The sequence below is a fragment of the Phoxinus phoxinus genome (genome assembly GCF_949152265.1).
Source record: "Phoxinus phoxinus genome assembly, chromosome: 22".
In the NCBI taxonomy this organism is placed as follows: domain Eukaryota; kingdom Metazoa; phylum Chordata; class Actinopteri; order Cypriniformes; family Leuciscidae; genus Phoxinus; species Phoxinus phoxinus.
The window spans coordinates 11,928,612-12,048,757 of NC_136897.1; the positions used below are offsets into that span (position 1 = coordinate 11,928,612).

The 120,146-nt window shown below is 38.1% G+C and overlaps 7 protein-coding genes across 14 annotated transcripts in view; 2 read left to right on the forward strand and 5 right to left on the reverse strand.

Annotated features, from left to right (window-relative positions):
- Positions 1-11,410: 11,410 nt before the first annotated feature.
- Positions 11,411-20,978, reverse strand: mknk1 (MAPK interacting serine/threonine kinase 1). Of its 3 annotated transcripts, none has more exons than XM_079596774.1 (14): positions 20,676-20,977; positions 19,633-19,668; positions 18,087-18,174; positions 17,849-17,956; positions 17,533-17,630; positions 17,372-17,451; positions 16,975-17,048; positions 16,785-16,889; positions 16,643-16,698; positions 14,485-14,580; positions 14,182-14,376; positions 13,934-14,098; positions 13,075-13,118; positions 11,411-12,996 (listed from the first exon to the last, which is right to left on the reverse strand). In XM_079596774.1, exons 1-14 carry the CDS (start codon positions 20,730-20,732, stop codon positions 12,807-12,809), a joined length of 1,392 nt encoding a protein of 463 aa, XP_079452900.1. In that variant the 5' UTR covers positions 20,733-20,977; the 3' UTR covers positions 11,411-12,806. The 3 variants fall into 3 exon arrangements, with proteins under 3 accessions (XP_079452900.1, XP_079452901.1, XP_079452899.1); XM_079596773.1 differs by having other exon boundaries at positions 11,468-12,996; positions 19,627-19,668; positions 20,676-20,867; XM_079596775.1 differs by lacking the exon at positions 19,633-19,668 and having other exon boundaries at positions 11,458-12,996; positions 20,676-20,978.
- Positions 20,979-21,510: 532 nt separating this feature from the next.
- mob3c (MOB kinase activator 3C) lies at positions 21,511-27,283 on the reverse strand. Its single transcript, XM_079598507.1, has 4 exons — positions 26,943-27,283; positions 24,539-25,067; positions 23,344-23,546; positions 21,511-22,357 (listed from the first exon to the last, which is right to left on the reverse strand). Exons 2-4 carry the CDS (start codon positions 24,954-24,956, stop codon positions 22,328-22,330), a joined length of 651 nt encoding a protein of 216 aa, XP_079454633.1. The 5' UTR covers positions 24,957-25,067; positions 26,943-27,283; the 3' UTR covers positions 21,511-22,327.
- A 4,147-nt stretch (positions 27,284-31,430) lies between these two features.
- On the forward strand, positions 31,431-67,175 carry elovl1b (ELOVL fatty acid elongase 1b). 2 transcript variants are annotated; one of them, XM_079598505.1, is made up of 11 exons: positions 31,431-31,595; positions 31,961-32,092; positions 32,389-32,462; positions 55,742-55,828; positions 62,486-62,587; positions 64,023-64,213; positions 64,423-64,503; positions 64,604-64,660; positions 64,747-64,852; positions 65,112-65,248; positions 66,345-67,175. In XM_079598505.1, exons 5-11 carry the CDS (start codon positions 62,527-62,529, stop codon positions 66,684-66,686), a joined length of 975 nt encoding a protein of 324 aa, XP_079454631.1. In that variant the 5' UTR covers positions 31,431-31,595; positions 31,961-32,092; positions 32,389-32,462; positions 55,742-55,828; positions 62,486-62,526; the 3' UTR covers positions 66,687-67,175. The 2 variants fall into 2 exon arrangements, with proteins under 2 accessions (XP_079454631.1, XP_079454632.1); XM_079598506.1 differs by lacking the exons at positions 31,431-31,595; positions 55,742-55,828 and having other exon boundaries at positions 32,012-32,092.
- Positions 67,163-83,286, reverse strand: zfyve9b (zinc finger, FYVE domain containing 9b). Of its 2 annotated transcripts, none has more exons than XM_079598496.1 (16): positions 83,150-83,286; positions 80,587-81,166; positions 80,413-80,512; positions 80,198-80,331; positions 79,172-79,286; positions 76,866-76,988; positions 76,453-76,608; positions 76,132-76,359; positions 74,024-74,106; positions 73,816-73,920; positions 73,417-73,567; positions 71,936-72,016; positions 71,635-71,797; positions 71,440-71,545; positions 69,810-69,986; positions 67,163-69,409 (listed from the first exon to the last, which is right to left on the reverse strand). In XM_079598496.1, exons 2-16 carry the CDS (start codon positions 81,058-81,060, stop codon positions 69,248-69,250), a joined length of 2,358 nt encoding a protein of 785 aa, XP_079454622.1. In that variant the 5' UTR covers positions 81,061-81,166; positions 83,150-83,286; the 3' UTR covers positions 67,163-69,247. The 2 variants fall into 2 exon arrangements, with proteins under 2 accessions (XP_079454622.1, XP_079454623.1); XM_079598497.1 differs by lacking the exon at positions 83,150-83,286 and adding an exon at positions 82,797-82,829 and having other exon boundaries at positions 67,170-69,409.
- A 982-nt stretch (positions 83,287-84,268) lies between these two features.
- btf3l4 (basic transcription factor 3-like 4) lies at positions 84,269-87,465 on the reverse strand. 3 transcript variants are annotated; one of them, XM_079596512.1, is made up of 6 exons: positions 87,357-87,465; positions 85,338-85,399; positions 85,121-85,234; positions 84,834-85,035; positions 84,688-84,747; positions 84,269-84,605 (listed from the first exon to the last, which is right to left on the reverse strand). In XM_079596512.1, exons 2-6 carry the CDS (start codon positions 85,389-85,391, stop codon positions 84,559-84,561), a joined length of 477 nt encoding a protein of 158 aa, XP_079452638.1. In that variant the 5' UTR covers positions 85,392-85,399; positions 87,357-87,465; the 3' UTR covers positions 84,269-84,558. The 3 variants fall into 3 exon arrangements, with proteins under 3 accessions (XP_079452638.1, XP_079452636.1, XP_079452637.1); XM_079596510.1 differs by having other exon boundaries at positions 85,338-85,396; positions 87,357-87,413; XM_079596511.1 differs by having other exon boundaries at positions 85,338-85,396; positions 86,910-87,373.
- Positions 87,466-88,674: 1,209 nt separating this feature from the next.
- ptgfr (prostaglandin F receptor (FP)) lies at positions 88,675-92,677 on the reverse strand. Its single transcript, XM_079598070.1, has 3 exons — positions 92,595-92,677; positions 90,938-91,762; positions 88,675-89,643 (listed from the first exon to the last, which is right to left on the reverse strand). The coding sequence occupies exons 1-3, from the start codon at positions 92,595-92,597 to the stop codon at positions 89,314-89,316; spliced, it is 1,158 nt and encodes a 385-aa protein (XP_079454196.1). The 5' UTR covers positions 92,598-92,677; the 3' UTR covers positions 88,675-89,313.
- A 25,811-nt stretch (positions 92,678-118,488) lies between these two features.
- chrna4b (cholinergic receptor, nicotinic, alpha 4b) overlaps positions 118,489-120,146 on the forward strand; it is a 7,051-nt gene continuing 5,393 nt past the window's right edge. The window contains exons 1-3 of one of the 2 annotated variants that reach the window (XM_079596808.1): positions 118,489-118,560; positions 118,748-118,845; position 120,146. The exon at position 120,146 is cut by the window's right edge and continues 151 nt beyond it. In XM_079596808.1, coding sequence (XP_079452934.1) covers positions 118,788-118,845; position 120,146 — 59 coding nt within the window. In that variant the 5' untranslated portion in view covers positions 118,489-118,560; positions 118,748-118,787. The other variant, XM_079596807.1, reaches the window with a different exon arrangement.

The following is a 120,146-nucleotide window of genomic DNA, read 5'->3' on the forward strand; positions in this document are numbered from 1 at the left end:
TTGTTAAATATTGTTTTGCCACAACACTCTGTAAAGCTGCTTTGAAACAATCTGTATTGTATAAAGTGCTATATAAATAAAGGTAACATGACTTGACTGTAGATTTTTTGCCTGAGATTAGAAGTGATTTATCACATACATACCATAATATAATATAATATAATTTAATATAATACAATATAATAATTACAGATCTTCAAATTTGGTTGGATGAACGCTGTTACAAGTTGAGGAACGAATGCAGCCTTGTTGTATAGCTTTACTGACATTACACTATCCTGTTTTTCTACATTCTTTTCAAAGGATTGCTTCCATCAATCCATCAATGGCTTCCACATACATAATCAGACAGAATTTTCTTCAATTCAGGTCATTCTGATGTTGTTGTCATTATCATAAGACTGTGATCTTCTGCCAGGAACATCAGGCCAATCTGCTGCTGTCCAGAATCAGGTGGTGTTGTCTTTGGTCATTCAGTGGCAGTAATACAGGTAAGTGTACACTACACTGATTTCTAATCAAGAAGACAAGTTTCTTCTTCTAAACTTTCTTAACAACCTATTCATTTGACAGTCTATTCATAACTGGTAGATCATGACCCTGAAAATGGATCGCAGGTCGATTATCATGTTCAAAACTGGTTGCTGCAAAACGGAAATCAAGGTCTCAGAAATTAAAAAGATAGTTAAGTCAAAAATTTAAATTCTGTCATCATCAACTCACCCACATGTCGATCAAAACCTGTATGTCTTTAGGGCTTTTCACACTTGTTCCGTAATGCTATGCAGGGAGTGGGACAGACAGTCACAGAGCACCGCAATCGAACTGCAGCCGCCTTTTACAGTTCCTCCTGAAGCAAAACAACAAGCTCATGCTGCAACCTATATATACGCCATGTCGTAATTACCGTGGTTAAGAGATGACAACCAGTGATAGCTGTTCACGTCCCCGGACTCGGAATTCTGCGTTTCTATGGCAACACTATCAACGGCGGAATTCATCTGTAGCAGTCAGGTGGTACAAGTCAGAGCTCTAAGTTGTTTACTTTCATTATTGTAATATTATGTGCTTTGAGACATGAGGTATTTTAACACCGTCTCGTGACGCTTTGCCGACTCTGTCGTTGTGGTTTTGGAGACGCTCTGAAGGGAGGGTGGGATCTTATGCTTTCAAAGTTAGCTTGCTATTGCTAGCTTCTCCGAAGTTGCCTACCCTACACTACTTTTAGGCCGTGTGTTCACCAAAGCGTTTTTAGCCACCTGAAAATGCTAGGTGCTCTGCTGAAAACGCCTAGCTGTGGGCGCTTGAGAGCGTTTTGGCACTGCAACGCTTTTTTCAGTTGAGACGCTTTGCTTGCTATGATACTGAATATCCGCGAAAGTGTTACTAGTATTTCATTTCACAGATAGTTTGTTTCTGTGTTGCTTCTATATAAAATTGTCGATACATTGTAAAGTATTTTCTTTGGCTCTTGTTTTAATGTATTTTGTTCCGTTATTATGCTTGTTGTTGTCATCTGTTGACGTTGTACATACAGAATGTGACGGTTGGTTGGTGTGGTATTTGTACCCCTCCTCCACTGTGATTGGACGGTTGGGTAAAAAGTGACAGTGAGGAGCGCTGTGTTTTACCCAAAGTTAAACATTCTTCAAGTCTCTACGACCGTTAAAACTGCGAATCGTTACGCATTGAAAACAATTGGAAAAATACGCCAGCCGCATGAAAAAAACACTTTGGTGGACACGGCCTTAATATGGACAGAAAAAACACAATTTTCAAAATATCTTTTGTGTTGGGCAAAGATCCTGGGATTTTATTATATGTAATATATTATACAAATATTTTATCATATTTATAATTTTGTTCACTTCCTCATATTCCTCGTATAACGCTTTGGCAACCAACAACACAGGGTTATTAGTTTTAAGTTTCTAATGTTGTTTATATAGTTTTCATGTTGTGATTGTTTGTTTTAGTTTAGTTTTTTCAGTGTTTCATAGTTTTCATTTTTAGGTTATGTAGAAAAGTATATATAGAGATTCGGATTCAGCACTTTCAAATTCTGCAATTAATCATGGTTAATTATTATACAAGCATTAAAAAAGTATAATACTATAGAATTACTGGTCCTCAGATTTGATTGACTGAACGCTGTTACAAACACCTTTGCAAATAGTTATATTACATGAATATGTAAATCCCATTCTTGTTACCTCGTCCTGTTTGAACGGTTGCTTCCATCCATCCATCGATGACTTCCACACATAATCAGTTTGAATTTTCTTCCATTCAGATAATTCTGGTGTTGTTGTTGTTCTCACAAGTCAGTGAACTCTTGCCAGGAACATCAAGCCAATCTGCTGCTTTCCAGAATCAGGTGGTTTGTCTTCGTCTGGCATCTCAGCTGAGACCTGTCCAGTATGGGTGACCCTACCAGTAGTTGTGAAGTACCAACATCACTCAACGTAGCTCTCAACATCACTGATGCACACAAGCCCTCACAGCACGTCAAGCTGCAAACCATGTGAGGGACCCTAACCTACCCTAACCCAACTGCTTAATAGCAAATGCATTTCAACAAACCACTCAAAACATCCTAACAACCACATTGCAATGCATGAAAAACCACTCCAGAAACCGCATAAAACAGGTTAACAACCTCGCAGAAAACCTTGGCAAAACAAAGCCAACACACGGGGACCACCCAAAACATACTGAAAACCATTTAGCAAGCACTAGAAACCACTCAGAACATCCTAGGAACCACAAATCAATGCATTGACAATCACCAAAAACATCCTATCACTCACACCGCAATGTGCAAAACACTCTATAAAACAAACGTTATACTCTATAATTATGAACGTACTCTACAAATTATAAGCTTACTCTATAACTATACAGTATTTACATACGTAGGTCCCGCTGTGTGGTACTCCGGGCTCCACGTGACACTAATGCCTCAGTGTCTGGGTTTCTTTCTTCTGGGCTTCTCTGGCAGGGCTCTTCACTGATATCCACGTGGATGCGAGGTGCGAAGCTTCTGCTGGTAGCGGAGAAGCTCTCGGTGATCAGTACGCCTCCGTCAAACTGCTCCGTCTCCACCCGTGAGCGGCAGTTGAGTGTCTCCCACAGCCGCTGCTTGGTCTTCATTCCCAGTGTAAGACTGTAGGGATACAGCTTTTGTTCATCACCGAGTCTTCATCATGGGCTCCGCCACAGAGCGGTAAACCTCTCGGTAGCCCTGAGCGCTGCAGCCGTGGATGGAGACAGTCTCTTCCTGCTGACACAGAGGGGCCAGATACACGTTCACTGAAGAGACTGAGGCTGCTGGAAGAATGTTGGGAAGGAGAGCAGCGTTCTTCAGGTAGCGCTCTTCCAAACCGTTGGGTCGTTGAGCTTTCTCAGAGATGCAGCTGTAAGTGTGATCCAAACCTGATTACAGTTGCCTGTTGTGAAAGCTCACACGGGTCTCGAAGAGATGGAAGAGATGCCCTCCACCAAGAATCCTCTCAGGTGTGAGGGAAGAGCCCTGGTTCTTCTCGGGTGACGCTGCTCCATGATGATGACTGGAGAAACACTTTCCAAATTGGACAAATTGATAAAACTTGTACAGTTGTGAAAAGCTTGTACATGTGATCAGGCTTCAGGGACAGTTGTGTTGATTTCAAATATCAACTCAAGCTGCAATACTGACATATAATGTTGAGGCTCATTTAACAACACTTGATATCAGCACTAAGTCAATTAGAGCAGCATGAACTCCATGTTACATGTACTGTACTATATGCTTTTCTATTACCATTATCATCTTCATTCATTCATATATTTCTCATCTGTGTTTGGATGTAGTGGTATCTGTTAAGGCCAGCATCACTGATAGGAACTGTGCTATATTAGTGGTTCATAAATGAATCAGTGTTGAAAGAATTTTTTAAGGGTACATATCATTCTTCCACTGATTCATATCTTTTGTTCCTTGAAGTCTCTTCCAAAAGTGTACAACTGCTTTGGTGTCTTTTCCTGACTACAGCACAAGCCGGAGTGCGGCCTCTGAAGAAGCATTTAAGGTTGTGAATCTACTCAACTAAACTGTGTTTGGATAACATATGGACATACATATTTGTTTAAATGTCCTTCCTAATAAAATCTGGTCTGAACAAAAACAACCGATCTGCTCATATTATGTAATTAATTCTGTTTTTAACTTGTGTCTTGATTTTTGTTGTTGCAGACACCAGGATGAAAAGCAACATGAGGTTGTGAACAGCTTGAAGAAACTTTAAGTTATGAACAAAATGCATTGAGCTGCTGAAAAGAAGAAAGCAAAGTCAAGTCAAGTCACCTTTATTTTTAAAGCTTTTTTTTTTACAATACAGATCGTTTAAAAACAGCTTTACTGTGATAACAGATAAATAATGATTGTATGATGCAAACAGAGTTAAATTAGGCAGTAAAGCAGCTCTAAAAAGTGATTTTGTGGTGAAGGTTCGCGGAGACCAGGGGCCGAATACAAGAACACAATATTGTATTATCATGACAAACCAATCCTCGGATTGAATTTGAGACGCGGTAAACTCAATCTCTCAATGCTCGATGGCCCCTTTGCCCAGGAGAGACTCTAGCTCCTGCGTAAGCAGTTGAATTTGCTCTAGTTTCACCGTAGTGGGAAGCACACAGTTGAAACGCGGAGGTCGAGATTTTTAATTAATCCTGTAACCCCTCTCTTTTGTTCGAGGAACCCAGAAGTTTCCATGCTGCCAAACTCTTGGAAAGAGGAACTAGTTTTACACTTTCGTTTTATATGGAAGGGAAGTACCAACTTGGTGCCCTGAAACCGCTCGCTCGCAGGAGCCAACTGAATTGAATGAACATTGTGTATGAGTGAATACGGGGGGCAAACCCCACCATGAACCTCCGCTCCCGAAGCACCAGAGGTGGCAGGGGTGGTGAAGCGATTCCTGAAAGGTTGTTGGCAAACCCTCTCTTCCCCTAGGGGGCCCTGGTGTGAGGACTTCTTTTTCTTAGCCGCACGAGCAGGGATGACTCTGAGGTCAGGTCTGCCCCCTGCAGGCTGGGAATGGGAACGGTCCCCGGACACCCAATTCTTACGAGGGAGGACACGGGCAGCCACACTAGCCCTCTGTTCCTCCCTCCTTGAGCTGGGCGCTGGACGGGAGGTGGAAAGGCCAGCCTGTTGGACCTGGCGAGGGATAAACTGCTGGAATGCATCTTCTTTACCAGCACCTATCAATGACTGTGCTGCTTACAGCGTCGCCATATAGGCCAGGCGGTGAGAATGGAGATTGGTGAGGAAGCGCTCATCCAGCTTACAACGTGCCACTTCCATTCTTTGACCGGGGCCGGGCCTCACTAATTTAGCCACCGCGCGAGTAACGACCTCAAGCAGCTCCTCATAAGATTTTGACGATGAGGACTGCCCGCCAGCCAGATTCCATTCATAAACCCCCTCAACGTCTAGCTCCTCGAAGCTAGACACCCCTGAGCGGAAGAAATCGCAGAGTGTGCTTCCAGATCCAGAACGGGACCCTCGGAGTCTGTAGAGAGAGCGAGAGAATGGAGTCACCTCAGACTCCTCTAACAGCTCCATCTGCGAGCCCCATAATTTAAGTCTATATGCGCCGCCTCAGCGGACGCAGGACTCGAACAGAGCTTTAAAAAAGAGAAAGAAATTAATGCTTTTATAAAACAAGGATGCAATAAATTGATTCAAGTGACAGTAAAGACATTTATAATGTTACAAAAGATTTCTAAATGTTGTTCTATTGAAGTATTTAATGGCGGAAACAAGCTTCCATATTGGATTGTTTTATACAGGTATAAAATTAATTTTGTTTATATATTATGCTAAACTCAACAGTAGCCTACTAATACTGTAAATGACAATACGGTAATACTCTTCACATGAAAATACAGTAATACACTGTAAACGAATTTATATCTATACACTATAAAACCTAACAGTCAAATTTACTAAATGAAACAAGTTCAATTTACTCAAATATTTCAAAGTTCATTAATTATACTTAATAGAAAAAAAATGAACTCAGTTACTAATTATAACAGAACTTAAACTGAACGAGTTACAGCATATTTCAGTGTGCTTTGCTTCCGGCTGTTAAAGGAGAGTAAATGTTAAAATTAAGTGTTATATTATGTTTTTGTTTACTCAAAATTAATATAGGGGGCGATCTGTTAGTTTAATGTTCTTTTATTCTTTAATTTAAAAGGGTCTGAATTTTGGGGCATTACCATTGTGGAGAAGAGTACCTGACCAAAGGCACACATACAGAGAAGCTTGTTACATTGTTTGCACCCTGATGTGGATGTGTAGCAAATGCTGAGGTGTCTCAACGGCAGCAGTAATTGTGTTGTGTGCACAGATGGTACAGCAGTGCAACTGAACAAACACGCCTGAGCTGTTGCTAGAACTGCCTGTACATGTTTGCCCTGTACGATAAGAGATTTCTGTAATCTGAGTGATATAAATCCAATTTGCTCAGATTGGCTTTGATCAATCACTTGTGTATCTGAGACAGATTTTTACAGTGTTGTTGTGATTTGTGTAGTTCTTGGACCAGAGGTTTTTGTCTGCCGAGGTTATCAGGAGGAACAGATTGTTGAAAAGCAGGACACATTATGCTGTTTGGAAAGTGTTGACAGGAAGTCGTCGTATTCTTTCCTCATTTAACATTGTAAATATTTGCGCTAATTTTTGAATGTGCTTGTCATTTCCCTCATCAGATAGTCAAATCAAATTTGGCTATTGATGTCACTCATTTTCCACAATTACTGAAGTCAACTAACAGACAAGAAGAATATGGTGATGAACGTGTCATCATACAGACACAGTAAAACAATAACTTAATGCACACTTAATCTTTAAAAATATTAATAATTTAATAACTCAAATGTCATCTTTAGTGAATCTCAAAAGCAATGACCATTTTTCAAATTACAATGTTGTGATGCTTAAATTCACTTCTGTCATGACAACTCTGAGTGTTTTGGCATGGTAATGGGAATGACAATGTTGATAAATTTGGTCTTGGATATAGAATAGATAGATAGAATAGATCTGCAATGCTGCTGCTGCAGAGCAAGTGACTTATAGGCTAATACATAGGCTACATGCTGCTGTGAGACAGTTAGGCTATGTTTACACGGAAACGATCTGAAGAGAAAACGCAAAAGTGGCGTTGCGTTATCACTTTTTATTTCGCGTTTAGACGAGCGTTATGGGGGGAAATCTGCATGCATATGGTGACGCAAAAGTGTGTGAAATTCGATGTAGTATGCACTCCAGACGGCTAGGTGGCAATGTGAAGCACTGAAAGTGAAAGAGATGCTAACACAGTTTTTCATGTTTAATACGGTAAAGCTGCTGCTTTAACCCTCGGTGCTCTTCGCGTGTCGCTCAAAAATGACAGATTTTAATTTTTTTAATTTTTTTTGTCAATGCTATATTTTAGTTTGTTATTTTGATAATGTTTTGTTATTTTCCTGTACTGGCGCATGCCTGTGACGTAAACGCGTATGCGACGCCTTCACTGTCTAGCAGACTTTTGTGTTTTTACCGTTTTTACCCTTTAGACGGGAACGCGATGGTGGAGCGTTTTTAAGATTTCCACTCTGGAGGGTGGTTTAACTTTTTTGCGTTTTTAAGCCCCAAAAACGCCGTCGCCGTGCAAACGAAAGGCACATCCGATAAAATATTTTTACGTTTTCACCCGCGAGCGTTCTCGTGTAAACAGGGCCTTAGACATGCTGCTGCTGTACAATATAGCGTACATGAATTACCCATTGCAGATTTATACAGGTGGAGCTGGGGAAGGTGGAGGGTTTCTGAAAGCATTCTGCACTGCTACAACAAATTCTGACCTATTCGAAGTTTGAGCAGCGAGCTCATTGGATGCTGACAAAGCAAGAACCAATCAGCTGTGCTCTATAGAAAATAATGTGATTGCAAGCAGGTTGAGTTGAGGACCTATAAGCCTACGCCATCTAGAGTTTCATGATAGAAGTTTGTATTTGTATTATTAAGACTAAACAGTATATACATTTTATATAACATCACCGTAACATGAAAATAATTAGCAAACTAGCCTACGTATCTGCCAAAAATGTAAAATCTGTGCATCTTTAGTTTTATGCGTTTACAAATATACTAGTATAATAATAATAATGTAATATGTACGACTAAACATTTTTAATGTCAAAAACAACCCAATCAGACCACAGATAATAACATTTTTGAACAGAGACTCAACAAAGGTGTGATACTCATTGCAAATAAAAAGTGTCTTAAATAAGTTATTTAAGATTGACTTAAATAAGATAAGTTATTAAATAAGATTGACTTAAAGGTAAGTTAAATCTTAAACCTGTAATAATAATAATTTCCACTGCAGTCTTTCAGAGTAAGGTTGATCTTTTTCTGCATGAACAAAATTCATCCTTCACCAGCCAAAATTGTTCAAGATTTTCTATTTCTATCTTCAGCTCAGACAATTTGCCAGTCCTGATTTGCCAGAAAGGACTGGAGCGCTGGATAAAACACTTTCAAATTGATCCTGCATTAATCCTGTATTCTTCCTTTTCATACTATTCTGAGCCTGAGATGATGAAATGATGATGTGCTTTTCTTATTTCACCACCAGTCTTATGCCAAAGGTCGGACTGACCCTGTGAGCTGATGGCAAGTTGAATTTGTTCGTGGTTTATTACATGTCTGCTCATGAAACATCTTATTTAAAGACTGTGGATCTTTGCAGAGTCAGACAGGCAGTTCTGAGGGTTGAAGGGATTGATTTAGCACAGCATGGTCCAAACTATGAGTTATCACATTATTTACCTTCGATAACTCATTGGTTATTGAAGGGTGGAGTGGAGCACCGGGAAGGAGGGTGGGGCTGCAGCGGTGGGAGGAGCTTGGGGAGTTTGTTGGACTGAGCTGAATGGCTGTGGTGTCCTGTAGAGTGGGTTCACTGGTCTCCATCTCGAACATGGCTCCGCCCATCCTCATCAATGGCCAGCGGTCCCGTCCGGAAGACAGCTGAGAAGTCTGTCCGATGGGTCGTCGACTGCAGATGCAACACGCTCCAAAAAATGAAAAGGCCACCAAGAGGAGGATGGGTCCGATGATGATGGGAGGGTTGTTTAAGGGAAGGAGTTTAGTAAAGGCAAGAGCGCCCACCAGGGTGATGTTAATGCCCGCCAACATGATGCAGAGCCCGCAGGCGCAGCAAAGAGCCGGGGACGGCAACCCTGGAGAGCGGAGCGCCTTCCTCTCATCTGACTTCTTAAAACCAGTGCGGGCATCTTCATTAGAGAAAATCATCCTCCAATAGGCTACTGTTGACCTTCTCAGCCACTGCATAAAAAAGGAGAAATGAGAGAGAGAGAAAACAGAGAACGAGGAGGAGAGCAGTAATGAGTATTATAGCAATGTGCTGGTCCTCAAACATCCGTCTGCCTGTTTGTGTGTCATGTCAGCACCAGCTCTGGGCCGAGCCAATTCAATTAGTGTCGTCAAGACCATATGAGCCTGATGATCTGAAAGCTTTGGCTGTGAGGAAATTACACTACCATATAACTTTATTACTTGCAAGACATGTTAATGTTTGCAAGACAAGGCGTAACAGTTATGTGAATGTTTTAATTGGATGTTATGTCTGCATGAGGAATTTAATCATGAACATCATAGGCCTAGGCCTATACATACATATGTGTATATATATATACATATTCATATTCCACAATTACAATTTCATATAAACATTCTTTTATGCGTTGAACTGATAGATTATATGATAGATTAATTGTATTTAAATTATGAATCTGATTATCCATATCTATCTATCTATCTATCTATCTATCTATCTATCTATCTATCTATCTGTCACTCAGATGCTTTAGACGTTCTGGACTGGCAGTGACCTACTACTACTTTATACATTTAATCTAAAACAACGTATTAAGATATTCAATCAATATTAAAACATATTTAAAGTCAGTAATTTAACTGCGGGCGGCATTACTCTCGTTTATCTTGCATAATGAGCATGAACGATTCCCAGCTCTTCAGGTAAAAGTAAAATGAGTTCGTCTGACTTTATACTCACCAGAAGATGAGATTTCCAAGGGTTGCCCGGTGTTGTCCTGTATTTTAACCAATCTTCAGGAGTTTCAGGTAATGTTATTTCGCTCTTCAACTTCAGCGGCTGGAGGAGCGCAAGGTTTGGCTCTTGGAGGTTTGTGATGATGGAGCGACTAGGCTGAGCACTTCACAACCGAATCATTCCGCTCGTCGCCGCACGGGGCGCTCTCGAGTTCCTCATGATTTCTCCAAAGATGATACATGAAACCTGCTATCCTCCTCCTCCATATCCTTACATGATGCATCATATCTGCTCACACACGGTTAGTAGAATATAAATTCACTTGGAAACAAACGTTAACTCGAGGTAGGCTCCTCGTGATTGACACTCATATCCAAGGACACACATTCTGTATTCATCTCCTCCACATGGCAGATGAGAAATGATGAAAATATGCTCTTTTCAGTGCAAGAAAGCCTTGAGGAAAGGTTTAAAGATAGTTCACTCTTTGTTGTCTGTACTTTTCTTTATTGGGTTTATTCGCGTTCATGTGCTAACAGTGAAGATAGTAAGCACTGACTGTTCATTCAGTTCATTTACATGAGGAACATTTTGCAGGGAATCATTTAATATAATTTACAAACACCATAATGTTATCTGGCCCTGTTATTAAATATAAAAATGGTCAAACTTATTCTATAGAAGTACACACTTAAAATCCATCATCATACATACTTTAAAAATAACCAAATGTTTGCAAAGTTGACAGAGTTTTGAGCAATTATTTTTTCCATGACACTTGTGATTTCTGGATGGTGATTTTTAAAAATTATTGAGAGCATTGTGACATACTATCTCTATCTAAGGCCCGGTTTCACATACAGAGCTTATGTTAAGCCAGGATTAGGCCTTAGTTCAATCAGGACATTTAAGTTGCTTTTATAAACATGCCTTAGAAGAAGAAAAAAAACATTATTTGTGTTGTGTGTCTTGAGATGTCCATTTTAAGATATGTCAGTGCAAGTTGCTTTCAGTTAAAACACCTCAAACATGCATTTTAGAGTGGAATAGGCTTAAGCCTTGTCTGTGAAACTGGGGTCATAACTATTTTAAGCAGCATTTAGTTTCGCTAATGGTGATGATGGACTACAATCATCTTTTATAATAATTTGTAAAATGAACTAGTGATGGCTGAAAATGATTAGGTATGATTAAAGAAATTATGAACAGTTTCAGGGTCTAATGCATACACTTTCCTTAAAAAAAAGGGGGGGGGGGGGGGGGGGGTTACAGTGTACAGTAAACTGCTGTATGACATCTTAAAGACTCAAGTATTATCCAGGTTTCAGTGTAAACTGCTTTATTTCTCAACATTGAAAAACCAAATGAACACCTCAGATATGTTCCGGAGTTCTTAGGGTTTAAATGGCCATTCCATAGACATCTGAATTTAGACTAAGACACTGCATTACAGTGTCATACAAGCACAGAGTACTGAGAACATAGCCATTAATATGAGGTAGCGCCCTCTGGTGTCATCCCTGTAAATGTTTCCCAACACATACTCGGAAATGTATGGATAACCACTAGATTCTTACCATTTCATCTAACCTCAAGTAGCATTTTGAGCAACAAATAACAGGAAAAATAACTGTGCATGTTTTATAATTTGATAATACAAAAGACAACTGAGAGGTCATTTAGTTATTTTGCAAATTAGGAGCTATGCCCCCCCAAATGGCACAATTTCCACTGAATGCAAACTAAAAATGTAAAACTTACTCCTCCTAATAACTGAGTCGGCTCATTGCCTTGATGCATAGAAAAATACTTCACATTTTCAATAAAATAATGTTCAACACTCTAAAAGACAGACACTAAGCAAGAATCATGCAAAAATATACATTAAATGAAAAAATATAATCATCTGATAAGACAAAAATACTGTGCAATATTTACTAACTGTTTGAGCTGAAAGTAACTGGTCAAACATCTATAATACCTCATCACCCTCATTAAAGCAGCATACCTCTTGATGGTGTTTCCATACATAATGATACACCTCATAATGTATTTCTAAGATATGTTACTGTCAGGCAGCATGGCTTTACATAGCTCAAATAAACCAAAACATTATTCACTCAACAATAACTATAAACACTAGACTTTTCTTAACACAAAAAAACAAAACAAATAGAAAATAGTAAAAAGTGATAAAGCAAGAGGTCCAGTGCTTTACAGTAACTTAAGTGTTTTTTAAAAATGTTAAAATGAATGCTAATATAGATTAAAAAGCCTCACTGATGTTGTTACATTAAACTTAAAATCTGTTAATTCCCTCAGAGCTTATCACCCTTTTTATATCTGACTGTAAAACAACACCAGCCATAAATATTTGATAATAAATATTTAAAAAAACAAAATCTGATGCCTAAAACACCCAAATCTCCCATTACACAGAAAGACAATCAACCCGAGCTATAAATTAATAAGAAACATCCGCATGTTTTTGGTTTGTATCATTAAAGTTAGTCTGTTTCTGCGCTACAGGTTGGTGGCACTGAGCTTGTGGTGCATACACACGTGTGTTTGCTTTACGGTTCGTTCAAGAACCCACTCCGTTTGCCAGAGAGCGTACGTGTACGAAGGGTTGTAACGCTGGAGCGCCTGTGGAGTTGGAAGGCATCAGGTGTTGGTGCGTAGTGCTTGAGACTGTGCTCGGCGACGGGCTAATCTGGAGTTGGAGGGAGGAGAGAGCCTCATGGAGCAGACGGCGGCACAGAAGTCCTCCTGCTCTTCCTCCTGCTGGGACAGTTGCCGATTGAACGCGATGGCTTCAGCCGCGAACTGTGTCAGGTCTTTAGTGCTGCAGTTCCTGTGAGTTCAACCAGAGCGACGGTTAGACATTACAGAAACTGAAAAATAAACTTCATACCGAATCAAATCAAAATACCTTTGTAGAACACGAGGAGTTGAAAGAACTCTTTCAGGTGCATTCTGTAAAAAAAAAATACATAAAATAATACAATTTGTAAATTGTTACATTTTGTTTGTATAATATACACTACAAATAAACCAAAGTGTATAATATACCGGTACACTTCAACATTAGTGCATTAACTAATGTTAACAATTTTTTTATTTGAATAATGTATTAGTAAATGTTGAAATTAATATTAACTAAGATTGAGAATGAACAATATTTCTATAACATTTACTAGTTCATGTTAACTAAGTTAGTTAACTAATGAACCATATTGTAAAGTGTTACCAAATTATGTTTTTGAGAGAAGTCTCTTGCGCACCGAAACAAAACATTTATTTGATTAAAAATACAGTAAAAACAGTAATAGTGAAAAGTTAATAACTATTTCGAATTTAATTTATTTAGAAATAAATATACATGTGAAATGTATTTATGTGATGGCAAAGCTGAATTTTTTGCATCATTACTACATTTCCTTCAGAAATCATTCTAATATGCTGATTTGGTGCTCTAGAAACATTACTTATTATCAATGTTGATAGTTTTTTATTAGAGTCAATGTTGACAATCAAACAGTTGTGCAGTTTAATATTTTTGTGAAAACTATTTTTTTCCTGTCACTTTTGATTAATTTAATGTGGCCTTTCAGAATAACTGTATTAATTTCTTCTTTTTTTGAACTTCTATTTATTTTATTTTATAAAAAAGGATCCAATGGACAAAAGTAAAATTATTGTATACCACACAGAAATTGCATATTGTTCATCCCCATTTAAGGTCAAAATCAAAAAGGCTTCAAGAAAAATTAAGAGATCAGAAGACTCACCCCCTGCACCCAGGGATGCTTCAGGACCTGGGCGGCACTCAGCCGTAGAGTGGCATCTCGCACCAGCAGCCGCGAGATCAGATCTTTGGCACCGGCTGAGATCTGAGCCCAGACTCCATCCCCAAATTCATATTTCCCCTCCTGAATCCTCTCAAAAAGGTTGTTCTGAACAGGAGAGAACAACACTTCAAAGGTCTCTACGTGGATAAAGTGAATTCTGTACATATATTTGAATCAGAGTGCCTTACCTGGCAGGCACGACACGTCTCTCCTCGTTCCCAGCCGCAGTTGGTGCCGCAGTGGCCAGTGAAGGGGGGGCTCCCGCTAAGCAGGATGTAGAGAATGACCCCAAGGCTCCAGAGGTCACAGCGTTTATCATAGAAAGAAGCCTCATCCGTAAAGACCTCGACCACCTCAGGAGCCATGTATTCTGCCGAGCCACACTAAAGCAGAGAACGCACCTCAAACAGTGCTACTCAACACGATAACACTACTATAACACAGTTCTAGCGTGCTAAACGCATTGAGAACAAATCTGAGGTTGTGTTTACTGGTGTGGTGAGCTCAGGGGTGGTTATTGGGGTACAGGCACTGTTCAGCTTTACTCCACTCCCAAGGTCAAAATCACAAATCTTCACAGGAGAAACCTGAATAAAAGCAACAAACTAATTACAATTAGGACTGGCTAGGTTTTAAACATACATGTGCTACCAATCAAAAGTTCGGGGGTGAGTGATTTTTTTAACTAATACTTTAATTTAGCAGCTACAGCTAGGGAAACATTAAATTGATCAAAAATGACAATAAAGACATTTAAAATGTTACAAAAGTTTTCCATTTAAAATAAATGTTCTTTTGAAATTTCCATTCCTAAAAAAAAAAAAAAAAATCTTAAGCAACAAACACGGTTTTCAACATTGATACTAATAATAAATGTTTCTTGAGCACCAAATCAGCATATTAGAATGATTTCTGAAGGCTCATGTGACATTGAAGACAGGAGTAATGATGCTGAAAATGTAGCTTTGATCACAGAAATAAATTACAAATATATATTCAAATAGGTTAGTTCATTTAAATAGTTAGTTCATTTAAATTGTAATACTGTTCCACAATATTACTGTTTACACTGTATTTGGATCAAATAAATGCAGACTTGGTGAACGTAAGATACTCCAGTCTCTGATATTATTTTCCTGTGTATTCAGTAAGTGCTACAGCTTATACATGATTAATTTGGTTAATTTTGCATGAGGTACAGATATTTCCTTACATCATTTATTAATCATGAAAGATACCTTTTTTACATAATATGCATATATGTATATGTAAATCAATACTTTTAATGCATGTATTGAAAACAGACTACTTTTATTGCTGCTCAATATATGATGCTTTTGACAGAGAGATTAGGGGAGGAGGACAGAGTAAATGTTTCTAGAGAATGTTAAGTGCTTATTAAGAATGCAAGAGGACGAACTGAAGGTTTCAGGCAGGTCTCTGCTTATCAGAGGTCATGGTGATTTTGACTGATAAGCTGTTTATCTGAGACACTCAGATGCAAGGCCGTAGATAACTACTGCGCACAGGCCCCCTCTTTCCATCATACTCTTGGTAGAAGACTCAGATATATTGTTCCTTTAATCTTTTCTGTCTCATGTTTCAAGTTTAATCTGCAAATGCTGTGAGAACTTGTGAATATTTCTTCTTTCTGTTGTCAAGGTCGGTAGGCCTGGGGAGAGTCTAGGGAGTCAGCTCAAATGCTTCCAATTAAACATTATTTACACATATAAGGTAACCATATTATGGGATGATGAAGAAAAATTTTGATTAATATGAGCCAGAAAGCTTTATGATAATCTGTTCATTTATCTAATCAACTTTGAAAGTCTTTGTTCTATGATAATGAACATACATGAAAATGTATGATTTTACTGAATAAAAAAATTATAATAAAAAAATAAATGTGTGGCTCTCTGAGGTATGTTTCGCTTGTAAGAGAGACTACTCTGGATCACGATTTCAGACAAATACATTTGAATTCTACCATTGAGAGGCCTGACTTTAATTTTACTGTTGAATTTGCACCACATCTCTCAGGATTCTCCAAACCCTAACCCTTACGTAGCCCTGCAGACTACACAAGAGTGCTTGTCATACTGCACCTAACCTCAGGTCATCGTCGATCTAAACCCTGCTAATAACCCCAGGTAAAGGAAAGTTTCACATTTCTAATTTAGAAGCAGGGTTAGCACTGCTTTTTTCCTTTCACACATTGTCGCTCACACAAGTTTGGCACTGCAGGACGATGTGTGAAACGATGCAGCGATAGAATATTACAAATAGATGCTTAACGGCAGACACCCATCACATGCCTCACATTTACATGCTTTGGACAGTCACAGAAACACTGTTGTATAAACAGTTTCAGAGTTTGAGGGGAAACATGTCAAATGGTGATGGAAAACTCGTTAAATGAAGTGAATAAGAGACCGTTTCATTGTTATAGTCTGAAAAAAATAAAACACCGTAAAGAAAAAATAAGCATGTTAACCCAGGGTTTAGAAATGTATAGTGTGAAGAGTCATCTTATAAATAACCAGAATTAATTGTAAACCCTGGGAAAATTTAGAGCAGTGAGAAACGTGAAGCAAGATAACCCAGGATTCGCTTTACCCGGGGGTTTAGAAGACAAAATGGATGCATTACCTTATCAGTATATTCACACAGGATATTTTCAGGCTTAAGGTCCCGGTGAGCGATTCCTGTGGAAAAACAGAAACAAGTCTGAAGTGAACCGATTCGCACGAGTCATGGTCAGTGGGCCGCAGAGAAAATCTACAGTATTTACCTTTGTTGTGCAGAAAGTCCAGTGCATGTACTATATCCCTGACCACATGACTAGCCTCTCTCTCATCAAAGTATTTTCGTCTCTGGATGTGTGTTAAAATGGAACCTAAGAGGAAAAGAGAAAAATAATCAGAAAAAAAACAAAACAGAGAACGAGACTGCATTTGTATACAACTACAATATAACTGTACCTCCGCGTAACTTCTCAAACACCAGATAAAAACAGCTGTCCTCTTCAAAAAACTGAATGAGCTCCAGAATGTTCCTGTAAAGAACACACAATGGATGCAGTTGTGCAATTATGAATACTAATCAAGTACAATCAAGTATTTATACAGTCATTTTAATATAAAGTACAGTATTTTATTTTTATTAAGTATAATTACTTTCCACTTGATAAGTCTGACACCACAGTTTCCAGGTAAAAAAAAAAGCAAGATTCCAAAAGTAAACAAAACGTGCTAACATACACTCAAGACATGCTGTAATACTACGGGAAAACTCATGATCCTAACCTTTATCTCCATAGATCTTATTCACAGCAGCACTATCTTTGATTTTTAACAGGAATGTGGAATATGATCTTACTTATTTCCTTGACACTGGTAAAGCGTCTCCACCTCTCTGAAAACTCGGCTGCGACTGTGACCAGCTTTCTTCTCGATTATCTAAGAAACATAACCACACAAGGTATATTATGTTTGTTTGACAACGAACTAATGCAATATTTATCTAAAAAATCCTCTCACCTTCACAGCATACTCATTGCCATTCTGTAAACACACACAGCCCTGGACTTTAGCATAAGCGCCCTGACCCAGCAGCTCATCCGTCAGCCTGTACAGATCTACAACACACACACAGCCTTCTGAGTTAACTCAAACCTCACCCAAGCAGGAAATGTAGTCAGGAAATGCAATCAAACATCCTGAAGTTATGATGATGCATGATAACAATTTATGAATATTGAATAATGCTGAGAGTAAACCAAATAAAGACCAGTAACACAATATGAGTAATATGTTTTTTTTGTAATGTCCTTATATTGTAATGATGGTATAATACCGCTAAATTTGCCTGTGAAACTGTCCGCGGCACGAGTTCTGCGTTTCTTCTTCCGCCGTGTAGCCGCATCTGTGATGTTGATTGGCTGACTGCTCTCCATTCCTAATCCTAAAGTAAAAAACACAAAACCGCAGATGTTACATGACAGATCTTGGGTACTCTGTTAGAATTTTCTTTTTGAAATGATTTCAAGATTTGAAGGATATGTTTTTAAATGTTTAGCCCTAAGCAGCTGTACCTGCGGGGGTTTGGGAGGCACTGTTGGGGGCATGAGAAAGCGGGCCACGGATCTCCACTTGGCCAGATGCCAGAGTGCTACTGGTTATCTGAGAGAAAGAAAGAGAAAGAAATTTACGCTTAAAACAAAGTGATAGTACACAACAGCAAGTGCATTTCACACACTTTTTCATTATTAAAAATTCAATAATCCATATTCACCCTTTAGATTTCACTTCCAAAATATTCATTCTGTTTAAAAAAATACAACCTATAAATTTTCCACAGGCAATTTTCGATCCATTTATTTTGTTTTACAAATTCGCTTCCACAAATTCAGTGGTTCAAATCCGACAGAAAATTCAACATTTGACATCAGGGAACTGCAGGAATAGCAGTGCCGACGCATAATCTCCATCTGCTGTTAGTCGACCTCACCAGGAGGTCAGAGAGTAAAAATCCCATTCATTTTCTATATGGCGGAATTCATTTTGAACGATAACAGACCTACTGTGAGCTACGAGGCAGATTATCAATGGTATGCTTTTGTTGAAGCCATTAGTCTACTTCAACTTATTTTTTCATGTTTTATCAGTGGAATCTCCACCAGAGAATGACAACAAGCTAATCATGCCAAAAAATAACTCTTTAGCACCTATCCAATGCAATGAAGCACTATGATTGACATAATTGAGTCAGTCTCTTTACATTCTCAAACTACTTACATTTTTGCGTGCATAATATGCATACTTTGTAAAAAACATAAAATGTACTGTTTTTAATTTGATTTAGTTTGTGTTGTTTCATGGAACTGTAGTTATTTCCCTGCTGTTATAGCAAAAATGTCTATTTTCAAAAAATGTTTTGCCTTGGTTTAGTTTAGTTGGAGTGAACAAGAACCATAGTTTGTCATTGGCAAACATGCATGACAATGCACGGGACTATCTTCTTTTTTGCTTTATATGCTCCTCCATGAATATTTAATGTGTATGACTAAATTATCATCATATTTTAAAGTCAGCATAAAACAGAAGTCCTTTCTTCTCCATTGTGACGTATATCAGAGTAAACCGGCTTCTCAAACAGGAAATAATTTAGGGCAGGCTTGATTTTATCCATAGAGAATTGATTGAATCATTTGATTGTGGTGTGCTGTCATTGCAAGAGGAAATGGTTAGTTATTTTGATTAAGGATTACGAGGGCACATGCTTTTTTTTTAATTATGATGTGAATGGATAAATCATAATAAATACTGCAATATTCCAAAAAAAAAAAAGAAGAAAAGAATTGTTCACTTTTATTTTATGGTGACTTTAAGTTCACTATGATGTCCTGTAAACATGAACTTCTATCATAGAAAGAGGAAGTGAACCTAAGCTCTAAAACTTGCAGTGTGCTCTTCAGATTTCTCACTCTGAACAAGCCTCGCATGACTAATGCGTTTCTAAACATCTCCCTGTTTCCACTACGAAATACATGTGCAAGCTCTGTTTTACTGTTTGAGACTCACAAACAAGTCAAAAAGCCCGTTTTAAGGTAAGTCGCGACTCGCGATACTTGCCAGTACCTGACGGGAGCAGTGGAGCGCCTGAAGGTCCACGAGCTGTAAGAAAAAACAGACACGATCATTCCCAACCCGCGCGAGACGGAGCCGTGACAGCGCTCGCGCCGCAGGGAAAACTCGTGACGTCAGCTGTACAGCGTCACCCGAGTGCCACATTTTTCTTTAAAGTAGGTTGTGTGAAATCAAATCATGTCAAAGATATTAGTGTCGTGACATTGGGTCAAGTTCTTATCATCTGGCTGCTGAGTGGGAAATCCAGCAAACTTAACATTATATATTAATTGTATTACTTAAATACAGAGAAATAATGAGAATAAAGGAGGATTAAATGATATGGCATACGAACGAAATTATATTAAATAACGTTTATTGGGTAATAGGCGGGAGTATTCATTAGAGTAGCAGCAGGCTGGAAAAATTAGCATATTTAAAGCATCAGTAGCTGCTAGCCGATGCTGATTGACCGTTCAAAAAATTCTAGCAATCCCTTATGACTTTCTTCTGTATTGCAAAATAGATGGTAGAATGCTAACATTTATCACCATTCACTTTCGTTGTCTGGAAAAGAGATGCAATGAAAGTGAGGAGTCTGATGTTATCTTTATGTTCCACGGAGAGCCAGTTTGTGTGAACATGAGTGTGAAATTACAGAATTCGTTTTTTGAGTGAACTGTCCCTTTAAGAGAAGAACATGAACTAAAATGAGTGTCGAAAACAGGCAACAAGTGTCAGAGAACTGAAATAGTGTAGCAATGTCAGCAGAATTGTGACAGTGCTAAGTTAACCGAAGAAATGTTATTTTTGAGTAACTGAAAATCACAGTTTAATACATATAATACAATAACTCGCGCTTACAGAATTACGTAACGTTACAAACGTTTGTTTTTGCGACCTGGCGCGAACCGAGCGACCCAATCGATGAAGCCACTTTATCACATGACACAGATTACATCAGCGAGCTGGAGATATACTTGACCTCATGTAAAACACCATTTATATAGCCTAACGTTACATATGTATTATTCATATTTGAAAAAGATTCAAACCTGAAAATTGCGGCCGAATGAGTCCAACGTTGGCTGTTCAGTGAGTGCCTCCGCCATCCCCGCTGTACAGCAGCAGTGAGTGAGGAAGAGGTGGAGGAGGAGGACAACACAGAAACCACAACAGCACCACCCCAATCGCGCCAAACTGCCCTCCTACTGATGGTCACTGAGACTGCGGTGCATTTGCGAATCACATGGTGACGGGTTGGGTCATGAATATTAATCAGGTTGCGTGACTGGACGAACGAGGGAGCATGACCTGATGAATATTCATATACGAGACGTTGCTGCCACCAGAGGGCTACCACGAATCTGATTTAAGCGTTTTATAAGAGTAATAGCCTACAGGACTTGTGTCGGTCAAATTAATTAATTAGACTCATACAGTGAAGTGAATAAAATTATTTTAATGTAAATGCTGACTACCGTTTCAGTAGGAGTCCCCATAAAGGAGTTATAGCTATAATTGGATGACATGGTGGATTTATTTATTAATGTTAATCTGAATTCTCTCCAGTGAATGTTTCCCACTCGGGCGTTTGTTAGGCGTACATTTCCTTTTTACAGTGTTAATTTAAAAATAATTCAATTCTTTTACATTCTAACCCTGCATAAATCAGGGTTGCCACAGGCTAATCAGAAACATGGATATTCGGTGAAATAGCCGAAGCCTGGAAAATACATGGAAATTATGAATATCTTATTAATTCCTAAAATGTTATACGGAATAGTTTATAAATTGTTCTGGTGTTTTTCAAAACATCAGAGCGTTTGCTCTTGTATAAAGTATGCTTGCAAGCAACAGTGAATTGTCATTTGTAACTCAGTTCTTTTTGATGAATCGGCCAAACCTTACTCTATTGGCTAGTATTTTCATATTTCAACCAGTCTATATAATTGTATGGATATTGTGATGAAGATGATATAAGTGAGAATAAGCAGCATAAGTATTAGGAATGTCTGATAGTGACATTTCATTGTTTTGAGAAACTTCTGGTTTGTATTTTCCCAACAAGTTAAAAAAAAAAAAATGAAAAAGAGAGTAATTTTACAATGTTTGTATTTTAAACTTGCATGCAAAAATACAAAAGCAAAAACAGCACATTTTCAGAACAAAATGTCCTGAAATGAGAACAACACTGTGGAGTACTATTCCTCATCATTCACCAGCTATGGTATAGTTTTTCTTTTACTGCACATGCCCTGGTTAAATAAAAATACTAGCAAAGGCTTCCGCCCCTGCACACTGGCACAGACTCGACAGAGCAATGCAACATCTCAAACTCAGCAGAAGTTTAAGACATGCCATTTCAAGACAAGTTTCCCTCAGGGAGAATATTTTTAAAGTATGAAGTCACATTGTGAAATGCTCAAAACTGTATGCAGAATACTAAGCAACCAATGCATCATTTCATATCAATACTGCACAATCTGAGCTATATAATTTAAACAATTACTGTCTCTAGAACATATTGAATTGCTGGACCCATAGTATTTCAGAAATATTGAAGCTAAGTTGTATTGCCGTTTAGCACATTTGTGAGTCTCAGATCTCGCCTGATCTTAGATCAGACCTCAAGTACATTATTCTTTTGGCCTGAATGTTTGAAGTTTTTTTGTGCTTTTGGATGCACATCCATTCTTCACATCTTTCAATGACAGATCCTCTCTGTCATTTCTTTCTGTAAAGATAGAAAAGACCCGATTATCAGGACATTGACAAACATACCACATTTGCAATGTGCTGTCAGCATCAAGTTAGCTAAAGCTGAGTGCATTCACTAATTGCCACCAGTGTTGGGGAAAGTTTTTATTTATTTTAAAGAAATGCATTACAATATTGTGTTACCATATTATTCCCTAAAAAAGAAACTAAATGTGTTGCGTTACTTTTCTTACCTGTGCTGAGCTTGTGTGTTTTTTTATAACCAAAAACAAAAGTTCTATTTTTATGGAAATGTAAAAAAAACATAAATGAATACCGGTAAGCCTCAGTCTGAAGGAAATGCAAAATCACGCCTGTACAGTAGAGGGCGCAGCTCAAACTTTTCAGTTGTGCTGCCATTCTGGATTGCAGAATGATGCAAGAGAAGAAGAAAAAAGATGTTTCTCTAAAGTATTTTTTTACCTACTAGTACGGTTTAATTGGATCATTAAAGGTCAGCAGCAAAGAGATTGTTAATAAAGTGAGACTAAATACTTATTTGTGCAATATTATTGTAGGTTTGCTGCATAATTTTCTAAGGTTGCATTACACTGTTTTTATTCATTTTGAGGAATACTGAATCTGCTTTTGTGCAAGTGAGATGAGTAACTGCCTGCTCACATTTAGTCTAGAACTACATACAATAACCATAATGTTTACACATCTGCACGTACTCCCGATTTATCTCAACATGGGGACTGGAGAGGTGTAAGTCAATAAAGGGAAAAACAAAGTAACTTGTGTATGCATTTGAGAAGGTACCTGCATTATACTCATTCTTGAAAAAAAGTAATCTGATTATGTAACTCATGTTACTTGTATGCGTTACGCCCAACACTGATTGCCACTACCATCATTTATTATGTCGTGTATAATAATATTTATTATTACTTCATTGAGAGTCAGTCCATAACAATCATGCCCCTCTGCTCTACAACAGTAATGCAAGCGCAGCTCTCTCACCAGTGGCTCCAGCTCCGAGTGGTCGATTAGGCTGAACTCAGAGATGAAGAAATAGTAGTGTTTGTAGCAGGTGTTGATGTGAGCCTCAGCCCCCATACTACAGATCATGTCAAAGTGATGGATGTACACATGTACAAACACCCGAAACAACCGACTCAGAATCTTTTTGCACACCTGCTGAAAGTTCTTTGGAAAAGGGACTCCTAAAAACAGAAGAAAACCACCGTCAACCTTATCACATTGCATTGCATCATAAACACATTTCAAAATGGTAGACTTGTGCCGTAGGATGTTCTTCCATGTGAAAATTCAAATGGTATTTAAGGAGAAAAAGCCTACTGTGTATTTCTCAAGGGTTTTAGCAAATAGTTCAGCCTGTGGAATTATGAATTGTTGGCAGTGCTAGTATAGCTTCTGTAACTCTATCCAGCAATTTTTTTTTTTTTTTTCAGACAGAAGTATGTGTCTAGTGTTCCCTGGCCCCACAAATCATACAGGAATTCCTGAGAAACTTAACTGGATATTTCTGTCTAAATATTTTTGTCCTATTTCTTTTCATTTGCATTCTCATTTATTAATACGCTAAGGTTTTCAAAGCTTTTTCATAAATGCAGGAGTCTGAAAAGATAGGAAAACCATGTAAAAATCTAGTTTAAAACACAAAGAAATTTACTCTTAGTATTCATGTTGGTTTCATATTTTGAAAAGTTTTATGACTCTAAAAATGTGGTCTTACCACAAATAAGTAATAATATTTTCCCATATGGTGAATACATGTGATAAATATATTTTAGGGTATTTTTTATAAAAAGTTCCCGTTTTATTATTATTATTTTTTCCAGAAAATGTTTGCATGTTGGTTGCACTATGACTCAAAAGTTTTTCAAATATATTAATAAGCAGTGAAGCAGTTTTGTTTAAAAAAAAAATTAGAATAAATAATAATGATGGATAATGCCAAACTATAAGGCTTTCTTTTCAAGAATTTCATTGTTTTAATGGCATGTTGCCTCATTATGATATTAGGACAGTTATGCACTCTGATATTTTTTGTACTTTATGCCACCTAAAAATATATAACATGATTAATTTAGCAATTATCAAAAAATAAATAGCATCACGCCATTAACAGACTGCACTAATAGCCCTATCCCAGCAATGAAGATGTCAGGAAAACACATTTGACATCACAGACCTACTCGTGTAGGAAAGATGTCCTCGTTATTGATGAGTGACTCGATCCAGTTCATCAGGAGGTTCATGTATATAAGCGCAGGCAGTTTGGTGGGCCTCTTGTATTGATCCCCATCCTGCCACCTGTATTCATACCGTGGCCCTCCAGACATGATGGGACAGCTCTTCTCAGTGCAGAACTCGCTCACGGTCCCGTAGATGAGGTTGATTCGATTGAAGAAATCCACCACGTGCACAGCTATCCAGTCATTAATGTTCTCCCCGTCGGGCAGCTGCACCACTTTCCTCAGGTCAAGGCCTGATTTCAGAGACGCTTGGGCTCTTTTGTACAGCTCAAAACGCTGGGTCCCAGGTTCAAAACGCTTTCGAGGCCGGAATGTTTTGTCTTTGCTGAAAACCTGACCCAAGCACAGAGCCATTGCTGAACTGAGCAGGGTGATGAAGGAGTCAGATCCAGTCAGGATCCGGACAGTTGTGAATGTTGACTCTTATGATTCCCTGGGCCCTCGTCCCATCCGATAAGGAAGTTTCTAGAGAGAAGAAGAAAGTAAATCAATGCCTCTCTTATATAGTATCTTGTAAAAATCTTGTAAATTAGCAGTTTCTCTGGATTTATTATTTATATGCATATGTTTGAGTAAAATTACCATTTTTGTAGTTTGTTGTCAAACTCATTGTCATTTAGAGCATTTATTTGCAGAAAATGCAGGTCAAAATTACAAAAAAAGATGCCATGTTTTTTTCAGATGGCGAATCATGCAAAGAAAACAAGTTTATATCAAATTTTAAACAACACAATACAAATGTTTTTAACTTATTAACTAATCAATATTTGGTAATTTCCAATCACAGCTTTCATGCGTCTTGGCATGCTCCCTATCAGTCGGTCACATTGTTGTAGGTCAAATTTATACAACTCCTGGCGAATATATGATATTTATATTATTATATTATATATTTATTTTCTGAATTTTTTGATGAATATAAAGTTTAAAAGATATACCAAGTTCTGGCATGAAACTCTAGATGGCGCAGACTGATAGGTCCTTAACTCATTTGGTAGCAAATCTAGCGATTGCATCGTCATCTAAATTAGCGCAGAAGATTGGTTGCTCTTGCATCAGCGCCCAATGAGCTGCGGCTCAACATTCAAACAAATACCATTAGTGTTGCTGTTAGCAGTCTGCAGCGCGCTTTCAGAAACCCCTCCACCTTCCCCAGCTCCACCTGTATAGATCTGCTATGGGTAATTCATGCTATATTATACAACAGCAGCATGTTTTACATGCTCACAGCAGCGTGTCGTGTATGTACTGGTATTAGCAAGTCTCGGTATGCTCTGCCGCAGCAGCGTAGCAGATCTATTCCGCCAAGACCAAATACATTAACATTGCCATATCCATTCCATACCAGTCTCTCCGAGAGTTGTCATGACAGAACAGCATTTATTTGAAATAGACATATTTTATAACATTATAAAAGTCTTTACTGTCACTTTTGATCAGTTTATTGAATCCTTGCTGAACAAAATTATTAAATTTTTTTTTTTTTTTTAACGTACTGACCTCAAACTTTGAATGCATCTAAGCTCCATAAATAAGAGCACTACAAGCAAACTATTCATTTAATTCTCTCTATGCATTAAGTTTCCATTTGCGTTCTTTTCTCCACATCATCATTTTCATAACTTCCTGTGTTTGTTCGAAGTGGCTGAAATGAGATGCGTTTTGGAGGGACTTTAAAGTGTCTCTTCAGCCGTACAATCAAACCCTGCCTCTCTGTTTTCATTTAACATCCTGGTGTATCCATGTTCGAGTCCATCCTTTCTTTGTCTATTTTTGATAAGTCTTGTTTTTCTTTCCCTCTCTCCTCCCATAAATGTTTTCACAGAAAGCCTGGTTACTAGAAAAACTGTTTAAGTTTCTCTTATACCTCTCATAGCCCATGTTGAGATATATTTTGAAGGAACATTTTAGTTCTCATATTGTGTTTCTGGCATTTGTTGCTGAAACTAATAATGCAAATCGCAGTATTTTTACACAATTAAAAGGCACTTAAAACAGCCTATACTTGATTTACTCTCTTCTATTTTTCAATTCTATAAAATAGACATATCCCCGTTTCCAACCAACGTGTTAAATATCCTTTCATTTTCTCAAGTAAAGTAAAGACTTTATAATAGACTCAAAAGTACTCAGTTGTAGAGGTTGAATTGAACTCAGTTCATTCAATATGCAACCAAAGGACAGAGGAGTTATTTGTCCACCCCTCCAACGATCACGTCAAACACTGACGTGTCTGATCACGCTTTCTCTGAGCCCCCACGGCACATGAGCTCTGACATTACATTAACACAGATCACGAAAACAAAAGTTGCATCTTATTAATGAAAAGAAGGTTCCTACCTAAAGAATCTGGCTGTTTAGTCCCGCTGTCGACACTTGGAATGTTGTGGGAAACTTGAAAAGAATTCCTCTGGCTCCTGTTCTTTCCAAGAGGGAACAGTTCAAATCCAAATTGTCTTGTGAGGATTCTTTCCCTTTCCCACTCATCAGCCGGTCTTATCCCTCCAAAACTCAGTTAAGAATACAGTATAGAGTAAAAAACAACAAGCTGAAAAGTTACTTGGCTTCCCTTCCTGTGCATGATGTCATATCCTGATTTTGTCTGGTAGGCCCTGTTGTCTGTTTTTGTGTGCCTGTGTGTGCGTGTCATGTGTGCTCGGGGGCAGTGTGAAGTTAAAAGGAAAGATTTCATTGGTGGTGGGAGGAGCATCAGTCTGTGAAGTCCAGTCCCACATCAAGCCACATCCTTTGCCCTGCCCAGCACCACACCCCCCAAACTCCATTGTGCATTGAAACTTCAAACAAGAGGACTGTAACTTCATACTTTCTCAGACCATCTAAATAGAACATTTGGACCATATTTTTCACTAACTTATAACATATTCTAAATATATAAAAAACTCAATGTAAGTTTAATATTACATTTTGTTCATAATAGTTTTTTAAAGGGGTGGTTGAGTATGATTTCACTTTTCTAACTTTAGTTAGTGTGTAATGTTGCTGTTTGAGCATAAACTGAATAAATAAATTAAACTAAATAAATCTGCAAAGTTACAACACTCAAAGTTCAAAGCAAAGGGAGATATTTGCTTTTAAAGAAAAGGACTACAACAAACGGCTGGTAGGAACTACACGACATTCCTCCCGGGTTAGTGACATCACCAACCCTAAAATGTACATAAACCTGCCCCCCGGGAACACGCAGTCCATATTGAGAGGAGGAAGAGTTGTTGTAGTCGAGTACATTTGTGAGTCAGCTCAAACGTTAGCATCTTGTCTTTTCACATGCAATAGAAAGTCACTCTGTGAGCATCTCACAACAGTTCCTATACGAGCGATTTATAGATTACCATGACAGAATATCCTAATTGAAGATCGTTAAATCCACATCAGCAACATAAATTCATCAACTAACCATTCAGAGACGTCCTGTTACATTCTACATGTTGTCACTTCTTCTTGAGTCTCTCCATCATTGACTCCGTTGACATCATCTGACCAAGAGGGTAATCCATCCGCCGGAAACTGAAGCTTTCCCGGGCGCCGCCATTGATTAGCGGACCCCCACCTGCTGTTAGCATTCCATTGACTCCCATTCATTTTGGCGTCACTTTGACAGCGAATAACTTTACATCTGAGGCGTTTAAAGACTCCATTTGTCCATTGTTTATTTCTAAAGAAACACGAAAATGTATAAAAGGCTCCATTACTTTGTATCTTACGTTAAGGCCCAGTAGAAGCAGTTTTTGTAAAAATAGGCTAACGATTGCGTCATAACCACGCGACTCTGTCACACAAGTCGAGAAATTACTGTGTAGACAGGCAGAGAAGCTCGCAAGCAATCGGGGGGACGGGAGGCATAAAGTCCGATAACGTCAAGGGAGAAGCCCATAGAGAGTGATAAAGTTGCTCCTGCTGCTAGCTCATGGACAGCTAATGCTCACGCTCTCCGTCTCTGCGAGATTCGGAAGGGAATGATTCAGATTTCTCTCGGCACAGCTACTAGAAGACCTACAGCTGTCAGACAAATAGCTCACGTCACATCTACGTCGTCAAGCTCAGTTTTAGCCTGCGCAGTTCGCCCAGCCATCAGGAAGTGAGTGATTCTAATTAACTTCAATTTTCTCCGTTGAAACCTATGGGGTCGCTGTGTCCAGTTTATATACTGTCTATGCATCTGACTCTGGTTTGAACATAAAAAGCTAAAAGTTTTTGAAATTTTCAGTGTATGTCTGTGAGGTAAAAGGACACAAGCTGTTGAAGCCCCGCCCCCTGTGCTGCGAGCACCAGCTCATTTGCATTTAAAGTAACAGACACAAAACGGTGTGCTTTTGCTCACCCTCAAAAAGTGACAACTTTAACATGCTATAAAAATATATGTGGGGTATTTTGAGCTAAAACTTCACATACACACATACACATCAAAGGGATGATGAATATCAAAGACATATTTTACATCTTGTGAAAGGGGAATTATACCACCCCTTTAAAATTGATAAATAAATAAAATCAGAAAAACAGGGTGGATTACTTACAAATAGTAGTAGTCTATTACTGGATACAAAATACATTACACATTTTTAGTTAATGTAATCTGACTATATTATTGATTACTTTTAGATTACTTTTGGCCTAACTTGTTTATAACATTGATTTGAATAGTATAAACTTGTTAGCCTGGTTCCGCCCTCCTACGTGCTTCCGCTCAATGTACGAGAGTCTGGTAGAACCAGGCTATAATCTTGTACCATAATGATAAAAATACAGCGAGAATAAAAAATGATTCCTTTTTTTGTCATCAACAACATGAATTGCATTAGATATTACATTATCAGGGTTTCCTAAACCATGGTTTGGGAAGAAACCGCAGAGGGATTGTTAATTGATTTTAAAAAAAAAGCTAAGAATTAATTCAATCTTTAAGAAAATAAATTAAAATAAGTAATTTTATAATTAAAAATGTTTAAATAAAAAAAGATTAAATATTTAATTTGTTGATGCTGAGTGGCCTGACTAGTCTGTGTGTGCAACTCCACAAAACTGGAAGACTTATATAAACCTATATAAATTCTATAAGCAAAATGTTGTGTATATATATATATATATATATATATATATATATATATATTAGAAAAGACTCTGAGCACAATTGTGAAGTAATGTAATTCCTTTTAGTGACCACTAGATGGAAATAAATATGTTTACAAATAAGTGGCACAATCATTGACGTTGGGTTTAAATTCTTTTAAAGTATAAAGTAAAAAAAAAAACTTGGAGTAAAAAATCTCTTGAGTAATGAAGATAATTTGGGATATGCTTGATGAATATGATTAATGGAAATTTACATTAAAAAATGTTTTGTGTTTTTTTGTTTAGGCCTATATGAGAGTAGTTGTTTAATTGTTTTGTAAAAAAATTAAATAAAGTGTTTTCACATTTACTGAGGCATAGAATTTGTCTCATGGGTTGCTATTCTAAATGAGAAAATTATATTTCTACAATTTTCTGAATTTCTTTAACAGTGGGTGTGTTGTTTGTATTTGAAATATTTATGTTACGGATCAAAAACTAGATCTTCAAGAAATCTGTGCCAGTGATTTTTTTGCAATGTTTGCTAAATTTATATGCATGTTTGTGACGTAGGCAGAAAGTTCTTTATGTTCTTTCTTTTCAAGACATCCTAAACCAGCTGTGCCATAGTTGGACAATTTATGACCTGAAACCAGATGTTTCAAAACTAAAACTTCTTTCTTCAAATGTTCATCAAACTGGGCTGGGCTTTGGTCGCTGCATGGCATCGTTGTCATAATACCTGACCCCGAGCCTAGATTCATTTTTAGTTTTTAAAACGTACAAATTATGCAGTTTGTCTCACAGCTTTTGGGGTTAATTTAAGAAAAAAAATATGTAACTTTTTGGGGGTGAATTTAAATAAAAAGAAAGGAATTACAGAGTTTAATTAAACAGGCCCCTGAATGATGTTGGTTTATTGACCTGTTATCCTATTAAGTGTCTTATCTATGCTGTTCATCTTACTTGTCATACATAGCCTATACCAATTACCCTTAGCTTAGGTGTATGCAATTATGGATATTTTCACTTATGTTACATGAATGACAATAATAAGGTTTAGTAAAAAGACACGTTTACCAATCATGAGGAAAGTCTACTTTGTGGTAACGTTATAGCCTGGCTATACCTTAGATGTAATCAGGGAATACAGATAGCACAGAGCAAAGCAGTGAATGAAAATAGTGAATGTCTATGTTCCACTAATGTAGCCTATATTTCATTTTCATATCAGCAGCAGACATTGGCATACCACAGCTTTCAGTCATATTCGAGAATGTGACCCAGTGCCTAAGAAACGAATAGATGGACAGAACAGATAGAAAAGATACAAATAAGCCCAGCTTTAAAATATAGATCATAGATAGATAGATAGATAGCATGAAACTATAAATATAATTTCACTCACCTAGCACTTGAAGAAAATAAAATAATCCCTCTGTCCTTTTAAATGTCTTACTTTATTGTCTTTTTCATCATTGTAGTTTCTGCTCAAATTCAAATATTCAAATTAAAATATCTCTACTCTCCATCAGCGCTAGAAGTTCAAACTAATACCACGTAATTTACATCTCTACAATTATTGGTTGGTCGATATACCAAGGGAGGCAAGCAAGCCTCCTCTGTCATGTGTTTTTCTCAACACTCTCGGGTCTAACCGAATACTCGATGGTGATTGGATGATGTTTATCACCAACGGAGGCACAAGTCCCCGGCTCTGGATTTGCATGTTTGCATCCCCCTCCCTCTCCTTCTCATAGCACAGTTTCTGACGACTGTAATTACATCGGCAGATTCGGCACATGAAGAGCAGCGGTGGTTCCGACTTCAGTAATATTCTGAGATGGAATTAAATTAATAACTGGCAATTGTATTAACATTAAATCGTCTTCTCCCATTGCCTCCCCTGACGAGCCGCCACTGGTAGACATATAGATATGTAAAATATTAAATAATCTTAAGATTAATAGTAAAATTATTAAATAAATATTCAATGTAATTTGTAATAATGTAGACATACTTAGTCTATATAAAGAGAGAGCGTAAAGTGAGTGAAATGATAAAAGACGTGCAGTAGCCAAGTTCATCTGGATGTCTTGTTGCCACTGAATGGTTGTGTCACAAACGATGCCCAAAAATTCCAGTCTAGGTAGACATGTCAGTATGTCTTGACACACACAGCCTGCCTGTGCTCTCTCTCTCTCTCTCTCTCTCTCTCTCTCTCTCTCTCTCTCTCTCTCTCTCTCTCTCTCTCTCTCTCTCTCTCTCTCTCTCTCTCTGTCTCTCAGTGGGCTGGGTTGAGCCTACAAAACACCTGAGGGAAAACACGAAAGTACAGTTGGTTTTCAGGAGCAGGGCAGGACGATAGAACCATCATTCCCACCTGAAGAGGACTGGAGCCCTGCTTCATCATTTCACAGGTTGGTCGGTCTCGAGATACGTTCTTAGAGAATGAAGGGAATCTTTAGATTATATTTAGAGAATTTATAAAAAAAAAAAAAAAAATAACGTGTCAAAAAAAATAACGTCACAAAGATGCATGATCAGAGAAACAGTGAAGTCGTTAAAATTTTACTTTTCGGTTCCCACGTGGTTTGACGCAGATAAGTGACATTTTGAAGAAGTAACGTTACAGCAACTTCTGTTTACTCCGCCTCTGAAAGGCTGCCATTGGTTTAATTTCAGCTTCGCGTTGTTTTCCTGTCTTTTGTTCAAGGTGTGTCGAGATCCGAAGAGCCAAAGGCGTCTAAACGATCTGCTGTTGGAGCACGAACACTAAACCCGTTACAGGTGAGTCTTTCCATAGTTCAATTCTACTAAACCACATTTGTATTGCCAGCATAACTTCGTACGGTGACACATTATGCAATGTAATAATACCATGAGTGCAAATATATAAGTAGGCTACTATTATTATTAAAGTAACATACGTATTATTAAAACAAAGTAACAGTGTAGAGCACTGAGTTCAATTTTAACAAAACAGATAAATTGCAGAAGTAATATCAAGAAAGATAAATAATGAAGACTGTACTAAAGTGGTTTAGTGATGGAGGAGACAGACTCAAGTTTATTCACCATTCTTCATGTTAGCAGACTGACTCAAACATTATGAAATATGTACCGGCAAGTGTGTCAGTTTACTTTTATCCATATTTTTTTCAAAGGTGTATATTGTGCATTCTGTCAAAGCATAGTCTCGATTTTGCTGTGATCGCAGAGTGGACAGCTGACTTCCTGTGGTGGCCTTGCTTTCCTGTGTCTGCTTGTTTCTACAGGGATTGTGTTGTATGTTGTCAAGCTGCCTGTCCGTTTTTATCTTTCATTTGAGAGTGATATTAGTGAAACATAGACACTAAATCACTCTTCTTTCAGTTCTCCTAAAGTTGCTTGCGTCAAAACGATAGACTGTTTAAATAGATTACAAGGGATAGTTCACCCCCAAAATAATAATTTACTCGGGCTCATGTCATTCCAAACCTTAATGATGACCAAATTAAAATTTGCAGGTGAACTATCTATTGAAGCACCACTTGTGTGTATTGTAATAGGTGATTTATTCTACATCTGTAGAGGTGGCATACTTTTCCTCATGTAGACATTGGTGATCTCCCTTTCAGAAATGTTTAACCTTGGACAAGGGCAAGTGAAGGTGACCTGTCCCTTATGGTAATGCTTTGTAATGTTAAAATAAGAAGCTTGTTTACTGACTTGTTTACAGTGTACACTTGGGTGTTAACTATACAGATAAGTGCTGCTGTGCCTTGTAACACAATGTATGTTTAGTTTAAGTTTAGTTTTCCATTGAATTGCTTAATGAATTAACTGTTAGACCCCGCATTCTGCTGTATTCTCCTTCGAACTGTTGATAATATTTGAATCGAACCTAAGAGAAGAGCTCCATCTTAGCTGTTAGTGTGTTGAAAGTTTGTTTCAGTTGCTAAGTGTTATGCAAGTTTCCTCTTTAGAGTTCTGTTAGTTTCCGCCAAAGAGATGAATGACACCTTGGCAAGTTTGTATGTTCGGTAAACACCCATTATTAACCTTTTGCATTCTCTTTGTGGGCTGGTAGGCGTTCTGTTATTATAAGAGGAAAGATCACTTAGGAATAGGCTACTTATATTAGTCAAGTTTCACTTGATGGTTTACTGTAGTATGCATTGTTGGTTATATGTCAGTGTGCATGTTCAATGACATCTAATGAACTTTGATCAGACTCACTAGAGTTTTTTGGAACATTGTGTCTAAGGAATGCAATTAGTTCATGAGGTTAATCTTTAAAACTGGCATGAAATGAATGTTTGTTCCCTCTGTCGGTTTTCTAAATGCATATTTTAAATCATATTGTTAATGATTCAGCAATGCATGTGTTTCATTAATTTAATAAAGTTTAATAGAATTGTCATATACCTGGACCTTCCAGTGAAACGACATACACTCTCTGGTGGCGTATGCAGGACTTCTTCAATCATTTAGTCAATTTTCTGATAATCCATTACACTCGGATGTACGTCACATTACGGAGATAATTTCTGACGCTTCTTCCGTTGCATCGCAGTTTTAATGCAAAATCCCTACTTCTCTTTTTTTGCCAATTGTTCACAGAAGAGAGAGACTGGGAAGTTCTGGTTTGTAATGACTGTAATGAGATTTTGGATAGTTTTGTGTGATACTAAACCTACTTTAAAAAAGTAAATAAGTAAAATTGTGACATTGAGCATGTGAATTCCTTTGTTTGTACAAAAGACCAGATTTTCTTCCATTGAAGCACAAGATGCTCTTTAAATCATTTTGAAAATTATGCTGGAGAACATTACCAACAGCTTTTAGAGTTCATGCAGTGTGAGAGAAATTAACCAGAAATGGAATTTAATTTCCTCACAAATTATGTTGATGATAATTTATAATGATTTTTCTTTTATTAAATTAAAAATATGCTAAATATGAGCATTTTTACTATGAGCATTTATATTATGGTGGTCTCAGACGTTTGAACCTCATTATATTGCATATGTGTTTTGAATGTGTAATTTATTATGCAAAAATGAATGTATTTGCCAGCCTGATGTGACTTTGCTGTAATATTTTGTGCTAAAGAAATACTTAAGCGAGCAATGAGAATGTTTGGTGCGTGTGTTATTGACAGTGTTTCAATGCGTGAGGTGTAAACGCTGACTCTCTACACTCCTGCACTCCTGACACATTGCTCATCTTGCTGAATCAAACAATCACATTGTAGTTTAATTCCATTCATTCCTGAAACGAGGCATGCCCCTGTGACATACTCGTTCCTCACTCATTCCTCTCGTAAAACAGCGCTGAGTAGGACGCATCAGAGCTCGCACCTAATGTGACAGCTCGCACACCTTGTTTAAGTGTTTTTTTCAATTGTCGCCACCAGTAGTCTGGTATCTAGATTATTTCAGGGAGAGCACCTATTTAAATATTTGATAAAGATAATGGCAGGCGGGCCAGATTAGTGTTGTTGTATGAAAATCTGGCCTTTAAATTTATGTTTAAAAATCAAGTCCCTCCTTTTAAAATAAGCAACCTTAATAATTTGGATTTCAGTTTTAAAGTAAAATAAAATGGTCATTTAATGGTCATTTCGTTTAAAGGTATAGTTCACCCAGAAATGAAATTTCCTTTCAAAATCCTATGACTGACTTTCTTCTGTGGAACACAATGCAGATTTATCGCAAAATGTCCATGCTGCCTTTTCCCGTACAATAAAAGTGAATGGTCACTGTGGCTGTCAATATAATTTTTGGAGAATAACTTGATCTTAAATTTGTTCCTTGCACAAATCTATTCATTCATATATTCATCGGCTTCAGAAGACTTTCGGTGTGTCTCAATCAGCTCCCTAAGCTTCCTAGGTCGTGAATCAGTATATTGTGTACATGAATTCGGGCACTGATAAGGACCCTGGCTGGCTCACCAGACATTGGGACACTGGTGACTGTATTTCCGGCGACATGGCAACATCTTCATTGTACAACATCACTACTGGTATGAACAACAGCAGAACTGAAATCTTTCTGACAGTGAAACTGTTGAGACGCACCCTTGGAATATAGGGCCCTATTCACTCTCATTGTCCACACTGCATTAAATAAATAAATATTAAACAATACAATTATAAATAAAAAGTCAAAACGCTGTTAGGGTGACTAAATGATCACAATTTTAATTTTGGGTCAAATATCCATTTAAGTTTCCATTACCAAGAAAGAAGGTATTGCACTGGCTGTTAGATTGAGCGCCTGCCTTGACCGATTAGTTTTGTGTTTTGGGGGCCTGACAGGGGCCATGTATCATACTGGTTAGGCACTGGGTTATTTTGGCAGAGTAATGAAGTTTGAGCAGTGTTTTTTTCTTGTGTACTGCAGAAACTAAGAAATACCTGTTTACAAACACTCTTGGTGCTGTATGTTCATATTACCTGGCACTTACAGCATAATTTAACCTTCTTAATGCAACAAAACCTGCTGAAAGTCTTTTTTGAAATGTCACCAGACCCTTCATAGCCAAGATTACAATACACTTTTGTATATTGGCATTAGCATTATTCAGGGGTTGCCATGGTTCCATGGTGCATTGTTATTAGATGAGCCATTTGTTGTAAAAGCCCTCAGTTAGGTACAAAGGGAGTTTGTGAAATGTGATAGCTATTTTTTTCAATGGTTGCTGGATTGAGACAAACACACATTCTTAACCTCTTTTAAACCAGCCTAAAGGGGTTTGCTGGTTTAAGATGGTCTATCTGGTCACCCAGCATGGATTTACCATGTGTTACTCTGGTTTAAGCTGGCCTGGCTTGTGTGTTCCATGCTGTATGGTTTACAGAATAACATTGGCTTGATTCTTTCCAAAACGAGACAGAAACTTTCAGAAACCTAAGCTACAGGAAGCTGAATAGGGTCGTGGGTGCACATGTATTTATTGCACACACGTTTTTGCCGTATAAGCAGTCAGGTCTTTAAGAGTAGTTAAACAGGTAGTTAGTAACAGGGCCCATGCTTTTTTTGTTTCTTTTTTTCACCTCCCCCTGTCCTGAACACTGTCCTGTAGAGCAGCACTTGCTGAAATAACTTATTACAATTACCTCAACAACACCATCTCATATTTATTAACCACTCTGTAATCACACACTCATGCAGTGTGTGGATTATTCAGTGGCCCTCAGAGCAGCTGACATTTTAATCGACTCTTTGTCATTAATTTTGCAGAGCAGTCGTTAGTGGTTAACCTCTATTTAGGGCTGCTTGATTTATGGATTTTTTTTTTTTAAGTTGTGATTTTTATCTCTAGGTTTGCTGTACTTGTATTAATAATAATAATAATTGTAATAACAACACTTTTTATACCACAATGTAACACACACCGTGTAACGCCGGTAACACCGACTATCGCAGCAAGCCTAGAATGTAGTAAAGTAAAATGATCTGATAAAGTACAGATACTTAAATTTAAAGTACAGTAACGAATTAAAAATGATTTGTTTCTGTCGACCACTGTTCAACATACACTGATCCTAACGGAAAACAACTGTACAGTATGTTGCTTAAGTCCTCAGGTTACTCCTCAGGTGAACACAACTGAAGTTCACAAAGCCACACCCTCACCACAGCAGATCTCTCAACACAGAGGCCATTTGTAATAAGAGAGTCCCAGATTTCCATTCATTCTGAGTAAGAGAACATGAGTGGAAGGCCGGGAGTGTTTGTGTTTAGAAAGTTTGTATGGAACAGTTTCTAGTTGGCCTAGTTGAGCTAAAAAAGGAATTTACAGATTGACAAGCTTGTCATTTACCGGCAATATTAAGCCAAGTGCGTCAGCTAAAAAAAACTTGAGTAATGTCTTTTCTGTCAAGCTTGTTAAAGGGATAGTTCACTTCAAAATGAAAATTCTGTCATCATTTTCTTTGTTGTTTCAAACCTGTATTCATTTATTTCTTCTGCTGAACACTGCAGAAGATATTTTGAAGAATGTCAGTAACCAAACAGTTAATTGGTCTCATTGACTTCCATAGTAGGAAAAAAATGTTTTTATGGAAGTCAATGGGACCAGTTAACTGTTACTGACATTCTTCAAAATATCTTCCCTTGTGTTCAGCAGAAGAAAGAAATTCATACAGGTTTTAAACAACTTGAGGGTGAGTAATGATGACAGAATTTTCATTTTGAAGTGAACTACCCGTTTAAGTTTTTGGTCTTGACTAGCTGGAATGAAAGTGCTTTCATTGTCTGTGTGTTGTTACTGACGCGGCTCTTGATTCACTTTGAAGGAGAGCTGTTCTGTCTTGTTCTTTCTCGCAGATCGAATATCTGATAGAAGTTTTTGGATGGTTTTGCTCAAAAGAATGAAACTTGTAATTGTCGTAACTTGTTATCAGGGTTTGTGATGTCCAGGAGGGTGGAAGTTAAATTTAAAAATCTGTATAATTCCATATAGTAGTTTTACACTACCGTTCAAAAATGTGGCGTTGTTAAGATCTTATTCCCATGATTTTTAAAGCAGTCTCTTGTGCTCACTAAGGCTGTATTTATTCAATCAAAAATACAGTAAAACAGTAATAATGTGAAATATTATTACAATTTAAAATAACTGCTTTCTATTGTAATATATTTTAAAATTGTTAATGGCAAAGCTGTGTTTTCAGCAGTTATTACTCCAGTCTTCAGTGTCACATCATCCAGAAAGCATTCTAATATGCTGATTTGGTGGTCAAGTAACATTTCTTAATTATTATATATATATATATATATATATATATATATATATATATATATATATATATATATATATAAACTTGATGTTACTGCGTTTTGCTTTCTTAGGGCAGAATATATATCTTTATCACTACTAACTAAACTGTTGTAAATATCAGGTTTCTGGTATCAGATGCATTGCTTTTGAGATGCTCGTGAGCATAATTTACAAAGTAATATGATGTCATATGAACAGATCGTTCAAAGAAAGTTTATTTTAACTGTGGATGCATCTCTGTTTGTGTGCCAGTTACAGTAGATATAAAAATAGGGTAATAAAAAATCAAACCCAAGAAAAGAGAACACATTAAATTAGGGCTGTGAAATGATTAATTGCGTTTAATCGCATCCAAAATACAAGTTTGTGTTTACATAATAAATGTGTGTGTACTGTGTAGAATTATTTTGTATCTATAATACACTTACGTGCATGTATATATTTAAGAAAATGTATATATTTATATAAAATATTTATATTTATATATAATATAAATTATTTATAAATCTATATACAGTATATACATGCAAATATTTCTTAAACATATACAAGCATGTGTGTGTATTTATATATACAAAATAATTCTACACAGTACACACACATTTATTATGTAAACACATACTTTTATTTTGGATGTGATTAATCGCGATTAATCGTTTCACAGCACTACATTAAATGCTTTAATCTTATCGTTCTTCTTGTGGCCTAGTTCTGTTCTGCTTCAATTCACACACTCTCAGCAGTGCCAATGAGGCGAATTGACCACCTTTTAGGACTTCTCTGAACGTAAATTCATTTGACTCTTAATGAAACGTCACGTCCAGGTGCGGTGGTGGTTAGTGGTCCATTTGTTGTATTAACATCTCTTCTCTTCTCTCATCAGCATTTGTTTTCTGGTACTGACAAGATGCTTAAAGAAGGTTCACATTTTCACATTTTACTGTGATGGAGATTTCCGGGCATTTCCAGCATGGCTTGTTTGGCCAGCAGAAAGCAAAAATTTATATCTAGCACACTTTTAGCAGCATACTAACATAGTACTTCTATCTGCAGTATGTAGTCAGTGTACATTATTATTGCACAGTATGCACATTTTCTGCTATAAAATTACAGGAGGACCACGTTTTTCACAGCTCCTTAACTTTTGGCAGTCAGATTACACAACCAAGTGACATTTTTATGTAAATTGAACAACAACAACAAAAAACAGCAACATTGCTCTATTTAAATAGTCTATTTCAGTGTTTGCTTTAAGCTTGTTCTGCAGAGCACTATCAGAAAAGCTCCATCTCCCCAGCTCCACCTGTTTAGATTGCTAAATTATTGAATCCCCTCTGACCTGCAAGACATTCTGGTTTTGTAAACAAAAAATTAGTAAACCATCATAGAAAGTTCATTACAGATTTGAGTGATTCTGAGAGTTACTGAAATAAATCAAATTGGCACTAAACATCCATGTACAAAGTTATGCAACCCTCAAGAATCAAATTTAGTAGAGAATCATTTACTCTTCATAACCTCAAATAATCGTTGCCTGTAAGTGCCTGTAAGCTTCTGACACTTCCTACTGAAATCTTAGGCCATTCCTTGTGTGCAAAACTGCCAACTCATTATTTTCCTTGGTTTCCATGCTGCCAGTGTTTCTTTCAAATATCACCAAAAATTTACAAGCAAATATAAATCTGGTAACTCAAAAACATTTAGAACTGATCCCTGAACCAAGCTTTGATAGATTTGGATGTATACTTGGGATCATCGTCCTGCTGTAAAGTCCAGTGATCCAGTAAAGCTTTAGTTTACACACTGAAGGCATCGTAATCTTTGCCAAAATGGCCTGATACTTCAAAAAACCCATGACGCCGGTCATATGGTCAAGATTTTCACTTCCTGCTGCTGCAAAGCTTATGATCAAATCTTATTCCCTTTGATGAAATTGTGCTTTATATATATATATATATATATATATAATTATAATAATTATAATTTTATAAAATATATATTTCTAATTATTATTTTAATGTTTTTAAAAGAAGTCTCTTCTGCTCACCAAGGCTGCATTTATAAAAAAAAAAAAAAACAACAACAACGTAATAATGTGAAATATTACAATTTAAAACAGCTGTTTTCTATGTGAATCTATAGAAAGTCATTTATTCCTGTGATCAAAGCTAAATTTTCAGCATCATTACTCCAGTCTTCAGTGTCACATGATCCTGATATGCTGATCTGATGCTCAAGAAACATTTCTCATTATTATCATGCTGAAAACAGTTGTTTACATTTTTATTTCAGGATTCTTTGATGAATAGAAAGTTCAAAAGAACCGCATTTATCTGAAATAGAAAGCTTTTGTAACATTAAACACTACTGTTCAAAAGTTTGGAGTAAGTAAGAATTTTTATTTTATTTTTTGGGAAAAGAAATAAAACAAATCAATACTTTTATTTATCAAGGATGCAACGATTGCAGTCTGTAATCGTCAACTAAATGTGAAAATAATGCATAACTGCATTCCCAAATGCATGCTAAAATGCAAAAATGTCCAGTTCACTGCATTCATTCAGTGTGAATTGAGACGCGGAGCTGATCACATGCTGATTGCATAAGCGAAGTGCGCACTTCTCTTTGCGCAGCGCAAACAGACAAGCTGCGTCAGAAATCGCATGCTGTCTGAGTAGCTACTAGGTACTACATTTGAATTTGAACATACTTTGCGACTGTAAAAAAAGTATGGTTAGTATGAATTTGTGTAGTATGAATGTAATCCGGACGTACTACATCCGCTAGTTATCATTATCATGTGACCTACCAGCATCAAGCGCGTCCTTTCACCTGTGTGTGTGTGTGTGTGTGTGTGTGTGTGTGTGTGTGTGTGTGTGTGTGTGTGTGTGTGTGTGTGTGTGTGTGTGTGTGTGTGTGTGTGTGTGTGTGTGTGTGTGTGTGTGTGTGTGTGTGTGTGTGTGTGTGTGTGTGTGTGTGTGTGTGTGTGTGTGTGTGCGCGTTATCAAGTGACCTACCAGCATCAGTTGCGTCCCTTCACCTCCATTCATATGCATAAATCCTCTCGTGTGTGTGTGTGGTTTCCCGTTATCATACACTTCATGTTTCACTTCTTTTAACAGCTTCCTCACTTTTTGACAAAATAGGACCTGTAAGTATACAGTGTAAATTTCACAATATTTAGTTATCAAGATAACCACAGTCTTTCTTTATTACACACACACACACACACACACACACACACACACACACACACACACACACACACACACACACACTGCTCATCCTTAAGGGGGTGGACACACTGGTCCAACAAGCTTGAATGGTCTGTGTCTGTGACACCAATCTCCTGTTTACAATGAGTATCTAAGTGTTTGTATTGTACCTGTGAACTTGGCTTCTGAAAATCTAAGAGGACTTTTCCTCAGGCATCTCACCTTTCACCCACTTAACAACCAGCCAGCAAACCTCTAGTTCTACTGAGCAGTTGTCCGTTTAAGCTGTGATCACCGGGAGTGGAAAAACTCATGTTCGGAATCTTTGTGCATCTGCTAATGAGTAAAATGTTATTGATTTTCTTAATAGACCATCTGTAGACCATCCCCTGTGGTTCGTTGGACCTGTTAATGATTACACTCTAGCGGCTAGAGTGTAAGCCCTACACCTTGTGGAACAAGACCAACCCTGAATATGTCTTCATAAATTCTTTGATCCACAGTCACCTCACAGATTTTCATATATTGTATGGACTTGTTGAAAGTGGTGAAGCACAAGTTCAAATTAGATGATGTGTGGAAATCCTAAGTTGGTTCTGCAATGCTCTTAAGATGTATGTTCACATTGCTAGTCATCAAATCAGATTATTGTGTGTGTTTACTCTGTGGTGTGTAGCAGCATTGGTTGCTATAGGATTGACTTGGGTGTTAGTTCGTTTATTTTTTTTAGTGGCCCTCACCATTGTCGCTGTGCCATGCTGGTGGAAAGCTGAGAGTAGAGATTGTAGAGCTGCTATCATCTAATTCTTTCCAATTATTTAATGTGGTTTATAATCCGAAATATCCATCACTTCATAAATGACAAAAAAACATGCATAAATATGCGTTTGATCAAATTTGGTTTCTACACTGTAAAAAATTATTGTCTGTAAAAGATTGTAAAAATATGATTAAAAACCTGTTAATTGTTTAACATTTAGTTACACACATGATATAAAAAATTCAATAAACATTGATTTAACAACATTAGATGTAACATAAAACCATAATGTGCCGTATATAACTAGTTATTTCTAAGAAAATAGAAAAATATATCAAATGTGAAGTGTCACGCAGGGAATTCTGGGTAGGTCAATTTACTGTTTTTCACTGTCAAATTATGACTTGTTCTTTTTCACTTCCAAAAACTGTAAATGTAACAGTATTTTACTCTAAAATTAAATTAAATGCAGGGTTAGATATTTTAGTTATTCACTGTATATAGTAAGGAATTATATGAATTAGATGTAATAGATTTAACCTTACATTTTAAAGTTTTTTTTAATGTATTTGCTGTTCACACTGCATAGAACAGATCAGGTCTGAATCCGAATTGGGCAGCACTGCTGCAGCATAGCCTTAGTGTCATTGACCCACATGCAAACATAATTTTTAAAAACTTTTTTTGGAATAACGATTATGGCTACACACAAAAACAATGTGTAGGTTGAAATTTTGTTAAAAAAAGTTAAAAAAAAAAAAGTAAATAATCAAAATCATATGAGATCAGCATGAATACTAAGTGTTTTAAAGTGGATTTGTTCCCCTAAAAAACAAGTATTTTGATCTGCCAAAATGGTGTTTAAACTTAACACTTCAAACTTATTAAAATATAATTTAAAGTTAAACACTTCTACAATACTTTTTAAATTTAAAACAAATTTAAATATTTCATATTTAAATAATTATTTAAGATGTTTACACTAATACAATGTTGTTGTTTTTTTACTTGATTGTTGCACCACCTGTTCAAAAGGTTGTTTTTAAAGGGAAAATGTATTTCAACACATCCAATCAAAGTGTTAATGGTGTATAGAGTGGTACTTCAGGTACTGTCAGTGAATCCACTTTGGTTTTGAACACCCTATACCACAAATGTTAGCTTGAGATTGTTTATATATATATATATATATATATATATGTATATCCTTGCAGTTTTATTGGTATTCAATGGAGTATGCTATCCATTTATAAATCTTTGCATGAACTAGAAAAATAAAGTATGTTTGACATTTTCTAATGATCTGTCCAAATCATCCGTTTATGTTGTCACAATTTATGCAGATTTCTTTTTGACTGGACATTATTTGCATGAACATGACAGCTTAGCTTTTAGATTTAGGTTATGCAAAAAGAACACAGGGTGTTTTTAATATGTGTATGGTCACTGAGGGCTGTGCTCTTGTTGGTCTGGAGGAGGTTTTTGTATTTATGAGGGTTAGTGATGTTATAGATGCTGGCTTTGTGTGCCAGGGTGTGTTTCTCTGTTGTCCTTCTGGTAAGAGCGGGTGGTGTACAACAATAGTCCCCTTCATCATTACAGAGTTGCACTGATTTCTCGCCTCGGCTTGTGAATAATATTATAAGCGCTGGCCGGGAGAGTTTAGCTTTCAGCACTAGAATAAACGCACTATATCGTATATATGCGGGAGGATTTTATTAGTGATAATAGGATTGAAAATCATGCATGATTTTCTTAGCCATTGGGTTCCCCAAAAAGTGGGTCAGGTGACAAGTTTTTTTTTGGTCTTGTGCAACTCTCAATGAAAATTAATGATGTCTGTTCACGTTTTTTGCTGCTAATCACTGTGTGTAAAATCCCTTAAAAACACTTCTTTAAAGGTCAGTAGTGAAATCAAATCAGTGGTAAGGGCCGTTTACACCAAGAATGATAACTCTGTCTCTGACAATAAAGATATTCAAAGAAAATCGTTCTAAATATAAAAGTATAGCAGAGTCCACACCAAAACTGTAACAATAACAACACCGAGAACGTCTCGGTTACGTATGTAACCCTCTTTCCCTAAAGGAGGTAACCGAGACGTCACGTCAACGTACCAACGAATTAGAATCTCGCCTGAGAGCTTAATCACCTTCGAGTGTAAACTAAATGAGCCAATGGACATTGGCGTGCAAGATTTGCATCTCACGCTCCACCCACATCCTATGAATGAATGAGGCATTTATATAGCTCTTTTCAAAAGTACTACTGTACACAAAGCATTTTACAATCATGTCGGGGGTCTCTCCTCAACCACGGCCAGTGTGCAGCATCCACTTGGATGATGCGACGGCAGCCACAGTACAACGGCGCCACTGCGTTCACCACACACCAGATACAGGTGGAGAGGAGAGAGAATGATAGAGCCAATTCTATCGATTCGATTATTAGGAGGGCATGATTGGCAAGGGCCATTGGAGGAAATGTGGCCAGGGCACCGGGGTTACACCCCATCCTATACGTAAGGATGGCCATTAGGGCAGTACTACATATGGAAGGTCTCTGAGGTAGCTCCGGCCTTGTTAAGGGGGAATCGATACCCAGTCAGAACCGGCAGAGTGGACTCTGCCAAGAGAAAGTCACGGGCTCGCTGTTAGGGGAGCCGTACTGCGGAAGAATACACAGATGGGATCAACGTAGGGATCAGAGTTCAACCAATGGAGGTACTTACGAGTCCTAGCCTGGCGTCGGACGCTCCGCCATGTCTGACTGCCGAAGGTGGTGGTAGAGAAACTCAACAGGGCTCGCCAACTGGGGAACTCTACTGGAGAAGATGGCGCACACATTCGGTTCTAAGGAGGAGAATCCACTTAAGCGGGGTCTCCTCTCCGATGTTACTGGCTACGGGAAGTGAGCACATGGGAACAACACGGAAGGCTATAGAACCTAGCAAATGATTTGGGTGTCGCCCAAGCTGCAGCTTTACATATATCTGTCATCGAGGTGTCGTGTGTCAACGCCCAGGAAGAAGCAACACTTCTGGTAGAGTAAGCTTTCAACCCGAGGGGGCATGGCGTGCCTTGGGTCTGTGTACTCGGACAATGGCATCCACTATCCAGTGGGCCAGCCTCTGCTGAGAGAAAGCCTTTCCCTTCTGCTGGCCTCCATAACAGACAAAGAGCTGGTCTGAGGTCCTGAAGCTCTGCGTTCGGTCCACAAACAGGTGCAAAACGTGGACGGGACAGAGCAAATCTAGTGCTGGGTCTGTCTCCTCCAGGGGCAGCGCTTGCAGGTTCACCACATCTGGTTCCTGAAAGGAGTTGTGGGAACCTTGGGCACATATCCGGGCTGGGGTCTCAGGATAACGTGAGAGTTGGCCGGCCCATTTTTCAGGCACGCTTCGTCGACTGAAAATGCTTGGAAAAATACCCTCTTGATGGAAGCCAGCGCAGTCTTCATGTACAGGATTTTTAACTCGGCCGACTGCAGTAGTTCAAAGGGGGCTCTCTGCAATGCCATAAGCACCAACGAGAGATCCCAAGAGGGTACGGAGTGAAAGCGAGGAGGAATTAGCCTCGCTGACCAGGTCATGCTTACCCACTGATTTACCATTTACTGCATCGTGATGTGCTGCAATCGCGGCAACATACACTTTCAGGATAAAGGGAGACAGCCTTCGCTCCAACCATTCCTGCAGGAAGAAAAGCATGGATCTGATCAGCCATCTCTGGGTGTCGCCCCGTCGAGTAGACCACCATTCAACAAAGAGGTTCCACTTCAGGGCGGAAGCACGCCACGTAGAGGGGGCTCTCGCCCGAAGTTATGGTGTCCACATCTGCTTTGGGTAGATTACCTAAATCCTCTGAGTCCTGTCCAGAGACCAGACATGGAAACAGAGGTCTGGACGCGGGTGCCATAGGGGGTGCCCCATCTCTAAGAAAGTGGGTCCTTCCTTAGAGGAATGCACCAGGTAGGGGCTGTCGTGAGGAGCATGAGTTCTGGTTGAGGGTTTGGGACACAGTGGAGGCCTTCAATCCAGCCCAACTCTCTCAGCGGCCCGGGGAAGCATAGCTGTCAGTTCTGGGTCAGGCTGAGGCAACACTGCTCTCCCTGTAGGGGGCAAAATAGCCGAGTTTTTATCCCCAGAGGACTCAAGCTCACCCTCCGATGCAGCAATCGACATCTGATCGTCCGGCGGAGCCCCGAATGAGACGACTGGCCCCCCATGGGAAGGACCAGAAGCTCCACATCTTGCCCTCACTGTGGACCTCAGATTACCCTGGCTATTCTGAAATATATTGCTCTTTGTTTCAGGGAAATTTCGCGCTATGTAAAGTGTTGAAGCGCACAGGGGAAATGGCCACGGGACAACTAGCAGGAAATAGTGCAGCCTGCAGTGTGTACTCAAACTCATTGAAGGCGCAACCTCTCTCAAGCTGAATGAACATCACTTGTAAGGCACAACGCTTTGTGAAAAAAGCCGTTTAAATGCTCTCAGAGATCGCAACCACTGTTTACGTGTACCTGAAATCAGATATAGTAATTTATGTGTATTAGGCATGCTGTCCGGGAGAGGGCTCTGAGCTCGGAATTTGGCCCGAACCCAGATTACTCTAGCCTGACTATGTCAGACTTTCTACTTCCGCTAATTTCCTTTCACTCTTGTAGTTAGTCTGAGATAGCGGCCTATCTTTCAGTTTTCCACCGGCCTTCGGACGGCCGGGCCAATCAACGAACAGAGGGCGGGCTGAGAGCTGTGACGTAGACGCTAAGCGCCGAGTTTTACATTGTAGGTCAGAGAAATCGATAACCGAAACGAGACACGGGATGCAATTCGCTCTGTTATGGTGAACCAGTGCCGCCGCTCCCACCACGTGCTGTGCGTAGGGCACCAAGAGCTGAAGGGGCACCAAAAAAATAGCGTTCCGGTAGTCTCCCGCATATTGATAGCGGCTCACTGACGCCCGCAAATTAACGTTAAAGGGTTAGTTCACCCAAAAATGAAAATAACGTCATTAATAACTCACCCTCATGTCGTTCTAAGCCCGTAAGACCTCCGTTCATCTTCGGAACACAGTTTAAGATATTTTAGATTTAGTCCGAGAGCTTTCTGTCCCTCCATTGAAACTGTATATACAGTCTACTGCCCATGTCCAGAAAGGTAATAAAAAGATCATCAAAGTAGTCCATGTGACATCAGTGGGTTAGTTAGAATTTTTTGAAGCATCGAAAATACTTTTTGGTCCAAAAATAAAACAAAATAAGACTTTATTCCGCATTGTATTCTCTCCCGGGTCTGTTGTGAATCTGCGTTCAGGACTCCGCAGTGACGCTGCTGACGGAAGACGCTGATGACGTGTTATCTGGTGCGCCCGAGCTTCGTTTACAGTCTGAGGGAGACGCACGCTATATTCAAGCTATTCTACATTGTTTGCGTGGATATCATTTTTTTAATGGTGCGTAAATGTGCATGAGACACTTTTACACTGTGCGTTTCCCTCAGACTGTAAACGAAGCTCGGGCGCACCAGAAATACACGTCATCAGCGTCTTACGCCATCAGCGTAACTGTGAAGGATTGACAACAGACAAGGGAGAGAATACAATGCTGAATAAAGTCTTATTTTGTGTTATTTTTGGACCAAAAAGTATTTTCGATGCTTCAAAAAATTCTAACTAACCCACTGATGTCACATGGACTACTTTGATGATCTTTTTATTACCTTTATGGACATGGCCAGTAGACTGTATATACAGTTTCAATGGAGGGACAGAAATCTCTCGGACTAAATCTAAAATATCTTAAACTGTGTTCCGAAGATGAACGGAGGTCTTACGGGCTTAGAACGACATGAGGGTGAGTCATTAATGACATTATTTTCATTTTTGGGTGAACTAACCCTTTAAGTTAGTTAAAATCTCCTGAATCTAGAGCAATCGCGCCCGCGAGACAGAGACTGTGCCCCAAACCGCGTATCGCGTGCACGGCAGAGAGGGAGAGAGAGCAAGAGACCGCGCGCGTGCCTCATGAAGCTTCTCGGGGTAGAGGGCATCATAAAGGAATTATGCTTAGGGCACCAAAATGGCTAGCAGCGGCACTGGCTGTGTTTAAAAGATCTAATCCTAAATTTGAGAGTTGGCTACAAATATTTTCTTGTTTCACTCTGTCAAAAATAAGTTTAGAGGCCGTGATTGTACCGTGGATGCGTAGATTAACTTTGCATAATCTGCTAAAGTCGTTTACAGCCATGTTCACTCCGGTATTTCGCTCGCATCATCATGTGTTTACAGCAGGTTTACAGTGGAAGTTCGAGATTTGAGTTCGATGCATGATGTCTGTGGTTCGATGCGGCTGTACAGGCGCATAACATACGTCCTAACTAAACTTATCTGATTGGCTTACGGGTAACCAATGATTTTAAACTTCAGACAAGCGCCCCCTAGCGAGAGAGAAAACACTTCTCTATTATGCCATTCCAGACTCTGTCTACGAAGCAAAGTGAAGTAGCAGAGTCTGGTATTACCAGGCTAAGATTACTCCCCCTTTGACTGGGATAGAAAACCAGCCAAGAGTGAGGTGATGGGGTGGTGGAGAGATGCTGTGAAACTGTCATGGGACAGAGGTGAGGGAAGGCTACATTTATACCGGCTTCCTCTTGTGCTGATTGGTTTATTACCTGAACGTGCTCCTCCTGAACTTTGTTACATGAAACTTAATTTAAAGCGGTAGACAACCAAAACTGCAGTGTGTCCTTAGAATAAACAGTGTTATTGTTTATTGGTGTAGAAGCTAATGTAGTTATTGTTATGGTTATCTTTATAGTTGTCGTTCTTGGTGTGAACTGGCTTTTACATTGATATGTTTAATTTATTTTGGTGAGTCAGTTCAAATTGTCTGATTCAAATATTTGTTTGCATCCTCACTCAGTCACTAGGTTTGGTCGATCTCACGAACCGATCACAATTTGATGACTTAAAAAACGTAAAAAGTTTACAAATGAGGCTTTTGCACCACGTTCTGCTTTATAACTTCGAAAAACATTAGTAAACCCTAGAAATACACAGCTTTATTTAGAGCAGGTTGTATCGATAAACAAGCCCACACACAATATAACATGATGCGTAGATCTTGAGATAATCCTCACGAAGTGACATGACATGCTGCTTGCCTAAAGCTATAGGACTTCCGGGATCCGATCGTGTCGCGATTATTACACAGTGATATCCAACATCATTTGAAAGTCCAGCCAATGAAAACTGGATCTTGGGTATGTTGGTATATTGAAAACTGGAGGTGTGTATATTGGGTTGGGACAATGTGTTGAGACCAATCTCAACTCAAAGCAAAACACTGTTTTACACTGACCTCGTTTGGACTGGATTGATCGTTCAGATTGACAGGTATACTTGTGCTGGAAGATCATCACTCATCAACCAGGATCTTATTACTTGTGACTCATTCTAAATATGTTAATGTTTTGTGGCGTAACATGTAAGTAGTTCTTAAGTTCATTAACACTCAGATCACTTGTTTGGAGAGGCTTTTGGACTTTTGATAACAAGTCTACCATGGTTCAAAATGCCATAACTTTTGATTGCTTTGAGATATCAACACAAAATGTGTCTCAGATGCAGTTGGCATGCTTGTGAACAAGTCCAACTTGATTGTATGACCTGTCATACTTTCTAATAGTCATCATGTACATCATGAACAATAACAATATAAATCAATAAATTGCATCACTCTTTCCCAGCAGTGTTGTAACATCCTCCAAGCAGGATCAAAATCTATTTTCTTTTAAATTTTCTTTTCTTTTATTCTTGTATTCTATAAATTAAGACAATATACTTGATACCTTTGTTTGTTTGTTTTTTTTTTGTGTTTTTTTTTCTATAATGATGTGTATAAAATTATATAAACCATTATTTTTAAGTATGCCACTTGAAATCACGTAAAAGCATGTAAAGCTTACATGTCATTTATATTAAGCTAACCACTCGGTGAGTTGCACAGTTTTGAAAACGAACGTTTGTTGTTTTAAGGACATGTTTGTGCATGGCCATAGACTCCCATTCTAAAGCGGTCATGGGCAATTCTAAAATAGTCAAAAAATCGAGACAGGAACCATTGTCAAAATTTATTTGTCCACCACTCTTGTTCATCCAAAACAAACTACAAAATACACTCAAAGTGTTAAATACCGGAATTATCCTTTAAAGGTCCCATTTTTACTGTGTTTTTGAAGCTTTGATTGTGTTTACAGTGTGCAATATAACATGTGTTCATGTTTTGCGAGTAAAAGAACACTGTATTTTTCACAAAATGTACTTATCTGCATACCGCTGTTTTCACTGTCCTAAAAACGGGCTGATGACTTCCTTGTTCTATGAAGTCCCTCCTTCAGAAATACGTAACGAGTTCTGATTGTGCCAGCGGTTCCTGTGTTGTGATTCGACAGCAGATTAGCGCACGTTGCCCGGAAAGGTCACGCCTCTTACCATAACGTGGAGATGCATGCGCTCAGTGTTATTGTAAGTAGTGATGGGAAGTCCGGTTCTGTGAACCGGTTCTTTCGGACAGTTCGTTTCAATGAACCGGTTCAAAAAACTCGTTCACCAGTTCGCTTACGTCATCACGTAATGACGTCATTCAGCGTGACGTAATGACGTAAATTATTTCATCCCACCGGTAGCCCGATACAGATCATACACTTAAACACATTTAAATAAAGTCATTTGTAAATAACGCAATTAAATAATAATCATCATAATCAGTTTAGCAACTTAATTGTCCAATACAGGCACTATAATGTTCAAACGTGGATGTTATACATATCTTAAATATAGTTAATAAACTATAGTCTTTATCAACTTTTTACAGAAACCAGGATGCAGCTCATAAAAAAAAACTTACAATATAACCTGCATTCACAATAGTACAATTCATTTTCATGTTTGACTTAATTGTTTAAATAAACTTACATTTCGCCAAATTCGCCGCCTCATTCATTGAAGTCCTCAATCACCAGTGCTCATAGTTGGTTATTCAGAAGCACACCATCAGTTCAGTTGTCCAAAATAAACAGTTATGTTCAGCAGTTTTGCCACTGTCATTATGTGTGTGTGTGGCGTGACGTCTGGCGTCGTGCTGCATACTCTGCTGCCTGCTGTACTAGCCAGGTTCATCACGCGCGACACGCATGCTCAGTCAGGATAAACTCATGATCATCGGTTCTCAGGTGGTCGGACGTGTCCGAAAGAAACAGTTTTCGGTTCAGTCCGTGAGTGTGTATGTACTGGTGGTGGTGATTCGATTTCGCAGACCGAGCGCTATGAAATCAAAATCCCGCTAGAGCGTTAGAAGGCATATGGAGCCTATCTGCTCTGTAATTGCTCTCGCGATACTTTTATGTCATACACCGACTGAGTCGAACACCTCTTTGTTGTTTACGCATGCTCAGTCAGTCTATGTATGCTCAGCTGCTCGTGCTCACGTGCTGCCTCAATGCTCATCACTTCTCTCTCAGGACAACATAACATGTCTCAGTTCAGTTCATTAAACTGTTGGAGTTACTGGAGTAACATTTTCTTCTCCGGGATATTGTTTATTTCAAGTCGGAGGGACTGTCAGGAATGAAAAGTGCGCTGACGTAAGACGCGAACTGTTTTAAACGATTCAGTCCGATTTAGTGTACTGGTTCAACCGGTTCACTGAAAAGAACCGGTTCAAAAGAACGATTCGTTCACGAACCGGCCATCACTAATTGTAAGGTGATTTGACTCCGGGATGAAAATAACAGCGTCTCGACGACATGGCGACAAACACACTCTACAAACGCTACTCTTCCTCTTCTATGTAGGAGCGCAACAAAACCACGCCCCCTTTATTGTGTAGTCCTGTGTGCGTCAAACAAAAAGGTTAGTCAAAAAACTGTTCTAGTGATGTCATTAAAGCAGGAAGAGGGATGTAGTCCAAACCGGCCGTTCGCTGTAGGCTTTGAAAGGGGACTTCTGTTAAATAAAATATCTGGCTTGGCATTAAACTTTGAGCTTTATAATTTTACAGGTATTATTTATGCTCTAACTGCAACATTATACAATAGCTAAAGTTTAAAAAATGGAATCACGAAGAACAGGACCTTTAAAGGGCACCTATTATGGAATTTTGAAATTTACCTTTCATGTAGTGTGTAACATAGATCTAAGCAGGGGCGTAACTATCGGTAAGCAGTGTAAGCGGTTGCTTACGGGCCCGGACCAATCAGGGGCCCGCCCTGATTGCCGACCAATATCGACTGGACGATATTGATTGACAGGCCCAGGCGGGTCCCCCTATCGCATTTTACTACTTATAGTCTGATCGCATTTTAATTTTTTGCTTATTGATTTGAATAAATAATGACAACAACATATTTGACTGATCATTAAATAAATGTTTGAAACGAACAATGATGAATTTGGTGTAATTTGTTTCGAATTGGGACTGGGGAATCCCCGGGTGAACATGCGCATTGCGTGCAAAACAGTAAAAACCGGTGAACTTGAGACAGATATGGATGGAGTCGTCAAATTTTTTGTCAGAGCGTTCTTTTTCTAAACTGAAACTGATAAAAAGCTATCTCAGGAGCTCAATGGGACAGAGTCGTCTCTCTGGACTTGCCATACTGTCAATTGAGAATGCCCGTGCGCGCTATCTGGATCTTAAAGGAGAACTCCGGTCAATTTTAACATTGAGCTAAATTTTTAGTAAATTTGGAGAGCTGTCAATACAGAGAACAACGACAAAAATCGGTGTTGGCTACACCGTGTTATCCTCTTTTTAAAATTTGCGACTTGAATGGGTTCTAATTTTAAACCTGCTTTTATTTCTCTTATCATCCTTGATGTGTCATACAAGTGCCCAGCCATGTTGAGTGATTCCTTCAGAGTGAACACGAGTGAATCTGACTGCAGTAGATGTGAAAGATATTATTAAAAATTATGTTATATCAGCCAGCGCAAATACCTGTATTTAGTTCCTGTTTTCGGTTGAAGTCCAAAGTAGTCAATTGTCGAGTTCACGCGCGTGATCATAGGTAACTAAACCTATGACCTGACAGCTTCGCACAGAGGAAAGCCCGGAAAATGCAGCTATAATGTAAGTGAGCATATTTTTTATGTATTTGGACTTAGGCCTATGTGTATATAGCAGTGACAGTAACAGTAACAATGTGTTATGGTGCGCCGTCACCTTTTTTTTTTTTTTTTTTGCGTGTAGCGTCATCACGTGTTGTAGTAGGGGGGCCCGCCTTGATAATCCTGCTTAAGGGCCCGGTGTTGACTCGTTACGCCACTGGATCTAAGTGAACAAAATCATCCTGAAATGTTTGAAATATGAAAGTGCACAGTATATAAAGTTATTGTCTTTCAAAAGTAAGAGTCGACTCGGAGTCATTTTTATGAATCGTTAGAAGACCGAAGCTTTTTCTCTGACTAGATGACGTCAACTTGTCAAGTTATTTGAATACGATACGCCCACTTATTGCGCTCCAAGGCCAGGGAAAATATCATGGCGACGAGACGCTGTGTTCTGAAGTGCGACTCAAAAGCCAACTTTTTTCATCTGCCCAAGGAGGAGCATTTGAAGACTAAGTGGCTACAATTCATATAACTATACCACAGAAGTATAGTCCGAGCCTTGTGCTTTGTTCGCGCCATTTTGAAGACGATTGCTTTTTAAATGCACTCAAACTTGGATTCGCGAGCCGACTGATATTGAAGGAAGGTTCATTTCTAAGTGTATTTGCATCAGCTTTCTCCTCCGTATCACAACCTGTAAGTGTTATTAATAATTGTTGCATTTATGTTTTATGTAGCATGCTTAATAATTATTTTGTTTGTTGAGTAAGCACCGTTTAGCTTCTAGGTCTTCAATGACAATTGTATTGAGATATGTGAAGTGTTTGTCGTTGTTTTCGGAGTTGTCTTAAAGAATAGAATAATACCTCGTAGTAACGTAACTGCATTTTTTTTTTTGTAAAAACGTTATGTTTATGCATCGGGCTAACGCAAACAAAGACTGATTGTGCTTTTACAATATGAACTCTGGGCTATGCTCGCTAACATAACATTAAATTCTTTATCTTTTTTACTACAAACTACAAAGCAGTGGACTATAATCATTATTATAACACGATTTAATTGATAAAAGCATCATTGTACTCCGTGTTAAACAATAAGTATTATCTCTGTAAACACTGCTGGGTCATCTGACCAATCGCAGATTAGCATCGCGCAAAGGAGGGGTTTGGAAAGATGAGTCGTTGAACGAATCATTTGGGAGTCGGTGAGCAAATCAGGTAAAAATAAATGCATATTATACGAAAACAAAAGTGTTTTTTGACTTTGCATGCACGTAAAACTGTTGTTGGGGACTCCCTAAACAACATTAGGAACATTTTAAATGTCATAATAGGTGCCCTTTAAGAAAATGAGAAAATCACTTGCTGCTCTTGACCAAATTAGTTTTAATAAGAATCAAAGCTAGTTTAATTCTTACAGTGAAGACTATGCTGTGTTTTATTTTACATTTGATTTTTAAATTTCTGCAGTAGGTTAGCTGAATATTTAGAGACTTGCTTGAAAAAAATTAAAGCACTGTTTGTTTTTTTCATTTTATATAATTTTTTATAATTTGTCCTATTGTTTGTACTTTTTTGTTTTTATTGTATTATACTGACTGTTAACTTATTTTCAGGTTTTTTTTTAGGACATTTTTTTTAGTAGTCTGCTGTGAAATTGAAAATTGGAAAACGGTTAAATTAATTTTAAAATTAATTAGAAAAAGGTTTTGGTCATATGGCCCACTCATCGTGTTAAATAATCGTGATTACAATGTTGACCAAAATAATTATGATTTATAATTTTTGCCATAATTGAGCAGCCCTAGGTTGACCTACAACTTTCATACAGTAACAGGATCCTTGCCGCTCACCGTCCACTAACCATGTCGCCACAGCTGTTAAACTGCAGGTCAATAGTTCTAACTTACTTGTCGTTTCGTCAAACATACACAGACTCTCTCTCTCTCGGTCCTACTCCCATTTTCAGTCTCTATCCTCCAGTTTGCTGTCTCAGAGCCAGTTATTCATCCACCGAGTGAGTCAGGGTGGGAGGGACCAGGAGGCCAGCCGTACCAGTCACACCGTCATTTCTCAAACACACACACTTATACTCTGTCTCTTTCCTTCCACTACTCCTTCTCTTTTCCTGCCCTCTCTCTCTCTGCCTCTCCCTCACTCTCTCTCTCTCCACTACCGCTGTCCTGGTTTCTTTCTCTATCAGCAGTGAGAGGGCAGACGCCGAAGGAGAAGATACGAGTTGGGCTGCCAGCACTGATCAGGAATCTCAGAGGAGGCAGGAGTTTGTAAGGTGAGCCGTTCGTTTTGTTTAGACTTTTTCCATAAGTCCTTTTCCTGCCCTTCCTATGTAGACTGCTTTTAATTATTAAAGTGTGTTAAAGTGGAGATGTCGCCTCCCCAAACAGCTTTCATACTGTGATTCTTCTCTTCCGTTTATTATTAACTCGAAACATGTTCCCTTTATTCGCCGCATGATTCACTCACAGGATGCCTGTTGCCGCAGCCTGTGTGTAACCCCACCCTTACCATTCGCTCTCCCGGCAGCTAACTGTCGCTCGAGCTTCACTTTGAGTACTTCAAACTTTCCCTATTGCCCATAAATGGAAGTGTTACTTTAAAGTGCACTTGTTTTGGGGTCGTATTCTTTGCTCAGAGTGATTTGTGCTCTACCGTCTAGGAAAGGTAAGACAGATTATTCAGTTAATAGTGATTTTCTGCTGTCTTTTGATGTCTTTTTCTGCCTGTGGCTTTTGACCTGATGAGGTCTGGTCACATGACAGGCGGGCTGAGAGCAGGGTGGTTCCCCGTCTCTGCTAGCAACCGTGTCATTTTACGCCTGCCCGCTAATTCTCTCAGAGCAGACTTAAAGGGCCGGATATGGCTTTATGTTTTCCTTATGTTGAGAGAGGGAGGGAGCGGGGGAAGTGTGATAGAGTAGAGGAGGAAGAGGGACTAGACCTCTGTGAAACTAAATGCTAACATATGATGAAATGATTTATTTTTCCATTTAAATGGCTTTGATGAGGGTGTTGTTACCATAAATGGTCATTGTGTTAGTCTCTTTTTCCTGTCTAATCTTAAGAGACCAATGCTGCATTGTTTTGTTCAGGTTTGACTTTCACTCAATGACTAGGTGATTATAATCTGATTTTCTTTTCTTTTATGTATTCAGGTTCGGTACAGAATGACAATCAGTTTGAGAGTTGGTCAGGCTATAAGCTGAATGACACTGGTCATTTCTGAAATGAAACCCTTTAAGAATGTGTCTGGGTCCTATTTCAATTTACAAAAGTCAAAATATAAATAATTAAATAATCAATATATTTTTACTTAAAGAAAATTGAGCATGTTAGGGCCGTTATGTTTGGTCATTATTTTCATGACAATTCAGCATATTTTTACGCTAAATTTTCTCATTATCGTAATGGAAAAATCTCATTATTATTACTACTAGGGGTGTGAAGAAGATACACTATATTGGATTCACGAGAACAAGACGATATTTTAACACGTTTTAAGAAATACTCAATGACAAATTATATGACTGGAAAAATAGTCATTTAATTGACTGAAAGTCCCAAAATGCAAAGTAATTCAGGTGCATATTAAAATGTTTTAACTACTCTAGGGCTGTCACTAATGATTATTTGAGTAATCAATCGAATATTCTGATGATTAATCGAGTAATTGGGTCTTTGTGTGTGTGTGTGTGTGGGAATAAAAATAGACCTAAGTAAACAATAGCCTTTACAATGATAATAAGAAAATAATGGATTCAAATAAAGTAATCATTAGGCTTTATTGAAAAACACTGTTAAAATGCATGCAGCACATTCACTGTTTGTGATTTCACAATAAAACTGTTTGTGATTTCACAATAAAACTATGCTATATTATGATCAAATGGTTTATTTGTGCTGATATTACCTCAATGAGAAATATCGTCACATTTTAATATCGCGAGATCTTGAGATCTTAAGAGATCTTATCCTAGAGAATAACATTAGAAGAATTTTTTCAGACAAGTTAGTTTTTTGTAAAACATTGGATCCATTTTCCAATTGCTTTATCATGTCTACTGGGTCATTCTGCACGTTTTTATTCCCGTATTACAAAAAAATCCGTAGAAGAACTTTGCATTTCTGGTGATGACACATTCACACCTTTCACAGAATTCTTAAACTCACCCACTTTTTCTTCTGTGAATTAGAGGTTTACTAACATCATGGGCACGGACTCATAGTGTTGTCATTTTGAAGTGTGCATCCCTTCCAAGAAGTGTATAGTTTCATCAGGACAGTCAATCCAGAGGCAAATCCAAATACAACCCACTGAGATGTAAACACCAATTAGACCTGGTCAAGTCAAAGCTCTTTTGTGTGTCTAGATGTGGCTTCCATGAGTTTCCACTGTTGGAGAATTCAGTTCCTGAGGCATGTGTTCCATCAGCCATGCCAAAACCTCACAATACATCCACACAGCCATCAACAATCCTGAGACGTCTTGCAGATGCCTCTCATATCTTGCACAATTAGATTTCCCCCACATTGGCAACCGTGATCAGACACTGCTTGCATTCAGGTTTTTTTTTTTCATCCGTAAACTCAGGGTTCAAACGTTCAAGACCAAACTGGGCCTATTTACATTTAGTCGCTTCATGTCAAGTCATCTTCATTTATATAGCGCTTTTAACAATGTAGATTGTTTCAAAGCAGCTTTACAAAGATAAACGGATAATTTAAAGGAGAACTCCGGTCAATTTTAACATTGAGCTCAATTTTTAGTAAATTTGGAGTGCTGTCAATACAGAGAACAACGACAAAAATCGGTGTTGCCTACACTGTGTTATCCTATTTTTAAAATTTACACCCTATTGACTTGAATGGGGCAAGTTTTAAACTTAACCAGTTCTTAGTCTTATCATCCTTGATGTGTCATTACAAGTGCCCAGCCATGTTGAGTAATTCCAGAGTGAACACGAGTGAATCTGACTGCAGTAGATGTGAAAGATATGAATAAAAATGATGTTATATCAGCCAGCGCACAGACCTGTATTTAGTTCCTGTTTTCGGTCGAAGTCCAAAGTAGTCGATTGTCGAGTTCACGCGCATAGGTTTAGTTACTATGATCACGCGCGTGAACTCGACAATCGACTACTTTGGACTTCCACCGAAAACAGGAACTAAATACAGGTATTTGCGCTGGCTGAATTAACATCATTTTTATTCATATCTTTCACATCTACTGCAGTCAGATTCACTCGTGTTCACTCTGAAGGAATCACTCACATGGCTGGGCACTTGTAATGACACATCAAGGATGATAAGAGGATAAAAGCAGGTTTAAAACTTGCCCCATTCAAGTCAATAGGGTGCAAATTTTAAAAATAGGATAACACGGTGTAGGCAACACCGATTTTTGTCGTTGTTCTCTGTATTGACAGCACTCCAAATTTACTAAAAATTGAGCTCAATGTTAAAATTGACCGGAGTTCTCCTTTAAGGTAACAGAGATTGTTTTGGCTTCATAGCGGTTTTTGAATAAAGATATTTTCCAGCTAAAGTTAGTTTTGATTGATTCATTTCCGTCGCAACGATCATTGGTTTTAAATTATTAAATTAGGGACTGCTAAGACGACATAGTTCTCTCTACACAGACTTTAAACGCGAACCTGTGAGAAACGCTGATGGCGCTTGAGCATTTGAATATATGTGCGCAGGTTTGTAATTCCCTACAAACCAAGACTTAACAAACTACTTGTCTGGCCTTAAAAAAATTTTGACAGAATTTTATCACTTCGGCATAGATACGCGAAACCGAAATTATCCCGACAACGCTTTATCTGTAGAGTGGTAAAGGGATCCTTCATGCATTTTTATTGAGTGTACATGAGGATGACATCACTTTCTGTGTTCAAAAACTAGTTTGCACCATATTCCGTTTCTCCTCATGCATTTGATCCTTAAAGTATCTCCCTACAGAACAAGATTGTACAAGTTCATGTGTACTGAATGTTCAACCTCTATCACGCCTGGCTGGGTGAAGGCTTGTTCTGAGAAACTCCCGCTAACTCTTGACTATTGTGAAAACTTCAATGAGCTTTTTCCTATGAATTGCAAAGAATATGCAAAGTCTGAAAGGAAGGAATATTTCCGATAACAGTCGGTCAGTTCACATGCGTTTGTGTGTACATTCAAGCTGCTTTTGCTTTTGTTGCACTTATCTTCTCTCAGGTCTCCTGACTTCCACTTTCTGGTCAATGTGATGCAGTAGTTTGAAATCTTAGATTTTACTCACAAAGCGAAGGAATTTTATCACCTTTTTACAATCACACAGTCTCCTTGAAGCGATAGCGGCCGGAAAGCGGTAGAACCTGAAGGCCACAGTGCGTTTCCTATGAACGTCTCTGTGTGCTGACGTAACATGGTCCGTGATTCTGATCAGTCCTTCCGTCTGTGAATGTGCTTGCTAGCCCATAGTTGCTCTTCCTCTATCACTGGCATCTCAAATGACATCTGTGTGCCCCAATGCAGGGATCTACACACAGAGAATATGTGAGAGAACCAGTCTGGGTTTGTCAGTTTTCACTCTGAACTTGCCATTTAAGACACGTTTTCCATCGTTGCTCTAAAGCAGATGTTGGGTGGTGGGGAAGGCAGAGCTGTTTGTTCATGTGAGTGGAGCCCTCGGAAGGTGAAGACAGCATTTATTGACCCTTTATACATTGTTCCCTCTCGTTGCTATAATTGCCCTTTAGATGAAGTCAATGTTTTGACCAATGAGAGCCAGTCAGTCTGTGTGTGTATGTTATCACTATCAGAAGGACAGTTGAGTCGTTGGGTCATATATTTCCCAGCTGATATGGGCACATCATTGTATCAAGGCTGTAAATGAGTCATTTACTGCTAATCTTATCTAAATATATGGTTATAAAAATATATCCTCATATACATGACTACTGAATGGGTCAGTGGATTACATTTGGCTGTAGTTTTGAGTGACACTTTTGTTTTATAAATATACAATTAATATAAAAATTCTCTAATCCAATTTTTATTAAACATTATTAAAGACATATGAACAGTCAGTAATTGCACAAACAAATACAACAGAAAAAAGAAACGAGTGCTTTTCAGGTACATTTTCAGGTAGCTCTAACAGTAGTTTTCATATACAGAAATTTAATAAAGTAATCAAATGTGAAATAGCACTGCATAGTCTTTACTGTATAAATGAAACACAGATGAATCCTGAATAAAAAAAAGTTATTCAGACAAGAGCAGTGAGGGATTTTCTCTTTGTCTTTTGTTGTTTGATTAACATTAATGACAGAAAGCAGCGGGACCTGCATGGATCCAATTTACAGATACTGTACACATGCGTTTTTTCCCCTCAACTCTTTATGTTCACTCAAGACAACCAACTATGTTTAATAGGATACTTTGTGTGAATTTGTCCTTTCAAGCGCAAGAAGATGTGAAAGAGAGCTCAATTGAATATTCCAGGCTGCGCCTGTGTGTGTATATATATATATATATATATATATATATAAATTAGGGCTGTCAAAAGATTAATCGTGATTAATCGCATCCAAAATAAAGTTTGTTTACATAATAAATGTGTGTGTACTGTGTATAATTATTATATATATATATTATATAAATACACACACATGCTTGTATATATTTAAGAAATATTTGCATGTATATACTGTATATAGATATTATATATAATTAAATATTTATAATTTATATATAACACATTTTTCTTAAATGTATGCATGAACGTGTGTGTATTTATATATATATATATAAAATAATTATACACAGTACACACACATTTATTATGTAAACACAAACTTTTATTTTGGATGCAATTAATCGTTTAACAGCCCTAATATAAATATTAAATTAATATCATATAATGAGATGCCCATTTTTTAGATTAATTTTTACACCTGCATTTGTTAAAGCTGCAGTCTGTAACTTTTGGTGCTTTAGCGGTTAATATGCATACGTCTTGTGGAACAACATTGTAGCGGGATCTACTTCTGTTTGTCTATGACGAGTCACGCTGGTACTGGGTAGCGGGAGTTTGCTGGAGTGTTTTCTGTACCGCCGTCTTTGTACAGGCTTTCCTCCCAGCTTTCTTTAGGAAGTTCTTTGTTTTATTGAAAAGAAAGACTTCAAACTAAAGTGTGCGACACACCTGAATTCTTCCAGTGTTTTCCCAGAGTTCAGTTGGGACGAAGATCTGTGATAAGATCGGACTCCGCTTTCTTCTCTCTGTGTAGTCAGCTAAATGAATCCATTAATGTTTATTGTGTCAAAGCTCAAGCATTGACACATTCATGGTGGAGGTGACCGAGCGTGTAATGAAGGTTAAAATGAGGAAAGCATTACCTCACTTGTGCCGTTCCCACTCCCTCCTGTGGCCACACCTCCCGTCATACCATATCAGCCAACAGGAAAAAGAAATGCATGGAGGGAAAGAGGCAGATGGAAAGGGACAATGAAATCCAATCAGGAATAAAATGTTTGGCTTTCCAACCGTTTTAAGTGATTATTTTTTATATAATACATGTAATTTTTTAATGAACGTTAAAAGAGGTGGAGTAAGCGTTTCTGTAATTCACATTTGTTAGAGACAAATTCAATGCAGCATCTAGCTAGACACGAGATGAACATCACATGTTTCCAGTGTGTGGTTCAAGGTCTTTCATTTTTACTGGCTCAGCTGTTGAGGTCACCTGATCCAGTGAATTCATTCCATCCCTCACAAACACTAACTGCATTTTTTTGTTTGGCATTTAACTCAATAAGACTGTCTGGTAGAAAACCCTGTGTGGAGATCTGAGAAGACTGAGGAATCGCACTATCTGCACTCATGCATGTTTTGTGCCACGTGACATTATACTCTGAACTGACATCTCTGTTTGCCCTCACAGGTGCTTTTGTGTAGTCAAACGTGAAGCTGACGCCAGTGAAAATGCTGGAGATGGTGAAAGACAGAGTACTGGAGGTCTATGACAGCCTCTTAGCAGGAACAGGTAAAAATGCATGTTCATGAAATGATTACATTGATATATTAGTCCTGAATCTGAATGGGTTCTATTCAAATTAATGGTGAGCCGATGTGACTTTTTCAATGGACAATCTTGTATTAGCTAGTATACCAGGGATGCATACTTAATTAGGTTTGTAATTTTACTGTTGTTCTATAACATAAAATGATGCTTAATTTTTTTAATTCTTAAAGTCCACCTGTAGTCAATAATTGTATCCCTTAACTCATCTTTGATCACCAAAATTACATATTTAAAAGGTTTTTCCTTGAAGATAAAATTCTTCATGCCTTAAAATAGATTGAATGTAACTCTACATCCTTGTTCCATTTAGTACACGTGTTTCTATGAATATGCAAATTAGCCCCGCCTCCACTCACTCACACCAGCTCAGAGATCCACTCATTGACGATCACACGTTCACATGATCGGTTAAAAGGTAGTTTGTGACGTCAGAAACACTGTCTTTGGTTCACTGCATTTTTAAGGAGAAAATACTGAATTTACACATGGCTTGTCTTAAAGCATTTTAAAAACACCACATAGACATATAAACAACAATAAAAACTTGATTTTCACCACAGGGGGACTTTACAATTCTGATAATTTTTAGTATATAGCATTATTGAATGGGTTCCATAAAAACAACAGTGTGTATATTGCCTCAGACAAATGAAAAGAGATTTTGTTTTAAAAAGTCTTGGTTGAGTTTTTCCTTATTTTCTCATGCTGTAAATTCCCATTTTTAAAGCTGATATTTGATGAATTTTCACCCCTGATAAGTTTGCATCCTTGGTAGTATAGGCTATACACAATACAATTTGATAACAACAAATGCTAGCTGAAATGGCTATTGCAATTGCAACATGTTCCACGAGATTTCTAAACTGTTTCTCTGCCATGATATTAGTTGATGTGAAAGTGAAATCGGCTGTAGTAGAAGCAACAAAGTTAACAAAGTGTTATGAGTTGTGGTCTGACGCATTTCAGAATGGAATGCAACTTTCCATCTGGGAAATGCTCAATTCTAGAGGCATTAGCATTTGCTTGTTTTGAGAGAGTGTACACAAAATATGTGAAATTAACATTTATTTTATACAATTACTCAATTTACTATGTCAGAAGAATGTCAGTTTCTTAAGTCAGAAATAGTTTATGCATTTACAAGGCTGGCAATAGATTTTTTTAGATTGATACAAGGAAGCTAAAATTGCTAAAGCTAAAACGCTCAAAATCTCAGAATGTTGGCCTTGTCGATTAATTTCTCCATCACTAATTCAAATTGGTCAAATCTTTTTGGAGAAACTGTTGTCATTCAATTATATTATTTGAATAAAATGTAGTTGGTTTTTGTGTGTGAAATCTCTCTGTTAAGCTGTTGCTATATGTAAAAGAGCTGTGTTTCTCTCTCTCCTTCTAGACCCACGGTTGAAGGATTACCTCCTAATGGGGACTCCAGTCAATATGTCTGTTATTCTACTTGCTTATCTTTTCTTCGTACTATACGCCGGCCCCAAGTTTATGGCCAACCGTAAACCCTTCCAGTTGAAAGAAGCTATGATAATTTACAACTTGTCCTTGGTTGTCCTGTCTGCGTATATCGTATATGAGGTGAGAATCAGGAGATGTTCGTTCTGCTAGGTGGCGTGACTGCGCAGATGTGTTTGAACTTGAATACACGTTTGTTTTTTCTGTATTGACACACAGAGAGGCGTGTTATATTTGATTCATTATGGAGAAGCTATTCTGTTTTTGAATTGCTTCACAACCAGTTCCTGAAGATAAATTCCTATACTCTTCAATCTTTACTTGATGTTTAGTTCATGATGTCGGGGTGGGCAACAGGATACACGTGGAGATGTGACCCATGTGATTATTCAGACAGCCCTCAAGGACTCCGAGTAAGATTTGCTTTCTATACCCTGTAATATACTCCAATATTACTGCAGTTTGTGCATAAATCATCAAATTCTCCATATTAAAGATGTCTTTTTTTCCTAGATGACAAGAGTCGCCTGGTTATTTCTGTTTTCGAAGTACATTGAGCTCATGGACACAGTAAGATTTAAATGCGCTACTTCAAAACTTCTGATTTATGAAAAGCATGTTGGTTCATGTATTGATGAATGATGTATTATTCTCAGGTGTTTTTTGTGCTGCGCAAGAAACACAGTCAGATCACCTTCCTGCACATCTTCCACCATTCCTTCATGCCCTGGACGTGGTGGTGGGGCGTGAGTTATGCACCAGGTGAGTCATTCTGCTTCCCATCTGTGTCAGTCAGCAGATATTTACATGGCACATGCTGTTTCAGTAGACGTAACCTGTTAATGGACCCTGACAAATTTCTATTCCAGTCAGACGTGCTTTTCAGCAAGCCAGGAACTTTTGCATGTTCTAATGGTTTTTGTAAATAAAGCTGTTGGTGTCGATGGTCATCAGAATGTGTTGTTGTTCTGCTTTAGCATATGTGACTCACATTTAAGACTCACTGCAATGTTTCTGGCAGGTGGAATGGGCTCCTTCCATGCCATGATCAACTCTTGCGTCCATGTGATCATGTACTCCTACTACGGGCTTTCTGCTGCCGGACCTCGCTTCCAGAAGTTCCTCTGGTGGAAGAAATACATGACTGCAATTCAGCTGGTATGTTTATTCGATTTGTAGAGCAGTATAAAACACACCTGTGTGGATGTTGAAGGGATAGTTCATCTTGAAATTTGTCATTATTTATTCACCTTAATTTTTTGTTACACAACACCAAAAGGATATATTTGAAGACTCGTTCGTAGTGTCCATGACTGTCAAGCTTCAAAATGGACCAAAAAAGCCTATAAAAATGGTCTATTCAACTTATTCCAAGGCTTCCGAAGTTGTGAGAAACAAAGCGAAATTTAAGTAATTATTCACTGAAAATCCACGCAAGTGAGTTGAGGTCAGAGATGAAAGAATCTGATTCAGGAAAGAATCGTTCTTTTCAGTGAATCGGTTGATCCAATTTACAAATTCAGTCAACAGCTCACTGGATGGGAAGAAAAGCAGTAGAGGAGTTAAAGGTTTAATTCTGTTCAGAAATGATGTCATCATTTACTCACCCCTCAAGTTGTTTCAAACCTGTATGGATTTATTTCTTCTGCTGAACACAAAAGATATTTTGAAGAATGTCAGTAACCAAACAGTTGATGGACCCAATTGACTTAAAAAATACTATGGACGTCAATAGGGCGCATCTACTGTTTCGTTACTGACATTCTTCAAAATATCTTTTGTTTAGCAGAAGAAATTAATTCATATAGGTTTGGAACAATGACGAAATGACGACATTTTTCATTTGAGTAAAATAAACCTTTCAATTTTAGAATGACAGTTTCCGCCGCAGAATAAAACATTTTAAAAGATAAATGTGACTTTTTTTCTTGCAGTTTATTTTTCACAATTCTGAGAAAAGTCGTCAGAATTGTGAGATATGAAGTCAGAACCGCGAGTTATAAAGTCAGAATTGCAATTCTGACTTTTCCCAGAAATGTGAGATGTTAACTCACAATTGTGAGAAAAAAAGTCAGAATTGTGAGATTAAAAAGTCGCATTCTATGGTGGAACAAGCTTTCATAACTCTGAACTAGTGTTGTTTAGAAAGAGCTGCATTAATATTACAAATGTATTTTTGTTTTCCACAAACTATCCCTTTAAAGATGTCTTCAAACTATACCAAAAACTCAGACTTCCTTACTCTTCTCAACAGGTTCAGTTTGTGTTGGTGTCTCTTCATGTGACCCAGTGGTACTTCATGAAGAGCTGCGACTACCAGGTGCCTCTATTCATTCACCTCATCTGGATGTACGGGACCTTCTTCTTCGTGCTATTCTCGAACTTCTGGTACCAGGCGTACGTGAAGGGCAGGAGGCTACCGAAGAACACCCAACAACAGCTCACCAAGAACGGCAAGGCTAATGGATCTAGCAAAGTGGCCAACGGCTCATCGGCAGTTTCGAACGGCCATGGCGTACATTCAAACGGCCAGAGCAACGGGAAGAAACACCAAGAGAATGGAAGCACTCTCAACGGCAAGATGAAGAATGCCTGAGAGGCTGAGCTCAGGAGGAGAAGACCCAAAACGGATGACCAGGAGAACCTGCAGAATGGCACTATGGAGTCCAGAGTGTTTTGGGACCTTTAATTTTCAAATCTTGCTTTTTTTTGTACTTTAAATAAGTGTGTACTTTAAATAAGTACATGGGGATATGAATGCCTTTAACCCCATTTGTATATTTTTTGTCATAAATTAATCTAAAGAATAATTATTGAGCAAAATGTATGAAGAGAAGAGGAAAGGAAGAGTACTGACTTGATGCATCCTTCGCTGATGTTGCTCAACAGAACGAATTCACAGATGGCCAGATCTGTGTGTTTTTCATACTCCCCCCAATAGCAGACACTGTACAGTCAACATCAGTAAACTTGAATTACATCTGTAAATAGTTTTACCGTATGAACTAACGGGATTGATACGTTACGTTAAATATTGTTACTATTGAAATAAATACAAGAAATAAATCATTTCCATTTTAAAATACACAGTTATCTGTTTATTTCATGTAAGTTATGCTGTTCAATGGCACATTGTAGTTCCTCCTCGAATAAAATCAGAGCAGGTCAAAGGAATTTGACCTACAATTCCAGCTGACATTCCCACATGGTATTTGGCATCTCCAATGCAAATGATTGACATATTAAAATACTTTTTGTATAACATTTTTTCATCTACAAGAATGCAGGTGTTCGCTCGCGCGTTTTAGGATTCATCAGCCATTCGGTTGGCTTCCATCGGATGTGGTTGATAAAGAAATGCAGTGTGTGCATGCCGCACTTCTTCATAATCTGCATTTGTCATCTCGAGTATGTGCAGCATGTTGGATGTAAACAAAAAGTCCATTCAGTTCCTGAAAAGCAACAGAGGAAGACCAGATGATCAAGCGTCCTACGCCGTGTGTGCGCGAGGGAGAAGAGAAGGTCGTGTAGGAACAAATGACTTCAAGCTCACAGTGCACGAGAGTTTGTGCGTATAGTTTGCGCTCCTGTTTATCCAAGCTTCGCCTTTGTTTGGCTAAATTCCTTCCGTCTTTTTCCCCCCAGCAGGTGTGCGTTAATGTAGGGCAGAGTTCAGGGCGCTCCTCTCGGCAAGCTGGGAGAACAGGGCGTTTACATTGGATTTGTACAGTGACTCAGAAGGATGTCATCCTCATGCCTATCTCGGGAAGAACCACCGAGATTCGTCATAGCTACAATGAATTCTACATGTGGAAGACTGGAGATTCAGGAAAAGAAGAAACCAAGTCTCTCCAATATCAGGTCATGCTAATAAAAGTCATTTGCTCAAGAATCATGTTTTATGTCGCACTTTGGTCCTCATTTACCAGAATCTGGCCTTGGGTTTCAATTTTTTTTTTCTCTGACCAAGCCGAGGTCTCTAGGAGGAGTCCAGACTACAGAATAAACTACAGACAGCTACTTCGATTTGTCACAGATGATCCGTTGGTGATAACTAGAGGTCGACCGACAATAGGTTTTGCTGATTACCCATAACTAAGAAATCAATGTTGAAAAGAAACTTAAATTTTAGTTTGTTCTTTGCTCATCTTTTTTTTTTATCAGTTGAATGAATGCGAATAATATCTTTTACCAATATAATTACTGACTGGTTGAAGTCAGTACTGTTAGTACTGAAGTTAATAAAGTTGCAATTATTAGTAAAAAAAAGTCACAAGCGTGAGATGTGAATTTGCAATTTAGATATTATTGCAATTATTCGAAAGTCACAACTACAAGAAAGTTGCTACTGTGAGATATAAAGTCACGATAAAGACAAATAGTTGCAATAATGAGATATGAGGTCGCAGTTACTTTTTACCATGAATAGAAAGTCACAATTATGAAAAATGGTCACCATAGAAAGCTGCGATTACATGAAATATAGTCGCACACGTAAGCTATAAAGTTACAATTACAAGAAAGCAGCAACATCACAAGACAAAGATGCAAAAGCGTGATACGAGGCCGCAATTACGAGAAATTAAGTACATTTAATGGAATAAAAAGTTGCAATTATGAGAAATATTCACAATAGTGAGACATGAAGCTGCAATTACAAGAAAATAAGTCGCACGTGTGAGAAGTCGTCGCAGTTGTGAGATATAGTTACTATTGAGATAAAGTCGCAACTGTGAGAGTCACAATTAAGAGAATTTTGCAATAAGTTGTAATAACCAGATATAAGGATGTGATAACGAGAAATAAAGTAGCAGTTACATTTGAACCTTGTGGCGCCTAATGAAATATCAGTGTTCATTTTTGCCATTATATGATCATTCCAAGTCAAGAGCCGTTACTGGAGTCGATCAATCAGCAAAAACGGTATGTCAGTCGACCTCTAGTGATGACTGAGAAATGTTAGCCGTTTTTAAAGCCATTTGATGTTGTAACCCCCAACCTTTTCACAGTGAGCAGTGGGCTATTGAATAAACTACTAAAATAAGCTGCCCCATGGGGACATCTACAACATTCCACTCTCAAATTATACTGAACTCAAAGGTTATGCTCATGAGGATTCTGGGAGTGTTGGCACATGTGACAGTGGGTGGTCCGTCTCTATGACGTATCCTCCAGAATATAGAAGATGAGCTCTAGCTGGCAGGCGGCGAGACCCTGGTACTGAGAGTTGCTCTGCACCACGGACATTAATGATTGGTTAAGACAGTCCTGGTACGGTGCTGGAAGGCGCTGACCGTTACCGCCTGCCAAAAACTCCATCTGAAAGATTAAAGAAGAAAAAAAAAGTGAAGATAACAGATTAAGAACCCCATAGATCTAATCAAATACAGCACTATTAAAATAAAGCAGGACACTGGGGAGAATGTCAGATACGTAATACTCACATGCTACACTCCTGACCTGCCCTTACACAATACTGAACTACAGTCATTAAAACAGCTCAAAGTGTACATGCTGAATCTATGATTAAATATAAGATTTAAAAAATTGTATGCTGAAAGGAACAATAAAATTGGTAGTCTTAAAATTGAAGAATGAAGGCAGAAAATCTGTAAATATAAATGATTATCAACAATAACTAATTTAGTGTAAAAAACAAATACGGTAATCAAATAATCGTTTGGCATCACAGCTGTGGACATTATTCTCTCTCTCTCACCTTCTGGCCATCCAGAATTACTCTCAGTGCCAGTTTGGTCATGCCGTCCTCCTTCAGCAAACAGAGAGACTGGCACAGTGCCAAGCAGAACGCCCGTGCAAGACGTTCTGACAGACGGTTGTGGCTGGTGTGGTTATTAAGACCATTTGGATGTTGGTCTTTCAGCAAGTAAAACACCTGTGACATCAAAACATGAATTAGCCCATTGTTAAAAGTGGTTCTCAAAAGCATTTTCGGGGGATTCAATCTGGGAATTCAATCGCATTCAGATAAAACCACTAATATGCAGCAAGCTCTTAGTCCATAACTATAAATGAAAATAAAGGGCTATTGACATTATTTTGTTAGGAAGATTTTGTTTACCGGTATATATAATGGTTATATTCAGGGCTTGACATTAACTTTCTTGCTCAACAGCCGCTGGGGCTAGTGGTTTTCCAAAGATCCAAAGAATTTTCAGCCACAATTTTGACATCGATGCCATGGGGAAAAACTGCCATATAGATATTTAATTTGACAGCAGATATATTAAGCTGCTGTCACTTTAAGACCTGATGCACGGACACATTATACTGTTTTATATAGCCAATATAGTGTCTTTATGGGCACTCACTTTGGGTGTGAACACAAAATCTGCGGAGAGGAGGAAAATTATGCTCAATACGCGCAATCCCACGCCGAAATTCAATATTCATCCGGAGCAAATGAAACGAGTGCGTAAAGGGTAAAAAGTTTCAGATTTTGCAGTATCGATATGTATAGAAAAATCTTTATTTTTGAAAACACTAGATTGCACTTAGTTTATTACTTCAATGCCTTTTTGAAAGACTGCAATTGAAAAATGTATATTATATAAAATTCAACCTGCCAACCTGCCAAAGCCAACCTTACCGCTGAAAGCCCTGGTTATATTAATAAAAAAACAAACAAGCAAACAAACAAACAAATACATAGAAACAAAATATTATCCATTGCAGATTTTAATTAGTCACAGTATAAAATGGGTCACGGACGTCTGACCGACAGACTAAACTGAGGAAATGAAACAAGATTTCCATGTGAAAAAGGGCAGAGCCCCAGAGCGCACATACTCATTATGTACTCGCCACAGACTAATGGCAGCTTCGACAAGCTGTTTCAAACTCCTGAAACAAACTCCAAACAAACTTTGTTTTGGCCTGATTTTGTTCAAAATCACATCACACCAGTTTGTTCTTCGATTTCGCTTGCGCCTTTAAGGTGTTTTGAGCCCGGTTCTGTCAACACTGCATTGGCTCCCTGTTAAACATCGCATATTTTTTAAAATCTTGCTAATTACTAAATGTTTTAGTTCCCTAGTACTTGAGCGAGCTCTTAGCGCTGACGAAAGTCCTTCACGCCTATTGCGATCTCAAAATTCTGGCCAGTTGACAATACCTAGAATATCAAAATCACTTTACCTATTTAGCACTAAAACTCTGGAATGGTCTTCCTAACACACTCTGTCAGTATACGGTAATGTTACAGAAGGAACGCATGAACAGAAACGTTGAAATACGTATTCTGTTTGGAGCGAACCAATTGATTTTTCAAGCCCAAACACAAACAGTCCACAAGTTACACTCTGTGCATAAACATGTCCAGTGTTTACCTCTGTCCAGCGTATGAGCTTCCCATTGGCTTTGTATTCTAAGCGCTGATGGGTCTTGATGTTTGTGAGAGATTCCATAGACTTCCCATCAATGGGGCTGATAATGCTGTGAGATACAGGACAGAATAAGTGGCAACTAGTAGGCTACTGATTTAAACTTAATCTACTATATATATTTATCATATTTTTTCTAACCCTTTATTAAAGCGTGGCTCTTCATCCTGCCACTGAATGTGCACATATTCCTGCCTCTCTGCTGGGTGGAGTTTTCCACAGGTGACTGTGAAGTCTCTCATGTCCCGTAGAGATCTGCGTAACTCGCCCATGGTCTCCATGGTTACCTGCACCATCAAGCCATCTGTAATAAGCAGACGCGTGAAATCTTAGCACAGCTAAACTTCTAGACATACACATTCAAGTAAGATAAACATAGATAGAAAGGCAATAACTGTTGAAGTGGGAAACATGAAACAATAGGAATGAACAAATCTTTAACCTTCTACAATGCTGGACTTGGCCAAGTACCCTGACGAAGGTTTGAGCGCTCCACTGAACACAAAAAAACACGAGCCAGTGACTGAAAGGTGAACAGAAACAAAGATTTAAATTCAGTGAGAGAATTCCAGTCAACACAGAAAACAACAAACGACTGAACACTTTCAAAGTGAACGCGCTTTCCAAGACTGTCAGACAGCGCCCTCAAGTGAGCGTTTGAGGAAAGACGCTAATGTATCAGTCCTTATGCAGTTTTCATGTGTACATTCACAAACGTTATAGCGTTTTCTCTTTTGTTTGGGTCATATTAAATAATGTGATAATATTAAATCCTTTATAAAGAGATTTTTACACTACATTTTAGTGAATGTATGAAGTTCACACCTCCTGTGTCCTAGCTGAGTACCACAGGTATAGTCCATCATATTGCCCATTCAGACGGAAATGGTTTCTAACGGGGAAGTAAGGTCATTTCAACATTTACAGTGGCTAGTCTGTCATTTTAGTCCTGCCCTGTTTTTCTCCCACCACCCGTGAAACAATTCCCTGCCAAACAACTACACACACAAAGGTTTCATTGTAATTTAATTGCCGTCTGAATCTCAAGACGGCATCGATCCAAAAGTCGTTTTGTAAATCCTTTTTGACCACTGCCAAGCACCGTACAGGGTCTGCTGTGGTGATGCACACACATTTCAAATATGGAGCCTTTCATTATTCTGGAAACTTTTGAAATGGTCCATTATTATAGTATGCAATGCATTTTTTGAATATTTACTATATTATATACTTTTATATAAATTAGGGCATTTTACTAGTCGAACAAATACCCAGGTCAAATGTTTAGCTAGAGTTTGCATTAACTAATTTCTAGTAAAGCTAATTTCTTCTTTTTAAATGACATCCATAATTTTGAGAGATAAAATGTAAGGGAGAAATCCATTGAAAATACAGCATGTAAATTTTCCTGTTTTAAAAGAGAGTACCGGTATTTCAATTTAAATTATTTTACTATTAATAAATTAAATAGAAATGTATTAATTGTCCAAGCAATAACATTTTGTTTACAGCTGACAATCATGTGACTGACCAAGTGAGCAGTGCATTCCCGGGTTCGTAGGATGATATTTGCTCCTTCACAAGAATAAATCGCCATCTGAAGATACGTTCACGCCATGATGTAATTACCGTAATCGCGAGATTCACGTCCTTGTAGAAACCGTAATTACAAGTTGATGACAAACAATTACCGTCTGAATAGGGCTTAAGGACATATTCCACAAAGTCTGTAAAACCACATCATTTAAAACTTCTTTTTGTGAAATGATTTGCTTGAAAAACTTTCTTTCAAATAAATGCCACTAGGTTTGATAACATTTGTACAGCTGTAGGTGCAAAAAGTGTCCAGATGCTTTTAAAAAGAGCCAACAGACATTCCAGTAGTGTCTAAGCTCACGCCGGTGTTGGGGTGTTCTCGCTCACCTCTGCGGGGTTGGCTGTGAATGCTGATGGCCTGGGTCTGGTACTGTCCATCTGCCGTCTGCACGCAAATGAGATGAGAGTCGGCCTGCTCATTAAAGCAGGCGCCCAGGGCCAGCACTCTTTCATTAGACTTATTCAGAGCCTTCAGCAGCTAAAACACCAGCAGAGACGGAGACAAGACACACATTATCCTCCTGAGAAATGAAGAAATGACTACTGAGGAATTATCACCTCAGGTTTGCTTATCTATTGGACATCATTTATATGACAATCCTTCTGATACTCCAATATATTCTGACATTTAGTAAATAGCATGCTATTACCATCTACTGTCTTTGGACATGATACCATGGTACTCCTGATGCATTTTCTATTTTGAGCAGTTCATGGTTATGATACCTCTGGATGACGTGTTTTAGGGATTCTTATACAGGTGCTTCTAGCCTCTAGATCAACCACGAGCCCCGGCACCGTCGGCAGCGTGTAACGGTAAAAACGGAAATCCTTTGAAAGTCAAAAGAGAACAAAAAACACATTTAAAGACGCCACACAAACTACATAAGCTGTGTGACAGGATATAGTAAATGAAACTGGTCATAAGTCTCACCACTAAGAGCCTCATGATACTGTTGTTGACGGGTCCGAAGAGAGGCTCTCTGAAGCGCACACTGAACAAGGGACAGGGATAAACTACAGGACAGCAGAACAAACAAACCACTCAGTTAGTGTACTTCCTGAGGTCAGGGGTCATTCAAATGATGCATTCAGAGGGTGCTTCTCAATATCCCTCCTCGTCTCCTCTGTCCTCTATCCTATGACCCGGAAACCGATCGAGCTCAGCCATCTTGAAGGACATCTCAATTCTCTAATAACCAAACTTCAACAACATATGGGCAGATCTTTTGAGCGCTGCTGATGACGTTATGAACTGACGCTCGAGTGATCAAGTATTCCAATGTATAAATAAGCTTTCCTTCGATTCCTCCGTCCCCGCATCTTTTCCTTGCAGCCTTCCCTCGCATCCTACAGGGGGTGGAGACACGAGGAAAGGAAGCGAGGAAAGGAAACAAGGAAAGGAAACAAGGATGCACAAATAAGAATTGAGAAGCACCCAGAGATTATGAATGATATTAGAGATTTTAAGATCGTAGAGACTAACGCTGCATCTCAATTAGCATATTATCCACCCAAAACCGACTTTTTGGGACTTTAGCTTCACCGTATCCCCCAGAGTTAGATAAGTCCTTACATACCCTTCTAATCTCCGTGCGTGCCGTAACTCTGTCTGACGCACCCTTACGCTAGCCTAGCTTAGCACAAAGACTGGAGGTGAACGGCTCCAGCTAGCATATTGCTCCCAATAAGTGACAAAATAACGCCAACATTTTCCTATTTACATGTTGTGATTTGTATAGTCACAGCGTGTCCAAATAACAAGGTCACATGAGACACAGCCATCTCCTGACCGTATACATACTGGGAACTATATTCTCAGAAGGCGAAGCACTGCTACTTCTGCGGAGTGATTTGCTCGCATCACCAGAGAAGCCCCGTGGTGAGGAGCAGAGAGTTCATGGTGTTGCGCTAATCACTCCGCCCAAGTAGCAGTGCTTCGCCTTCAGAGAATATAGTTCCCAGTATGTATACGGTCAGGAGATGGCTGTGTCTCATGTGATTTTGTTATTTGGACACGCTGTTACTATACAAATCATAACATGTAAATAGGAAAATGTTGGCGTTATTTTGTCACTTATTGGGAGCAGTACGCTAGCTGGAGCCGTTTACCTCCAGTCTTTGTGCTAAGCTAGGCTAGCGGTGGGTAGGCTAGCGGTGGGTGCGTCAGACAGAGTTACGGCACGCACGGAGATGAAAAGGGTATGTATGGACTTATCTAACTCTGGGGGATACGTGAATAAGCTAAAGTCCCCAAAAGTCTGCGTGTTCCTTTAAATAAGTAGCTACCTCAAATCATAGTACACCACCATTCAAAAGTTTGGGGTCGATATTTATCAAAACCTTTTTTTAAAAGAAGTCTTGTGTTCATCAAGGCTGCATTTATTTGATCCAAAATACAAAAACTTTAACTTTTTTATGTTGATATATTTTAAAATGCGATTTATTCCTGTGATGGCAAAGCTGAATTTACAGCATCTTTACTCCAGTCTTCAGTGTCACTTGATCCTTCAGAAATCATTATATTATGCTGATTTGGTGCTCAAAAACATTTCTTATTATTATTATCACTATTATCAGTTGTGCTGCTTCATATTTTGTTTCAGAATTCAGTGATGAATAGAAACTTCAAAAGAACAGCATTTATTTGAAATAGAAATCTTTGCTAACATTATAAATGTCTTTCATCAAAACGTTTCATTAATTGAATGCATCTTTGCTGAATAAAAGTGTAATTTCTTTTTTTATATAAAATCTTACTGATCCCAACATTTTGAACAAGACTGGAGTAATGGCTGGTGAAAATTCAGCTTTGCCATCACAGGAATAAATGACATTTTAAAATACATTCAAATTGAAAAAAGTTATTTATAATCATATTAATAATACTTTTAATAATATTACTCTTTTTGTTGTTGTTTTTATCAAATAAATGCAGTTTTAGTTAGACTTCTTTCAAAAACAGTAAAAATATATATATTACCCAGAGCAAATGTTTGAACACCAGTGTATATATTCATCTTATTTTGAGAGTTTTCTTACATCTGTATTCTGCTCCTAAACGCAGCATGAGTCTCAGTGGAAAGGCTTTGGCCCATGGAGCCTCGGCACGGAGCATGAGGAGTCCGAACAGGAAGGGCGGCACAGGTAACGGCAGGCCCTCCAAAGACTGGAATGTCGGACGCACGTAAAGAAAGCCTGCATGCTCGTTATTACCCAGGAACCCCCGGGATACCAAAGAGTGGCTTAGGTGATTCAAAAGCTTTCCTGCTGCTTGGAGAAACAGCAAAATCAAGATTTAGCAAGTCATTGCTAATGTTTGATTAAGTTTTATGGTCGAGTAACATCTGATACAAGTGTCACCTGTCTGGGCATCCCAGTAGATCTGAATGAAATGATTGAAAATATCCGTTGGGAATCTTTTCTCCTCAGGCAAACACTGCAGTAAAATGACCACCTCTGGCTGTCCAACAGCATGCATACCCTTCGACATAACACACCAGCACCGGCGGTTCACATCTACAGGAACACAAAAACACCACAGAGATCCACATGAATACACCAGCATATTGTTATCAGATGTACAGAACATGCACACGCAGCCTGAGACCAGACGGACACACACACACACACACACGTTTGGAAACGACTGACTACACAGACTAGAACAGCTTCGATCACGATATAATATACCATACCGATTCACACAGGTTCCACATGTCAAATCACCAAAAGCATAAATCCATCAAGTGTGGAGTGAGACATTGGGAACATACAGCTGACAATCTTCACCACGGCCAGCAGGTTGGCGTTGAGCACAAAGACAAGAGGCTCTGCGAGACCCCTCTCCAACTCCTCTAAGAGTGACGACTCTGTCCTCTTCTCCTCTAGAGTATAGTCTGCAGAGAAAACACAAGCACCAGCCTCCAAAACCTCAAAATCACTCACAAACATTCATTGATAATTCACAAGTAAGTTTCACAAGTAAGCTTGTGGAAAATAATTTTGTTCCACAAAAGAAAGTAATGAGGGTTTGGAAAATGTAGGACTTCCCTCAATACTAAAGGTTTTTCTAGTCAACTAGTAGTCACTCATTTAAGGCCCTGTCCCAAATGGCGCACTTGATGTGGACTTTCGGTCTCGTGGACTTAAATTGCGCGTGCTCGCTGAGTCTACGAGTCCGTAGGCCGTCCCATTCATCACTTTAACGCTCTGAAGTGTGCTCAGCAGCGCCCCCTTTGTACCCTTGAAGCGGTCTTCCGCGAAGCCCGCATAGATGCAGGCTTCACGCACTTTAACTACCCAGGAATCCTTGCGAATTTGCGAAAGGCCAATCAGACAACGAATGGGAGGAGCTTTCGCTCACGTTAACATGGATGAGAAGAAAATATTTAAGTGTAAATATCATTATGGTTTTTATGACCTATGTGTACATTTTACCAGTTATTACCTAGTTTATACAAACATTATGGTCATCAACCAGTGGTTGATATCTCAAACATAAATATATATTTATATTTTATAAACATAAATAGCTTGCTGAATAATAGGCTACGATCGCATTATGATTCATTAAATAAATATAACCGAATGTCAGGGCTTTACTGAGTCATATATAAATGTAGAAATATAATATTTAAACAACAACCGGACCGTCTTCCTATTTCCGGCGTGACGATCGAGTCTGTCCCAAAAATACCTCTCAATGCGCCCTCGTGGACTCGCGCCAAGGGCCCTTTAGGTCTGCACTACATGACGTCAGCAAAGTGTGGACTCTGAGGAAGTCCACAAGTCCGGAGTGTGCCATTTGGGACAAGGCCTAAGAGATAACATCTGCGACTTGGTTATTCCATCCATACCCGCTCACTCTCTCCGCTCTGCTGGCTCGCTCTCTCTCTCTCTCTCTCTCTCTCTCTCTCTCTCTCTCTCTCTCTGTGTAAATTAAAAACATGGATGGGGGGGGGGGTTGGTTCCTATAATGCGCCTAAGTTATGGAACTCATTACCTGCATCTATTAGGAATGCTGCTTCTGTGGATTGTTTTAAGAAACTTTATAAGAATGCATCTTTTTAGTCAAGTTTAACATATTTAATTTATTACTGTATGTTTTGATATGCATTTTTTTCTCCTTATATGATTTATTTTGTTCTGTACATGCCTAATAATAGCAGCGCACATTTAATTAGGTTGACGTTAGAGCAATCGGGCAAGTTACTTTAAGCCATGTACAAATGATAAGCCATATTTGCGGTTAAATATGCTAATTACATACTGTAATTACCAAAAGAACCTACCGTTAACGATCTGTCCCTCAAGGACTGCATAACTTCGCCACAAGGTTTGTTTTTCTGCAACTAACCGACTAATAAAATATTCGGTCAACTAAGCCTCTTCTAGTCGAATATCGATTAGTCTAATATTAGGGGGCAGCCCTAGGAAAATGCTTTTCATTTGGGGGTGAATTATCCCTTTAAACGGGACATATCATGAAAATCGGACTTGTTACGTGTTTAAGTGCTATAATAGGGCCCCTTGTGCATCTACTAACCCTGAAAACATGAAAAGTGACAACCCAGCGACTTTGTTTTGGTAAGCCTTTCTCTGCAAGCATTTCAAAACTTCGATCTGATTTCACTCCCCTTTTGACGTATATTATTATAATATTACCGCCCATTAATCTGCACGTTTCCACCCACAGCGCCGCCAATTTGGATTACGCAAGCGACAACAGTGTAACCAGTTCTAACGCGATGGCAAAAGTTCGAGCAAAGCATGTAAACTGTTCTGTCGTTGGCTGCACAGAACACTATTTCACCAAAAAATGTCACAGCTGTCTTATAAAGACCTCAGGGAACTGTGTCATTCGAGTTTGAGATTGCTGGAGTTTCCGAAGCTCGTGTAAAGGATCGGCCGTCTTCTGAATGAAGCCGGGAAGCAGCAGCTCATTTGCATTTAAAGGGACAGTGCGATTTAGGTCACACCCTAAAATCTTGTGAAAAGGGGCATAAGATGTCACCTTTAAGCCTTATTTAAGCTAGAGCTAAAGTCTTTATTAGCAGTGAGTGTGTGGACACATTCATACCTCCTTTGACCCCTGTTGATGTCAGAATAGGGGGAAGGTCCTTTGGTGGAGTGGGTTTTGTGGAGTTGCCATTAAGACCTCTGACTTCATCTCCTGCTCTAATGTCAGTCACTTCCTACAGCAAATAAAATAAATAAATAAATACAACTATACATAAAATAACTGTGCTATGAGTTAGAAAAGCTTTTTTCTAAAGTTTATTTCAAGATATATATAAAACAAAAATATTTCAAATAAAACAAAATATCCTCTATATGATGTCCTTATAAGGAGTGTTGGGTGTAACTCATTACTAATGACTTACTGTAATTTAATTTCCCCTTGAAAAAGTAAAGGATGGCATTCCTCTTCAATTTTCTGTCATTTAATTACAGTGACTTCTAATGTAATTGCACTAAATACTGTATATATTCTAGAACAATTCTATATAAAACAATAGTGGATTTAACATCAGTGTAACATCTAATGTTAAAACGTATGTTTTTAATGTAACATTGTCCCTTTAAAAACTTTGGTCAGTTCAAGAATCATTTGTGCAATTTTATATAATATATTTAAAATAATTAAAAGAGCAGTTTGAGGTCTACCCTTGTATTGTTTAACTGGTTGAGGTTAATTATGGGATTTAGAAAATAATTAGTATTAAGTAATGCAATACTTTTTAGAGAGAGTAATTAGTACAGTAATCTAATTATACTGAAGATGTGCTTAATGACTTTTTTAGAGTAACTTCCCAGACACTAATAATAAGAGTGTTTAAAGTTGCTTTGCAAAATGGAAGAGAAAACAAAATAATATTAAATATGAATTAAATATTACTATTAAAATAATAATCTCAACAAAATTATTATAAATTATTAGTCTTTTTAAAGATACTGAACAAAGATTACAGGGATGAAGGAATTATATTATAAATAAGAATAAAATAAAAGTCTAAATAGGGCCATTGTAAGAGTATTTTGAAAAAGTTACTTAAAAAAAATTAAAAGGAATAAATAAAACAAGCAGAAAGATCTCCTGTCATACCGCCTGAGCGAGCTCAGTCCTCTGTGTGTGAGACACACTCCTGTGAACGGGAGAGCTGTTGGCACTTCTACTCTCAGACTGGGGAAGGAGATTATCTGCAAACCAAACCTTCTTTTGGTCCTTGCGAAGAGTCCCTGGTAAAATGACATCATTACAACACAGTAATTAATGTGTAATAACAGTACATAAGTAGCGGAATCCACCACGACACTCACGGTTATTCAAAGTTGAATGACAGGTGACACAGACTCGCCCCTCTTTCCCACCGAGATGAGTCAACTTAAATCTCAGGTCACAGCAAACCACACAAAAAACCTGCAAACCAAACAGACTTTTCATGTTTTGAAGGTAAACGACATTTTGGTCACCGAATCGCATGCATCTCTCACCTTCCCACATGCTCTGCAGTGGTGACGTCTTTTGGTGAAGGAGAATTTGGATCCACATTTCATGCATGCTGGTGCTTGAGAATCAGGGACCCACTGAGGGGCCGTAGTGCCCAGGGAACTGCAGCGCTGCACAGGCAGAGCACCTAGAGAACCCTTCCTCCCAGCAGACTCCGCGTTCTTAGAGCCAGACACCATCCCACCGCTCTTCTTACGGTCCTGGCACGATTCCAGCACAGAGTCTGAGGGCTCCGTGCTCTCAGTGTCCTCCACAGGGGACGATGGGAGTCCCAGCACAGCCTCCAGGTGCTCCTGCTCATTCTCTGCCCGCTCTTTCTCTTCAATGACAGAGTCCTCTTTCAGACCAGGCCTCAGCTTGCGCTCGTCTAGCAGAGACTCGCTGGAGTCCTTGAGGGTGGAGTAGCCGAAACGCCTCTCGCCCCACACAGACAGAGTGGCGGTCACTGCTTGCCTCATAGTCTCAGTGGAGGGAGCTCAACGCGAGAGGGTTGCTGATCATATTTTAGCCCACCCCGCGCTTTGTTTTATCCTCAAACCATCACGACATGGCCTGCACAAAGTCCTGCCAAAAGATGAGTCAGATGTATTAATTCCCAGCAGGTCAGTGGATTTGTCAGGACTGCTTGGCCTATTTTAACCCTAACATATTGTATTTACAAGTTTCTTTTAAATTATCAACATGATCAAAACGTTGCTAAAATACCAGTTATACACAATCTACTGCAAGCCTTCTGTTTGACCAATATATTTGTAAAGCAAGTAAAAGGCCTTTTAGTATATTAGTAAAAATGTCCACCTTCAGGTCGTGGTACACATCTTTTTGCTGTGAAATCGTTAAAGATTTTTATAAAGTAAACATAAGAATGACTTTTATATTGGTGGAAATATTTTTAAATATACATATATATATTGTACGTATTACAAGCCCCCACAATAAAAACGACAGACCTTTGATCATGACTAAGCATTTAAATATCATCTTACAAATATTATTTTTGCTCAATTCGGCCTCTGAATAAAATGGTGTTTTTTCCTTTCCGGTCATGAGCTTTATACAAGTTTTTACAGTGAAATCTTTTTTTTTTTTTTTTCATCCTCCCTTTATCTATATGATCAACTTTATTATCTATAGTATACTTTATCTATACTATATGAGCCATAAAAGCTTGATGTATCTATATAATACTAAAAAAAGAAAAGAAACTATTTTATTTTAATAATTTTTTAAAGATTGTATCTAAAGGTTCAATAAACTCTTCCATTTAAAAACAAAGATTTTTCTAAATTATATTTAATATGCCAGGCATTACGTGGTTAAAATATAAAAAGGGATCACTTATTGTATTAAAGTCATGATGAAACATAACAAGTAGCGATCTTTTCTTCCATATAGTGACGTACAGCCAAGTATAATAGATTTATTTTTAAACTTAATTTTTTTAACAGCTTTTCCTTTTTAGTAGCCTACACAGAGGAAAAATAACTAAATAAAGAAGAAAAAAATGACATGAGGTCGTAAGTGTAACGGATTGAGAGAGAAAAAATTAGAATGGGGATTTTCATTTGTTCTTGATTGGATTTTGAGATATTGGTGTTGTTTTCACCGGATGATCCAGTTGTAAAATTTGGATTACAATTTACATGGTCACTTTTTTATTTTAAGATAAAACATATGCACAGATGAATGGTTGGTTTACAATTGGGTCTATAACATGCATTTGGAAAACAGACCAGGCTTTGAACGGTGCTCTGCATTTAATGCTGTGCCACTGTCTCAGACACAGATCCTGCATCACTATTTCACAGTGAGGATTTGCTGAGTGGGCAGAATGACTCGTCTGCATGGGTGTATGCAGATACATATTCACAACGATGCATTTTAACACTCAATCCAGACACCAACACATTTCAATGTGTATTCAATATACGAATTCACAGACATAAATAAAACAAACGCTGCAAAAAAGTGCTGAGCAGCATTGCTTTCTGATTTAGAGCCAGTTTGTCGCCTCACCCCGAACTACACTACCAGCAACGCGACGCGACACACAAGAACGCGTCGCGCGTTTGCAGTTATGAGCGCGTTCAAGTCTGCACGTCGCACTAAAGTGTCAAAACAACATTATAGTTATGTAATCTCCGTCTAATGTGAAATTGTTTTCTAAAAAGTTAGTGTATATAGCATCTGTTACCGCATGAATGACTGAATGTGCGTTTGGTAATTCTCTCAGCACTGCATTGCAGACAAGCCGCCGCAACCGCATCTTCACGCCTTTGACACACGGTGCAGCAGTAATTCAGAATCTCTTCTGGTTAGCAAACATGTGTTCATGGCTGATGCACATCACTCTCGCCTGTAGATGCTGGTGAGTGACTACAGCAATGCGACACAGTACCGTCAACAAGAGCCAATTACCACATCCTCACTTAGTCATCATCAGCTCAGAATAAAACCCCGAAAACTCCCTCAGAAATTATAGAGATTGTGTAGCGCTCGATACTGATACATCTAATGAATAAACAACCAATGTATGCAAGTATTTACCAGGATCTCTGCATCCCATCGCCACCTCAGTGAGCTGTTGACTTGTGCTCGCCATCAGATGTCTGTCTGCGCGAGGCTGGCGGCGCTCGAGATGAACGCGCGTTCACAGGGGCGTCGCAATCACTTGAGAAGTCAAGACGTGCACACTGACGAGTTTTCTCTTTTTCTTAATTATTAATATTGCCCATCTTGCTTTACTTGGGTAGACGATAGAATATATAGCCAATGACATGTACAGCTAGGTCTCATAGCAGATATTATTTTATTAATATATTACCAACCTTAAAGGTGCGGTCACATTGGGGAAATGTCGCAGGCAAGTCACAGAAAAGAAAAGTCACTTTCACACCAGCTTTCTGATCATCACCTTTTTTTCCGGATTTTTTTTTTCCCTTTTTCTACGATTCCTTTTGAACTGGATCATGCGCCCGCGAAAATTCGGCGAGCATCGGTGTGGACGTATTCAGTTCACCATTCATGTTCTGATAATTGCAAATTAATAAACAAGTAAAGCCTGTAAGTAAACAATGTTAATTGGTTAACAGAAATGTTTTTTTTCAGGAAATAGTACATCTATGTTTCTCATAGCCTATTCTTAAATGAATTAAAAATTAGAAAATATCCTACATTTACAGTCAGTCAGAAAACTGAAATAGAAATCCAAGCAATCTGGAATTTCTCAAGAGGGAGAAATATTTCCACACAGATTTTGCATCGGGTTGGTGTCACAACTTCTCTGCGTTTACCAAGAGAAATTTGCTTGGTTTCAAAATTACTTATTGTCATCTCTAAACTATTTTTCCTTTACAGTAGCCTATCACCGGAAGTAGCAGCTGCGGCGGATATCAGCATTTGCCACTTTAACCATCTTTATTCTCAGTTTTGGATTTTGCAAATACATATAATAAATATTTGCAGTTTCCACTTGATTGTCATGTTGTGAGCATAAAAACATGACAATTTTTACTAAAATTATTAATTGTACAACACCATTTTAGCCAAAAGTAGCAGCGATAGTGTTTTGGCATGACCTGTTTATCAATTTAAAGGGAAAAATAATATTACTAATGTCAAATCTCTTCAAGCTTCTATAAGAAAACCAAAGCACCATATAGAAAAGGTTATTTATGAGTATTATTTTTATTTAATTAACAGAAAAAAAATAATTAAGACACAACCGTCAAAACTAGCATTTCAACTAGCATTGTGGTTAAGATTTATAACCATGTAACCATCAGTCTTACAGTATAAATGCAGGAGAAAGGTCAGGGATGGATCTGGAACAGCCAATTCATGATATAAAAGTCTCTGGTTTCACTGGATAGTGTTGAAATGATATGTCTGTCACTCTAATTTAAAAATACTGCAGGAGACTTTGTCCTGAACAGGAGTTACTGAAGGTCCAATGATCAGTTTGCCTCATTCTTTGAAGCCTCGTCGAAGTTCTCTACAAGATCTGTGAAGAGAGAATACAATGACTGAAATCAGCATCTTACCATTTACCGCTTGATCAAAAGAAACACTTCAAAACTTCATACCTGGGACATCATCATCTTCTTCATCGATATCTTCTGCTTTCGGAGCTTTGTTGTCGAGAACTTGAAGTGTAACAACAAAACAACAACGTCAGTGCCTACACTAAACTGTAAATTCACCCATATTTCAAAAGCACCTCTTTACTCACCCTGTCTGGGGAACTGCTCGGCGAGTTTGCGCAGACTCGTGAGACTGTCAGCGCCGAGCTGGCTGAGGATTCCTGGGAGCATTTCCGTGAGCTGTTTGGTCTCTGCGTGGCCCGTGATGGCGAACGTATTGGCAGACAGAGACGCCTGCACTTTGGGGTTATTGAAGTGAATGACTGTGCCGTCATCTTTAATCATATTCACCTGTAAAAACAAGATCAAATTCTCAATGTTCTCTGAACAGGACTGAATGAGATCAGTGAAGAAAAGTGGAGAACTACTGCTCTACCTCTTCAATGCCAGCTATGTTATTGACAGCAAGCTTTTTTAATGAACTCTGGAGTTTCTTGTCATCAGCTGTTGCTGTTCTGTGCACCACCTTCTTCTTCCTGCGTGCAGTGCCCTATAGAAAACAAATCAAGACTGATTAAGAAAAAAATAACAGCAACCCCATAATAAATGTCCAAAATCATTAATGTTCAGGTTTTATTGATAATACTTCTTACCTTGCCCCCTATCCGGACCTGGGCTTGAAGTTTAGCCAATTTCTCTTGATTCATACTGACTTCTGAAACAAACAGATGCTTCATATTTATATATATATGTAAACTTTTCCAAAGTATTAACAAAAAGTTTTATACGCTTAAAGTTATAACTTTTTACACCATAACCCTTTCCGCCGAATAATTACCATACAAATGTTAATATAACAATAATAGTAAATAAATTAAAATACAAAATAGGTAAATAAACTTTAAGACAATGTACACATTTACAAATTAACATAATATCCTCCTAAGAAAAAAATAAATTAAAATACATAGGCTAATACAAATCTGACATATTCATGGTCTATACATAAAATATTATGAGTATATAAAATCAAGCACAACACAGGTGATTATCCTTAAATCAATCAGTCTCAACAAATGTAGTTATAATGATCAATTAAGGGAGAGTCTTTATCTTCTGAAAATATGTAATCATGGGTTTCCAAGTCCTATAAAAGTTTTGGACAGATCCTTTCATTAAATATTTAATTCTCTCTCATTTTAAATATGACTCAAGGTCACACATCCACATTGAAGCTTTAGACGGGTTTGTTGACTTCCAACAAACAGATGCTTCATTGTTCAAAATATATATAATATAAAAAAATTGTCAGTAATCACTTTAATCGTTTCCATTAATTGATTTCATTAAGTTATTAACTTAAAATATTAAGTCATGGAAATTTCCATGAGATTACACTTTTATGATTTGCCATTTTTAATGCGCTTTTTGAAATTATCATGTGCTATAGTTTAAAAAGAATATAAGATGGAGAAATTATAGTCAAATGCTTTTGTCTTTTTTCGCAAATGTTTGTGCTCCCCTGCCCTGAGAAATTTAGTTTGCTCCCAGATGTATTGCATTCCCCAAATAAATTGTGCCTTAACTCGCAAAACACATCTTTGCAAGCTTCTTTATAAGCAAACACATTCTTTGTTAATGTGAAAGCAAATTTTCTTGGGGGATCACAAACACTTTCCATGAAAACGCAAAAGTTTTACAGGCAAACATTTGTGTAACCTTCATACCACAATTGTTTGAGTGTTTTTAAACATGATTAAAAGTGCAGAAATCTGTCTAATTGTTTTATTAGAAAAATAGATATTTATTAGCTATTTGTTTTTGTTTCTTTGGTGGTGGTCTAATGATGATAGCCATTTAGCCTGCAGGCGAAATCCAAACTAAACATTCAGTCATTTATACTTTTTTTGGGCAAAATTCATACTTAACACATCACCTTGTATTTTAGTAGTAAATTACAACAACTAAACATTTTGGTAAATGTCCAGTGATGTAAATGGACGATAGATTTTTCATTTTATAGCGAAAGGTGGATGGATCTTATAGCATTTACTACATTTTATATATATATATATATATATATATATATATATAAACTATCAGACCTTTTCATTTCATTATCTAAAAGATAACAAATTAATATAATAAGTACAACATTTTACAAATGGCACGCAACACAAAGATAAACTAAACATAAAGCTCCACATTGTAACAAACTAACTTACACAAACACACATTATATTGTGAAACTAATGTTACTCTTCCTTTCAGAGTTGCAGAGTCAACTGTCCTTCCAGAGAGAATTGCTGCCGATAAGCCTGTCAGGAAGCTACAAAGCCCTTAGTTGAGATGGGAAAATTACGGCATGCATTGAGACAGTTCATCGCGTTTAAACACGCTTACTCGTCGGTCCGAGGAATATTCCAGGCTTCTCTATCTTTAATATTGTCTCTGTCCCTCACACATGACGTGATGGCATACGCAGTGATGGAGAATAAAGACAAAACCTGACGGTGCATAATCTGAGTGAGTGCACCACTCCACCATAACACACATGCACACACACCTCAATCACACGGCATTGAGCGACTTCAACACATATAACGCTTACAACGAAGACATTGTGGTTGTAATACATTTAAAGTAAACGCAGAACGGTGTTCATTACTGACCTGATAAACTCAGCTGCTCAGAGAAGCATGCGTTGAATGAGCAGGGCGGAAGTGGTCAGACTAAAAAAGACGTCACGTTGTTTTTGTTGTTGTAATGGCGAACAGCGGTGATGCTGCCGCCTGGCGGCTCGGGCTTAAATAATGGAAACGTGAAGCTAAAACATGCATGAACTTGTTAAATGCATGGTAATTGAAAGTTTAAATGTAGACATATGCGGAAATATTCCACGCAACGCCCAATAAACTGCATGCCTTTTATTAAAAAAAATTAAACTAATAATAATAAAAGTATACATGCAGGAGTGTGGTTTAGGGGAGACTAAAAATAATCAGTTTTGAATAAAGCGAACTATTTAAAGTAACAAAAAACATTGTATTGTATTTCTTTAAGGACTTTACATGATTTAGCACAATAACAATTGCCATGTGTGTGTTTTTCTGTACTGCACTCTTAATAACAGTAAATCACTAGGCTACTAGCTATTGCCATCCACCTATTGTATATGAATTTTGGGATATCACATAAAAAACGATGGATGGAAACGCCAAGATGCGCATCAATTCTACAAATGTGCACACAAAATTTGTATGAATTGAGGCAGACAATGTTTTATTCGACATGCGTATAAACTATGATGGAGTCATATTCACCACAAATCCCTCAATGTGAAATAAAAAAAAAAATCATATGCTTTTGTCTTAACAGGGGATGTGATTTATTTCATCATGGTTGATAATATTTTTAATGAACGGTTATAACTGCCCTTAACCCTAAGTTAACAGTCATAACCTAGTTTACAGTTTTAGCATGTGGGTTTGAAGTTAGCATGAATGCAAAGCATCAAATTAAACTAGAGAACTGGCTAGATTATGGAAGTCAAACAACTGTATCTATAGATAATACAATACAACGATTGTAAATAACATGATAAAATGTTTTATTTTCCTTGCTGAAAATATTTTTTTTTGGTCATAAAATGTACAATGTTGGTTGTTATGTTGCAGTAACAACATGCCACTTCTTCTGTGGCATGCACTTGCACTTGCAGTGTATGCATGTCAAACTGACAGTGTTACAAAACTCCCCGGTCTCCCACTATTCCTTGACTAAAAATGACCAATAGAAATGTTCAAACAATAAAGTACATAATTTAATATATTTTGTATATATAATTTAACATTTCTTCTAACAGTTAGGAAAAGATAACCCAATAATAAATGCATACAGTATATTCTGTGTTATTCCACTTTTACATGACACAGAGCAAATTGTCTAATAATTTAACACCAGAACACATAAACATTATTGGTCCTAAATATGGTTGTAGTGTCTTTATTATTACATATTTATATTTTATAGATATTTGACACAGATTTATACAGCTCTGGTCATGTGACCATTTACAGCAGCCAAGCAAAACGTTCACCTTTTAAATCGAGACAATTTCATTAAAAAAAATGCTAAAATCCACAGATATCATAAAATACAAACATCATGATTACATAAACCCACTACATCTTAATATTACATAACACATTATACAACATTTTTTCAAAACAAAAACAAAACAAGGCAAAAGCTACATTAATTAGGCTACATTATATGCTGTAATTGAGAGACAAAGGAAACACATATAACATGACTGATACATTTAACCTTTTTTTATGAGGTTTCAAAACACACTTAGTTGACACAACAGACTATAAAACCAAAGACATTTACAGACCCTGCTATCCATTTGAACAAATGTCTTAAGTTGCCGTATGCCGATAGCTTCTTTTTGGTCCCTATTTGAACTTTTCTGGCACATTGTATTTCTCTGATTGACCTCAGACTGAACTTTTAAATTAATGCAAATTTCCTCCGCAAGAGACATCGCATGGATCTCAGAAACAGTCTTTTCCGCTGTAATGATCCAATATCCATGAATGGAGGTCTCGCATCCCCCATTGCGGCTCAGCGGGGGTGAGCTGATTGAATGGCAGTGTCTGGTGGAAAAGGCCCGTCCAGGCAGATGAAGTCTGGTCTGCTGATCACTGAGCTCCTGACCTCTATGGTGGAGCTCTCCTGAGTGATGCCCTGCCACTGGAGTTTCATCTTCAAGTGAGGACTGCAAAGTCTCAATGCCAGCAGAAAAAGTCTCTTCAAAACAGCTTTGCGCAGGAGGATGTACACCCATGGATCGAGGATCTGGTTCCATGTCGCCATGCGTACAACCAGCAGCATATGAGTGTAAGAAGCCTGATCCTCACCGTGATCCTGTAGGCTGAAGATGATGCCTGTTATCTGGGGATTCAATCACAAAAGCATGTGTCACTAGAATGATATGTCTGTGTGTGTAGCTCTAAAAGAAATGATTTATTTATATGCTCAACCAATTTTATACATTTATTTAATATAAATTCATTTATGTATTTAAAATAAAATAACATTTATTGAATACATTTTATTATATCATTTATCTATTGAAGATAAAATTATATTTATATTGAATACATCTACATTTTTATTACATTTAAAATTAATAATACATTAATATATATACCTATACCGGTGTATATATATATATATATATATATATATATACACCGGTATAGGTTAAAATATAACAGTATATAATTATATATTTAATACATTTATATTTGATTACACATACTTTATAAACTAAAGTATATGTAAACATATGTCGTACAAATTTCAACATTAATTTTGTTTATGATAAAATTACATTTATATTTAATCATTTTATTTTTATATATATATATACACTGTAAAAAAATGTTTTGTTTAATTTAAAAAAGCAAGTTACCTTGTCTTAAGATTTTGAGTTCATTGTAATTCAAATTTTGAGTTAATACAATGAAGAAGAATGGTTTAATAAACAGAAACTCAAAATAGTGTGTTATCTTCACACATTAGTTATCGAAGTTGATTTGACAAAAGATAAAAAGTTGTGATAACAAATCATGAAAATATTTTTTACTATATATATATAATTTTATTTTTTTAATGATAAAAAACCTACAATTGATAAATTCTTACTTTAACCAATAAATAATATAACTATAAATAATTTTTATGTATATTATTTTTTAGTAATTATAATAAAAACATAATAATTAATAATTATTATAATATTTGTATTATTATCATTATAGTTTGTGAATTAGCCTAATTCACCCACAAATTACAATTCTGTCATTATTTACTTAGCAAATATTGTAATTCTTAGGCTACTTTCACCAATAAATAATATAGCTATAAATAATGATATAATTATATTTATTTATTATTATTTTTCAGTAATTATAATTATAATATTAGAATAAATACATAATATCATATTTAGTTAGCCTATTATCTTATTATAATTATTATAATTATAGTTTATAGTGAATTACTGTATCCCACAAATTACAATTCTGTAATTATTTACCCAGCTAATATTTTATTCTTACTTTTACCAATAAATAATAATGAGAGAACAATCAAAGAGTTATTTATTCATTTAGTTACTTAGCAATAACTGTTTATTTTGCAATTTACCAGCCAGTGTGAGAAATAAGAATCATCATCTCACCAAAATTGGCCCCCAGCACACACAAGAAACCAGCATGATTGCCAAAAGCTGGCAGACCATCTCAGAATGGTGTGATGTGTTCCGACAATGGCGATGATAATCACGGTCAAGTTGTACCCTGCTTCTCAGGAGAGTGAGGAAAGTCATGGTATTGCACACTAGTGAGAGGAGGAGAGCCAGCAAACCAAGCACAGAGAACAATATGGGCAGAAGGACATCCACCCAGTCACGCGGCCCCTGCAGGCGGAAGAAGCACCAGCTTCGGGAACGCTGCATCTGGTACGACCGCTGGAACAGGATGGGCAGCAGGGCCACCAGCAGACCTAGGAGCCAGGTCAGACCCAGCAGACTCTTGACATGGTGGGACCCCAGCGCCGTGGTGTGGAAGAGAGGACGGGTCACTCCGACGCAGCGCTCCACTGCCATCAAGCTCCCGAGCAGCAGAGGAGTCAAGCCGAAGAACGCCATGCAAACTCCGAAGAAGTCACACAGAGACTTGTGAGGGTCAAATGTTTCCCAGTCTTTTTGCGAGGCGTAAACGTAGAGAGCCAAAGAGCCATTGATCAGGTGTCCCAAGAAGTCAGTCACCACCAGACCACTAGCAAACAGGAGGAAGGCTGCTTTAGACTTGAACTTGAATCTGCGGTAGGCTTTGATCAGGATAAAGAGAGCCAGGGTGTTGGAGACGATGCCCACCGTCATTGAGACGGCAGTCGAGGTCACGGACACTTCTCTTTTGGTACAGCTCCCGTTACACACATCATCAGTCGACACCAAACATCCAGCTTTAGCCGACCCATTATAAGACATGATCGGCACTTCACACTGCAAACAAAGTATTAGTTCAAGTGATTTCATTTATATTGAACAATGTCAAGATAAGACTCATTTGCTGTCATTTAGAAACCCAAATGTGTGCAATTATATTATACCTTCATTTTGGTGTCAGTGCAGCCAGATCCCAAAATCAACACTAAACAAAATATGTGTAACTTTATGTTTTATTTCTACAAACATATTGTGTTTACTTGAAACAGAACATTTGTGAATCTATCTATCTGAATTATCCCACAAATTCACCCAATTACAATTGTCATTATTTAGCGAATATTTTTATTCTTACTTTCACCAGTAATATAACAAATTGTATTTATTATTATTTTTCATAGATAGATAGATACAGTAGATATGTACTTATCTATCTATCTATCTATCTATCTATCTATCTATCTATCTATCTATCTATCTATCTATCTATCTATCTATCTATCTATCTATCTATCTCTAAGATTAACTTAGGCTATAGCTTAACTTTTGTACAACATTTAGTCAACTATTGTTCATTGTTGTTACATGTACAGTTTACTGTTTAGCCTGAGAATTAAAAAATAAAATTCTCTCATAAATATAGCTATGATTATAGTATCCTATATACAAAATAGCATTAGCTCATTCCAAAGCGTTAAATAACTTGTTTAATTATTCTTAAACACGCATAAATAACATAGGACTTGAGTTCAGATTTCCAATAAAATGTATTGTCATAATTTGAGCGCACAAATGCGTAAATCTGTTCAACAGCATTACAGCAATCCCTATTAATGCTTCATGTTTCTAATCACTTTGTTATCAAATAAATTATTTCCGTTTTACTCACCATAATCTGCCAATCAAACGAGTCTCAGCAGTCTAGGTTGTTTCGCTCTCTCAGTGTGAATAACTGCTGCTGGGCAAATCCACTGACACTGAAATCTCAGAGATGCGCGCGCTCTGTTCACCACAGTTCACTGGCCAACGACTTCCCATCACGCATCATTCTGCTCGAGATGTGGTTTGTTCAAAATGTCTTCAATATAGTAGACAGTCCTATGTTTTTTGGTCCATCATTATAATACAATAAATCATTTGATCTGCTTATATAATCCATTACTCTAACATATTACAACAGTTTATTCAAACTCCTACCGGTGCCAGTAAAAGCGGAACACCCGCTGCGCGTGCCAAATAGTGCCATTACGCACAGGATGTGTCCTGCCTGCTGCTTATTCTTCTAAAGATTATATAAATTCTATAATAAAATAACATTTAAGTGTTAATGGCTAAATTGCGTTGTGACAAATTATATGTCGATGTCATAATGAGTTTTTATTTATTTAATATTTGCAAGCGGAAATGTGACGGTTGACGCAAAGGCTGTAAGTGAGGACACAGCAATAAGTGCTAACACTTTACAATAAGGTCCCATTAGTGAACATTGCATTATAACTAAAATTAACTAACATGGAGCAATAGATTTGGCCCCACTTTATTTGCTTACTTTTAGATTAATAATTTGATACAATACACATTGTTTTTATATTGTATTATGTTTTAAAATGGCACATGTAGGCCTAATTCCACGCAGACATATTTTTTATTCATAATATATGGGAACACAAATGTGATTAAAAATGTGATCAAATTCTCTTGCAGGAACACTTAGAAAGGAAACACAACTCAACATTTTACATCAAAAGTAAAACATAAACTAGATGTGTTACGTTTTATATGTTTTTTGTAACAAGTGCACAGCAGGATGTAGAGTTTACATCATATAAAGGATTTGCATGAAGTACAGCATGAATGTAACTTTTCAATTAGTGAGTCTGTTTATGTGAAGAGACTAAACTCCATCACCACTGTACTTTGAAGTGGTCAAACAGCGGTCACTTATAAAACTGAAACAGATGAGGAGGCTTAATATAAAGCTCTAAAAAATATTTACAAGGTCACAAGATAACCCTTCATGTCATTTATTGGCAGAGAGAAACCCCATAAGGTCTTGCTCTGGGTCAAGTCCTCTAGACTAGAGCCAAGTTTTTTCAAAAGGGTCCACAAATATATCGAAATTTCCGTAACACTTAAAATAAGGCCTCATTTTTTAACATTAATGCATTAACTAACACAAACTAACAATGACAATATCTGTATCTATCAATATAACTAACAATCAATCAAACTAACAATATCTGTATCTATCAACCTTTGTTAATCTCAGTTAATAAAAATGCTCATATTCATGTTAGTTCACAGTGCATTAGGTTAAGAGATACAATTTTGATCTTAAAAATGTAAATGTTGAGATTAAAATTCGCTATAAGATTAATAAATGCTGTAGAAGTATTGTTCAGTGTACAGTAAGTTCATGTGTAATAAATGAAATATTGTTGTCACATGGGCTCTGTGTCTGTCCTTTGACTTTTATTAGCAACCAAAATGACCTTTGATTGATTTTGTTGCCTGTTTTGAGCTTCAAACCCAGGACAATACAGTAATGCGATGAGCAGGACATGACAAAGATAGTTTAAACTATAGTTTAGCAATAGCATGATGCTTAAAATTGCATTTAACAGATGATGTTGAATACTGTGTATGCATATTATCAGTTTCCTATGGACAGATTTGGTGTTCCTATAGCTCTGCTCTGATGTTTTTGATGTTATCAATTAAAGGAATTCAATGTTTTTTCTCCCGCAACTATCTGTTGCAAAACACCCTTTTATTTCTCTCCAAATCCTTTTTTAAGCAACTTGATGCAACTTACCCTTTATTTGGAATTATAAAAACCATAGAATTAAACAACTACATCTTTCCAAACCCAGAAAGGCGGGGGGGTCTGGCTTTTCCGGACTTCCGCTGCTATTACTGGGCGGCTATAAAAGTGGACAACTGGACTGGCTCAGTGTAGAACAGGATGCCCCCTATGTTCTCGGTGCCATGATTCTTTCACCTACGAGCTGTAAAAAAGAAATCTACAGATGCTGCCCTGTCATTAGCAGTGTGAGTCGTATTTGGAAACTCATTTTGGGGTGGAGACGTTACCTTTATCAATTCCCATAGCTAACAATCCCTCTTTTAGATAAAGGTTTTCAGCAATGGAGAGATTCGGGAATTCACGCAGTAAGGGATCTGTATCAAGATGGTACATTCGTCTCCTTTGAAAAATTTGGGGAAGAAACACAAACTTCATAGAAGTTATTTTTTTAGGTTCTTGCAAGTCAGGAACTATGTACAATCTTACTTAAACAGGTTCTCAGCCCTTCTTGTCTGGACACTTGCCTTAATTACTATTTTGGTAAAAGGAAAATGATTTCCTGCATTTATAATAGGCTACCCTCCAGGCCTCCCAATTGCCTGCCACATCTTCAATCAAGAGTTTATGGGAGGAAGAATTAGGGTCAGAGATTTCTGATGAGTTATGGGCGGAAAGCCTGGAAGAGATTCATAGATTCTATAAACTCCAGACATTGCGTCATCCAGTTCAAAATCTTGCATAGACTACACTATTCTAAAACAAAATTATCCAGAATATTTCCAGATGTCTCTCCAAAGTGTGACAGACGCAAGACGGCGGATGCGACCCTGCTTCTCAGTTATGCATTATGTCCCAGTCTTCAAAACTTTTGGTGCAAGATTTTCAATGTCATCTCTGAAATCACGAATCAATATATTGAACCAGATGAGTTTTGAATTGTGTTTGAGGGTTTCAAGACATAAGCTCTGTTTGTCCAAGTCTCAACAACGATTTCTTTCCTACGGGCGTTTTTAACAGCCAAAAATCGTATTTTAACTTTCTGGAAAAGCAAATTGCCGCCTTCTTTCCAGCTTTGGCTTGACGAACTCACAAATACTCTTCATCTGGAACGTATACGGCTCCATCTAAGGGATAAACGACAACAGTTTGCTAAAATTTGGTAACCCTTCATAAGGTATTTAGGTGGAGGAGACTTGGAGAAAAGAGATGTTGACTCAAGTTAAGTTGGATCTAAGACCACTCCAATGTTGGTACTTGTTTGTTTTTTTGTTTTTTGTTTTTTAATTGGCATAGCCATTACATATTTAAAACGTCTCAGGTTACGTATGTAACCCTGGTTCCCTGAGAGGGAACGAGACGCTGCGTTGAGACGCGGTGGGAACGCCTTGCGTGATTGCGTCGTGAAGCACATCTAAAATCAATCCAATGGAAACGGGAGACGTCATGGGCGGGTGACGTCACCGACCAGGAAGCTATAAAGCACTCCCGCGATCAGAGAACACTAGCTTTGAAAAAGCCTGAAGCAAGATGATCACAGGTATGCAGGGAGTATGGCAAAGCAACGCAGCGTCTCGTTCCCTCTCAGGGAACCAGGGTTACATACGTAACCTGAGACGTTCCCTTATTTTTTTTTTTTTTCTTTCTCTTTTTTTTTTTTTTTTTCTACCGAAGTTCTCCCAAAGAAGCTCCACCACCTCGGGGTGAAGTCTCCATTCCCCGGGCCTCAGCCCCTGCCTCAACAGGATATCTGCTCTGATATACGAGACCATCAGTGTGTTGTCCGGGAGGACAGGCACATGGTGACCTCTCGGTTCTGACAGGAAGTATTGAGATTCTCGGAATACCGCCATCACTTCTAGCCAATTATGTGCCAAAAGGAGATGGTCCTGCCAAAGACCCTTCGCCGAATGACCACTCATGATCACCCCCCACTTGTGAGGGAAGCATCCGTCGATAGCATAAGCGTCAACAAGAAGCCCCCAACACTGGGCCTGGGCGAGAAACCAAGGTTCTTTCACATGACCGAGGCACGTAGGCATAGCCGCGTGACCTTGATCATGCGAAAACGGATTTCCCCTCGGAGAAAACCCCTTGGTCCTGAGCCACCACTGCAGGGGTCTCATGTACAGAAGGCCAAAAGTAATTACGTTGGACGCAGCTGCCACAAGACCCAACAGTCTGAAACTGTTCCACAGTGAGTGACTGGCCTAGTTTTACCCCATTTACGGCGAATCATTTATAACACCTGGAAAAGTGGTCCTCTGAGCTGGGAGGAGCACACTCTTCTTGGCGTTGAGTCGCAACCCCAACATCTTAAATGAGACAGAACGACATCTCGATGCCGAACTGCTATCTGCTCAAATTGAGCTAGGATCAACCAATCGTCGATAGTATAATACGCAAATGCGCTGGAGTCTCAGAGGAGCCAGAGCTGCATCCACGCATATTGTAAAGGTGTGGGGTGATAAACCTAGGCCGAACGGAAGAACCCGATATTGGTATGCTTCGCCCCCGAAAGCAAACCTCAGGAACCTCCAGTGATGAGGATGGATAGATAAGCGTCCTTCACGTCTATTGTGACAGACCAGTCCTCGGGCTGAATCTGTGACACAATCATATTAGCGTAAGCATACTATGAACATGAGATTCTGAAACCTGCCGTTTAATTGACGCAGGTCTAGAATAGGACGCAACCCCTCATCCTCATTCGGAACAATGAAGAAGCGGCTGTAAAACCGTGACTGTCTGCTGGGAGGAGGAACCCCTTCTATAGCTCCTTTTTGCAAAAGTGTCAGCACTTCCTGCTCCATAACCAGAGCCTGCTCGAGGTCCAACACTGTGGGGAGGACCCCTAGAAATCTGGGCGGACGAGAACCGAACTGAATTCTGAACCCTTTTCTATAGTGTGCAGGACCCACTGAGAAATATGTGGCAGTAGTTTCCACGCTGCCAGAAATTCTGCTAAGGGCACCAGTCTCTCGAGACTGGCCTCTGGATTTGGTTGAACAGTCACTTCAGTGCCCTGAAGCGGCGAACCGGCAGGGAACAACCGAACTGACCGTTCTACGACCCTCCTCGGAGGATCGTTTGGGGACGCTGACACCTCGGTGCCCTGAACGGAGGACCGGCAGGGAACAACCGAACTGGCAGCGCTGCGACCCTCCTCAAAGAGTCGCACCCCAGAGGTCGCCGAGGAGAAGCGATTTCTCAAAACCGTCCCTGCCCCGGAGGAACCTTCAGAAGCCTGATAGCCTCAGCGTCAGGACTTCTTGTCTAAGTTTTATTAGAGATAACGACAGTCCTCAGATCTTGCCTACCTCTAACTATCTTAGCTCCAACGACCCTCCTCGGAGGATCGTTGGAAAGAGCAGGCACCTCGGTGCCCTGAAACGGCGAACCGGCAGGGAAACCGAACTGACTGCTCTACGACCCTCCTCGGAGGATCGTTTGGGGACGCTGACACCTCGGTGCCCTGAACGGAGGACCGGCAGGGAACAACCGAACTGGCAGCGCTGCGACCCTCCTCAGAGAGTCGCACCCCAGAGGGCGCCGGGGAGAAGCGATTTCTCAAAACCGTTCCTGCCCCGGAGGAACCCTCAGAAGCCTGATAGCCTCAGCGTCAGGACTTCTCTTCTAAGTTTCATTAGAGATAACGACAGTCCTCAGATCTTGCCTACCTCTAACTATCTTAGCTCCAACGACCCTCCTCGGAGGATCGTTGGAAAGAGCAGGCACCTCGGTGCCCCGAAACGGCGAACCGGCCGGGAAACCGAACTGACCGCTCTACGACCCTCCTCGGAGGATCGTTTGGGGACGCTGACACCTCGGTGTCCTGAAACGGTGAACCGGCAGGAGAACCGAACTGGCAGCGTTGCGACCCTCCTCAGAGAGTCACACCCCAGAGGGCGCCGAGGAGAAACGATTTCTCAAAACCGTCCCTACCCCGGAGGGGACCACCCTCAGAAGCCTGCAGCCTCGGCGTCAGGGCTTCTTCTTCCAAGCTAAATTAGAGATAAAACAGTTCTCAGATCTTGCATATCTCTAACTGGCTAGACAGCGACCGCCACCCAGGTCCCTCTCGATTGTGGATGAGCCCGAATGGCGACGCTCTAATTTGCAGCACTTTAAGCTGCGAGGAGCTTAAGTAGGCTGAGACTGCTCCCGCCCAGCAGTCTCAGGAACATTAGATCGGTGAGGAAGACACCTCTGGAACACCGCTGGATAGAATATATCTTCATTTTGTTGAAAGCGAAGCGTTCAGAGAACAGACATATATATATTATTATTAGTTTATTTTTTATTTTTTTTCCCTTTATTTTTCTTTACATCAGAAAAACTTATATATATATATATATATATATCACTCCGTGGCCACCAGCAGGAAAACAACCGAACTGGCAGCGCTGCGACCCTCCTCAGAGAGTCGCCCCTCACATACATCCATGTCCTTATATAGTTTCACCAATGCTGCCTAATAATATTTATCTATTATTTATGATGGCTGGTGGATAACGTCGGGGAAATGATGACGCCGACTCGGGAGAGAGATAGCTAGTAAGCGTCTCTTTAACCCGAGGCACTGTCATACTATGACATTTAATACTCAAAACATTACTTTAGTAGAAGTTTTGGGGATAAACACATAAAATAGAAACCGGTTTATTCCACGATCTCAACTCCTCAGTGTAGAGATAGGAAAAAACGGCAATCCCCGACGAGGAGGCTGAGATATAGTGATTTAATTATATTCTCACTCTCATAATGTTCAGTTGGCCAGAAAACATTTAACTTGGCAATCAGCACAAAATAAAACCTCCTTTTATAAGCTCCTCTTTATACAACAGAGTTATGAGCTGACTTATTTATTTATTCATTGAAAACTCACACACATCTGCTTTATTCATATATATATATAGATAGATAGGCTATACACATATATTGTTTTTAAACACTAACGATCACCAATTCCTCGGAACTGGAGATCGCAGCACGAGAGTCTCATCGCGGGGAAAAGAAAACGCAGCGCGTGCTTCTCCCCGAGATAAGCCACTGGATTTAACACGTGAAGGCAGAGATAGGGCGCGCCCATCTCAAACCTCGCTGTTAGATCCATTTGCGCTCCCCAAGATGCGCGTCGCCGTTGTGCCTCGGCAGCAGCGGGACTCGCGCCTCGGGAAGCGCGCACCGAATCGTCCTCCTCGAAGAACGCCCGGCGGGAGCGAGGTGATTAACAGACAACCTCTCGCAACTCAGTCAGCCCCCTCGAGAACTGACTGGGTATGCTCTACTCCCAAACAAGCAACGCAAAGCTGATGCGCGTCCCCAACAACCGAGATAACACGAGGGTAGGGAACAACACAACGTTTTGAATTCTTGTTTCTTCATAATATATATCTAGATACTGAGACAGACAACAATAAATAGACATGGACAGACAGAGAGCGCTTGCTGAAGGCAACAAAGCTAGTGTTCTCTGATCGCGGGAGTGCTTTATAGCTTCCTGGTCGGTGACGTCACCCGCCCATGACGTCTCCCGTTTCCATTGGATTGATTTTAGATGTGCTTCACGACGCAATCACGCAAGGCGTTCCCACCGCGTCTCAACGCAGCTCGAGTTCCCTTGAAAGGGAACAGTAATATCCTATACTAAACCTAAACTAATCTTGACAAACTATATATCATTTGAAAGCTTACAATCTTTAGTTTACATATTTGGTGACTGATTTTCAAAATAAATTACAGAGGAGCCGTAATTTATCAATTTGCAACAAGAATATTTTCATACTCCTAAGGCGTGTTCAGACCTTTATTTTGAAATAGTGATGAACATGAAAAATCATGAAAGAATGGTATAACCTCAGTTTGTTTTCATGCCAAGAGTTCAAAAGATAGCATCCATTCAATCCTTTTAGAAAAAAAGGTTTGAAAATGTTTTGAATATAAAGAAACAAATAATAGATTCACCATTTGTGATGTGGCAGCGAGCTATAATGCACATACGTGTTCTTTTTGTGTTTCTTAGAGGTTGAATTCATTTAAAAATCTGCCAAGCTTTTGCCAAACCATCCTATACTTCTGAATAGGATGTCTACTTCATAAATTTTATGAAAATTGTAAAAATAATGGTTCAGATCATCACTCAAACAACATATGGAAATGGAGGCTAGTAATGTCAACTAGTGAAAAAGTTTGGTACTGCGCCCCAAACAAAGAAAGCCTTACTGAAGAGATATCAACCTAAAATTTTTGCCTTTTATTTTTTTTGCATTTTTAGAGACCTCCAGGTTTTTCAAATATATATTTTATATAAAATATGAATAATAACATTTTTAACATTGTGCATTTTCATAAACTCACTGTTTAACTTTCTTAATTTATTTCACTTCTACAAAAATCTGCCAAATGTCTTCTGTAAGACAAGACCAATCTTACATCTATATTCCAAAGCATTCTTGAATTACAACCATTTAAGTTCGGAATGTGCATTTTCATGACTATTTAAAAAAGGGTGTTAAGGGGTTAAGTACTCCTCTCCATGCAGTGTGAATCTGGTGGATGGGGAAAGAATGGTGGGTGGGTGTTCTAGAAGTATATAAATAAAGGTGACTGACTTGACTAGAATAAAACAAAACAATTATTTAATTGCATGAGCAAATGTTTGAAAACGCATTTTCCTCTAGAACAACAGATGTATCCAAGGACACAGCATGTACCGGATAAGCCATTATATCCACATGAAAAAGCAACAACTTGTTTAACCCCCTGCTTCAAGTGAACAGTGCAGCCTTTAAATACACCAAAGTCCAAAAACTTAATTCTAACTTATTCTCATTCAAATTTGCATGATTACATCAGAGAAACCGGAGGTGCAAATTGACTACATTTATGATAACAAGTCAGCCTGATGGGTTCAAAGCAGGACAATCTCAGACAAAAGGTTAGACTAAAAAATATATTTAATTCATGGCAGGTTGTACTAATTGGAAAAGGCTTCTAAGTGGCCTAAAGAAAATATAAAACCATAAAAATACATCTACGAAGGCCTCTTATCTTGTGAATGTAAGTTGATTTTAAAACATTAACGTGATTGCAAAAACAGTGCGGCCAAAAACACAATAAAGAAGCGGGGAGGAAATGATGCAATATCAGTGGGGGAAAAAAGAGATCTCTGGCTCTGAAATACAGATGTCTAGCACAGATTTGCTCAATAATAGAGACCGAAAAAGAGAAAGGAGAGAGAAGGTACTTGTGCCTTAGCAGAGAACAAGGTTTGTAATACTAAAATGGATTACGACCTGCACGTCTCCAGGCTTCGAAAGTGAGAATGAAGAGTGTATCTCTTTATTGTGTAATGTAGCGAGGACATCTTTCCCAGGGCAGGTCAGAAAGAATCTCTTTTTATAAGTACACACTGAGATGTGCTGCATTACTCTTTGTATCACATAAAAAGGAAAAATGGTGTGTGGTTTTATGGTGTTCGTTTCTCCTTACTCTAGTACTTTGGTCCAGCAACCATTGGGCCCTGTTTCTGTCATGACCCATTGGTCTGTGATTTCACAAGTTCTCTTAATCACTTTGAAAGGAAATTACCTACTGAATTACCTTAATTTAAATAAATGCATGGTTTCAAGTTAAAACATCTTATTATTTGGATTAAACCTTTTCATTTGCAAATATTACCACTGTGCTGAAGAGTAGTGCTCATGGTTAGGTTGCAAGTGGCTACATGAATGTATATATTATATTGACTATATGAACAATTACTAATTTAATACTTATGACAAATAATTACTGACCGCAGGGGTGCAAAACTCAATACTTGGAGGGCCACATTTCTGCAGAGTTTAGTTCCAACCCTGCTCCAACACACATAACTGTATTTTTCAAATAAGCCTGAGGGATATTTTCCTTGAGGAAAAAATTGATTCATTCATTGCAATAGGAGAGGAAGAATTTTCTAAACTTGTTAAATAATTTAAATCGACAACATGTATGTTAGACCCTATACGACTAAGCAGTTGAAAGAGATGCTTCCAGAGGTCATAAATCCTCTTCTTAATATCAGTAATTCATCTTTGTCATCTTTGGATACGTACCAAAAACTTTTAATCTAGCTATGATTAATCCACTTAAAAAAAAAACACAATTACTGATCTCAAATCTACCTTTCTGTCAAAGATACTTGAAAATGCAGTATCCTCACAACTATGTTCCTTTTTAGAAAGAAAAGGAATCTGCAAGGATTTTCAGTCCGGATTTAGACCGTACCATAGTACCGAGCTCTCATTAGAGTCAAAAATGATTTACTCTTATCATCAGATCGTGGTTGTATCTCTCTATTAGTGTTACTTGATCTTAGTGCTGCATTTGATACTATTGACCACAACATTTTTTAAATACACTCGAAAATGATGTTGGCATTAGTGGAATTGCATGATCATGGTTTAAATCATACTTATCTGATCGTTATAAGTTTGTAGCAGTAAATTAAGAGAGGTTTTATCGATCACAAGTTCAGTATGGAGTACCACAAGGCTCAGTGCTAGGACCCTTGCTGTTCACTCTGTACATGCTACCCTTGGGAGATATTATTAGGAAGCATGGCATTAGTTTTCACTGTTATGCTGATGATACTCAGCTCTATATTTCCTCACGCCCTGACGAAACTTACCAATTCACAAAATGAACGGAATGTGATATAAAAAACTGGATGACTAGTAATTTCCTTCTACTTAATTCTGAAAAAACAGAGATTCTAATTATTGGACAAAAAACTTCCTCACGCACTAACCTAGAATACTGTCTAACACTTGATGGCTGCTCTGTTAAGTCTTCGTCGTCGGTTAGGAACCTGTGCTCTTTTGGTGCTTTTCCACTGCACAGTACCAGCTCGCCTTGACTCGCCTCGCCTTGACTCGACTCGCCTTTGTTGGAACCTGGGTGTGCTCTTTGATACCAATCTTTCATTTGAAAGTCACATGTCTAGTATCTGTAAAACCGCATTTTCCATCTTAAAAATATATATAAATTACATCATATGCTCTCAATGACAAATGCGGAACAATTAGTTAATGCGTTCATGACATCAAGGCTAGATTATTATAATGCTATTATGGCTGGTTGCCCTGCACGCTTAATAAACAAACTACAGCTGGTCCAAAACGCAGCAGCTAGAGTTCTTACCAGAACCAGGAAGTATGACCATATTAGCCCCGTTCTGTCAACACTGCATTGACTCCCTATTAAACATTGTATTGCTGATTACTTACAAAGCACTTAAATGCTTTAGCTGCCCAGTACTTGAGCGAGCTCTTAACGCATTATATTCCGCCACGTCTATTGTGATCTCCAAATTCTGGCCAGTTGATAATACCTAGAATATCAAAATCGACTGCTGGCGGTAGATCCTTTTCCTATTTAGCACCAAAACTTTGGACAGTTTCCTACCATTGTCCGGGAAGCGGACACACTCTGTCAGTTCAAATCTAGACTAAAAACACATCTCTTTGACCTATATACACATAACACATTTTAAACTATATAATTTAATGTTAGGCTGCATAGATTAGGTCAGCTGGAACCGGGAACACTTCCCATTAATCCTGATACTTGTTACATCATAAGAATGATGACGTCTACGCTAATATCAGTCTCTCTGTTTATCCCGAGGTTTACCGCAGTCCCCCGGATCCAGGTTGTATCCAGATCTGATGAAGGACCTGTGCCCGGACACGACAACAACGCAGTCCTGAAGTGTCAACTAGTCTCTCCCCTGTGAGGGCCTCCATCCCTTCCCTTTACCTCCGTAAAGATAAAACGTTGTTGAGATAATTCCGGTTCACGGAAGCGATAAATAATTCTTTATTATGAATTTTTAAGGCCAGACAAGTAGTTTGTTGAGGGTTGGTTGGTAAAGAAGGACTACACACCTGCCCACATATATATTCAAACACGCATAGCTATAGACTAAACATGTGATGCGCATGTGTACGCGTTTTCGCGGGTTTGCGCTTTTGAGGTTTGCACAGAGATAACCTTTTTTCTCCCAAAATTTTAAAGGTTTGCACCTTGGAATCTATTTCAGGGTTTACGTTCTCGAGCCACCAGGCACTGTTTTGTGCGTATAACCGGGCCGGAGCGTGTTAAATGTTTTTTTGTTAGAACATTGTCGTTTTAGTGGCCCCTGAGTTAATAACTAATGATCTTTGCAACGGAAGAGAAACAATCAATCAAAACTAACTTTAGCTGGACAATAACTCTACTCTAGAGCTGCTGTAAAGCCACAACAATCTCTGTTACTGTAATTTCCTATTATCACTGTAAAGCTGCTTTGAAACTATCTATATTGTTAAAAGCGGCACGTGCTATATAAATGAAGGTGACTTGACTTGATTCAGAGAAGTTAAACTCTGCAGATCTTTGGCCTTCCAGGGGCTGAGTTTTTCACCCCTGACCTACAGTCTTACTTGTTCATTGTACTCAAGTGCTATTTAAGTTAAAAGGTGTGTTCATATGGTATGTCGTACTTTTTTAGAAGTTTTTTCAACTTGTAAAAAGCATTTATGTCCTCACAGAGCTCGTAATTACAATTTATAAGCTGGGAATTTTCTAAGAGCTCCTGTACCATGTGACCGCTGTACCACCTGACCACTGCAGATTCATTTAGGAGTTTATAGTGTTGCAAAACGCATAATTACCAGTCCGAGGACGACTCAGAACATCACTGTAACAAGGTTAGTTGTTCAGGGAAGAAGGAGGCGGGAATCGGTGAACATTCAACGTAACTTTGATATAAAAATAAACAAACACAAAACGAAATTAAAGTGGCAGCCCATCACGGACAAAAATGGCAGACGTTGTTATAGGAAACATGCTGAAAGTCACTGCAGAAACAAGGTTGTGTTGTTGCAAGGTGCCAGACGAGCAGAAAATGACAACATAACGGAAACAATAAAGCTGTATAAGCCTCAGAAGACGCAGTAGTCCAGCGTGACAGCAGTATATTCAAGTTAACATCTGTATTGTAAACCCTTGTATTGTTAACCCCTCCATGTTGCGGCTCTTATTTTTGGTGTATGCCTACCAATGCAATCACATAGCCATTGAAACCAATGCAGTTATTTCAAAAAAACAAAAGAGCGGCATAGACACACAAATCGTATTTGATCGTATCTGCAAATGTGGATGTCAATCATTTTAGATCAGATTCCAATCGGATAAACAAATAATCAGTTTTGGACAGATTTTTACAGATGCGTCTTTTGGACTCTCTGGCTGCTCAAATCGTATTTCAAATGCCGCATATATTCACACGTTCGGTATTCAAACGGTATGTCCAAAGATTGTGGCCGTGACTACAAGTCTCCTCCGTCGCTGAGTTTTTCTTGTGCAATGGAGGAGTTCTGCACTGCCACTCGACAGGGCGCTTATTTGGAGAGCGAGATGATGTACCTCCATTTTTCCTGAATCCGTTTTGAAAGCCTCGTCACATACGTGGGTACATTTTTACCAAAGCAAACCATGGAGATTGGTTGGTTATGTCTGGACACACAAATCTTATTTGATCACTTGCAAATAATAGTGCGGACATCTGCCTGAAAAGATACGATTTGAGAAAAAAATCCCAGATTTGCCTGCAGTCTGAACATAGCCTGAGTAACTTTGCAAGTACATGCCAACTTATTCTACTAACCCTAACCCTGCCCCTATAGAAAGACTCAACTAATACAGTACATGAGAGTTAGTTTACGTACTGTAAGTGCAACGTTACTTGTAGTCAACCGAATGTCTAAAGGAGACCATCAAAATAAAGTGTAATCAACTAGTAAGTCCCCCTGTAGTCAATAATTGTATCCCTTAAAACTAATCTTTGATCAACAAAAAGACATATTTAAATGTTTTTTCCTTGAATTTCTTTTTCTTCATGTCTTAAAATAGCTTGAATGTAACTCCACACCCTTGCCACTATTAGTATACGCGGTTCTATGAATATGTAGATTAGCCCAGCCAGCGAGATCCACTCGTATGATCACACGTAAGGAAGTTTGTGACGTCAGAAACGCAGCGATTTCAATCCGCATTTTTGAGACTGTTCACTGTAGTTTTAAGGAGAAAATACTTAGCAATGGTGTTAACAAATGAATTTACACATGGTTTGTCTTATAGCATATTAAAAACACCACATAAACAACATATTGATGCAAACTGCTGTTTTAAATTTTCTTTAGTTAACTTTAATTTAGTAACTTTTTGAGTGCCAACCTCAGATGAACTTCAGCATAATGCTGCTCTGAGTGCTTTCTGAAAGAATGAATATGACAGTAGTTATGGAATATTTTACATCTAATTATATCTCTGAATGTCTGTCTACAAATTACACGGGATTGAGGTTCACAGTGGCAAAAAAGAAATAATGAGCTTCTTGAAAAGTAAAATGACAGCAGTGTGATTTTACAAGACACTAGGCTGTCTAGATGGGAACTTCTTACTGTATTTAAAATAAAATAAAAACATTGACAGGAGTAATTTTTGAGGAGATATGTCCATTTATCAGTCTGCATTACACCAGCCAGGTTCAACCCCAAATATAATTTAAGAGTAACTGATCACCATACGCTGCTCTATCATCAGTGATTATTTTGCATGACACTTGCAGGAGGCATGTCACTTCAATTAAAGTAGGCTACTGTAAATCAAATGCTAAAATAACAAGCAGCTAAATAATATGTGGTAATGTCACATCAGATTTATAGCCCTTCCAAGCAACCCTCAGTACGGCAAGGGTGTCAAGAGCCACTAGAGGGCAAAGTCTGTCTATGTAACTTTCAAATACGTAGAAAATCCAACCTAACCCCTTCTTGATCAAATCATCACCACATCATTTCACACAGGTTTTGGAGAGCATTCTAACATACTACTATTTCTGCAAAATAATAAAAAATACATACTGAATGTATTAAATGCCTGTATCATCCACTACATTTGCCAATAAATGCAATAGCTTATAAAGTGGTGCACACTGCATGACAAAATATATAAAAAGTATCTTAGAAATCAACAAGCTCATTTTGACCTTTTATTTAAAGTGTGCCAAATAAATGGAAACAATTACATTTCTTAATGTTCTTCTTTCTGACTCATATTGATTAGATAATTTTGCCAGAGACATTTTTACACTAAATGTAATTCAAAAGATAGCTGGATACCATTACCATGCAATGTAGCGTTCTATTATTTCAAACATTTAGCATTGCATTCATATTGCTGCACTTACTAATTTAAAAAATGAAGTAGACAATATGCAGTGTATACTGCATGTATTAAATTAGCAATGCTGGGCAGATTACTTGCAAATTGTAGTCTGGCAAGGATTACAAATGACATATAGCATAGTCTAGATTACTCATAGCTTAATGTATTCTGATTACTTTTTGGTTACTTTTACTTCGTTTAAAATCTCAGGGGTTTCCAAGTGATTATTATTGGTCAAAGGGGTTTGTCTGGCATAACAAGTTTTGACAATCCCTGCATTACATGAGCAATAATTTGTGAAGGTCACTGAATCTGATGAAGACACTGTGATATATCAGCAGTGTTTAGTAACTTGCATAATTATTCATCTCATGATGTAAATGAGAGGTGCTTTCCCTCCGACATTTAGAAGCATCACACATTTATTTTTATGACATTTACAGTATACAATTCTATTTTGTAAATAGTCAAAGCTAAACGAACACACAATAGGATTTTGAAAGTAAAATTAAGAAAGTAAAAAGAATAATGGGAGAATCAATAAATTATGAATAATTTACTGCCATTGTGTGTAACTGTGTGTAACATTGTGTGTAAAAAAGTAACTGTAATCTTATTATTGACATTTTAAAACGTTATACAATCTAATTGCAAGGTATAAATGTTTGAAATCGGATTACTTAATCCAGATTACATAAACAGTTACTACCCAGACGTGTAAATTTGTATCCAATTCAAAGATTCAGTGAACAGATTTAAGGGCTGATCAGACATGAAGAGTTTCATTTGTCCTGGAAATGAGGTGGTTCTTCACATTTGTATTTTCAGGATGAAATTTAAAGAGGATTTTGTGAAGATGAAAACAGAAGGGGTAAGTGGCGTAGAGCGAAAATAAATGAGCTTAGGTTTTTTAAAAGACAAATCACAACCACCAATTGTCAGAAATATTGCTACCCCTCAAACTCAGATCACAGTCAGAAAGGAAAAGAAAGGATCTTACGCAGAGCACCTTGAGGTTTTATTATGTGGCGCAGTGTGAGAACTTATACCACAAATTAAACAACAACATTCAATTTTGTCATTTAATTGGATCCAGCAGATAACCATATTGTCACATTATATATTGTTCATAGATCAGTTTTCATGGACTTTTAGTTTTCATCAGTCACATGTGTTCTTTGTCTTCGTTTCCTGCCGCTCTTCTGTTTGCATGACACATATAATAAGAACTCGTAACAATGAACTTTCAGAAGCAGCAGCGGTGTGGGATGTGCAGGTGTGATCTCGAGCAGATATTCCTCTAGATGTTGCTTTTGTTAAAAATATGTCATACTTTTTGATCTGTGGGTGGCCAGGTCGTATCCACATCTATTTCTGTTTCTTATTAGGGCGAGGGAAAAAAAGCACCTCTCTGAGACATCTGTCCCAGTTGTCAAAACCACAAGAGCAAAGATACAGAGTTCTTGCCTTTATTAGCACCTGTAGAAAACACTGCTCAACCGATGCCCTTCTCAGACCAAGCATCTTAAATCAGTCATCTGTCTCTCCATCCTTATACTTATCCCAGTCTGCATTTATCGCATTTGCTCTCTTTCTCTCTGTGTCTCTTTTTCTGTCACTTAACGCCCTTGCTGGGTCATCGCACCTCTATTGGAATCAGTTACATGAGAGCTCTGGTATTTGCTGACTGTCGTCTGGCGGGATATTGGAGTCACTGACCCTGCAGATTCGCCAGAGGTCATCAGGAAAACCCAATGCTTTTTGTGCTTAAAAGGGCCAAAATACAATGAAGCTAGTTGTAATAAAAGGGTATTGATAATCTCTATAGTGTAGTTCATAACCACTGGCAGCTCATCCATCACAGATATCCTCAGGGTTGTAAATATTTTCATAATTTATTACTATAATTATATATAATTGATAATTAGTGGACTTTGATGGAGATCCACTTTCCTTGCCTTTGGCCATTTTTATTTCAATATTTTTTTTTTCAGTAGGGATTCATGGCTGTAAACCAGCTGATGTTAATGAGTCCAGGTGAGTTTGACAGATCCCAGCCATCTGGCACTCCAGCATACTTGAAGTAGGAATAATAATAATAAAAATTTGTATCCTATAATAGGTCAGGAAGCAGTTTGAACTTCTAGTGTGTTTGATATATATATAATATATATATATTTGTTAGATTACATTTGACTTGAGAATTACATGATTTACAACACAGTATAAAATCCTAAACAAAATTTAAGAGCGCTATTTGAAAGCAAAGTGTAATTTTTTTTAACGTTAATAATATGTATTGAGTAGGCTATATTTAAGTGATCAGCTGGTTATGAATTTTGTGCTCTATTTCGGCAACGAAAATAGTTAGAACAAAGTCACAGCAGTTTACGAGCAACACACGTGGCGTTTCGTTACTGAATGAATCGGCTGCTTCGAACGAGGACACACAAAGCCACTTGCGGTTTTAGTTTCATATTTAAAAGTATAATTTTTTCCCCATAATTTTTCTGTTTAAATTTGTATTTTTAAAACATTAATCTCAACATTATTTATACAGTTGTAATTTTACCAATTCAGATGCAACTTATGTGCAACTTCTCAAAATAAAGGTTTGTGTTTACATAATATATGTGTGTGTGTATAATTATTTTGTATATATAAATACACACTATAAGCTTGTTCTTAACTTGAAATGTTTGAGTACACTTCATAAATTTAACTTAAAACTTTCAAGCAATCTCAATGTGAACACTTTCATTAGTATACACATAGCTAGCTTTAACAAGTTAGTTTGCTAACATACTAATTTGTTAAATTTGTTAAAAAAATCAAGCTGCATTGTCCTCTTGTCACCATGACGGTAACTATCATTAAACCAACATTAACAGAAATTCTTCTAAATTAACATAACAAAACATTAATCACTAAATCTCCCACTTAACATTAATCTTGCACAAAAAAAACATTATATTACACTTAATTTTAGCATTTACTCTCTCTTTCGAGTGCCATCGGCAAAGCATGCTGGGAAATAGACATCCCAGCCATTTCAGTTAAACTTAAGTTTAAACTTAAGCAAACTTAAAATAAATCATTTCATAAAACTCAAAACAATAAAACAGTTCAGTTTACTTAAAATATATCAGTTCTGCGAACTTGAAAGAAAAAGAAAGTGCGAAATACTCATAAAAGTTAATTTGATTGAACTAATTAGTTTTATTTAAGTTTGTCCTACTCAAACCAATTAATTATTTTGAGCTTTAGGGTTGCATGTATATATTGTATATATGTTTTTAAAAATTTTAAAAATTTTCTTAAATATATATATGCATGTGTGTGTATTTACATATACAAAATAATTATACACGTACACACACATATGTAAACACAAACTTTTATTTTGGATGTGATTAATCGTGATTAATCGTTGCCCAGAACTAATATTTTTCAGGCAGTAAATGTGGATCTTTCAGATGAACTTGAAAAGTGTTGGTCTGGTCTTGGTCTTGTCTTAGTCTCTACCAACTCGATCTCATGGAAATTCGTAAAAAATTTACGAGGTGGTTAATTCGTACGATTTTTGCTAAATCATACTTAACGTGTTGCCCGATTCGTATGAATTCGTAAGAATGACCTACCTCTGACCCCACCCCCAAACCATCACTGGGGTATAGATAAATTAGCCACCTTTTACTCACTTGTACGAATTCATACAAATTGTGGTCGTGGTCGTCTTGACTTGGTTTCGATTTACGTGGCCTTGACTTCAACCCTATAGATTCCGTTCACCAAACAAGTTGTTTTACCCAACTATGATGACTTCCACTTATGAGAACCCCCAACCCCGGAAATCTGAAACGAGTCCATGGTGTACGTGAGTTTTTTGGGCAGGAGTACATGTCATTTTGACCAATGAATGAATAAAAAAAAAGAATGACCCGTAACAAACAGGTTTTCCTTATTTTTTTAATTCTGTTTGGTGACTCCATTCACGTAAAAAGCACACGCTTCACCTTTAAAGAAAGCTTATGATAGCTGGAGTGAGAGTTTGATTAAATGTAACCTTCAGTGTTAAGTCCCTGTCTGTTGGTTCTTATCTGTGGTGTTTGATCCAGAACTGTTTGTCTAGACTCTGCGGTGATTTGTTCGTTTGTGGGGTGACATCATCCTATACTCACTGTGAAAATCCATTTAGGCAACATGAAAAAGTCCAATCGCTCCAGAGAACTAAAACAATCATACATCACAGTTTATCAAAAGTGACAAAGTGACATCTGAACGAGGATTCTAAATCCCGTAATTTAGTTTGACTGCACAGTCAAATCGGACAATGCTGTTAATGATGGTTGTCAAGGTCTGGAAAACATCCAAACCCATTCACTGCATAGTCTGACTGCTGGCAGCAGCTTCAGGAAGAGACTACTCGTTTGGTATTTGGGAATACCAGCTAAAGTTTCAAGCTAAAGGTCTTAAATCATGTATTCCTGCAATTATCACGGGTGTATTTTTAAAAGTCCCACTGGAACCTCAACCAACAACCTCATCAGTATTGCAGCAGGTGGCCATAATCTCATCACATGGAGAGATCAGGAGAAAGAAAAAAAGATGTCTTGAATGCATTATATACTTATCAGTGTGTAAATGAAATCTAAGAATATCTACTGAACCTAAAGACCCCTTTCCATGCAGTGTCTTTATTCGGCAGTTATATGAAATAACAGCATATAGGAAAAACAGATCAAACTATTATTCCTAAATAATGCGATTCTAATGAAATCCATTAGACAAATGTATTGTATGAACTGCCTATTAGAATAAAAGACAACCAAACACAATTATTCATTAATACATCGAGTGTTTTAGATTGTATTATAGGGAGCAGACAATTTCTATAAAGAAGCTCTTTCATTATTTAAAACAAAAGTCATTGTAGCAGTCACAGTGTTTGATTGGCAGCTCTGTTATAGATTTACAGATATCGGCGCCACTGTCTTTGTGTGTGTGTGGTTAAACCAGAGGGAGAGCGTTTAGAAATCTATTCATTTGGTGTTAATCCCCATGTGGCAAGAGAAAAGATCAAAAATAAAGGAGAGAGATGGTGTTTCAAAAGCGTAAAAACTCATTTGCATCTTAGCGAGAACAGAGGGACTGTTTCGACATAAAATCAATTTGGACTAGAAGGATTTATGTAGTTGAAATAACCTTTCTCACTCAAGTATTTCAGGTTTCAGTGGAGTGTATTATTCCTTTAAAGTTTAAACCACAGTTGGAATTCTAAGAAATGTGCTCTTTGCATTCATGTTGGTTTTGTACGGTTGCATGGAAAGGGGTCATAAATATCCTTAGATTTCATTTACACACTGATATACCTTCATGTTTACTGGGATCTCAAAATTCTAGCCAGTTGATAATATCTTGAATATCAAAATCACCCGCAGGCGGTAGATCCTTTTCCTATTTAGCACCTAAACTCGGAAACAGTCTTCCTAGCGTTGTCCGGAAAGCAGACACTCTGTCAGTTTAAATCTAGACTAAAAACACATCTCTTTAACCTGGCATACACATTATCAATTTCTATAATTCAAATCATGTAAAATGATTATTTGGCTGCATAAATTAGGTCAGCCGGAACCGGGAACACTTCCCATAACACCTGGTGTACGTTTTACATCATAAGAAGGATGGCATCTACGCTAATATTAGTCTCTCTGTTTATCCCGAGGTTTACCGTAGTCAGCGGGATCCGGGCTGTATCCGGATCAGATATATAGGACCATGTCAAGACTATCCCATTGCAAAGGCCTAAAAAAAAAAACAATTTGCACAACAAACGTTTTTTCTCTGTACAAATGAAAATGATATCAAAATGATTCCCTTTCACACAGATCCGTGGAAACAACTATGTATTATGCATGCCAGGCTAAATAGCATTGTAAAGAAAGACCCACGCGCCTTCGCACATACGCATTCAAACACGCTCACCTATAGACTAAACATGTAATATGCATGTGCATGTCGTCACCGTTTTCACAGATTCACGTTTTTGAAGTTTGATAACGATAACGCTTTCAAAACCTGATTCAAAAACGTGCACTTTGAAACCTACTTCAACGTTTGCGTTCTCAGGCCACCAAAACGCTGTTGTCGTGTAAATGAACCGCCAGAACGCATCAAATTTTTCCGCATAAACTGACTGTGTCCGAAATCGCCCCCTATACCATTAAATAGCACACTATTTGAGGGAACAGCCATTGGTAGTGGTGTCCGAAACAGTATACTGGACGTTATCGAGTGCAGTCATTCAATCCCACAAGTAGTATAGTCAATGGCTAGAGAATACCCATAATGCACTGTGAGAGTCACACGCGGAATGAATTACCACGCCTGTGCAGAAGAGTCAACCAGTGATTCAATGTGGGTACAGCATAATATCAAAAAGGTAAAAATTGCCTTTTAAAGGATTAGTTCACTTTTAAAGTGAAAATTCTGTCATCATATACTCACCCTTAAGTTGTTTCAAACCTGTATGAATTTCTTTCCTCTGCTGAACACAAAGGAAGATATTTCGAAGAATGTCAGTAACCAAACAGTTTCTGGTTCCCATTGACTTCCATAGTATATTTTTTTCCTACTGTGGAAGTCAATGGGAACCAGACACTGTCTGGTTACTGACATTCTTCTAAATATCTTCCTTTGTGTTCAGCAGAGGAAAGAAATTCATACAGGTTTGAAACAACTTAAGGGTGAGTAAATGATGACAGAATTTTCACTTTAAAAGTGAACTAATCCTTTACATTATTAATAAATAGTTAAAATAAAGTTTATACCAAGTTTCCATTACAGAGTTCAAGATAAATATTTTTATCATTCATGACAGAATAGATTTAAGTGTATTTTTCAGGACAGTTGTATCACCGGGATATTTTTGACTGTGCCCAAAAAATATCAAAACTAATTCTGATAAATTAAATAGATGGACATCATAGAACGAGTGTATTCAAATCATTATATGTATGAATTGCATTTTTATATAAATGATGAAAATGTAGGACTTTCGTTCTTCTGAAAAACACAAAAGAAGATATATTTTGGAGAATTTTTTGTCCAAAAGCCAATGCGGTCAAAAACAAAACTGACCTTTATAAAGTTTCATTATATGGACAAAAAATACCGATACCTTATTCAGAATATCTTATTTTATTTTCCACAGAGGACGTCATACATGACGCAAACGATGACAGAATTTGAACTATCCTTAGAAAAGACAGGACAAAAAACAGGGTCATGTCATTGACCCTCATATTCATGAATCTAAGCATTGGCACACAGTATGGAGCGCTGCTGAGGTCAGAGGTCATATATGGGCTCAGATGTGCTGCTTGTAATTCTGATTCCATGGCACAGAAATAACTGATGAATTATGGAGGGCTGATATGTGAACAGGCGTTGTGACTGGATACTAGCACCAACACCAGCACAGTATTGATCCACAATTAGATGTAGTTCAGTAAGTTCAATGTGAACATCACATTCAGGAATCCACTTGCTTTATGAGTGTTGCTGTACGTTTGGGCATGAATTCATCACATGAGCTTTTTATTAAACTCATATTTCTGTCTATTAAAGAGCCATTGAATTGCTCTCTCTCTTATGTAATCCTGGTTAAAGTCATATCCGCCTATTGATCAGAGCTGAAATCATATTACATGCGGTTACGTAAGATAAGCATTCAGGGTGTGGAAATTTTAGATTCAATAGGATGATATTGATCCTGAATGAGTTTAAGCGTATATGAGTGTGTGTATCTGTGTGAACGAGGAAGAGAGAGAGAGAAGAGAGACGATATCTCAGTCAGGTCTTTTCTCTCTGCACCTTAATGAAAGTCTGGATATTGCGATTCAAGGTTGAATTCATTCGCGTGGAGGACAACGTTCTCTGTGGGCATTTGCAAATGGCATCTGATGAAACAAATTATGAATGTTGATGACCGCAGCCACATTCACAGCCAGAAAATAGCTCTTCGCAGCTGGTTTGTGTCCAACCATTAGTGTTTAGGCAAACAAATGGGTTACGTGGTCTTGCTATTAGGTAAAGTAATAAGTCAGCTGTAAGCTGTGAGGGGGAAAACATTTTGAGAATTTCACATCTCCAAGGTGTTTTATGTATGGCGAACATGTATTGTAAGCTCTCCATGCATGTCCAGTTCATATCTGTATTATTCATAAGGACATTGTGGGTCGTCCATGGCTGATTTATTGCCTCTCCAGACAGATGGTTAATCAGTTTCTTGGATAAGCTCTTGGTGGATTGCAGGTGTGTGCTGGATTGAAAACAGCGTGGATAAATATTTCATTTACTCTCTTTTAAAATGCGAATCTATGCCTGATAGCAGCCTGAAGACATGCATGTATTTCTGTACAATATTAATGAATTTTTTTTTGGCATTTTTTTTTTTCTTCTGTTGGGTAGTTTATCTGAAAATAAAAATTGTCATTATTTACTCAAAAACAAAAACATTGGATCCCATTGATTGACTCTCAGTATCGTACAAAATATATTTTTCAAAAGAAAGAAAGTCATACAAGTTTGAATTGGTGAGTGAAAAGAATTTTCATTTCTGTCAGGACCACTATCGTCAAATATGATTGACAATTAGCATACAGTTTGGATTGGCGGTATGGTTCCGTTCGGGGTGAGTACTCCCTGCGCATCCATGCAGCCTACTGTAGCATGGATAAGAGCAGGGAGAGTAGCAATAACCCCCCCTTGGGGTAAACAGAACAGAACCAACATGAATGTATGCAAATATATTTAATTCAAGATTTTAAAGTACAACATAATTCGAGAAGTTATTCTAATTCAAGGGGAATCAGAATGCCAAATCCTGACTGGGCGAGAAGAAGAGCTGGGGAGGGAGGAGCACTGTAAAAATGAAACCGTGATTTTTACGGAAAAAAAACGGCAGCTGTGGTTGCCAGAACTTTACCGTCAAAAATACGGTAGCATCGTTATTGGTTTTGCAGACTTAACTTAAAATTTACAGTAATAAACCGTATTTTATTATCTGATATAAAGTGAATTTACCATCCTAAAAATGCAATAAACATTCATTTAACAACATTAAATGTACCATAAAATCCTAATGTACATAACTGATTATGTCAAATGTGAAGTGTCACACAGGGAATTGTGGGAATGTCAATTTACGTTTTTTCACCGTAAATTATACAATGAGTTGTCACAGAAAGTGTTACAGTTTTCACTTTCAAAAACTGTAAATTTAACGGTATTTTACAGTAAAATTACATGAAGTATGTATGAAGGATGATCTACATTTAGTCCATTAGATCAGGGATGTTCAACTTCAGTCCTGGAGGGCCACTGTCCTGCAGAGTTTAGCTCCAAACATAATTAAACACACCTGAACAAGCTAATCAATGTTTTCAGGATTACTAGAAAAGAGCTTTTGTCAGGGTTGAAGCTAAACTCTGTAGGACAGTGGCCCTCCAGGACCGAAGTTGAACATCCCTGCATTAGATCTATCACAGTTATTTACCGTATATAGTACGGAAACTTTCTGTTAACCAATTAACAGTTTTTCTTTTAATTAAAAGAAATAAAACCGTTCAAATCTTTTACCGTTAAAATCCCGATAACTTTTTACAGTGAGGGTAATTAGCTCCTGAAAAACGCAATAGCTGCTGATAATACTGAAGGAGCTTATATATGTATACAGTGATAGACGTGGATCAGCTGACAGCTGATGCGACCTTGATTAACGTGACCTGCTGATTTTTGAGAGAACTATCCATTTGAATCTGTATAACAGATCAATAAATTTTATCCATATAACAGCACAGACTGAACTGTTGTACTGATTTCAAGTACAACATGTTCCTGGATCAACATTCCAATCAACCAATCAGATTTGCAGTTTACAGTTTATGTCAAGTTTAGGCTTATAACCAGGGATAGACATCATTTCCCTCTGATAGGGATGACTTATGGCTAGGGTTAGGTTTACGGGTGGGGATATGGTTAGGATTACATTTTCGGACAGAAACGTTGTTCCAGAATCAACAAAATATGTTGACCTATGAACGCGTCTAACTCTGCAAAAACAGAGCATGCCATCCAATCAGGGACAAACGCTGAGACGGAGTGTCTCTTCTTGTAATTAATAAGCAGAAAGCATCCCGAGTTTGGCTGCCACTGCTCATCTGCACTGTTAGATCACTTCCAGACATATTTCAGTCTGTTTATGTCTCCTTGCCTTTGACTTTCCATCCTCTCTCTCTCTCTCTCTCTCTCTCTCTCTCTCTCTCTCTCTCTCTCTCTCTCTCTCTCTCTCTCTCTCTTTCTCTCTTTCCCACCTGCTTGCTCTTTTGATCCTGTATTTTTGCTATCTTAAATTTCTCTAAAGGCTAAACATAAAAAAAACTGCATGGAAAATGGCATTAAAAACCGATCATGATCATAATATCAAGCACTTTTAAATAAGGCATTTGGCCACATCATTTTAAGAGTTTTGTCCTCAATCAATATTTTTCAGTCCCCTCTCTCTCTCTCTCTCTCTTTCTCTCTCTGTGACATTCTCATGTATAAGGCACAGCCTCGAGCGCATAACATCTACTCAGCGTAATAGGCAAAGATTGGAAGGTGGAGGGGCCGGAGAGGAAAGATACTGAGAGTGAAACAGCAAAACACACGCACACACACACACACACAGAGAGAGAGAGAGAGAGAAGGAAGGAGAGAAAGTGGGAGGGAAAAGACTCTAATGACAGCTAGAGAGGTATGAGGGACTCCTCACTTTTACAAGAGGTTTGGACACTGAGTGACTTTTTGTGGCTGTTTTCGTGCACTTTTTAAGTCAGTTTACAGAGAGATAATCTACTGGTCTTTTTTTTATATATACTTTTTGTCTAACATTTTAGGCAACTGGACATTGTTATCAATTTTCTGTGTCAAATTTTTTGCAGATCACCAGAGTAGGATATCATCTGACATCAAGTGGACAAAATGAGAGCAGCGTGGAGTGTCTTCTTTCTTCTGTCTGTCTGTTTGGAGCTGGCATTTGGTAAAGTCTGACCTTCGCTTTAAATTTATTTGTAACTCGCTGTAGTTGTGCCCAGTTTCCTGTTTATGTATTGATGAGCGTGAATGGGGGGTCTAAAAAAAAGACTTTTTAGTCTTTTTTTTTATTGTTGTTTTGTCACAAAATAACATTTAATGGGTGCTACAGAACCCCTACACATTGAAAGAAAGCTGTAACAAATAATTATGACAGTTATATATAAATACGTAACAGAAGGTTACTGTTCAAAAGTCTTAGGCATGTTAGTATTTTCACAATAAAAAAGGTTTTAAGCCACGTCATTTACAACTTTTGATGTATTGTCAGTAGGACATATCAGTTTACTTTTCTAAACAGTCCTTTAGCCATCATTAGTTGTAATAATCCAGTGATATTTTTGTATGCACAAGGAATCTGACAAGGAAGGTTTATTCAAGTATATATTGGAGACGTTGCCACAGTTGTTCTGGATTTAGTCTGTCTCAGTTTTTTCTGTTTCTTCATGTAATCCTAGACAGACTCGATGATGGTGAGAGCAGATCTCCGTGTGGAGCACCGTCTGTTGTCAGACTCCTTGTGCATATAACAGTTTCACTGGATTATTACAACTAATGGCAAAAGGAATGTTTGGAAATCTAAACTGATATTTCCTACTGACACACTACATCAAAAGATATAAATAACTGGCTTAAAACTATTTTTTTGGGGGTGAAAATATTAACGTGCCTAAGACTTTTGCACAGTACTGTGTGTGTGTGTGTGTGTGTGTGTGTGTATAATATAGGCCTAATTATAATGAATAATAAGAAGAAGAAGAATAGTAACAAATAACTGAAGGTTCTCAGTTTAAAAGGAATTTTGGTCTCTATTAAATGCTTTTATGAATGTACTAACATTTAAATCAATCGTTTGATACATAGCAGTTATCGTGTACATACATATTTGTACATTGTACTTATATTTAAAAAAATACATGCATGCAATTCATTTCTGTAATTACATAATTACACTGTTGACCCTTCCCTTACACCTTAACCCACCCTTAAACCTAAACATACCACCAAACCAGTCCTAAACGAAACCGTATCCCACCTCAGTGTTTTGCAATAAAACATCAACACAATAAACATTGTACATAAAAATGATTTATTATGTAAGTACATGTAGTTAAAGACACCTAATATAAAGTGTAACCGGAATGCTTGAAATCATATTTATCATATTTGCATAGAAATAGTTTAACACTGCGATTCTCTCAGCAGTTAAAACCAAAAACTTTTTTTTTTTTTAATTCTTTTGGCAGT

Coding starts and splice junctions, on each gene's coding strand:
- mknk1 (XM_079596773.1), bottom strand. CDS start 20,732: ATGGCGGAGGCACTCACTGAACAGCCAACGTTGGACTCATTCGGCCGC. Junction 17,631..17,848: donor TTTCACAGGCAAATTTAGCG/GTATTATACCAT, acceptor TGTGTGTTGTAG/ATCTGTACAGGCTGACGGAT. Junction 16,890..16,974: donor GTTTGAGAAGTTACGCGGAG/GTACAGTTATAT, acceptor TTTTCCTCTTAG/GTTCCATTTTAACACACATC.
- mob3c (XM_079598507.1), bottom strand. CDS start 24,956: ATGGCTCTGTGCTTGGGTCAGGTTTTCAGCAAAGACAAAACATTCCGG. Junction 23,547..24,538: donor CATCTTTCCTACACGAGTAG/GTCTGTGATGTC, acceptor TTCTGTTTTTAG/GAGTCCCTTTTCCAAAGAAC. Junction 22,358..23,343: donor ACTCGGAGCTGGAGCCACTG/GTGAGAGAGCTG, acceptor CTATCTTTACAG/AAAGAAATGACAGAGAGGAT.
- elovl1b (XM_079598505.1), top strand. CDS start 62,527: ATGCTGGAGATGGTGAAAGACAGAGTACTGGAGGTCTATGACAGCCTC. Junction 64,661..64,746: donor ACATTGAGCTCATGGACACA/GTAAGATTTAAA, acceptor TATTATTCTCAG/GTGTTTTTTGTGCTGCGCAA. Junction 64,853..65,111: donor GGGCGTGAGTTATGCACCAG/GTGAGTCATTCT, acceptor TGTTTCTGGCAG/GTGGAATGGGCTCCTTCCAT.
- zfyve9b (XM_079598496.1), bottom strand. CDS start 81,060: ATGAGGCAAGCAGTGACCGCCACTCTGTCTGTGTGGGGCGAGAGGCGT. Junction 73,921..74,023: donor GTATCATGAGGCTCTTAGTG/GTGAGACTTATG, acceptor TGACTTTCAAAG/GATTTCCGTTTTTACCGTTA. Junction 69,410..69,809: donor TAATTCTGGATGGCCAGAAG/GTGAGAGAGAGA, acceptor TTAATCTTTCAG/ATGGAGTTTTTGGCAGGCGG.
- btf3l4 (XM_079596512.1), bottom strand. CDS start 85,391: ATGAATCAAGAGAAATTGGCTAAACTTCAAGCCCAGGTCCGGATAGGG. Junction 85,235..85,337: donor AGGTCCGGATAGGGGGCAAG/GTAAGAAGTATT, acceptor TGTTTTCTATAG/GGCACTGCACGCAGGAAGAA. Junction 84,748..84,833: donor CGAGCAGTTCCCCAGACAGG/GTGAGTAAAGAG, acceptor TTACACTTCAAG/TTCTCGACAACAAAGCTCCG.
- ptgfr (XM_079598070.1), bottom strand. Junction 89,644..90,937: donor TGTGCTGGGGGCCAATTTTG/GTGAGATGATGA, acceptor TTGAATCCCCAG/ATAACAGGCATCATCTTCAG.